Source organism: Oncorhynchus kisutch, linkage group LG15 (assembly GCF_002021735.2).
Source record: "Oncorhynchus kisutch isolate 150728-3 linkage group LG15, Okis_V2, whole genome shotgun sequence".
NCBI lineage: Eukaryota > Metazoa > Chordata > Actinopteri > Salmoniformes > Salmonidae > Oncorhynchus > Oncorhynchus kisutch.
Window position 1 is genome coordinate 29,265,138 of NC_034188.2, and position 144,179 is coordinate 29,409,316.

At 42.9% G+C, this 144,179-nt stretch overlaps 6 protein-coding genes, 1 long non-coding RNA gene and 1 other non-coding gene across 20 annotated transcripts; 5 read left to right on the forward strand and 3 right to left on the reverse strand.

Moving 5' to 3' along the window:
- Positions 1-20,153: 20,153 nt before the first annotated feature.
- LOC109905118 (BCL-6 corepressor-like protein 1) lies at positions 20,154-49,718 on the reverse strand. Of its 4 annotated transcripts, none has more exons than XM_031790054.1 (14): positions 49,586-49,718; positions 47,057-47,145; positions 46,480-46,556; positions 29,766-29,853; positions 27,089-29,638; positions 26,604-26,739; positions 26,017-26,499; positions 25,404-25,612; positions 24,853-25,119; positions 23,431-23,597; positions 23,076-23,221; positions 22,876-22,953; positions 22,472-22,634; positions 20,154-22,260 (listed from the first exon to the last, which is right to left on the reverse strand). In XM_031790054.1, exons 4-14 carry the CDS (start codon positions 29,769-29,771, stop codon positions 21,951-21,953), a joined length of 4,515 nt encoding a protein of 1,504 aa, XP_031645914.1. In that variant the 5' UTR covers positions 29,772-29,853; positions 46,480-46,556; positions 47,057-47,145; positions 49,586-49,718; the 3' UTR covers positions 20,154-21,950. The 4 variants fall into 4 exon arrangements, with proteins under 4 accessions (XP_031645914.1, XP_031645913.1, XP_020357893.1 ...); XM_031790053.1 differs by having other exon boundaries at positions 24,853-25,122; XM_020502304.2 differs by lacking the exons at positions 46,480-46,556; positions 47,057-47,145; positions 49,586-49,718 and adding an exon at positions 42,321-42,483 and having other exon boundaries at positions 24,853-25,122.
- On the forward strand, positions 44,830-44,902 carry trnav-uac (transfer RNA valine (anticodon UAC)). Its single transcript has one exon. It is a non-coding gene; the product is annotated as a tRNA-Val (tRNA).
- A 279-nt stretch (positions 49,719-49,997) lies between the features above and the next one.
- LOC109905119 (cleavage stimulation factor subunit 2) lies at positions 49,998-61,952 on the forward strand. 7 transcript variants are annotated; one of them, XM_031790059.1, is made up of 15 exons: positions 49,998-50,127; positions 51,864-51,942; positions 52,489-52,658; positions 52,821-52,957; positions 53,148-53,267; positions 53,483-53,605; positions 53,815-53,914; positions 54,578-54,637; positions 57,706-57,805; positions 59,871-60,220; positions 60,266-60,367; positions 60,573-60,697; positions 60,777-60,851; positions 61,162-61,309; positions 61,641-61,952. In XM_031790059.1, the coding sequence occupies exons 1-14, from the start codon at positions 50,046-50,048 to the stop codon at positions 61,282-61,284; spliced, it is 1,746 nt and encodes a 581-aa protein (XP_031645919.1). In that variant the 5' UTR covers positions 49,998-50,045; the 3' UTR covers positions 61,285-61,309; positions 61,641-61,952. The 7 variants fall into 7 exon arrangements, with proteins under 7 accessions (XP_031645919.1, XP_031645915.1, XP_031645916.1 ...); XM_031790055.1 differs by having other exon boundaries at positions 59,871-60,367; XM_031790056.1 differs by having other exon boundaries at positions 59,871-60,367; positions 61,813-61,952.
- A 1,075-nt stretch (positions 61,953-63,027) lies between these two features.
- On the reverse strand, positions 63,028-72,426 carry LOC109905121 (cytochrome b-245 heavy chain). Its single transcript, XM_020502310.2, has 13 exons — positions 72,167-72,426; positions 71,771-71,866; positions 71,406-71,516; positions 71,051-71,135; positions 69,367-69,512; positions 67,046-67,227; positions 66,829-66,955; positions 66,622-66,714; positions 66,273-66,514; positions 65,888-66,050; positions 65,464-65,610; positions 65,231-65,355; positions 63,028-65,058 (listed from the first exon to the last, which is right to left on the reverse strand). The coding sequence occupies exons 1-13, from the start codon at positions 72,209-72,211 to the stop codon at positions 64,932-64,934; spliced, it is 1,689 nt and encodes a 562-aa protein (XP_020357899.1). The 5' UTR covers positions 72,212-72,426; the 3' UTR covers positions 63,028-64,931.
- Positions 72,427-73,988: 1,562 nt separating this feature from the next.
- On the reverse strand, positions 73,989-84,278 carry LOC109905122 (membrane transport protein XK-like). The gene is made up of 3 exons (XM_020502311.2): positions 83,167-84,278; positions 76,734-76,993; positions 73,989-76,648 (listed from the first exon to the last, which is right to left on the reverse strand). The coding sequence occupies exons 1-3, from the start codon at positions 83,514-83,516 to the stop codon at positions 75,825-75,827; spliced, it is 1,434 nt and encodes a 477-aa protein (XP_020357900.1). The 5' UTR covers positions 83,517-84,278; the 3' UTR covers positions 73,989-75,824.
- An 8,423-nt stretch (positions 84,279-92,701) lies between these two features.
- Positions 92,702-94,637, forward strand: LOC109904712 (uncharacterized). 2 transcript variants are annotated; one of them, XR_004203013.1, is made up of 3 exons: positions 92,702-92,806; positions 93,242-93,731; positions 93,919-94,637. It is a non-coding gene; the product is annotated as an uncharacterized LOC109904712 (long non-coding RNA). The 2 variants fall into 2 exon arrangements; XR_004203014.1 differs by having other exon boundaries at positions 92,711-92,990.
- Positions 94,638-96,971: 2,334 nt separating this feature from the next.
- Positions 96,972-99,821, forward strand: LOC109905123 (transmembrane protein 35A). The gene is made up of 2 exons (XM_020502312.2): positions 96,972-97,201; positions 98,343-99,821. Exons 1-2 carry the CDS (start codon positions 97,082-97,084, stop codon positions 98,703-98,705), a joined length of 483 nt encoding a protein of 160 aa, XP_020357901.1. The 5' UTR covers positions 96,972-97,081; the 3' UTR covers positions 98,706-99,821.
- Positions 99,822-100,298: 477 nt separating this feature from the next.
- On the forward strand, positions 100,299-115,457 carry LOC109905124 (centromere protein I). Of its 3 annotated transcripts, none has more exons than XM_020502313.2 (20): positions 100,299-100,596; positions 100,883-101,020; positions 101,168-101,286; positions 101,445-101,552; positions 101,635-101,683; positions 101,786-101,832; positions 102,152-102,241; positions 102,439-102,570; positions 103,340-103,477; positions 104,662-104,782; positions 105,363-105,457; positions 105,681-105,798; positions 106,032-106,096; positions 106,391-106,500; positions 107,024-107,159; positions 107,412-107,536; positions 110,559-110,607; positions 112,878-113,096; positions 113,561-113,602; positions 113,786-115,457. In XM_020502313.2, exons 1-20 carry the CDS (start codon positions 100,428-100,430, stop codon positions 113,933-113,935), a joined length of 2,220 nt encoding a protein of 739 aa, XP_020357902.1. In that variant the 5' UTR covers positions 100,299-100,427; the 3' UTR covers positions 113,936-115,457. The 3 variants fall into 3 exon arrangements, with proteins under 3 accessions (XP_020357902.1, XP_031645920.1, XP_020357903.1); XM_031790060.1 differs by having other exon boundaries at positions 112,881-113,096; positions 113,786-114,993; XM_020502314.2 differs by having other exon boundaries at positions 100,883-101,014; positions 113,786-114,993.
- The last annotated feature ends 28,722 nt before the right edge of the window (positions 115,458-144,179 follow it).

Sequence of the window (144,179 nt, forward strand, 5' to 3'; positions counted from 1 at the left end):
CTGTGTGCTCGATTTTATACACCTATCAGCAACAGGTGTGGCTGAAAAAGCAGAATCCACTCATTTGACAGGGTGTTCACACACTTTTTAAAAATATATAGTGTATGTTTTTCTTGTTCCACAGTTAAATTAATAGCTGAATCTTTAACAAGTAGGCTATCTCATAAGCCACTATTCAGCAATTGTTCAACCTGCACATCACATTGTGGGCATCTAGGTTGATTGAGCAGAGAGATCTGAATAATAAGTAGCTTGCAGCTATAAAGAAATAAATTAGCATGGAATTTACCATAAATCCACAATAACCTTTTTGACTCTGTTTTATCATTCAGGACACCATTCTCCAAGCTCTAAATCAATAGCAATTACTTTCAGAATTTTCTTAAGAAAATATGGGTCATTAAAGTAATTAACACTAAGCCATTAATTGCAATTATTTATAAAATCAACAGATAAGATCTGAATCTATGCATGACATGCATATCAAACACAAATTATAGCGTCCTCAAATGGCCATCTCCCATTCCCACCAGTCATCACTCTCTCAACCCCTCCCCTTAGCAACAGCTCCACCAACAGCAGCCAATAGGCTAACAAAGCTTTTTTTTCTCTCTTTCAAAGGCACAGCAGGGATTAAAACATGGCAGAGTGGAGGACTGAGAGGGACAGGAGGGGTGAAAGAGCACTGCTCCAAGGGCAGCTCTGACCCAACACCAAGCACTTGGGGATGCCTACGAGAGCACAGTTGTATAAGGCTGGGTCCCTGAGTCGTTTTTGTAGATGCTCTCAATGTAAACCGATAAATATCCAAACAACAAAATCGCTGTAGCAAAATTGGTCAATCTTTCAGCCCACTCAAGTGAACTGGGTTAACCACTAATTGTGGGACAGCTGGTCAGACTCTTGATATGAATGGAAATTGGATTTCTACACATTACGCCCCACAACTGTTGGCTATCAGAGAGGATACGTTGTCTGTGGGCGGGAGACAAAGTTTAGCACCATTTATTTATATAATCAATGGACTGATCGCTCATGTAGAGATTATTTTGACCTTTATCTGTGGAGCGTGACTGGATTAATCCATTGACCTTTATCTGTGGAGCGTGACTGGATTAATCCATTGACCTTTATTTGTGGAGTGTGACTGGATTAATCCATTGACCTTTATCTGTGGAGTGTGACTGGATTAATCCATTGACCTTTATTTGTGGAGTGTGACTGGATTAATCCATTGACCTTTATCTGTGGAGCGTGACTGGATTAATCCATTGACCTTTATTTGTGGAGTGTGACTGGATTATTCCATTGACCTTTATCTGTGGAGCTTGACTGGATTAATCCATTGACCTTTATCTGTGGCGCGTGACTGGATTAATCAAAATGGGGTTAGTTTCTTATTCAGTCAATTCAGGAAGAGAACTGAAATTCAATGAATGAATTGAAAAGGATTTTTAATAGCATAAATATGTGAATACATTTTCCTAAATGGAATGATAGTCACGTTGTTACGCACTGATCGTTTGGACCACCTACAATGGCTTGCGAAAGTATTCACCCCCTTGGCATTTTCCCTATTTTGTTGCCTTCAAACCTGGAATTAGAATGGATTTTTGGGGGGTTTGTATCATTTGATTTACACAACATCCTTAGCACTTTGAACATGCAAAATATTCTTAATTGTGAAACAGACAAGAAACAAAACTGAAAACTTGAGCGTGCAGAACTATTCACCCCCCCAAAGTCAATACTTTGTAGAGGCACCTTTTAGTATCTTGTGGTATGTCTCTATAAGCTTGGCACATCTAGCCACTGGGATTTTTGCCCATTCTTCCAGAGAAAACTGCTCCAGCTCCTTCAAGTTGGATGGGATCCGCTGGTGTACAGCAATCTTTAAGTCATACCACAGATTCTCAATTGGATTGAGGTCTTTGACTAGGCCGTTCCAAGACATTTAAATGTTTCCCCTTAAACCACTCAAGGGTTGCTTTTGCAGTATGCTTAGTGTCATTGTCCTGCTGGAAGGTGAACCTACATCCCAGTCTCAAATCTCTGGAAGACTGAAACAGGTTTCCCTCAAGAATATCCCTGTATTTAACACCATCCATCATTCCTTCAATTATGACCAGTTTCCCAGTCCCTGCTGATGGTATTTGGGGATTCTCCCACATGCCTTTTGATGAACACCAAATGTGTTTGCTTATTTTGTTCTTAAAGCAGTGGCTTTTTTCTGGCCACTCTTCCGTAAAGCCCAGCTCTGTGGAGTGGTCCTATGGACAGATACTCCAATCTCCGCTGTGGAGCTACGCAGCTCCTTCAGGGTTATCTTTGGTCTCTTGTTGCCTCTCTGATGAATGCCCTCCTTGCCTGGTCTGAGTTTTGGTGGGAGGCCCTTTCTTGGCAGGTTTGTTGTGGTGCCATATTCTTTCCATTCTTTAATAAGGGATGTAATGGCGCTCAGTGGCATGTTCAAAGTTTCAGATATTTCTTTATAACCCAACCCTGATCTGTACTTCTCCACAACTTTGTCCCTGACCTGTTTGGAGAGCTCCTTGGTCTTCATGGTGCCGCTTGCTTAGCGGTGTTGCAGACTCTGTTGCCTTTCAGAACAGGTGTGTATATATACTGAGATCATGTGACACTTAGATTGCACACAGGTGGACTTTTATTTAACAAATTATGTGACTTTTGAAGGTAGTTGGTTGCACCAGATCGTATTTCGGGGCTTCATAGCAAAGGGGGTGAATATATATGCACGCACCACTTTTTTTTTTTCACTTCACCAATTTGGACTATTTTGTGTATGTCCATTACATGAAATCCAAATAAAAATCTATTTAAATTACAGGTTGTAATGCACCAAAATAGGAAAAACGCCAAAGGGGGTGAATTATTTTGCAAGACACTGTAAATGTCTTCAGAAACTATACAGTGAAGGGGTGCAATCACACTCATTACCTCTGAGATTTGTGTAGGCTTCCCATGGACTGGTTATGATACATTTCACCATGGTCTGTCAGCAATTTGCGGTAAACGATTATGAACCCGAGAGTCGAGTTTAAAAAAATCTGCAATATTTCTATATTTGGCCAGTGAGTGTCCAACAAATGCAGTGACTGTTGAATCCAGTGACTGTCCAAATCCAATCAGGAGATTCATCATGATAGTGTCAGCTACGAGTTAGGTATTTTTAGTAACAAAGCTATCTATAAGTAACCCCAAGAAAATTGGCTAGATGTCCTTGATACTCTACCCTTGATACTGGTGTCGAGGTTATAGAGATGAGTGATTCTCAAACTCTTTCTCTCTCTGTAAAGGGGAATATGACCAAGGGGGAATTGGATGGGGGTGCGACTTCGGCGGACACGTGATAGTGTCAGAGTTTCTGTGTTGCAAGACCCCCTGAATCTCTATGACTGGTGAATCTGCTGCCCATGCCGTGGGCCAGCGTGCGACGGCGTGATCACTGAGACGAGACTTGGCAGGGAGCGGTTCAGTTGACTGGCCCATCTCAGCCAGCTTCCCCGGCCGTGCCTCGTTTGCCCTTCTGGCAGTCGCTGACGACGGTTGCTCAACTGTTATAGCTGGCACGGGCTAGACATTTAAAAGCAAGGTAGCACTTATTTCTTAATGCCAGAAATGCATATACAGTGCCTTTGGAAAGTGTTCAGACCCCTTGACTTTTTCCACATTTTGTTATGTTACAGCTTTTTTCCAAAAATGTATTAAATCGTTTTTCCCCTCATCAATCTACACACAATACCCCATAATGACAAAGCAAGAACAGGTTTTTAGAAATGTTTGATCATTTATAAAAAAATAAATGAAATATTATATTTACATAAGTATTCAGACCCTTTACTCAGTACTTTGTTGAAGCACCTTTGGCAGAGACTACATCCTCGAGTCTACTTGGGTATGACGCTACAAGCTTTGTACACCTGTATTTGGGGAGTTTCTCCCATTATTTTCTGCAGATCCTCTCAAGCTCTGTCAGGTTGGATGGGGAGCGTTGCTGCACAGCTATTTTCAGGTCTCTCCAGAGATGTTCAATCAGGTTTAAGTCCGGGCTCTGGCTGGGCCACTCAAGGACATTCAGAGCCTTGTCCCGAAGCCACACCTGCGTTGTCTTGGCTGTGTCCTTAGGGTCGTTGTCCTGTTGGAGGTGAACCATCGCCCCAGTCTGAGGTCCCGAGAGCTCTGGATCAGGTTTTCATCAAGGATCTCTCTGTACTTTGCTCCGTACATATTTTCCTCGATCCTGACTAGTCTTTCATTTCCTACCGCTGACAAACATCCCCACAGCATGATTCTGCTACCACCATGCTTCACTGTAGGAATGGTGCCAGGTTTCCTCCAGATGTGACGCTTGGTCTTTAGTTTGTCTGGAAGCAAGACGTCAGTGTCCCTGACGTGGCAGATTTTCTTTAGACTCTGCCACATATGTGTTGTGTCTGAGCCGTTGAATTGTGACTCCACTTTGTCTCTATACTAACATTTCGCTTGTTTGATTGCCTTGTGGAGGGAATAACAACACTGTTTGTATTCGGCCATATTCCCAGTCAACTTTCCATGGTTAAATGCGGTGGGTCGCGCTTTCAGTTTTGCACGAATGCCGCCATCTATACATGGTTTCTGGTTAGGTTAAGTTCTAACAGTCACGGTGGGTACAGCACTTCCTTATAAATTCACTCACTGAAATAGCATATAAATCAATATTATTATCTAAGGCTACCCGGAACATGTCCCAGTCCGCGTGACCAAAACAATCTTGAAGAGAGGATTCTGATTGGTCAGACCAGCATTGAATAGTCCTTGTCACGGGAACATCCTGTTTGAGTTTCTGCCTATAGGAAGGGAGGTGCAAAATGGAGTCGTGGTCAGATTTGTCGAACGGAAGGGGCGGACTTCTACTTCGGCGTCATCTTGTACCACCCCAATAGGTCCACAGACAATGCAATCCCCATCACACTGCACACTTCCCTATCGCACTTGGACAAGAGTAATACCTATGTAAGAATGCTGACTACAGCTCAGCATTCAACACCATAGTACCCTCCAAGCTCATCATTAAGCTTGAGGGCCTGGGTCTCAACCCCGCCCTGTGCAATTGGGTCCTGGACTTCCTGATTGGCCGCCCCCAGGTGGTGAAGGTAGGAAACAACATCTCCACTTCGCTGATCCTCAACACTGGGTCCCCACAAGGGTGCGTGCTCAACCGCCTCCTGTGCTCCCTTTTCACCCATGACTGCGTGGCCATGTACACCTCCATCTCAATCAGCAAGTTTGCAGACGACACAACAGTAGTAGGCTTGATTACCAACAATGACAAGACAGCCAATAGGGAGGAGGTGAGGGCACTCGGAGTGTGGTGTCAGGAAAACAACCTCTCACTCAACGTCAACAAAACAAAGGAGATGATCCTGGACTTCAGGAAACAGCAGAGGGATCACCCCCTGTTCATATCGGCGGGACAGCAGTGGAGAAGGTGGAAAGTTTTAAGTTCCTCTGCGTACACATCACTGACAGACTGAAATGGTCCACCCACACAGACAGTGTGGTGAAGAAAGGGCAAGAGCGCCTCTTCAACCTCAGGATGCTGAAGAAATTTGGCTTGCCACATAAAACCCTCACAAACTTCTACATATGCACAATTGAGAGCATCCTGTCCGGCTGCATCACTACCAGGTACGGCAACTGCCCCGCCCATAACCGCAGGGCTCTCCAGAGGGTGCTGCGGTCTGCACAACGCATCACCGGGGGCAAACTACCTGCCCTCCACGACACCTACAGCACCCGATGTCACAGGACGGCCAAAAAGATCATCAAGGACAACAACCACCCGAGCCACTGCCTTTTCACCCAGCTACCATCCAGAAATCGAGGTCAGTACAGGTGCATCAAAGCTGGGACCGAGAGACTGAAACATAGCATCCATCTCAAGGACATTTATGATTTGATTTACACAACATGCCTACCATCCCGAACTATAAAACATTCCCGACAAGATAGGAACTTGCCAAAGGGGGTGGAGTTAGCCTGCAGAGTTTTGTCTTACTATCCAGGTCTGTACCTAAACAATTTGAGCTTCTACTTTTAAAAATCCACCTTTCCAGGTACAAGTCTCTCACCGTTGTCGCTTGCTATAGACCACCTCATCCCCCAGCTGTGCCCTGGACACCATATTTTAATTGATTGCCCCCCATCTATCTTCAGAGCTGGTGCTGCTAGGTGACCTTAAACTGGGACATGGTTAACACCCCAGCCATCCTACAATCTAAGCTTGATGCCCTCAATCTCACACAAATTATCAATGAAACTACCAGGTACAACCCCAAATCCCTAAACACGGGCACCCTCATAGATATCATCCTAACCAACTTGCCCTCCAAATACACCTCTGCTGTTTTCAACCAATATCTCAGCGATCACTGCCTCATTGCCTGCATCCGTAATGGGTCTGCAGTCAAACAACCACCCCTCATCACTGTCAAATGCTCCCTAAAACACTTCAGCGAGCAGGCCTTTCTAATCAACCTGGCCCGGGTATCCTGGAAGGACATTGACCTCATCCCGTCAGTAGAGGATGCCTGGTTATTCTTTCTTTAAAAGTGCCTTCCTCACCATCTTAAATATGGATGCCCCATTCAAAAAAAATGGAACCAGGAACAGATATTGCCCTTGGTTCACTCCAGACCTGACTGCCCTTGACCAGCACAAAAACATCCTGTGGCGTACTGCATTAGCATCGAATAGCCCCCGTGATATGCAACTTTTCAGGGAAGTTAGGAACCAATATACACAGGCAGTTAGGAAAGCTAAGGCTAGCTTTTTTCAAACAGAAATGTATATCCTGTAGCACAAACTCAAAAAAGTTCTGGGGCACTAAAGTCCATGTAGAATAAGAGCACCTCCTCCCAGCTGCCCACTGCACTGAGGCTAGGAAACATTGTCACCACCGATTTAAATCCACTGTAATTGAGTATTTCAATAAGCATTTTTCTACGGCTGGCCATGCTTTCTACCTGGCTACCCCTACCCCAGTCAACTGCCCTGCACCCCCACAGCAACTCGCCCAAGCCTCCACCATTTCTCCTTCACCCGAATCCAGATAGCTGATGTTCTGAAGAGCTGCAAAATCTGGACCCCTACATATCAGCCGGGCTAGACAATCTGGACCCTCACTTTCTAAAATGATCTGCCGAAATTGTTGCAACCCCTATTACTAGCCTGTTCAACCTCTCTTTCGTTTCGTTTGAGATTCCCAAAGATTGGAAAGCTGCCGCGATCACCCCCCTCTTCAAAGGGGGAGACACTCTAGACCCAAACTGCTACAGACCTATATCTATCATACCCTGCCTTTCTAAGGTCTTTGAAAGCCAAGTTAACAAACAGATTACCGACCATTACGAATCCCACCGTACCTTCTCCGCTATGAAATCTGGTTTCAGAGCTGGTCATGGGTGCACCTCAGTCACGCTCAAGGTCCTAAACGATATCATAACCGCCATCACTGTGCAGCCATATTCATCGACCCTGTCAATCACCACAGACTCAACAGCCTTGGTTTCTCAAATGACTGCCTCACCAACTACTTCTCAGACAGAGTTCAGTATGTCAAATCGGAGGGCCTGTTGTCCGGAAATTGAGCATTTCAATAAGTATTTTTCTACGGCTGGCCATGCTTTCCACCTGGCCATGCTTTCCACCTCAATGATGTCACTCTTGCTGCTGGTGATTCTCTGATCCACCTCTACGCAGACGACACCATTCTGTATACATATGACCCTTCTTTGGACACTGTGTTAACTAACCTCCAGACGGGCTTAAATGCCATACAACTCTCCTTCCGTGGCCTCCAACTGCACTGAAATGCAAGTAAAACGAAATGCATGCTCTTCAACCGAATGCTGCACGCACCTAGACTGTAAACTCTCCTTCCAGACTCACATTAAGCATCTCCAATCCAAAATTAAATCTAGAACCGGCTTCCTATTTCTCAACAAAGCATCCTTCACTCATGCTGCCAAACATACCCTCGTAAAACTGACCATCCTACCGATCCTCGACTTCAGCGATGTCATCTACAAAATAGCCTCCAACACTCTACTCAACAAACTGGATGCAGTCAATCACAGTGCCACCTGTTTTGTCACCAAAGCCCCATATACTACCCACCACTGCGACCTGTACACTCTCGTTGGCTGTCCCTCGCTTCATACTCATCGCCAAACCCACTGGCTCCAGGTCATCTATAAGTCTCTGCTAGGTAATGCCCCGCCTTATCTCAGCTCGCTGGTCACCAAAGAAGCACCCACCCGTAGCACACACTCCAGAAGGTATATCTCACTGGTCACCCCCAAAGCCAATTCCTGCTTTGGCCGCCTTTCCTTCCAGTTCTCTGCTGTCAATGACAGGAACGAACTGCAAAAATCACTGAAGCTGGAGACTCATATCTCCCTCACTAGCTTTAAGCACCAGCTGTCAGAGCAGCTCATAGATCACTGCAATGGTACATAGCCCATCTGTAAATAGCCCATCCAACTACCTCATCCCCATAATGTATTTATTTATTTATCTTGCTCCTTTGCACCCCAGTATCTCTACTTGCACATTCATCTTCTGCACATCTATCACTCCAGTGCTTAATTGGTATATTGTAATTACTTTGCCACCATGGCATATTTATTGCCTTACCTCCCTTATCTTACCTCATTTGCACACACTGTATATAGACTTGTTCTACTGTATTGTTGACTGTATGTTTGTTCCATGTGTAACTCTGTGTTGTATGTGTCGAACTGCTTTGCTTTATCTTGGCAAGGTCGCAGTTGTAAATGAGATTTGTTCTCAACTAGCCTACCTGGTTAAATAAAGGTGGAATAAAATAAATAAACTTTGAAGATGCAAAATATTTTTATTGTGGAACAAACAAGAAAAAAGACAAGCAAACTGAACTTGAGTGTGCATAACTATTCCCCCCCCCCCCCAAGTCAATACAATACAGCAATTACAGCTGCAAGTCTCTTGGGGTGTGTCTCTATAAGCCTGGCACATCTAGCCACTGGGATTTTTGCCCATTCTTCAAGGCAAATCTTCTCTAACTCCTTCAAGTTGGATGGGTTCCGCTGGTGTACAGCAATCTTTAAGTCATACCACAGATTCTCAATTGGATTCAGGTCTGGGCTTTGACTAGGCCATTCCAAGACATTTAAATGTTTCCCCTTAAACCACTCAAGTGTTGCTTTTGCAGTATGCTTAAGGGTCAGTGTCCTGCTGGAAGGTGAACCTCCGTCCAAGTCTCAAATCTCTGGAAGACTGAAACAGGTTTCCCTCAAGAATTTCCCTGTATTTAGCGCCATCCATCATTCCTTCAATTATGACCAGTTTCCCAGTCCCTGCCGATGAAAAACATCCCCACAGCATGATGCTGCCACCACCATGCTTCACTGTGGGGATGTTGTTCTCGGGGTGATGAGAGTTATTGGGTTTGCTTCAGACATAGCATTTTCCTTGATGGCCTAGTCTCATCTGACCTGAGTACTTTCTTCCATATGGTTGGGGATTCTCCCACATGCCGTTTGGCGAACACCAAATGTGTTTGCTTATTTATTTCTTTAAGCAATGGCTTTTTTCTGGACACTCTTCCATAAAGCCCAGCTCTGTGGAGTGTACGGATTAAAGTGGTCCTATGGACAGATACTCAAATCTCCGCTGTGGAGCTTTGCAGCTCCTTCAGGGTTATCTCTGGTCTCTTGTTGCCTCTCTAATTAATGCCCACCTTGCCTGGTCTGTGAGTTTTGGCAGGTTTGTTGTGGTGACATGTTCTTTACATTTTTTTGTAATGGATTTAATGGTGCTCCGTGGGATGTTCAAAGTTTCAGATATTTTTTTATAACCCAACCCTGATCTGTACTTCTCCACAACTTTGTCCCTGGCCTGTTTGGAGAGCTCCTTGGTTTTCATGGTGCCGCTTGCTTGGTGGTGCCCTTTGCTTAGTGGTGTTGCAGACTCTGGGGGCCTGTCAGAACAGGTAAATAAATACTGAGATCATGTGACCGATCATGTGACACTTAGATTGCACACAGGTGAACTTTATTTAACTAATTATGTGACTTCTGAAGGTAATTGGTTGCACCAGATCTTATTTCGGGGCTTCATAGCAAACGGGGTGAATACATATGGGGTGGTGAATACATATGGGGTGGTGAATACATATGGGGTGGTGAATACATATGCATGAATCACTTTTCCCTTTTTATTTTATTTTTGAAACAAGTCATTTTTTTCATTTAATTTCACCAATTTGGACTATTTTGTGTATGTCCATTACATGAAATTCAAATAAAATCCATTTAAATTACAGGTTGTAATTCAACAAAATAGGAAAAATGCCAAGGGGGATGAATTATTTTGCAAGGCACTCTATGGGCTTAAAATAAGAAGACACCTGCAGCATTCCAGATATAGAGTTGAAATGTATTCAGTTTTGAGTTTGCATCCCAATATTACACTTTATATACATCACAGAAGACTGAAGAAAAAAAACATTTGGCATACAGTAGAAACACATGATCATGTTTATTAATAATGAAATTATGAAAAATATGAACAATGTTCCACCCATGAGGCCCCTAGTTCATTTGACTGAAGGAAAGGGCTACACACTATTATTGCACACAGAGTCCATGAAAGTTATTATGTGACTTGTTAAGCAAATGTTTACTCCTAAACGTATTTAGGCTTGCCATAACAAAGGGATTGAATACTTATTGAATGAAGACATGATTTGATTTGAAAGCTTTTCATTTTTAATTAATAAAACATAATTCCACTTTGACATTATGGTTTATTGTGTGTAGAAGATTGACAACAAAAATCTCAATGTAAGACATTTTAAATTCAGGCTGTAACACAACAAAATGTGGAAAAAGCCAAGGGGTGTGAATACTTTCTGAAGGCACTGTATATATCTGTTGGGGTCCATTATCTTCTTCCTGGACTTTAACCACACGGCCACACAGACAGGTCTCTCAGATAACTATCTTTACGAGGTAGAATAGATGAATGCATGGCCAAATCAAATGGATGACCTGACCTGGAATGGTTTTGAAGGTCAGATTTTACACCTAGAGGCCGTTACTGAGTTGCAAAGCAGTCATATCTATCTTTAACTGATTGGCATGGCCACCACACCTCTGGCCTGTTTCTGGTTTTATCAGCTGCTTGCTCAGGTAGGTCCCCACCTTGCTATGGCAACAGTGCTGCTCCAAGAGTACACACCTGCATACTGAAAGTGTTTGCTTGAAACGTACAGGCACGTCTTAATGGAGCTTTGAAGTTCACAGGGAGCAAAGAAACAAATCAGGTCTTTGGAGTACATTGGTCAACCGGCAAGTAAACAGGTCATTCTACTTGTAAGTCATGTTTAGTGTTCCTGTGTACTGTAATGTATACAGGCAGACTGTCTACTCTTAGTGTTGCTGGTTATAGAGTCAGTGACACAACAGCCCTGGCTTAGCCTTACAGTACTCTGTCTTGTACTGCACAGTCTTATGAGAACCAGCATGCTCTATCAAGTCATTACTAACATTCCTGGCAATGGGAACATCTCGTAAAGGAAAATTCCACCCCAAAACTATATTTTGGTATTTGTTACATTAGTCCATTGTTGACATCGTCCCAAATGTAAATGTCAAAATGCATAATACTGGGATGATTTCTGTATTTTGAAAGTTGCATATCTTGATTGCTGACAAGAAAAACATTTTGGGACTATGTCAACAATGGACTAATGAAACAAATGGCAAAATAAAGTTTTTGAGTGGACTTTTCCTTTAAATGGTGAATAGAGGAACAAGTTAGCATAAAATATAGCCAGGAAAATTGCAGGGCGTTTCCCTCCCTTACAAGAGTGGATCGTTTTTCAGAAAGTCCATTCTACAAGTTATTCATCTGGATGATATCTTTATCCATAAAAAGAGCCTGTCGTTCAGCAATGCACAATGGAGAACAATAACCATAACATGACTTTTTCCTGTTAATGCATTTCAAGCCTTTATGCTCGAAATTGACTGGTAATTGTATTGAGTATCAGCTTATGTTCATCAATTTAGCTAACTATGCATGTTTGTTGGTGATACAAAATAAATTCTGTATAATAATGTTAACTCATGAATTGCTCAGAGATCTCATCTACTGTTATGCGTTCCTCAGTGATCAATATTTTTGTGTGGCATATTTCTTTTTTAAAGCAACCCAGCTAAGGTGTGCTTCCTGATTTGATTTATTTCATTCATGCTTGCTGTCGACAAGACTGAGTTACATTTAGACAAAACACAAGATACTACATTCAAATACTTCCTTCAGCAAGTCAAGCAGCAGAAAACTGTCTCCATCAGTAAAAAGGTGGAGAAGGCCGTATTTGCTCATTTGACTCAGATTGGTTCTAAATCTTTTGTTCTGGCAGCTTGGGAGGCAGCTGTGGAGTCGGGAAAACTATGTTCTCCATTTGGGCAGATGCTTTCACACTGAGCTCCTTCAGCGCCCAGACATGCCCTCAAATCCCCTCCCTACTCTCCCGCTGCCTTGATAGGAGCTGGGCTGTTGTTTTATTTATTTTAGCAAAAAAACTGTGTTGGTTAAGGGCTTGTAAGTAAGCATTTCATGGGAAGGTCTACACCTGTTGTATTTGATTTGAGTAGGTGAGTAGGAGCTTGGCCTCTCCCCTGCCTTGGACAGACTGAGCATGATCAGTATGCCTGCTCGGTGCAGAACGTATCAGCGTGGAGTGTTGGAGATTATATAACAGACGAGTGGGCGTGGAGCCCAGCTGGCTATGCTAGCGGCAAGTGTCTGACACAGAGTGTCTCTCACAACACACTGGCAGCCCACTCAGCCCTGCGCACACTGACGGCCCACTCAGCCCTGCACACACACTGACGGCCCACTCAGCCCTGCACACACACTGACGGCTCACTCAGCCCTGCGCACACTGACGGCCCACTCAACCCTACTGCTCTATCAGCTTCATCTAATTAGATCATTAAAATATCCATGTTCTCACTGGTATTGTGTACCTACGTTCATCCTATGTCAATTCTGTACTGCATGTGAGGTAAATATACCAGACTACAGTAGATACACATGGAATGTATTCTGTTGTTTAAACTCAGTATTTATTGGAATTTCCCAGGGTTATCTTTGCCCATCACATATATCATTAGCACAAATGTCTTTGTTTTCTACTAGGAATGTCACGATCGTCGTAAGGAACGGACCAAAATGCAGCGTGGTATGTGTTCATGATGAAGTTTTTAATTAAAGAAAGCACTGAACACAAACTATACAAAACAATAAACGAATGTGACGCTACAATGAGAACTCTGCTGACACAAGCAACTAACATAGACAATCACCCACAAACAAACAGTGAAACCCAGGCTACCTAAGTATGATTCTCAATCAGAGACAACTAATGACACCTGTCTCTGATTGAGAACCATACTAGGCCGAAACATAGAAATCCCAAAATCATAGAAAAACAAACATAGACTGCCCACCCCAACTCACGCCCTGACCATACTAAATAACGATAAAAAACAAAGGAAATAAAGGTCAGAACGTGACAAGGAATCAGCTTACAGTACTTGTCAGGTAAGTGTTAAGGATCAGTTTCTCTGGCCTCTCAACCCCCATGTAGAGGAGGCTTGTTCTCAGTGACAGAACCCGGGGGATGCACAGACCGATTCATTGGCTGAGTTCTCCACAGGTCAGTGCTTGCATCCATCCCTGGCAAAGCAAATTTCATTTAATCTGATCTGCAAAACAAGGACAACACAATAGCAATGTGTGTGCTCTGTGCAAGTCAGTGACTCCACCATGAACTCTCCAAGACCTGAATTCTCACCGCAGCCTCACATTTCCCCTTGTAAGATAATCCAAATAGGTCATCAAGGGAAGAGTTGTATTCTAGTCCTTATAGGAAACACAATCAAGTCATTTTAAAGATTTAAACCACCATGAATAGGCTAGCTATTAGAGAATAGAATGCTATAAGTAGCAGGTGAGATTTTAAACAAATGCGGGCATTTGCTCCATCGATACGTGAATGAAATGCAGTTCTAAAGTTCAACAGTGTATCTGTGATCCATGACCTGCTGGTGGTGTGTTGTAAAAATGTCTAGACTATAGACAGCCGACTGTGCACGTGGCAATTGACTGAATGCAATAGTCTGTCCAAGGCCGGTCAATTACAGTATGAAATCTGATGTGGAAATATATGTGACAGGCCGTTACTCTCCCTCCTGAGTCTCCTGATATATTTAGCCCTCCGGAGCTTAGAGTATATGTAACTAGCTATCATTGGAGGTCAGAGTATTAATACCTGCAATGATGAGCAACAGTGTCACCTGTGCATTGCTCAGCATAACTGTGTAGTACAGATGTAGGATCTTAATTTGATTACTCTTTTGTTGCTGAGAATTTCCCTGCAAAACAGGAAATGCAAACTTGTAGCGTATTTGAGGTTTAAAAAGGCTTCTAAAGACTTTGCCCTAACTAAAAATGTACCAACCCTTACAAAAAAGACAATAAATTAAAATCCACATAATAATTACAAATTCCAGTTGCTGTAGGATTATTTCTCTGCTGTAGCAAACTGGCTCAAATTCAAGATCCTATATCTGTAGTGGATACTCTGCAATATTAAATATTTCTGAAACAATGAGGGTGATGGAGAAGATGCTTTTTTATGCTTCCATATGGCCTATACCTGTATGGAAGTTCAAAACAACCCCTTCATACAAACTCTTAGATGAAATGGCAAAAGATTAAAGTGATGTTACAGAGGTTTTGTGTAATTTTTGCCAGGGGTTTTGAAAGTAGCCCTCACAAGCCAAAACATGTCCCTGAAATTGTTTACAGTTGTGTACAACGTCATCCATTTCATATGATATGTTACATCCTGCAAAATGGTTATGTAATACATTTGTACATGAGAATAAGACAGCCAAGGTGTAATTTTGCAATTTAGGTGAACTACCCATTTAAGATCCTGTTCAATCTCTTTAAGTATATTTTTAATTGGAATAATTCATCATGTAATACATAAGAATACGACAGCAATACGCAATTGCATTAGAAATCATGAGTCAAGGAATCATTCTGAGGATAAATAGAACTTTCAGTCATGTTCTCATTTGCTAGTTTTTAACTTTCACATTCATGTTCTCAATTGCAGACTGGTGGAGTAAAATGAATGTCTGAAAACCAAAGAGAACTGTACAGTATCTTAATTAAAGTGTCTGCTCTGGCATATTTAAGATTCTGGGCAACATGGAGTGGTTTTCAGCAGAGTGATATGGTAAGTCGTTTTGAATAGGAAACGGGTGAAAAGGGAGTATCTAGGCTGAGTTCTGGAGACAAGCCAAGTGAATGGGACTTCCCCTTTGTGGCTTTCAAAGAAGACTGTTGCATAACCCAATGCTTGGTGAAAAAAACTAAAGACAACCTCCTTGAACCTTGAGAAAGGAGGCGAAAGGGAGGGGTGGTTTGGGTAGAGGGACATTTGGGGGAAAAAAATATCTTCTTCTAGTGTGAAAAACCATGCAAATGTTTCTGAAGGAATGGACAACAGGGTGCAGTTGCAGAGAAAGACTCCTAACATTATAATATTGTTCGCAGAGGTAACTAGAGTGATTGTGTATGTTTTAAATGTAGTTAATACATAACTAATTTGTTGATCGCCACAACAATTGGAAAAAGAACATGGGACCAGAGCCCTAACTTTCCTACCAGCAATGACTTTGCTGATAACTTCTTTATTGAGGAAAAATATACTTACTATGACTGTGATGTGTGGTTGTCTCACCTTGCTATTTTAAGATGAATGCTACAACTGTAAGTCGCTCTGGATGAGAATGTCTGCTAAGTGACTAAACTGTCAAATGTAATGTAAGGTGTTATTTTGATGAATTTGTGATATTGTCAACTTTTTTCTTAGTTGGAATCTCAGTTTAATTCTGAGTTTGAATAAAAGTAGAAATTAAACCATTGCACTGATGTAACAGTCCGTTGTCTGCTTCCCCCTAAAGCTTGACTAATGTATCCCATCATCTTCTGTAGAAAAGCTATTTATTCTGCATGTCCTTTTGGGTCAACAAGGTCCGCATACAGGAACAATGCAGAAACACTGTGCCCACTCTCAGCTCTTCCTCTTTACCATGTTACTCAGTCAGTTGGTCTTTGAGAGACTTGACCTTTTTTTAAACCAATCAAAATCCACAGCCTTAAAACAGCTGGCCAATGAATGCAGCAGCATCCCAGGGGCTCGGTGAATGGGTGGTTCTCAAATCTGAATTCATGTATGTGTATGTCATGAGGCTCAATTTACAGGACTATAAGCAGCCAAGCCTTCCAACCTTGTCAAAACATTCAAATGGATGTGTTTTCTGACATCCAAATGACATCTTTTTAATAATAATTTCCACAGTATGGATTGTGTAAATATTTACAGTATGATTGTACAGAAAACCCCCTCAAAGAGGTTTTGAGCAGCTAAAACAAATATCACACATCATTGCATGTGCACCAAGAAGCCTAGACTAGGGTTCACTCTTAATATCTGGAAGGAACTTACTTTCTGGAAGGAATTGACTGATTCTGGCTCTGCCAGACTGTGAGTGCCTAAAAATGCTGAACTGTAGTAACCTTGGGGGTTGCAAAGAGTAGGTAATGTACAATGGGGCCCACAAGGGCTCGATCTTTTGGTATGTCCGTGTGTCATGTTTTAGCCATGCTGGTTGCTAAATCTGTGTGTTGAACATGTACATGCATGATATGTAGGCCTAGGCTTTCAATTCTGTTCCATATTATTGTGATTGGTGTGTCTTGTAATTTATTTTATATCTTGTAAAGATTATTTTATGTCTTCATGAAATATGCTATCGTGGCTTAATTGTAAGTCAATATTTTCTGTATTACATACTTGGAAACCTAAAAGGGATGACATCCAGGAGGCTGGCAGGCGTCTGGAAAAGCACGCTTGGAGACTGTCAGATGAACACGTGACATGACATGAAGCTATTAACGGGCAGCTTTAGCCTTAACCTGCTACTAGAAAGCTTCCAAGCAAACGATGCAAACATGATATATATATATATATATATATATAACTATTTACTTTCTGCAAAAAAGTAAGACAGATCAGGTGAAGGCACACATTCAATTTATAGAAACACTGTCTCAATTGGCTATCCTATACTTATATTTCGGAGATCCCCCATTCTGCTCCACCAGGGTTCTAACCAAATAATGTAAGAGCGCTGCGCTAACTTGTGGACTGGCTGCGCAACTGCGTCACTTTATTTATATTAATAAAAGGCTATTTTTTTGCACAGTGTATTCAGCAGCACCACCTTGTTAAAAAATACACTAATGCCAGTTAAATTCAGCCTATGGGACAGCCCCAGTCCGATCATTCTATACTGAACAAAAATATAAATGCAACATGCAATAATTTAAACAATTTTACTGAGTTACAGTTCATATAAGGAAATCAGTCAATTGAAATAAATTCATTAGGCCTTAATCTATTGCCCTAAATGGGCAAGTGCACAGCCATGGTTGGGGCTGGGAGGGCATAGGCCCACCCACTTGGGAGTCAGGCCCAGCCAATCAAAATGAGTCTTTCCCTACAAAAGGGCTTTATTAGAGACAGAAATACTCCTGTTTCATCAGCTGTCCGGGTGACTGGCCTCAGATGATCGCGCAGGTGAATAAGCCGGATGTGGAGGTCCTGGGCTGGTGTGGTTACACGTGGTCTGAGGTTGTAAGGCTGGTTGGACGTACTGCCAAATTCTCTAAAACACTGTTGGAGGCGGTTTATGATAGAGAAATTAACATTCAATTATCTGGCAACAGCTCTGGTGGACATTTCTGCAGACAGCATGCCAATTGCACGCTCCCTCAAAACTTGAGACATCTGTGGCATTGTGTTGGGTGACAAAACTGCACATTTTAGAGTGGCATTTTATTGTCCCCAGCACAAGGTGCACCAGTGTAGGGATCATTCCGTTTAATCAGCTTCTTGATATGCCACACCTGTCAGGTGGATGAATTATCTTGGCAAAGGAGAAATGCTTACTAACAGGGATGTACAGTGCATTCGGAAAGTATTTAGACCCCTTGACTCTTTCCACATTTTGTTACATTACAGCCTTATTCTAAAATGTATTAAATTGTTTCCGCCCCTCATCAATCTACACACAATACCCCATAATGACAAAGTGAAAAACAGGTTTTTAGATTTTTTTTGCAAATGTATAAAATGTATTAAAAAAAACTGAAATATCACATTTACATAAGTATTTAGACCCTTTACTCAGTACTTTGTTGAAGCACCTTTGGAGCAATTACAGCATAAAGTCTTGGGTATGACACTGCAAGCTTGGCACACCTGTATTTGGGGAGTTTCTCCCATTCTTCTCTGTAGATCCTCTCATGCTCTGTCAGGTTGGATGGGGAGCGTCGCTGCACAGCTATTTTCAGGTCTCTCCAGAGATGTTCGATTGGGTTCAAGTCCAGGCTCTGGCTGGGCCACTCAAGGACATTCAGCAACTGGTCCCAAAGCCACTCCTGCGTTGTCTTGGCTGTGTGTTTAGAGTTGTCCTGTTGAAAGGTGAACCTTCACCCCAGTCTGAGGCCCTGAGAGCTCTGGAGCAGGTTTTCATCAAGGATCTCTCTGTACTTTGCTCTGTTCATCTTTCCCTCGATCCTGACTCGTATCCCAGTCCCTGCCTCTGAAAAACATCCCCACCACATGATGCTGCCACCACCATGCTTCATCATAGGAATAGTGCCAGGTTTCCTTTAGACATGATGCTTGGCATTCAGGCCAGAGTTCAATCTTGGTTTCATCAGAAAAATAATCTTGCTTGAGAGTCCATTAGGTGCCTTTTGGCAAACTCCAAGCGGGCTGTCATGTGCCTTTTACTGAGGAGTGGCTTCTGTCTTGCCACTCTACCAAACCTCGTAAGGATCGGACACTTTTTTCAATTTTCGCCTAAGATCACATACCCAAATCTAACTGCCTGTAGCTCAAGACCTGAAGTAAGCATATGCATATTCTTGACACCATTTGAAAGGAAACACTTTCAAGTTTTTGGAAATGTGAAATTAATGTAGGACACTATACACATTAGATCTGGTGAAAGATAATACAAAGAAACATCTCAAGGATGATCAATGGAAACAGGATGAACCTAAGCTCAATTTCGAGTCTCATAGGAAATGGTCTAAATACTTATGTCATTACGTTTTTTCTGTGCTAGAGCACGATGAGCCAAGTAAAGCCCCCCTGGCCAAACCCTCCTCTAACCCTGAAGATTCTGGGCCAATTGTGCGCTGCCCTATGAGACTCCGGGTCTGCAGTAACACCTCAAGCACTGCAATCCAATGCCTTAGACCACTGCAATCCAATGCCTTAGACCACTGCACCACTCGGGTAGCAATGTTATGCAGAATTTGCGGGGAAATGTGTATTGAGCAAATATCATCATCAGCAGCAGAAAATACAAGTATTTTCAATTGTGAAAAACAAATCCCAGTTAAATAAAAGTAGTGGGGCTACACCACGCGAGCAAGACGGCAGGGAATTGACGCACATAGGCTTCTACACTTTGCACCCCTCCGGCTTTACAACTTTATGGCACAAGACTGGGTCACTGGTTCCTTCTTGTGGACATCCCGTCCTTATCACACCACCATGTTCGGGTTTGAGTCATGCTGTGTACCTTTGAATCTCATATGAAGATGGATATTTCCTTGAAAGTGCAAATTCTGCATGACATTTCAGATGATGTCATCTCTATTTAGGTTGTAAAGGTTTTATCTGTTATAGGTCATCCTGGGTATTATATGACTAATGATAAGATTGGATAGACTACATACATACGTGATACTGATGATCTCTTCAAAAGGTTAATTTATCACCAGTCTTGAGTATTAAGATCAGCTAACATCTGTCTGCTTTCAGCCTTACATAATACGGTTTACAATGTAAAAGGTGGTAACCGTTTTCTTAAAAAGAGCACAGAGCAACCGACTGTAAATAGAATATGCTTTCTGATGAGTCAAATGAATACCCCACAAACAATACTTCACAATCATGCTTTATTCTGGTTGATTTAAAAATAAAATAAAAATTGAATAGAAGGTTAACCTGTTTTAACAGCACTCACACAAGCAGTACATTGTCCTCTTTCTCCAGACTAGATGTATTCCACTTTCTTCATTTTAGGAAATGAAACTATACTTTTTCTTTACATTTCTGTCACTTCATCGTAATTAAATATAATTTATTGGTTTTAACTTCAAACAAAAACTTCATTGATTGTCAACACAAATTCTAGCTTAGCACCAGTACAATAAAACTGTACTTTTGCTTGTTAAAATACTGTTTGCAATAAGGGGAGAAAAAGAAACATCTCAGGAAGGATAAAGGGATCCTGAATTGTACATTTCAAATGAAGCACCAACCATACAAAGCAATTTTTCATAAATTGTTTGTCAGATACACAAGAGGTCAAATATATTAATGACTATTAAATTAAGCACAAACAACAGTGTAAATAAAACACACGCCACATAGCACGATGGAGTCCGCCCATAGCCCCATGAGGCGCAGGAAAACAATACCTATCCTATCCCTCCTGTGAGTCACTCTTATGCAGCAAAGTGAAGGGTGGCAGTCAGAACAGAGGACGCTGGTCTCCCCAGACGCTATGTGGCACTTCTATTCCCACTCCCATCATCTGGTAAGCAGGAGGAGGGAAGAAAACTACAGGGACACCTTTCCATCTGTTGAGATCTGTAAACAAGTATTCATTCTCAAGTTCAACTAAATCAATCCATGATCTGAGGGTAAGAAGCCTACAGGTAGATGCTTGGTGAAATCATGTGCATTGCAAAATGAAAGACAAAAGAAAAGTAACACAAATCGAATGGCCATCTACTTAGCAAACTTGAGAGTGCTGTGTGGTTGAAATGCATTACTGTGGTTCTATGGTTCTGTTAGCTGGGCAGATTGTGTGTCTGTGTGTGTGGGTCCATGGTCTCTTCTCGGTGGGTCTCTGGGTCTCCCATTTTAACAGAGGAACCATCTGGCCCTGGGGCCTTCCTGCCACTGTTAGCTGGCCTGGCTGTAAGCCTTTTAGCTGCACGCAAGAGTTCACCGAGATAAAGCTTTGGATTATCTCCCACCCCAAAATATTATCTTTCCTTCAGGAACAAACAAACTGAACAAAACCACAAAAATAAAATCCTAAACATAATCCATCCCTTGCCACACGAATACATTAATACCAAATGTGATCACTCTGATGGCAAGATATACATATAGTACCATATACATACAGAATCATAAAAAAGATAGTTCCAGAATATTTCTTGGCTCCTGAAAAATACCTACAGATTGGAACCTGAAATCTGCTCTCCAGCACCGAGCACCCACACCCATCCTCAAGGTGGTGCTGCCTTGACCCCCATTTCTCCTCAATGTGGAAGTCCCAGGTGATTAGTGAGGTGTGTTCTTCCCAGTGGTGTAGACCAGTGGAGGCTGCTGAGGGGAGGACGGCTCATAATAGTGGTCGCTAACGGAGCAAATGGAATGGCATTAAACACATGGAAACCATGTGTTTGATGCATTTGATACCATTCCACAAATTCCACTCCAGCCTTTATCACGAGCACATAGTCCCCAATTAAGGTGCCACCAGCCTCCTGTGGCGTAGACATTGTTTGGTATTACCATACCACAACCACCATTACAACGGCTGCAGCCTCCCAACATTGTTAATTTTAATCTGCTGCTTGCGGGAGGTTAGGGTGAGACTGAGGACGTGTAAGGGAACAGTTGGGATGTGTGAGGGGCTGTGAGAGAGCAGGGGGGGCTACCGACTGCAGGGCGTGGCTGTATCCATCCTGTCCCCTTCTTCCTCCCCCTCGTCCTCCTGTAGGATGTGAATGGAGGAACCCAGCAGTCCCTGGAGCTCCGGGACACAGCGGACCAGCTCCACCGGCCCCTCTCCCTCTTCCTGAGGCTGTGCAGAGGCTGTGCTCACCTGGCTGACAGACACCTGCCTACACATCTCTGTTCGCGCCAGGCTCACCACCTCCAGGTGCGGGTACCGCGCCCGGAATATCCGGGAAGACATCTTCAGCCGCTTCAGGATGTCCGTCAACAGGAACCAATTGCAAAAGCTGTCAGGGACAAACACAGGGTTGGTATTAGAACTAGCTGAGCCTTTCCAACAAGCTGATAGCTGAAGAGCGGTTTGATGGATTTCAAAAGGTGCTTCGGGGGTTTAAAATAGTAAGGAACAAAAAGCACTGGATTATGGGTGGAAAAGCTGGGACTGTGTGTGTGAATGATTGTGTTGACAGGTGATTTTCTGCTCTGGTGTTGACTCACCCCTGGGTTAATGACACTTGGACATGGTAACAGGGTAAGAGGGGCTCGGAAGAGAACTCAAACATGAGACAGTCCCTATCAGAGTCTCTCTCCTTCCTTCCCTCGTCCTCCTCCTCCACCCGCTGAGAGAGCAGGAAGTCCCAGCATGCCTCCTGGCCATTCTCTGAAAATGTAGTGACGTGAGCTCAGGACGGCCAGGAGAACTTGATTCACCTTTGTTCTAAGGACAATAAGCCTCTTGTTTCACCATGGGCTTAAGGCTCCCCCTAGTGGACTGTCCTGTTCACACTACGCATTCTAATCACAGCATATACAAGTCATAGCACAGATAAGAGTGGATACATAGCAGTGGATGCAGAGGTCAATTGTGAGGAAAAGAAACCAATCAAACTAAGACTTTTTACCAAACACAGAGCTGCTGTAGAAGTCCCATGGCAGACTGGGGTCTTGGTCACTTCTCCCCTCCAGGTCTGTGAAGTATTCTGAAACAAAGCAGATCCAGGGTCAGATTAAAACTCCACCAAGCACTCCTCTGTGATGTTCAGAAAAGGACAGACTGATGTGTGTCACAGGGGTCACAAGTGATGATGACAGGTTAGAGTACCTTTGAGGAAGGTCTTCATGCTGGGGCTCTGGGCCAGTTTGACCGCCGTCTGTCCGGAGTAGGTAGCCAGTGTGGGGTCAGCCCCGTGGTTCAGCAGCATCCACAGCTCAGGTAGGTTATCACTGGCTACTGCGTCATGGATGGGCCTGAAAATATACAATAACACGTGTTACTTTTCTCGTTCAACATACATATCAACAGCATTACAACGGATCTCATATAAGCCAAGCGTGAATGTCCAGAATGAAAGTCCTTTTATTGCAGGCATAACCATTCAGCTCAGGAGTGTATGGCATACAATATGCTCTCCAAGTCCGAGCCCTTATTAAGTGTTCAGAAGTCATTAGACGCCCACCGTGTTCCGTCCTGGGCGCTGCAATTGACGTCGGCCCCGTGTTTCAGCAGCACCTGGACGATGTGGCTCCAGCCTCGAGAGCACGCCTCGTGGAGAGCCGTGTAACCTGCGTTGTCACGCCGATTGACCTCCCGCACATCTTTTTCCAGACAGTAGAGCACCACGTCCTGCAGGAGGGACAGCAGGGGTTTAACATCACAATACATAATACAATATATATATATATATATATTATATATAAATAACACTTGTCTTTTCCTGCTAGCACTGACTGATTTTATTATTATTTTGTCCTGTATCTTCAGGATGCCCAGCAGACTTGGACTTATAAGACACTCTATTTGCTGTGGCAAAAATAAATAACGTCTATTTATGTTCACGTACACTACATGGCCAAAGGTATGTGGACACCTGCTGGTCGAACATCTCATTCTAAAATCATGGGCGTTAATATGGAATTGGTCCCCACTTTGCAGCTTTAACAGCCTGCACTCTTCTGGGAAGGCTTTCCACTAGATGTTGGAACATTGCTGAGGGGACTTGCTTCCATTCAGCCACAGAGCATTAATGAGGTCGGGCACTGATGTTGGGCGATTATGCCTGGCTTGCAGTCGGCGTTACAATTCATCCCAAAGGTGTTCGATGGGGTTGAGGTCAGGGCTCTGTGCAGACCAGTCAAGTTCTTCCACACCAATCTTGACAAACGATTTCTGTATGGACCTCGCTTTGTGCACGGGAGCACTGTCATGCTGAAACAGGAAAAGGCCATCCCAAAATTGTTGCCACAATGTTGGAAGCACAGAATCATCTAGAATGTCATTGTATGCTGTAGTGTTAATATTTCCCTATACTGTAAATAAAGGGCCTAGCCCAAACCATGAAAAACCGCCCCATACCATTGTTCCTCCACCAAACTTACAGTTGGCACTATGCATTCGGGCAGGTAGCGTTATACTGGCATCTGCCAAACCCAGATTCGTCCGTCGGACTGCCAGATGGTGAAGCGTGATTTATCACTACAGAGAACGCGTTTCCACTGTTGGCGAGCTTTACACCACTCCAGCCGTGTGGCTGAAATAGACAAATCTACTAATTTGATGGGGTGTCCACAATCTTTTGGCCATGTAGTGTACAACATACTGATTTTGCTGATTATTTAATTGAAAATGTCTTTACTATGATGACCGTGATATGTAGTATAACTAGCTATCTTAAGATGAGTACACTAACTAACTGTAAGTCGCTCTAGATAAGAGTGCCTGCTAAATTATTTAAATGTAAATGTAATGTGTGATAAACTGAAACATCATTGGGTTAGGGTCTGGTATGGGGTATGGGGCCCACCACACCGGAGTAATGGTAGGGCGAAAAGCGCTGAGCATGAATGCAGGCAGGTGATTGGGTGGAGCAGTAGAGCAGTACCAGGTAGCCCAATCGGGCAGCTCTTTGTAGCAGAGTCTCCCCGGCGTTCTTGTTGACAATGAGCCGGCGAACCTCTGGAGGAACAGGTCTGCTAGGGGGAGACTCTGGTACCCCTCCCCTCCCTGAGGTCCCCTTCTTACTGGCTGGAGGGGAGGACGAGCACTTAGGGGTAGCCTGGAGGCCTGCTGGTTTCTTAGCGTCGGGGCTGTCGTCATCCGTTGCCACAGAGGCAGGGCGCTTTCCCAAGCTGCAACGTTTGGTCTTGAGCTGCTTAAAAAAATAAAAATGTTGCAGGGTAATGAGAAAGTAATGTGTGACGGAGAGTCACAGCAAGGACAAATGGCCTAACACTCTGCGCTGGAGGAAATCAGCTGCCAGAGCACAAAAAAAATGTTATATGTTGTAGTAGTGATTTGCGCCACAAGGGGGAACCATGAGCTAAGCCTTTAGGCTCATCACAGCACACTAAATCTCACAACAAGGATCTGTTTGGCAGGAAACACAAAGTCCAGACCTATGGCCTCTGCGATGGATGCCGCTGAACTTCCTACCTTCTTGGGCTCATCTGTGTCACTCAAGTGCTTGCTCTTGAACTTCCTCTTCCCAGAGGGTTTGTCGCTGGGCTCTGGGGAGGCCTCTCTCTCCGGGCGCCGCACCGACCCTGAGCGGGTGAACGAGGGCCTCCTGGGATCAGGCTCTGGGCTGGTGCCACGGCAGGTCAGAGTGGCACTGAGGCGTGGGTACATGGCAGCCGTCAAATCTACAGAAACACAGCAAATATTTACTCAATGGTTCTAAGCAGTGTATTGAATGTTATTTAAACATGTTGTGTACCGACAGACTAATATGAAGCTACAAGACAAGAAAACAATGAGACCAGAACCAAAGCCCCATCACATTAAACATGCCTTCCATCTCTCCTGAAGTGTGCCATGCTAAATAAACGGTGGGTTAACAGCACTTTAAGGATATATGGATGTTTTAACATAATAAGCTGCAAATAGTGGGAAGCTACTGCATATGAAACCAGTTACACTGTATACAGTTCTATTCAGTCATTCAACTCGTACCAACTTTGCCTTGTGTAAGGCCCACTGTGATATTAACCACATCCAGACAAACCTGCAGCTGCTTCTATTTGTTCCATTTCCAGGTGAACAGTACCTGATTCAGATTGAGTGCCCTGCCTGGTGGTGACAGATCTCTCCTCCCCCTCTCCGTCTCCATCCCTGTCCTTCCCCGTGATGTACTCCCCATTCTGGTATTTCCTGTTCCGGCAGCGGGACCGTTTCTTGTGTTTGAGGGTGTCTCCCTCAGTGCTGGGGGCGGGTCTGGCCTTGCCCTGGGCTGCCTTCTCAGGCAGGGGGTTGGTGCGCGGTCTGCCCCTGGGCCGGCGGGCAGGCTGGAGAGGAGGGGCTGTAGGGGAGTGGGGGAGATTTGGGGGAGGTGGAGGAGCAAAGCCCCAGTCGTCCAGCCAAGCCTCATCACCCCTCCGTCGGCCCCTCCTCAGCCTGGGGGTGGAGCTCTCTGAGCATGCTGGCTCCTTATTGGGTCTTCCGGGGCTGCTGAAGGAGACTGGGGTCTCAGAGCACTGGGGACTGGGGAGAGGACTGCTCCCATTACCTGTGAAACCTACTTCAAAACCTACTGTAAAACAACGTGGGTAGAGGAATCATAATAAAGGATTTGTGATTAGATCTTTGGCTGATGTAGTACGTGAAGTTCTAATCTATCAGAAGAGACAGAAATACCTGGTTTGTTGTGAGCACTCTGCTTGTTATCAGTGGTGCTGGTCTTCACCCTGCTAGTGTTCTCTCCCTCCTCCCTGTGTGGGGATGGTTCAGCCAGCGACAGACTGTGCTCCAGTACAGGTGCACATGGCTTCTTCTGTGGCAACACACAAGGGACAGAGTGAGAGCACTAAATGGGCCATTCAGGCAATTGATCGTAAAGCTTTGATGGTAACGGAGAGCATATGGACTGTATAAGCACTGAATTGCCTTTGTATTTCAATCAGTATACTTGAATCATAATACAGACATGTAAGTTGATGGGTGGTTGATATTTCACATATTTTTTTCAATTCTTCATTATACATGCGGACAAGTGTGTGAATGTAATACCCGTCTTTCTTTCTTCAACCAACAAAACAGAATAATGTCATTGTACAACACATAATCAAAACAACACACCTTGATGGAATTGTAAATATTACAAAAGCAGAATAACAACTTACCTTTTTGGGACGTGGTTCTTTCTTAACTGGAATGGTCTCTTGGCCTGGCTTTTTCTTCACTGGCACTACAGCCTTCTTTGAAGGGTCCAGTGATGACTTCTCCTTTGCCGGCTTCCTTGGACTAGGGGGCTTCTTCTGTTTGGTGAAGGCAGCTTTTGGTTTGGTGGGAGACTCCTCTTTAGTTCCATTGGTCTTCTTCTCCACCTCGGCTACCCCTGCACACTGCCCAGTGAGGATGGATAGGGCAATCCCCTCCAATTTAGCACGGGGATCGAGACCAGCAGGGGCCATATTCTCCTCCTTCACCGTTCCTCCCTCCAACTCCTGGGCTAATTTGCTGTCCATCCTGTTTCTGTTAGCTGAACCACTACTTCCAAAGACCTGTATCTCTTTTCCACCTGCCTGCGCCCCCAGTTTAATATGTTTCTCAGAGCTCTTTTCTCTGCACTCAGAGACACCCGTTTTCTCAAGTTTGTTCATAACTTGTGTGGAATACCCTTTAGAGGAAAGTGTCTCTTTGTTCTCCACAGATCTGATAGGTGGACATCCAAAGGTAGCAGTCTGACGGAACAATGTGTCCTGGCCCATTGTGTGGGAGCTCACCACAGCCTTTCTGGATGCCATAGGCGATAGATGGCAGTATCCCTCGCCAGTCAATGCAGTGTTCTCTAGAGCTTTTTGCTTCACTATGGACTCAAGGTTGGACAGCGGGGACATTCTGGACAGGCTTTGATGGGCACTCTGAAATTTGGGACCTTCTGAACCTGTGGCCCCCTTGACTTTGGGAGTCCCTTGACTGATCTTTCTCTGAACAGAAGCACCTTGGTAAGGAAGAAGTGGTGGTTGCTGCCATAATGGCTTGACGACAGTGAGGGAGTATGGGATTGCTGCTTTGACACTTGCAGATTTCTGATAAGAGTGTGAATTGGTAGAGCCGGGCAGAGCTGTGGAGAAAGCCCCCTTAAAGGGACAGCTTTCTGTTACAGCTGGGCTGGTACTGTTAGGGTGCTTGATACCATGAACGTGCTGGTTGCTCTTCGTCATGAACAATGCCTTCTTTCCCCTTGTGGCCAGGTGTTCCCCTTGGTCAATGATAGAGATAGTCTCTTGTCTAGCGAAAGTCTGGAACTCGTCCTCAAAGGACCCCTTCCCATCTTTGCTACGTAGGGTGGAAGCAAGTATGGGGCTGGCCACACCTACATAGGTTCCTGGGAGGTTAATAGGGCCTTGAGAGCAACCTTTGACCCAGGATGATTTGGGTTCCAAACCCTGGTGATTTAGGGGCCTGCTGCTCTGCTTCTGATAAGCCCCATTTCTGTGGGTGTCGGGTAGGATTGGGTATGGCCTCTTTGGATGGAGGGCAACTTTCTGACATGCCTCGTTATGGAGATGCTCTGTGGTGGCAACTGTGTTTGGAGGGTCTTTGACCGCTTTTGGCCTCTTCGACTTGGCGGACAGGTCGAGGGGCACGTCCCTTGCTTCAGTCGGGCAAGTGACCGCATGGTCCTTAGCAGCAGACGAAGCCTTCAGTTTTAGAAAGGCTACAGATGTCTTGTCTGCACTGCGGTGCGAAGGGCCTTTCTCCACATGGTTCAGCAGCCTGCCCTGAGTGGTGATGCTGGCCAGTGAAGAGCCACAGCAGATGGCAGCGGTGGGAGACAATGTGAAGCGGGTTGGTGGGGCAGAGCCTAATGCTGGGAGAGTGATAGTGGGAGAGGCCACCACTGAGGCGATGGAGGATTTCTGCTCCCCTCCAGCTTTGGAGCTCTTGCTACTGGACGTCGACTTACATTTGAGTTTGTGTGTTGCGGTGGGTGTTTTCTTTTCAAGCGCTGGACTTCGACCCACTGAGAAGTGATATGGATAGGTCCGCAGCAGTGGTGCCACGCCAGCAGCTGCGCTTTGTGGTTGACTCCCCTTCTGAAACTGGCTGCCTGTGGCTTCTCGCAATGCTGCGATCTGACCCAACGCGGGTGGAAGAGTGATTTTGCAGAGTGGGGATGAAAAGTTAGTGGAGGGAAGAAAAGCAACAGGCTGGCCTGGTTTAAATAGTGTTGAGCACTGAAAACCAGCTGGAAGACCAATCACTGGCTGGGTCTGAGTATGTGGTTTCTTATTGGACATCACACTGCTGTGACTTGGGTTAACTAGGTCCTCGGGGCTGTTCTTTGTACCACACGGCCACTGATGTGTGGGAACGACCCCAGCACCATCAGCCTTGGGTTTAGGGACCTCTGATCTCTTCTTGTCGGCTCTCTTGTCAGAGCTAATGAGGGGAGGGCCTGACGTTGGAGCATTGTTGTGTTCTTGCGGGGGATGGACAACTGGGCAATGGTTGAAGTTGTTAGGGTCTGAACAGACGTTGATCTGCGTTTTACAGTCTGTTGCTGTGGTGGTCTTATTTGACTGACTAAGGGGGACATCTCCTCTGAGCTCAGGGGGCATCGTCTGAGGGGGATTCCCCACCATGCTCGCAGACACTTTAATGGGAGCACCGATCTCTCGGCTCACCGTGCCTCCATCCCCTACATTCATTGGAGTGGGATCCACCTAGATAACAAGAAAGGTACATAAAGCCCATGTTCACTGCTCATGCATATATCTCTCAGGTAAAGCACCATAGCATAATCTGTGAAGCGTACAGCTCACTCTGTCAGTGATCAGGCACAACAATTACCTGCATATGCGTTTCCTTAACACAACATTTCTTAGGTGTAGTTGACCTCAGGTCTGCAGCAAGGTCTTCCTCTGTATAGGATGCTATGCTGTTGAATGAGCATATTTTCATTAACATAAAACAAAGCTGTAACTGCATTAAATTATAAAAAACAATATCAAACATTCTGGAAAAGAGACAATTGAACAGATATTGCATTATTTTTCATCATGGTAACATTGGCTAATACAACCGAAACTGGTCAAAATGGCTGATTATTTTTAGCTCATGAGTCTTGTCATAGGAGAGGTTAGAAAAATATTAGTAGCCTTGTAGTGTTGTGAAACCGTTTAGCCAGCCTACTGCTAACACTACCAAATATTCATAAAAGTAGTACACATTTATGTTAAGTTGGCACATTTAGGCTAGACATAATTGTTTAACGATTTTTGGGGGATTTGTTGAGAAAGTGCTTGATTGTTTTCTATGTGTAAAGGCTTGCACATGCATCACACTAAATGTGGATGTAGCGTTCGTCTGCTGATCATTCCGCGCATTTAGGGACCACCCGCTGTAGACGTCTGACTGCCGACACTGAACACACTCGATTCGCAAATTACATTCAGAGGTGCTAAGTACTCTCAGCCAGCAAACACTATTGGTGTGTCTCAGCCCAAAGAGAAGCTTGATGACGAGAGATGTCACTGTCCTCAGTGTCACACTCCAGGAAGGCTTGGATGTTGAAGTATGGTATGAAGTTTGGTATGTTATTCTTATAAAGAAAAATGCAATATTGGTACAAGGCATATTTGCCAATAACTTTCACTTACTCTATATTTATATTGTGTAGTTCAGCTATGAGTAGGCCTATTTGTATGGACATAAAGAACATTGGCGTTGATGGTTTGCCCTCGACTCGGGCCGGGATGATACCAGTATCAGAAAACTCGTTAGTATCGAGGAAACAAAACAACGAAACAGATTTTACTTCTTTAGGAGAACAGCCCTAATGTTGGAAACAAACATCATTACGTTGTCATCCAGAGTGACATGTATTTATTTTCCAAGCTACCGCACACATGGAAAAAATATTGTGATACTGGTATCGTCACAACCCTACTCTTAGCCAAGGGAATTTGGCACATATTGCTTTAAAGATGGAAACCATATTTTATGACATCTCTCACAGTTCGCCTTAGTGTTGAACGGATGGACTCGGTCAGTGCTGACCAAGTCATGCATGCTGCAGCACAGTGGACTGTCTGAGACCACAGAGAGAAGAAGAAACATGGGCAGCAGGTGGCGGTAGCATTCTGAAATCCCTATACCAAACTCATTCAAGCGGCCTCAACCCTCAACCCATTTCCAGCTCATTTAAGAAATCAATCCAAGAGTCAATGGGAAGAGTACCTGACGAATAACGTCATATGGTGTAATTCAAATTCTTAACTACAGATACTCTATTATCAAGAATGAATCCTACAGTTGATATATCTCAAAGCAAGGGAGAGTAAAGAAGACTCAAAATGCAAGTCTAGCTTCTGTATCCCTGCCATGATGCCCACATTCCAAAGTAAAGAGAGCAGTTAGCAATGACATCTCATCAGATAGGCCAGGAGACTATAACAAGGGCCATAGACATCAAAACTATGAAATAACACATATGGAATCATGTAGTAACCAAAAAAGTGTTAAACAAATCTAAATATATTTTAGATTTTAGATTCTTCAAAGTAGCCACCCTTTGCTATGATGACAGCTTTGCACACTATTGGCATTCTCTCAACCAACTTCACCTGGAATGCTTTTCCAACAGTCTTGAAGGACTGGGCACTTGTTGGCTGTTTTTCCTTCACTCTACAGTCCAACTCATACCAAACCATCTCAATTGGGTTGAGGTCGGGTGATTGTGGAGGCAGGTCATCTGATGCAGCACTCCATCACTCTCCTTCTTGGTCAAAAAGCGCTTACACAGCCTGGAGGGGTGTTGGGTCGTTGTCCTGTTGAAAAACAAATGATAGCCCCACTAAGCGCAAACCAGATGGGAGGTGTTACGTTGCAGAATGCTGTGGCAGCCATGCCAGTTGAGTGTGCCTTGAATTCTAAATAAATCACTGAGTGTCACTAGCAAAGCACCCCCACACCATCACACCTCTTCCTCCATGCTTCATGGTGGGAACCACACATGCAGAGATAATCCGTTCACCTAATCTGCGTCTCAGAAAGACACGGCAGTTGGAAACAAAAATCTTAAATTTGGACTCATCAGACCAAAGGACAGATTTCCACCGGTCTAATGTCCATTGCTTGTGTTTCTTGGCCCAAGCAAGTCTCTTCTTCTTATTGGTGTCCTTTAGTAGTGGTTTCTTTGCAGCAAATCAACCATGAAGGCATGATTCATGCAGTCTCCCCTGAACAGTTGATGTTCAGATGTGTCTGTTAATTGAACTACATTAAGCATTTATTTGGGCTGAAATTTCAGAGGCTGGTAACTCTAATTAACTTATCCTTTGCAGGAGAGGTAACTCTAGATCGTCCTTTTCCTGTGGTGGTCCTCATGAGAGTCAGTTTCACCATTGTGCTTGATGGTTTTTGCGTCTGCACTTGAAGAAACCCTCAAAGCTCTTGAAGTTTTCCATATTGACTGACCTTCATGTCTTAAAGTAATGATGGACTGTCGTTTCGCTTTGCTTATTTGAGCTGTTCTTGCCATAATATGTAATATATAATATAATATATAATATAATATATTTACCAAATAGGGCTATCTTCTGTATACCACCCCTACCTTGTCACAACACAACTGATTTGCCTAAAACGCATTACGAAGGAAATAAATTCCACAAATTAACACCTGTTAATTGAAATGCATTCAAGGTGACTACATCATGAAGCTGGAGAATGACAAGAGTATGCAAAGCTGTCATCAAGGCAAAGGATGGCTACTTTGAAGAATCTCTAATCTAAAATATATTTTGATTTGTTTAACACTTTTTTGGTTATATGTGTTATTTCACAGTTTTGATGTCTTCACTATTATTCTACAATGTAGAAAATAGTACAAATAAAGAAAAATCCTTGAATGAGTTGGTGTCCAAACTTTGGACTGGAACTGGAAGTATTCCCACCCGAGTCAATACTTTGTATACTGAACAAAAATATTTACTCAACATGCAACAATTTCAACGATTTTACTGAGTTACTGTTCATATAAGGAAATCAGTCAATTGAAAAAATAAAAATTGCCCATAATCTATGGATTTCACGAGACTGGGAATACAGATATGCATCTATTGGTCACAGATACCAGATACCATGGATCAGAAAAACAGTCAGTATCTGGTGTAACCACCATTTGTCTCATGCAGCTCGACAAATCTCCTTCACATAGAGTTGATCAGGCTGTTGATTTTGGCCTGTGGAATATTGTCCTACTCCACTTCAATGGCTGTGCGAAGTTGCTGGATATCCAGAGCATCCCAAACATGGTATATAGGTGACATGTCTGGCGAGTATGCAGGTCATGTAAGAACTGGGACATTTTCAGCTTCCAGGAATTGTGTACAGATCCTTGCAACATGGGGCTGTGCATTATCATGCTGAAACATGAGTTGATGGCAGCGGATGAATGGCACGACAATGGCCCTCAGAATCTCGTCACGGTATCTCTGTGCATTAAAATTGTCATCAATAAAATGCAAATGTGTTGTGCCCATACCATAACCCCACCATGGGGCACTCTATTCACAACGTTGAAATCAGCAAACTGCTCACCCACACAAGCCATACATGTAGTCTGCAGTTGTGAGGCCGGTTGGACGTGCTGCCAAATTCTCTAAAATTACGTTGGAGGTGGCTTATGGTAGAGAAATTAACATTCAATTCTCTGGCAACAGCTCTGGTGGACATTCCTGCAGTCAGCATGCCAATAGCACGCTCGCTCAAAACTTGAGACGTCTGTGGCAGTGTGTTGTGTGACAAAACTACAAAATATGCTTTTTGCACATTTTGGAAAATGTCAGGGATCTTTTATTCCGGCTCATGAAACATGGGACCAACACTTTGCATGTTGTGTTCATATTTTTGTTCAGTTTACATACACTGAGTGTACAAAAGATTAAGAAACACTTGCTCTTTCCATGACATAGACTGACCAGGTCAAACTAGGATCCCTTATTGAGGCCACTAGTTAAATCCACTTCAAATCAGTGTAGACGAAGGGCAGGAGACAGGCTAAATAATTTTTTTCAAGCATTGAGACATGGACTGTGTATGTGTGCCATTCAGAGGGTGAACGGCAAGACAAAAGATTGAAGTGCCTTTGATTGGGGTATGGTAGCAGGTGCCAGGCGCACCAGTTTGAATGTGTCAAGAACTGCAACGCTGCTGGGTTTTTCATGCTCAACAGTTTTCTGTGTGTATCAAGACTGGTCCACCACCCAAAGGACATCCAGCCAACTTGACCCAACTGTGGGAAGCATTGGAGTCAACATGGACAACCATCCCAGTGGAACGCTTGACAACTTGCCCTGATGAATCAAGGCTGTTCTGAGGGCAAAAGAGAGGGTGCAACTAAATATTACAAAGGTGTTTTTAATGTTTTGCATACTCAGTGTATATTTTATACCCAATAAAGAAAATCTATTACGGGTCAACATGTAAATATTTCTCCCAGGTTTGATCAAAGCTCCTAATTATTGATCTGACTGACTTTTAATTTCGCCTGCCTCTTTGCAATCATGTACAGATTTTTTTTCCTGTTACAGTGGGGCAAAAAAGTATTTAGTCAGCCACTAATTGTGCAAGTTCTCCCACTTAAAAAGATGAGAGAGGCCTGTAATTTTCATCATAGGTACACTTCAACTATGACAGACAAAATGAGAAAAAAAATCCAGAAAATCACATTGTAGGATTTTTTATGAATTTATTTGCAAATTATGGTGGAAAATAAGTATTTGGTCAATAACAAAAGTTTATCTCAATACTTTGTTATATACCCTTTGTTGGCAATGACAGAGGTCAAACGTTTTCTGTAAGTCTTCACAAGGTTTTCATACACTGTTGCTGGTATTTTGGCCCATTCCTCCATGCAGATCTCCTCTAGAGCAGTGATGTTTTGGGGCTGTTGCTGGGCAACACGGACTTTCAACTCCCTCCAAAGATATTCTATGGGGTTGAGATCTGGAGACTGGCTAGGCCACTCCAGGACCTTGAAATGCTTCTTACAAAGCCACTCCTTCGTTGCCCAAGCGGTGTGTTTGGGATCATTGTCATGCTGAAAGACCCAGCCACGTTTCATCTTCAATGCCCTTGCTGATGGAAGGAGGTTTTCATTCAAAATCTCACGATACATGGCCCCATTCATTCTTTCCTTTACACGGATCAGTCGTCCTGGTCCCTTTGCAGAAAAACAGCCCCAAAACATGATGTTTCCACCCCCATGCTTCACAGTAGGTATGGTGTTCTTTGAATGCAACTCAGCATTCTTTGTCCTCCAAACACGACGAGTTGAGTTTTCACCAAAAAGTTGTATTTTGGTTTAATCTGTCCATATGACATTCTCCCAATCTTCTTCTGGATCATCCAAATGCTCTCTAGCAAACTTCAGACGGGCCTGGACATGTACTGGCTTAAGCAGGGGGACACGTCTGGCACTGCAGGATTTGAGTCCCTGGCGGCGTAGTGTGTTACTGATGGTAGGCTTTGTTACTTTGGTCCCAGCTCTCTGCAGATCATTCACTAGGTCCCCCCGTGTGGTTCTGGGATTTTTGCTCACCGTTCTTGTGATCATTTTGACCCTATGGGGTGAGATCTTGCGTGGAGCCCCAGATCGAGGGAGATTATCAGTGGTCTTGTATGTCTTCCATTTCCTAATAATTGCTCCCACAGTTGATTTCTTCAAACCAAGCTGCTTACCTATTGCAGATTCAGTCTTCCCAGCCTGGTGCAGGTCTACAATTTTGTTTCTGGTGTCCTTTGACAGCTCTTTGGTCTTGGCCATAGTGGAGTTTGGAGTGTGACTGTTTGAGGTTGTGGACAGGTGTCTTTAATACTGATAACAAGTTCAAACAGTTGCCATTAATACAGGTAACGAGTGGAGGACAGAGGAGCCTCTTAAAGAAGAAGTTACAGGTCTGTGAGAGCCAGAAATGTTGCTTGTTTGTAGGTGACCAAATACTTATTTTCCTCCATAATTTGCAAATTAATTAATAAAAAATCCTACAATGTGATTTTCTGGATTTTTTTTCTAATTTTGTCTGTCATAGTTGAAGTGTACCTATGATGAAAATTACAGGCCTCTCTCATCTTTTTAAGTGGGAGAACTTGCACAATTGGTGGCTGACTAAATACTTTTTTGCCACACTGTATGTATGTGTGCAATTATGCAAATTACACCAACATTTTTTACCACTATCTAACTGATATTAATACCGAATCATAAGTAATATTCTAACAATTCATGTGAATGTGATAAAATTATCATCTGTGTGCTCCATTGATGTCTGTTTGTTCGGACATCAATGAACAGTAATGCCTCCACCAACCCCTCCTTCTGGACCGCCCTAAAACTCAAACCCTGGATGTAAGTATCATATGCACCCACAATCATATGAATCTTGTAGTATTCCTAAATAATGGCACATTAATGAATATATCTGACAGAAAGCAACACTTCAAATGCTTTCAGACATCCAGTCACATACCCTGCGAGGAAAGGTGAGCCACCCCACCCGACAATTAAATGAGACGACTACAAATGGGTCCGTTTATAACTATCCACCAGCAAATATGAGAGCAATGCATCGAGGTGTTAAGATCACTGTAGTTGCCGAAACATACCCGTAACGTAAAACGTGAGTGACAGCCGAGGTAGGCTATGTCTCTCCGCTGAAGTCGGCAAACATGGGCTGGATATAGCTGCAAGTACATAACTGAATATGAGAGGCTTCTGCATTCATTATCGCATAACATCATGTTGCTACTTGCTAATACTGCTAGTTTGTCTTTGTGCTACAGTTAAATCGTCTCATCTGCTGAGTATCCAACTGGAATGCTATGGATGTATTTGATAAACATATATTTTGTCAGTCATGCAGGCAAAACAAAGTCACATCTGTCCCAACTATAATGAGGTGGCTATCCCAGAGTCAATCGGCTACGTCTAAAAGAGAAGTCAAATAATCTCCCTCGGACTCCAGACTAGTTACTTGCTCCCGGTCAATGGACTGCACAGCCCTCATGCACAAAAGAGACGCATCCGTGTGTCAAATCTATATGCTTTTGGTGATGCAGAAAATACAGTCGACGAGCGGGGTCGTTTTATTCCACTAGTTCAACTAATCGAGAAATTGGTTCAATCTCTATAAAAACAACATATTCACGCAAAAACTCCGGGCATCCCACTCGCCCAAAGAGATGGAGATCATAAAAGGAAAGGCCGACACTATTGCCTCTCAGGTGATCAGTCAAAACATATACACATGATCAAAATGGAACCAAATTTATCCTTGATTTTTGAAGCGAGAATTATGCGATAGCAACCAGCATAATAAGCATGCATTTCCAATATCTACAACGAAACCACTGACTCGAGAATGTATTTTGCCTTACCAAATACTTACATCGTTCATCCGCACTTGCACGATACCCTACTTGCACAATGTGGACAACTACCGTCACATAATCTTGCCAACATCAATCGATAGCCAAATATCACGGAACAAACATTCCAAACTCCAATGACCATATTATTTAATCAATCCATAGACCACGAGGTACAGTGTCCATGACGTATTTTACTGATAAATAACATAATTGAAGAAACGAGGTAAAGATATAATGTTGGACTGTGTTGAATAGGCTGAAATTGATTGTATGAGGGATACATTGCACTTTAGCTGACTGTTTCCTTTGCTCATTTTCTGACGAAAAGTATTTCAGAACTAACAGAGGGTAGGGCAACAATCTACACAGAACTTGTAGATGGATACTGTAATGTGCACCATACACAATAAGGAAAACCAAATGTAACTCAGGTTCAAAATACCACGAAAAAATGTCAGATCGCTGCGCAGCAAAGTCTCCGCGAAGCCAGTATTGGTCTGCATTACACAGTGCTATGCATGTTTAGACAGGCTACTGTATTTATCTCCGGCCGTGCGACACAAAATGTTGATTTGACTGTCTTTCATCGGCCCTTACCGAACCGCTTCTGTGTTCAAAGACATGCATGAGTCCGACCCGAACCGAGTCGTCTCGTCCCCGATACTGAATAATTCGAAGGGTACTTAGCAAGCAAGATAACGATGTCAAATGGCACAAACAATTACAAACCCGTTCGTCCAGGGTGTAAATGAACAGTATATATCGCGGCTCCGGCGAGAATCAAGTCTTTCGTTCTTGTCGGTTGCTGTTCACTAATCTCGACGGTTTTCGGTTCTGAAAGTCCGGGGGGTTTTGTCAAGACAGTCCGTACCGTATCTCGGTCTACGGTCTGGTGGGAGAGAAGGGGCAGAAGGTGGACTGATAGTCTGGGATTTGTAGTGTTTGGCTACCCACGCGCAAACTATACAAATCCTGTGGTGGGAGGAGTACAGACTGCAAGTACCAGCATGCAACGAAGTACTCCAGCCGCTCAAGGGGAAAGGGGGATCGCAGCGGTGCGCTAAACTGAAAAAGCTTACCGAAGTAACAAAGTGAAAATTGACATTTTCATCATAAAGACACCGATTTATAATGAATGAATGCAGGAATAACAACCATTCATAATCCAATGAATGGAAGTACCCCTGCGGATGGTTGCTTTGTGGACTAAAGAGGGCCAACAAAAAAAAGTGAGAGGTATTGGTTCAAAGGAATTAACACGAGGGGGCCGAGATCCTGTCGGGTGTGTGAAGGGGAAATACTCACATTTCACGGTTTAGTTATGTTATGGAGTCCCCATCATTATCATACTGTAGCCTTTATGGATTTGATGTATGGTCAAAGAATATAGCCTTGTTGTAGGCGGCAGAAATCTATTTGGACAGACTTTCATATAAAGCATAAAACATTACATTTTGATGAGAAGAATTAGGAAAAATATGACCACACTATATTATCACCCCTCGAGGCCCAGTTGTACACGCCCTGCTTACACTACTTAACAATGCACATTGCCCCTCACTGCCTCTCCTTTGACAACCAGGCCTCCAATCAACTTGTACTTCAAACATCCAAACACTGACCTTGATCAATGCCCTGAATTACAACCCCCTTTCTCACCTATTCCACACATCCACCTTAAATTTCAATCCCCTCCCCAATCATAATTCTAAATGACTGATATCCAGAAATGCACAATTTCCCCATCTCACACCCCACATCTGTCTCCCCTCCCCTATATCAATTGGTACTGTTTCCTGTATGTTTATTTACCTGGTCTCTCCCCCATTCTCTTTACATTGACCTTTGCTGTCCTCCCAACTCCTCCACTTCTTTAATGCCACTGTCCCTTCCTTCTCAAATTCATTCATACAGTCACAGCACAGCCTATAGGGCCGTTAGTCCCTCTTTGCCCCATCTTGCATGGTTATTCATTTCTTCATCACTGTGCTGATAGCTTTATCTGTTAGACAAACATTCTGAGATTAAAATATATTTCTGAGGATGAATGGTTTGAATAAATTCACACTGTGCTTCATGACTGAAACAGGGAAAATTCCAAATATACACTGTGTACACAAAACATTAGCAACAACTGCTCTTTCCATGACATAGACTGACCAGGTGAATCCAGGTGAAAGCTATGATCCCTTATTGATGTCCCCTGTTAAATCCACTTCAATCAGTGTAGATGAAGGGAAGGAAACAGGTTAAATTAGGATTTTTAAGCTTTGAGAAAATTGAGACATGGATTGTGTATGTGTGCCATTCAAAGGGTGAATGGGCAAGACAACATATTTAGGTGCCTTTGAACAGGACATGGTAATAGGTGCCATGCGCACAGGTTTGTTTGTCAAGAACTGCAACGCTGCTGGGATTTTCATGCTCAACAGTTTGCCGCGTGTATCAAGAATGGTCCACCACCCAAAGGACATCCAGCCAACTTGACACAACTGTGGGAACCATTCGAGTCAACTTGGGCCAGCATCCCTGTGGAACGCTTTCGACATCTTGTTGATTCCATGCCCGATGTATTGAGGCTGTTCTGAGGAATGTGTTCTTAATGTTATGTACACTCAGTGTATATGGCAAACTCTTTCTTTACATCGCTCAAGAGTCTCAAATAACACAAGGGTGATTTCCTTTAGAGGTGCATCACATTTTATCATTTCAGTCTCTGATCAGTTTCATCATTTGAAACACATGACAATTGTAGGCCATGCAAGACGGTGTCATTCTAGAAATATACTACAGAAGGTGAGATGAATCACTGGTTTTTGTTTTTTTAAATGTGCATGTGTTGAGTAATTCTACCTTTATCTTATATAATTTTGGCACTGTGTCCCGCATGAAGGCCTTTTAACTGAGAATTATCATGATGATCAATATATCTGCATAAAATATGCTTGATGTTTTAGAAGTGTATCAGCCAAGAGATTATTATTTCAACACGTAAAGTGACCTTACACGTTTCTATGACAAAATATTATGTTAATAAGCACTCAACTCATATAAGCCTTTACAGGTGGTAATTAACAATGAACAACACATATATGAAGTAAACTAAAAGTTTTGGAGCATTGATTAATTGTTTTCATAGAGTTGTAAAGAATGATGAGGTAAAATAGGTGTGAATGATCAAGGTTCAACCAATATAACACTGATTGCAAGTTTCAACGAGTGTCAGGTTATCTGGATACATCTTACCATTAATTTGAACAGGCACCTGTCCTAAAAAATACATTGGAATGTTTGGAGACTTGGGAGATTTAATAAGGCTGAGAACCTATAAGTTGAATTACCTTGCAAGGTCAAAATGGTTAGAGACGGGTCTCGAAGCCTGGGTTGTTTTGCTTAATGCAGAATAAACACAATAGCCTACCCCAAAACATTCAGCAGCCCACTCGCTCTTACAGTTGATATCTAGAGAAAAGCCTCTGGCACATGGCTTATAACAATTTCGTCTATCTAGAATCAGGCCGGCGCGGGACTCTTACCTGCATCATAGCTTATGCAGGTAAAAACGAAGTAACCATCTGGAATAGAATATCACCGAATTATGAATATAATATAAATTCCGTTATAGCAAATGTCTAAATATCAGGTAGTCTAAATGATGATGGAAGTAAACATTTATGTTGGTTGTTTAACAATGACCTATTTCTTCACTGTCTCCCGGCCGCAGCCGTTGCAGCACAGTGATGCACCCCCATCGGACGGACACACGTTCGTCTTTCAACTATTTCGCAGGCTTCATCTCGGTGAAGATATCTTTCGGTGTGTAGGATAATTTGCCCATTTCCCCACACCGTTCACTCGCGAACAGCAGTGAGTGCTGCATGTCGGCGGTCAGCCTAATATTGACATATAGCCAAATATCAAAATAGGACAAATATACACGTCACACCGCCCGAGCTACATAATAACACGCCTGATTTTGAATGTGCCTTCCTATAAGCGGAACCAGGTTGTCGACAGTGTTCACATTGCATTGTGTCGGAGCGGGGGTTACCCAGAGACCTCAACGACAGAGCGAAAGCAATCCCGGTAGTGACCGGCTGCTCGGGGCTTCTCCAGTTATCGACGAGTTTTAGTCCCTGCCACTACCAGCGGACGTTTGAAGCTATAGGTTCAAACAACTTAAATACAGTGGATTACAGTATTCCAGTGTAAATCTGACTGGTGATCAAAACAATCACACTTAAAACAGCAAGTTCACAGTGAATGAAGCCACAGTGTTTTGTTGAAGGCCTTGTGAAAATGACCGTCGTTCCCTTTCAAAACGGGGCTTCGGCTACTTTGAGTACATTTGGTCGATTTGTGGAATATTCTAACGCCTTATCCAAACAACCTAGGCCATGGATACTGCCCCTATAGAGTAGGCCTAAGGCATGTCCTGTCACGTCTGAGTTCGCGGTTGCCATTACCTGGTATAATGTTTACGACGATTATGGAGTAAATCATCCTAGCCTATACCATGGAGGCAGAGAACAAGTTGGAGACGATGCTCTGAGTTGGCAGGTTGAGGATGCCACTGAGGTGTTAACTCATGGCAGATGGACAATAATATTATAATAAAATACAGTGTGAAACTAGAATTCACTTTATATGTTTCAAGGGATGTAGTAGCCTTAGCAAAATATAATATGGATCACTGCCTACTGAGACAGGATTTCACCCCAAGAAACATGTGACATGTTTATCATGACACTTGAAGACGTCTTTACATTACCAATTGCACACTTGAATACCTTTAGACAGGTTTGTTATGGTCTGTACATGTATTTACAAACTTTACTGTACACAATTACTGACAGCAAAGTTTGGGAGAGTTGACTGTTGCCCTCCATGGCGTAGTACCCTGCCCCCCTTAATGCCCCCTGCTCGCCAGTACGCCTTTGTTATTAATCGCATGGTATCGCACCGCCTTACCTTGCGCTCCAAACTGCCCTCGCAAAGCTTGCAAATAGAGCCTTTCACACCGCGACAAGTGATTGCTTGAGACTTGGTGACTTCTGTAGGTGTCACTAATATGAATTTTTGGTAGAATAATTCCGGAGTGAAATTTTGACTTCTCCTCGCGATCTTCCCTCATCGCCCGTTTTCAGAACGCAGCAGCTGGAGATGAAAATCGCGCACACTGGGTCCTAGCGCCGACAGAGGCCTAGAGGTGCATAACAGGTGGTGACCGTAGTCGAGCCTTTTATTATATAATTGTAAATTCCTTTTCAAAACATTGACATCTTTGGAATCATTATTTTCCAATAATGAATAGGTCTACCACTACAGCCGAACTCTGGTGGCCAAAGTGGTGTTTTGGTCGCATGCTTCCAAGTGTGTGTTTTTCTGAACCATCACTAGATAGCTGACAGAGTGGTAGTCAAATTACAAATATGACAATCGTACTTGTAATATGATGTCATATCATATTATCATATTACTATATAATATTTGGCTACTGGATATTTCTTCCTGAAAATGATATGTACATTAGGAAAGTTACTAAACTATAACAATACAATAATTGTGCCACTAATTATGCCACGGATTTTCTTCTCCAATTAAATGCACAACACATGACCATCCTGATGATGACGTAAAATATTTTTGGTGTAAAAGCATAGGCCTATTTCGTTATCATAAGGGTTTGTACATGGCTATATACTGGTACTCCCTGTATATAGCCATGTTATTTTCTACTCCCTGTATATAGCCATGTTATTTTCTACTCCCTGTATATAGCCATGTTATTTTCTACTCCTTGTATATAGCCATGTTATTTTCTACTCCCTATATATAGCCATGTTATTTTCTACTCCCTGTATATAGCCATGTTATTTTCTACTCCCTATATATAGCCATGTTATTTTCTACTCCCTGTATATAGCCATGTTATTTTCTACTCCCTGTATATAGCCATGTTATTTTCTACTCCCTATATATAGCCATGTTATTTTCTACTCCCTGTATATAGCCATGTTATTTTCTACTCCCTGTATATAGCCATGTTATTTTCTACTCCCTGTATATAGCCATGTTATTTTCTACTCCCTATATATAGCCATGTTATTTTCTACTCCCTGTATATAGCCATGTTATTTTCTACTCCCTGTATATAGCCATGTTATTTTCTACTCCCTGTATATAGCCATGTTATTTTCTACTCCCTGTATATAGCCATGTTATTTTCTACTCCCTGTATATAGCCATGTTATTTTCTACTCCCTATGTATAGCCATTACTCGTTATTTTTATTCGTTATTCACTGTGCCACTATTTCCATATATTTAAAAAAAAATCTTATCTTTAAACTGCATTGTTGGAAAATGACCCGTAAGTAAGCATTTTACTCTTAGTCTACACCTGTTGTCTACGAAGCAATTGATAAATAACATTTGTTTTGGAGTGTCCATTTTCTTCATTTTTTTGGCAAGTTAATATTGCTATTTCCTATATGTCAGCAGTCGAGTGCCCTCGATGTTGCTGTCATGTTTACACTAATTGGCGATTGCAAAAAATTGCAAGAGGACAGACACTTCGTGAAGTTACTTTGGATTAGAGACCTTACACTCGCTGCAAGTGACTAGAGCGGCAATCAAAGAAGCCAGTCAAGTAGAATGTAGGTAGACAACCAGTTTTACCTCCCGGTAAACGCGAGCCCTTTCGATAGCCTGTGTTGTGGTCACGAGGGTGTCGCACTGCTTTCCTCCACTTGTACAAAACAGGCGACGGAAATGGATAACAGTTTTTCGTACCGTACCAGCACGAGTTGGTCCGACGAACCTGTTGTATAGAGAGCCTGTCAAATGTTCTCCAATTTATACAAACGTTATTATAGGTACATTCACAGTAAAATAGATAACCAAGTGCCTCAAATTATTTCTACAGATCCATATCACAACCAATGCATTCCAGACATTCCGGAAACATGATGTCAGTTTGAGTCTGTTAAAAGTTTCGGTTTTGCACAACATTGTAAACTAAAAAACTATGGATCCGCCTCAAAGAGAGATACATCGGTGCGGATTAACTGTGGTTTATTATGGGCCAGCATTTTAACGTTCATGCATTGGTTACATTTGGTCATTTTTAGATCGAGTTCACATTTGGTGACTAGTATCCCTTTCTATGCCGCAGGTGGAGCTGAATAAAAGCAGAAATGTAGCTATAATACTAACATGACACAACTCAGCAGTAAACCAAATATCTTGCCATTGCAAATGCAGTTGCACACACGACTGCACTCCCCGCCATTATAGACCATTATAAAACTGAAATTCCACGCTTGTCTTAAAAATGAATATATAAACATCACGTAATATGTCTAACAGTTAAATACAGATAGTATAGATCAAACGATATTCATCGTAATGAGAAACATTAAAAACGGGCAGGACGTCTTCGTCTATAATACCTTTGCATTTGACCAATGAATTCAGTTGGTTCCATAGTGTAGTGGTTATCACGTCTGCTTTACACGCAGAAGGTCCTGGGTTCGAGCCCCAGTGGAACCACAAGTTTTTGATGACCCAAAGAAAACATTCAATGCTCGAAACTGATACAATTTTTGACTGATAGCTTTTTTGCCAACTGAATGTAATATACTCATCACAAACCATTATCTAAGATCTATTATCTAATGACAATTTAAAACAATTTAAAAAAATTCTCAGATGTTTACAGATTTATTTGTCAGTCACTAGTCTACATATCAGTTACCAAACCTACTATGTAATACATTACATGACCAAAGGTATGTGGACACCTGCTCGTCAAACATCTCATTTCAAAATCATGGGCATAATGGAGTTGGTCCCCACTTTTCTGCTAGAACAGCTTCCACTCTTCTGGGAATGCTTTCCACTAGATGTTGCAACATTGCTGCGGGGACTCACTTTCATTCAGCCACAAGAGCATCAGTGAGGTCGGGCACTGATGTTGGGCGATCTGTGCAGACCAGTCAAGTTCTTCCACACCAATCTTGACAAACCATTTATGTATGGACCACGCTTTAAACATTGTCGTGTTTAAACAGGAAAGGGCCTTGCACAAACTGTTTCCACAAAGAGTTGGAAGCACATAATCGTCTAGAATGTCATTGTGTACTGTAGCGTTAAGATTTCCCTTCACTGGAACTAAGAGGCATAGCTCGAACCATGAAAAACAGCCACAGTCAATTATTCCTCCTCCACCAAACTTTACAGTTGACACTATGCATTGGGGAAGGTAGTGTTCTCCTGGCATCTGCCAAATCCAGATTTGTCCGTCGGACTGCCACATGGTGAAGTGTGATCTATCACTCCAGAGAATGTGTTTCCACTGCTCCAGAGTCCAATGGCGGCGAGCTTTACACCACTCCAGCCGACGCTTGGCATCTGCTCGGCCATGGAAACTCATTTGATGAAGCTCCCGACAAACAGTTATTGTGTTAACGTTGCTTACAGGGGCAGTATGGATCCTGTAGTGAGTATTGCAACCGAGGACTGATGATTTTTATGCACCAACTGCTTCAGCACTCGATGGTCCCGTTCTGTGAGCTTGTGTGGCCTACCACTTTGCGGCTGAGCCGTTGTTGCTCCTAGACGTTTCCACTTCACAATAACAGCACTTATAGTTGATCGGGGCAGCTCTAGCAGGGCAAACATTTGATAAAATGACTTGTTGGAAAGGTGGCATCCTATGATGGTACCACGTTGAAAGTAACTGAGCTCTTCAGTAAGGCCATTCTACTGCCAATGTTTGTCTATGGAGATTGCATGGCTGTGTGCTCAATTTTCTCACCTGTCAACAATGGGTGAGGCTAAAATAGCCAAATCCACTCATTTAAAGGGGTGTCCACATACTTTTGGCCATGTAGGCTATCTCAATAACAAACAATCTGCCTTTGGTAAACTGCATTGTATTAAACTCTTGATTCATGATGAAATTGTTAATCATCGCAATTTATCTGATAAATGACACCTAAGATGTCCAGGCAGGCGACATATTTCAGAATGTAACATGAAATCTGTCATATGGCATATTACTGTAAATATCATGAGGTCAAGCTTTGACCTTGTGATATTTTAAAACAAACTGATAGCCTACTCACATCTCGTCTGTCCAGTGTGACCAATGTTTCTTCACTCCAGGTGTTTTGTTGCATTGCTGCAGTCCAGGTAACCTGCACTGAACAGAAATGCTGTTGTCAATTATTTCGCAAGAGACCACCACATTAATAGCAATTAAAGTTGTAAATTATTGTCACACAATTATTGTCATCTCAAATATGCTTGAAAATATGTTTAATTTCAAGAGGGAGAATACCCTATTACAAAGTTTTAGCAACAATAACATTATACCCAAAGTAATGAATAAGATTGTGGTAGTATAACTGTTTTTTCAATAGATAGAAAGTACCAGTAGTTACAATAATTGAATCTTTGTGGACTAAAATAAACAACCAATGTCATGATCAAACAATGTTTGTTTTTCATCTTGTTTCATCATGTTTTTCATCTTCAAATGATGGCGCAGGTGATGACTGCTGTCTTATCGGCTCTTAACCAACCATGCTATTTTTGGTATATTTTTTTGCGTTGTTCGTAACTTGTTTTGTACATAATGTTGCTGCTACTGTCGCTTATGACTGAAAAGAGCTTATAGACATCAGAACTGCGATTACTCACCTCAGATTAGACAAAGAGTTATTCTTCAATGAGTCGGACGGGAGAGATATACTACAGACACCCGACCAAGCCCAGATCTCCGTCATTCACTGGAGAAGGAAACAGAGGTTTGGAGGAAAAAGATCAGGGTGCCATGTGAGGATCAGGCGACGAGTGGCTAATCTGCCTTTGCCTTCTGTCCTGCTAGCTAATGTACAATCGCTGGAAAATAAACGGGATGAACTAAATGCACTGATATACTACCAACGGGACATTGAAAACTGTAATATCTTGTGTTTCACAGAGTTGTGGCTGAATGACAAACATTAAGAACATACAGCTGACGGGTTATACACTCTATCGGCAAGATAGAATTGCAGCCTCTGGTAAGACATGGGGCAGGGTCCTATGGATATATGTAAACAACAGCTGGTGCACGATATCTAAGGAAGTCTCAAGGTTTTGCTCGCCTGAGGTAGAGTACCTCATGATAAGCTGTAGACCACACTATCTACCTAGAGAGTTTTCAACTGTATTTTTCATAGCTGTCTACATACCACCGTAGACCGATGCTGGCACTAAAACCGCACTCAATGAGCTGTATACCACCATAAGCAAAGAGGAAAACGCTCATCCAAAGGCTGCGCGCCTAGTGGCCGGGGACTTTAATGCAGGGAAACTAAAATCAGTTTTACCTAATTTCTAGCCGCATGTTAAATGTGCAACCAGAGGGAAAACAATTCTAGACCACCTTTACTCCAAACACAGACGTGTACAAAGCTCTCCCTCGCCCTCCATTTGGCAAATCTGACCATAATTCTATCCTCCTGATTCCTGCTTACAAGCAAAAATTAAAGTAGGAAGCACCAGTGACTCGGTCTATAAAAAAGTGGTCAGAGATGAAGCAGATGCTAAACTACAAGACTGTTTTGTTAGCACAGACTGGAAAATGTTCCAGGATTCTTCCGATGGCATTGAGGGGTACACCACATCAGTCACTGGCTTTATCAATAAGTGCATCGAGGACATCGTCCCCACAGTGACTGTACGTACATACCCCAACCAGAAGCCATGGATTACAGGCAACAACACCATAATGCCCTCAAATCTCATCACTAAGCTAAGGACCCTGGGACTAAACACCTCCCTCTGCAACTGGATCCTGGACTTCTTGAAGGGCTGCCCACAGGTGGTAAGGGTAGGTAACAACACATCCGCCACGCTGATCCTCAACACGGGGGCCCCTCATGGGGTGCGTGCTCAGTTCAATCCTGTACTCCCTGTTCACTTATGACTGCACGGCCAGGCACGACTCCAACACCATCATTAAGTTTGCTGATGACACAACAGTGGTAGGCCTGATCACTGACAACGATGGGACAGCCTATAGGGAGGCGGTCAGAGGCCTGACCGTGTGGTGCCAGGACAACAACCTTTGTTGTTATTTACTGCTGCTCTTGAATTACTTGTTATTCTTATCCCTTACCCTTTTTTAAAGGTATTTTCTTAAAACTGCATTGTTGGATAAGGGTTTGTAAAGTAAGCATTTCACTGTAAGGTCTACGCCTGTTTTATTCAGCGCATGTGACAAATACAATTTGATTTGATCTTGTTAGTTAGCACCCCCTACTTTTAAATCGGTTCTTTATAGGGTCCCAGGGCTTTCCAAGAGGTGAGGTTGAAAGTCAATATATATAAAAAATATTTAAATAAATAAAAAGAGTTCTTAACAGGGCGTGTTTTTTTTTACCCTCGCAGGTGTCGTATACAACACTTTCTCAGGGCTGTCTTGTAATACAGATTTGAGAACCCACTTCTAGCTGAAGCAGGATGATATACTTGCCAATTTTGCTAACCACAATGCACATTCTAACTTTCTCAAAGACTTTCTCCCCTCCGCCCTAATAAATGTCATTCCATAATTAGTATAGCACATGACTAAAGACGGACTTCACATTCAATCGTTGAATTTGATAAATCCTGCAGGTAGTGACCAATTCTCCATTGTCAGGCATATCTAAAATAATTTTGGGAATAAACAAACTATGAGGACATCATTAAAAAGCCAGCCATTCATAAACTAAGCTCAACCCAAGTTAACATGTTTGCCCCTTTACAAAATTAAACAATGACTGAAACTAGCTTGCAAACTGCTAATAACATATTTGCCACTGTCTGATACAGTAAAGTTACTGTTAGTGTTATACTGACAGCTAGTGGTAGTCTGGCCCTGTACTAGCCAGTCCACGTGGAGGAACCATCTAATAATTCAAAAGGTAAACTAATCTAGCTAGCTTGTTTGCAAAATTGGAATAGATACATATTGCTAGGTGTAGAATAGTTGACACAAGTGTTGAACTTAAATGATCACTTCAAGCTCCTTGTCTCTACTAGGAAGTTAGTTAGATAACGTTACCCCAAAGATTAGAATAACTTTCATCTGTGATTGGACTGTAACAGTGTAAATTAACGTTAACAAGTTAGCTTGTCAGGACTAAGCTAGATAACATATGCCTACACATATCATTCGTTTCAACTTTAGCTACTTACCAAATAATAACATCTATACATTCTGTGTTCGCACACTTGACTTGTTTAGCTAGCTACATAAACACTTGCATGAAGCAGTTAATAAAAAAATATTCGACACCAGAGGTCTGAACTAAAACTTTCGTGCGCATGCAAAACGGTACGCACTGCAACAAACGACGCCCCCTAGTGGACAAAGAGACCTCGGTGTTTTCCCCGCCAAATGTGAAGTCATGTATGCAAATGTAAGAGTAAGATATTTGCGTTTATACAGTACGTTTATTGAAATTGCTTATTTTATGTGGACAACATTGGAAACCTTTAGCTCCTTTCATTCATTATATCAATGACTCCTCATTGCAAGGAGAAATGAAGGATGCGTTTGAAAATAGGTATTCAAACGAGGCCCACTCATAAACCGGATGGTGTTACACTTTAAAGTGTAGAATTTCCTTTTGCCACACCGTTATCATTCCCGAAAATGGCGACTTTAGCAGCTGCTGCTGTTGTTGCTGCCGCTGGCAGAGATCCCGCTGTTGACCGTTCATTGCGCTCTGTCTTTGGTACGTTTATTTATAGAGTAATACTAGTTGTTTCAAAGGTGTCTATATGCCGGAGAATACGTTTGTACTTATATGACCGCTAGTCCAGCGAGCTGGCTAGTTCGCAAAACGCGCTAATGTAGCGTTAGCTAGCTTCCTTTAGCCAACGCGTTTTCACTGAAATGTTTCCAAGATCTGTATCGACATTATTTTTATAGTATGCCTCACGTTAGCTAAACTATTAATCTCTGTCAGTATCACGAAACCTAAGCCAGAATCAGGGTTGACGGGAGACGTTGACATATGGCGATTCCTCTAAACCTATAATCTAGTTCACAACTGTGGTTTACTATACATGTAAGGTAATCAGTCAATTGAAATGAATTCATTAGGCCCCAATCTCAGGATTGCACATGACTGGGCAGGGGCATAGCCATGGGTGGGCCTGGGAGGGCATAGCCATGGGTGGGCCTGGGAGGGCATAGCCATGGGTGGGCCTGGGAGGGCATAGCCATGGGTGGGCCTGGGAGGGCATAGCCATGGGTGGGCCTGGGAGGGCATAGCCATGGGTGGGCCTGGGAGGGCATAGCCGTGGGTGGGCCTGGGAGGGCATAGCCGTGGGTGGGCCTGGGAGGGCATAGCCGTGGGTGGGCCTGGGAGGGCATAGCCGTGGGTGGGCCTGGGAGGGCATAGCCGTGGGTGGGCCTGGGAGGGCATAGCCGTGGGTGGGCCTGGGAGGGCATAGCCGTGGGTGGGTCTGGGAGGGCATAGCCATGGGAGGGCATAGGTCCACCAACTGGGGAGCCAGTCCCAGCCAATCAGAATTCGTTTTTCTCCACAAGGGCTTTATTACAGACATAAATACTCCTCAGTTTATTCAGCTGTCCTGGTGGCTGGTCTCAGACAATCCCGCAGGTGAAGAAGCTGGATGTGGAGGTCCTGGGCTGGCATGGCCACACGCGTGGTCTGTGGTTTTTAGTCCGGGTGGATATACTGCCAAATTCTCTAAATTTACATTGGAGATGGCTTATGGTAGAGAAATTAACATTAACTTCTGTGGCACAGCTCTGGTGGATATTCCTGCAGCCAGCATGTCAATTGCACACTCCCTCAACTTGAGACATCTCTGGCGTTGTGACAAAACTGCACATTTTAGTGGCCTTTCATTGACTCCTGCATAATGTGCACCTGTGTAATGACCATGCTGTTTAATCATCTTCTTAATATGACACACCTGTCAGGTGGATGGCTTATGTTGGCAAATGAGAAATGTTCACAAACGGATGTAAACAAATTTGCAAAATAAGCTTTTTGTGCATATGAAACATTTTTTATAGAGATTTTATTTCAGCTCATTAAACAGCACCAACACTTTCTTGTTTATTTTTGTTCAGTATAGTTAGTTTGCTAACACAGGTTTGCACTTAGCTAGCTATGTGTATAGCTAGTTAGTTATCTTGCTAATAGTGTCATAATAGTCTTGGTCATAATTATATCACATAGCTAGCAGTGCTGTCTGCAGCAGGTGCTTAGCTAGCTAGCTAATTTGCTGTTGTTTCATAGACAACAGTAATGGGAACTAACAGGTCTGGCACTTCCAAAATCGTTAACTAGCCAAAGTCCTGCGATCCAGGCTGTGTACGCAATTTTTTTCAGTTAACATCTATTGTTATCTATGTACCAAGGATTCTTGTATTCTATAAGTTTCTCCACAACTCAGTCAAATTGCTGACTCGAACTCTTTCTCAATTTCCCAGTGGGAAACATTCCATATGAGGCCACAGAGGAGCAACTGAAAGACATTTTTTCAGAAGTCGGTCTCGTTGTCAGCTTTCGGTAAGTGAGTAGTCTTAAAGTGTCACTGTCTCCTTTTTACCCCATTAAACACCAGATTTAGCCTCCCAAATATATTTACCAGCTTTCTGGTTGACCTATTTCTGAGAAACTTCCCATCACCAAAGGAGAATCTATAACCTGGAAGGCCTTACCAGTCGGTATGGGTTGTATAATGTGTACGGTAAAATAAAAGTTGAGATCAGCATTTTATGAAGTGGGCGCTCACAAGTCCTGGTTCTCCGTAGTAGTTGCCAGGCGAAATTAATGCTATATCCCAGATTTTTGTAAACTCTGGAAATGTTGGATATAAATGCTTATTTTCACACATTTTGTAACCTGTACCAACTGGTAAGGCATTCCGGATGGTAATTTGTCTTCTGTGACAGGAAAAGTTTATCGGAAGTAGGTAAACCAAAGAGCTGGTAAATGTTTTTGGGGATACAGGACCTAGCCTTCAGCGACATGAGCCCAGGTCTCGCCCGGAGGGAAGGGGCTAGCTTTTATGATACCTGTGAAAATGGTTTGTAAGCCAAGACTTTCTTCTAGGTTGGTGTATGATAGGGAGACAGGCAAGCCGAAGGGATATGGCTTCTGTGAGTATCAGGACCAGGAGACGGCCCTCAGTGCCATGCGGAACCTGAACGGAAGAGAGTTCAGCGGCCGGGCTCTCCGTGTCGACAATGCTGCTAGTGAGAAAAACAAAGAGGAGCTCAAGAGTAAGTATCCACGGTTGCGTGCTATTAACCACACTGCAGTGCACTATTAACCACAAAGAGAATTTGAAGAGCGGATGGGCCATGTTTTGCTGCTCAATAATTGATAGAGATGTTAGCTTTCAGCACGACTCTTAAGACATATCTTCTGTTGTCGTCCCCCAGGTTTGGGGACAGGAGCCCCCATTATTGAGTCTCCCTACGGGGACAACATCATGCCAGACGAGGCTCCAGAGTCTATTAGCAGAGCTGTGGCCAGTTTGCCCCCAGAGCAGATGTTTGAGCTCATGAAACAGATGAAGGTGAGTGTGTTCTCTCTATAGACTCTATGCACAGTGACTGCTGCTGTTTTCCCAGTATCCTTGTATTGAGATTGTATATAATCACATTATAGCAGGATAGTTAATGCTCAGACGATAATTTGTGGATAATCCAAAGACAAATGAATTGGAATACATTGGACTCACATTGTGGTGTAATTACCCCCTCCAGCTGTGTGTGCAAAACAGTCCCCAGGAGGCCAGGAACATGCTGTTGCAGAACCCCCAGCTGGCCTTTGCTTTGCTGCAGGCCCAGGTTGTCATGAGGATCGTAGACCCTGAGATTGCCCTGGTGAGACTTGGTTATTTTGAAGTATTGTTTGACTTGGGTTAGGTGGAAGCACCAGTGTTGTGGATGTCTTACTGACTTTAGAGCATAGCTGGTCAGAGGCTTTTCTCTTTGAGCATGAAAACATTCAGAGCTGATATTGGTCGCACATGTTCTCGTCGAGAGAGGTGTCAACGTGTAACCTGAATGTTCCTTTGTTTGTTTGACCCCCGCTGCAGAAAATGCTTCACCGTCAAACCCCAGTGCAGCCATTGGTTCCCAACAGTCAAGCTGGGCCAGTGCCAGTGGCCAACCAGCCTATTCCCCCAGCCAATGCTCCAGTCTCCCAGTCACAGCCCATGGTGAATCCACTTTGCAGACACCTTCACACACTGGAATATAATTTAGATGAACTTAGGTCATCTGGCTGTTTTCTACATCTATTAGATCAACCTACACAATCTCTAAAGCTAAATCTAGGATCCACATTTAATATTTATTTTTTGATAATTTTTACATGATGCATGTCTGCTGTTCCTTGTGCTAATGTCTGGTTGTGTTTGCTGGTCAGCCGGGCATGCACATGAACGGAGCTCCTCAGATGATGCAGCCCCCTCCCATGGGTGGGGGACCTGGGCCCATGCCAGGACAGGGACCAGTGGGACCACCAGGTAAGGAGACACACACACACACACACAGCCTCTCTGTATCTGGAAGTCAAAGGAGCACCCCTGTTGTGCTTCCCTTTGCCATTTCACCCCAGGCGGGGGTGAATCTAACATACCTGTGTATGGGGGGGGGGGGGCATCACCATCCACCCATCCATTCCTGGTCAGCGGTCCCAGTGCTTCAATTTAAATATTTTCCGATTTTAAGTCTTCGCTTTATCACATTTTGCCCTCTGATTTTATTTTCATGTCTTCCTTTTCTCCATTGCTCTTTGTTGACACTAGGTGGCAGTGGGAACTAGTGGTTGAAGAGCTTCAGGACTGGGGTTAACTATGCTTATAGCATTGCCGTTAGAAGCATAACGTAATGGATCAGATATGATTGTCCAACTATGTAGATATCAATGAGACTTTTTAGGGGGTGTACTGAGGTATATTTCTTCCTGCAATATATTTGTTTAACATTTTCACCACTAAATGCACCTCATCCACTTCAGCCATCCATATCAGTTACAATTTAGTGCTGCTCTCTATATGCTCTGAACTGTTGCTATGAAGTCTGGTCTTCTCTCTGTCAGTGTGACATGTGATGGTGTGCTCCTATGTGTTGCTGCTTTGCTCTCTGAGTTGTGTGTCTCCTGTTCTTTTCACTTAATGCTGGCTCAGGAAACCTCCAGCACTCACCCGTAGGATCATCTGGGCAGGCTGCTATCGAGCGACCTCAAGGTATCACCCTAACCCTAGGCTCCGGCCTGCCTCCCGAGACTCCAGCCAGGCCAACAGGGCTGTTATGATCTGGCTACAGCCTGACGACTGGGGCTGGAGCGCTCTTATGTCTTATATTTGCTATGTAAAACACAAGGAACTTTTGAGGGCAGAAGTTGCACGTCGAACTTGAGGAACATCTCATAAGAGCAGTAGTTGAGTTGGCGTCCTGTCAGAATAAATGCATTTAGGTCATTTATAAATGTTTTATTAATCTGACTGGTCATGCATAGGACTGTTGCGGTGACCGTATTACCACCACAACGGCTGTCATGAAGGCAATCAAATTCCACTTGACCGTTTAGTCACAGTGATTAGGCATCTCCAAGCTCTGATGCTGCTGGACATTAATAGCATACCAAACTTGCTAACTGGCTGGTACTCAGCACGCTTGTCTCTCTAATCACTCCGACGTCAATGCAAATGTAATCGAAAATCTAATCAATCGCTTGATGAGAGCCCATGAGCTCATGTGGCGCAACATTTCTATATGCAATGCAATTGCATGAGAAAACAGAGTGATGGCCTCTAGTAAAGAGAGGAGGATCCCATCAGCTTTCTATATGCTTTAATATATTTATTTCTCAACTTTCCTAATATTAAGCACATTGCTTATTTCCATGATTATGAACCACAGGAAAAGCATCCTCCATTCGCTATTTAAGTCAATTTTCCGCTGCCCCTGTTTTGATACAGGTGCATAATGGTCCATTCTATAAAATGTTTAGAAAATATATATAATTCACACGTGTATATGTAAAGACAAGATTAAATCAAAATTAGTCTGAGGGGTGACAATATTAGCCTATCACGTGTGAATGATATATTATCACCTATGAATGATGCCCATCATAAGAAACAATGCCCTTAAAAAAATAAAATCAAAATCGATTTAAATAAATGTATAAAAAAATCTTCCGAATCATAGTTGCACACCTCATGTAGCCTAAACCATGGGCCTTTGTTTGGTGAAGGTTTGTATCACAACAAAAGTGGCCAGAAAACGCACTTTAGGATTTACACCCCTTGTAAAGCGGATTAACTGGCATACATAAACAGCGCGTGAGTTTAAAATTTGGGGAATATAATTTTCACCATTAAAAATGCACCTTTTTTATAATAAACATTACATGCATAATTGCTTTGCGGTCACTTTTGATAATGGTATTTTCCTGCTAATGGAATATTCGCGTTTATAGCCTACTACCATGTGCGTTTATAATGTGAAGAAATAGCCTAATAGTTTATCAACATTTTTAAGCTAAACGTTCTGATCTGTTGCGTCGCCCACATTGCGTAAAAAAGGTTTTTGGATGCTAGTGGTTGTATCAATTTGGGATCTATCGCATCCCACAACTGTCCCAGACTGTTTGGAATATGTATTTATTGCACAGAATAGGTCGACTTTTTTGTATTATGGGGGATAGTAGATTGCCATAGGCTAGTGCTTTTGCTGTTCGTTAGGCCTGCCGGTGTTGGCTGACAAAGGAAATGTGGACAGTTCTTCCAAAATCTTCTATATGCACCTCGGAATTGGATAAGGACGCGCGCAGTTGCGTCCCTGATGTCTGTCATTTGTAGCCTGTGAGAAAGACCCGATCGATCACGCGAAGGAGAGCGATGTGAGTGAGAGGTGATTCGGAACGCAGAGAGAAGGACAACGGCCACTGGCGGCAAAAGTAATGCTTTTTTGGGGGGGGTGCATTACCGCCACAAAGGGGATGCCGCAGCGAACTTCTAGGCGTTATCAAGTGCTTGTCAGATTGTGAATGAGTGACTGATGTAGTTTGTACACCCTGCCCCCAAAAAACTAAGTGGAGCTCATGCCTTTCAAGCGACTTTTTCCAAATCCTCATGAGTCGCATCATGCAGCCTTACAATGTATACAAAATCTTAAACGTATAGCGCAACTAAAGTTACATGAATAACTTTAAATTAAGCATATATGAGTACCTATTTCTTTGTTAACCACTCAACACAGAATAGCACATCGCACTCCCTCAAATCGTTTTGGAGAAAATATCCTTTCTATTTTATTCAGCTTTGTTCAATTGTGTTCTTCATACTATAAAATAATGCCATGGAATTCTAAGCAAATATTGTCTACTAAATTAACTAGTGTATGCCATAACCAGATCAGGGCCTAACATAAGGACAACTGAGTATGCTATTCTGTTCTTCTGAAATAGACTACATTTTCTTCATATCATGTTTCTTTAGACCTGTCTAAAATAATGGGTTTATTGTGATGGTGTAGACTATATTACATGGATTTATTAGACTTTTTAAAATGTAGATGTTCCAAAGATCTGTATCGGTGGCTTGTAGGTTGTGTAGATGCTAAATATTATGTTAATTAACTGCCACAACCATAGTCATGCATACAATTACAGAAATATGGGTTTGCTTCAGGCTAACAATACCCATTGTTATAAAAACCTGTCATGTCATAGTTTGGGAGATGCGTTTGGTGCAACTGCAAATTCTGACTGATTACAAGGGTGATTAATGACTTGAGTGATTGCTGTAGTTGCACAATGTTCCTAAGAAGGCCCGTATGAACAAATATACATTCCATTTGGAGGAATAGGATTAATGCATTTCTTTTAGCACGTATTTGTGTTGTAGACGTTGACCTGCTGTTTTGTAATTGCATGAGGACACCCCCGTGGTCTGTCTTATGTCACTAACGCATCTTCTGTTGACGTGACCAGACGTACAAGTAGGCAAACCACTTGAATGCAGATCATTTTCAAAGATGTGCCGTGCTCCTTTTGTGCGAGACCTCCCTCTTTGGTAGAGTACTACCCTGTTCCGCTGTCCCTCGGTCCTCTCCCTGTCTGTGGTGTGATGATGAGCGGTGTCGCTGCTGTGGTTAGTGTGACCTGTAGTGTCTGTGTCTGTCTGTAGTGTGAACTATGGGAGGGATGTGATATGACCATAGAATGAAGCATTACGGTGTAGTGAGTGATGTCGTGTGGTGTCCTTCGTACATGTCTATGTTTGACTGATGTGTGTTCTCCCCTCAGGACCAGGTGGTATCCCTCCCAGAGGCCTGCTTGGTGATGGCCCCAACGACCCCAGAGGAGGAACCCTGCTCTCTGTCACAGGAGAGGTCATCGAACCCAGGTGAGGGAAGAGTAGGGCTGTGGCATCCTTATGCTGGTCGTCCTTATGCTGGTCCTTATCTGGCTATGCCATATGGCTGTAGGCTACACTAGTTCATTTAGCAGGCAAGATTTGCTTAGAATTCCAGTGGCATTTTATAGTAACAACAATCAAATTGAACATAGTGTGCACATGCGGCTATTCTGTGTTGTGATTAACAAAGATACAGGTCTACCATCATGCTAAATGTATAGTTACTTATTTAACTTTAGTTGTGATATGTTTTGATTCCTAATACATTATAAGGCTGCATGTTTCAACGAATGGTGATTTTGAAAAAATTGTCATGAAAGGAAAGCACTTCGCACTGTTTCTTTTGAAGGCTGCACACACTACATCAGTCTCTCATTCACAATCTGACAAGCACTTGATAATATTCCCACGTAGTATTCTCAATTTTAATCTGGTCTTTACATTAGCCAACTAATGTGTGGAATTATTTTAGATTTAGTGGCAAACCTCTAAAAAATAAAATAAAGTCTATAGCCTGCACTCGAATAGAGGATACCTGCAGTTACTTTTTCAATATGCCAGGTAGGCTACACCGTTTTGTCATTCTGAATGGAATAAATATAGCAGCATGAGAAAGCTGGAATCCACTTATTATATAGTGGCTAGTCAAAACCTTTCACATGCGTTTGTGCAATGACTGACTTATAAGAACACATTTCACTAGGCTCTGTAGGCTATGGGCTCTCAATTGGGATCTTGGGCCTATAGGCTACTGGTGCGTTCAAGACATCTGGAAAAAATAAGAGGTAAAACCCTGACTCCTGTGATCTTCAGGTCGGAGCTATAGAAAGAGGCCCGAGTTCCCAAGTTGAAATTCAGAGTTGGATGACCCCAGTTGTCTGGAACACACTGAAGTCTGAGATTTCCTAGTTGTTTTGAAAGCAGCCTAATGTCCATTGCTCGTGTTTCTTGACCCAAGCAAGCCTCGTGAGAGCTAATTTCATCATAGCGCTTTATGGTTTTTGCGACTGCATTTGAAGGAAACATTCAAAGTTCATGTCTTAAAGTAAAGATGGACTGTAATTTATCTTTGCTTATTTGAGCTGTTCTTGCCATAATATGGACTTGGTCTTTTACCAAATAGGGCTATCTTCTGTATACCACCCCTACCTCGTCACAACACAACTGATTGGCTCAAATGCATTACAAAGGAAAGAAATTCCACAAATTAACTTTTAAGAAGGCACACCTGTTAATTGAAATGCATTCCAGGTGACCATGAAGTTTGTTGAGAGAATGTCAAGAGTGTTCAAAGCTGTCTTCAAGGCAAAGGGTGGCTATTTTAAGAATCTCAAGTATAAAATATATTTTGATTTGTTTAACACTTTCTTTTGTTACTACATGATTCCATATTTGGTGTTTCATAGTTTTGATGTCTTCACTATTATTCTACAAATGTAGAAAATAGTCTAAATAAAGATGTGGTGTTAGGTGTGTCCAAACTTTGGACTGGTCCTGTAAGCATTCACTCCCCTGAGTCAATACTTTGTATACTGAACAAAAATATTAACGCAACATGTAACAATTTCAATGATTTTACTGATTTACTGTTCATATAAGGAAATCAGTCAATTGACACTTTTGACTGGTACTGTATGGAGTAGGTCTAGCCTATAGAAAGCTGATGGATCCTCTTTTTAATAGAGGTCATCAAAACTCTGTTTTCTCACGCCATTGCAGAGCATAGCCTATAGAAATGTTTCACAACAGGAACACTTTATTCCATGCATCAACTAGCTGAGGTGCTGGCTCTCGCTGTGCAACAGGTTATTATTCTGAATTCCAGAACTCTCGTGTTTTGATTTGATTTTCAATTGAATTTGTATTGAAGTCGGTGATTAGAGAGACAATAGAGCGCTGAGTACCGGCGGTAATATGGTCACCGTAACAGCCCTAGGGAAAGCCTTAGACTCAGAAGCACCATTGTGTAGTTCGTCATTTGAATGAATCTGTTGCATTCTTATAGCACCTCTCAATGTCTGAATTACTCTTATTCCGTGTTCTTTGTGTCCAGTCGAGGAGGAGGCTTCATCGGGGCCCCCCCACCACACCAGGGGCCCCCCATGCACATGAACCAGATGGCTGGAGGGCCTCCTCTGGACATGAGGCCGCCCCATGACATGAGAGGACCCCCCATGGGTGAACCCAGGGGCATGATGGGAGAGCCCCGGGGACCCCCCATGGGTGAACCAAGGGGCATGATGGGAGAGCCCCGGGGACCCCCCATGGGTGAACCCAGGGGCATGATGGGAGAGCCCCGGGGACCCCCCATGGGTGAACCCAGGGGCATGATGGGAGAGCCCCGGGGACCCCCCATGGGTGAATCCAGGGGCATGATGGGAGAGCCCCGGGGACCCCCCATGGGTGAATCCAGGGGCATGATGGGAGAGCCCCGGGGACCCCCCATGGGTGAACCCAGGGGCATGATGGGAGAGCCCCGGGGACCCCCCATGATGGAACAGCGGGGACCCCCCATGATGGAGCCCAGGGGACCCCCCATGGAGAACAGAGGTAACCAAATCACAGTATTATCAAGTCCAATTAACATCCTTCTTTTTTTCTCTCTCTCTCTCTTAGCAGACATTTTATAAGATGCATTTTTGCCATCATTTAGAACTATGTACAAAACAGGTTGACAAGCGCCTGTGCTTAGACTAGTTAGGTCTGATCAGCAATGAATGAGTAACCTGGTAAGGAATGGCTGTTTTTTCTCAAGGTCGGGACCCCCGAGCGGTGGACCCCCGTGGACCAGTGTCGGGCCAGAGGGTTCCCACTGCACAAGGAATGCAGGGCCCCTCTCCTCACTCCATGAATACTAATGCCCCTCCACCTGCCAGACCGGTACAGCCTACCTACAGCTAAGTCTTTACTACATTAGATGCTATGTCAATGAAAACTGCTCTAATAACTGTTTGTTCAGGGTCCTGGTGTACCACAGTCCGGAGGTAGCTTCAGCCCAGGGCAAAGCCAGGTGACCTCACAGGACCATGAGAAGGTGGGTGTGGCTTGTCACTGGTTCACAATGACATCAAAATGCCTGGATAGATGGTAAAAGATAATGGCTGATTGTCTGCTGTCTAGAGAAACTGGACTATCAAGATTGACAAGGTCTGCACTACATTCTGTAGTTATTCCATGGGGAAAAAATCTGAACATTTTCACTGTAAATTAGTTTTAGCTGATAACTATTTTTATAGATTGGACTTTCCATCTCCATCATGCTTTTTGCGGTCTTTTGTTTTCACATTACTGTTATCTGATCTGAGAGCAGTTTGGTTCACCAGTCTGTCTATGATGTCCTTCAGGCCGCCTTGATCATGCAAGTGCTGCAGCTGACCCCAGAACAGATCGCCATGCTGCCCCCAGAACAGAGACAGAGCATTCTCGTCCTCAAAGAGCAGATCCTGAAGACCACCGGGGCACCCTGAATACCCCCACACCCATAGGCTCAAGGTAACACATAGATGTAACGTTGCAGAACGTTCAGATGGAACTGTATGATGTAGAACATATATGATAGACAGGGCATTGTGGCAGTGCATTTCTATCTGAACTATTCAGAACAATTTTACGTCACTGAATATACCATTGGATTCTCAAGTGAGATAATTCCCCCTTTCCATGACGAGTGATGCGAGATTCCATTTTCCTTGATTAAGCGGTCCGTCTTCTCAGTGGAGATGTCAGCATGTTTTGCATTGTGGCTCAGTTGTGGAACACCCTCTAATGAATCTACACATGATCTCCCTGGAGAATACTGACCCTTCCTGGTTGTGTTTTCAAGACTGTCACAGGACCCCGACACCCCTGCCCCCTGTAACCTCGACGTTGGATTGATCAGCACACGTCACCTCACTTCAAACATTTTGGAGATTGTTTTGTATTATATGGTCTTTTTTTTTAAATTGAAATTTAAAGTGTTAGTGATTTGAAGAATGTCTGTTATTCTTTTGAAGGGGAACACTTCATAGTCAGTTCAACTGAGAGAAGCGTTGCTGGATGTTACGTGATGCCCAACCCTTTTCATTTTGTGGCTGGAACCTGTTGCCTGTCTGGATATTTGTTCAATTAAATAAACATTTCAATAGAAACTGTTCACAATTTTTTTTGCATTAAAGTATTTTATTCAGATAAGATGTTGGTATGTACAGAAGAGGATTAAAGTGTCATTGTAGACTACAAAGTGATCTATTTGCTAGAATCAAGACCAAAAAGAATGTGAAATAATTGTGCAGGGTCAGAGGGAACAGGGAGTCTTCCCTGTTACATCATTGTAAGGGAAGTACACTTTATAAGAACATCATTCCTATCTAATCTAGAACACATTCCCTGGCTGACTGGCAATGCCTCACCTTCCTTTCCTTCCAGTCATGTCTTTTACAAGGAAATGGAGATAGATTATTCTATAGGGCTTTAATGTATGAGTATTGTTTCCTTCTCTGTGGCCACACCCCTTGAAAGCACAAAACAACGCTTAGGCATCTAAGGTGGGTGTATCAGTTATCTTGCCCAAGCTACCATTTCTGTAGAAGCAAATTAACCATTTTCGGTACATTGGCAGTGTACATTTTGTTACACCCCCATAAAGTAGTATAGAAATTGCCCCCAAGAAGAGGGACTTTGATTTCTCTGCTATCTAGAGAAATCTTATTTCCCTTCTCAAAATCCAATGGTTGGCCTGGGCCACATGTATAACGCCACTCCATCACAGGTAACCTACCAAACCACTCCCTACACTTTAGTGAATATCTAATTCATCCATGTGTCATTTAATGGCAGTCTTTTTAACAAGATGAGCTATTCTGTACAAAGGTCTTCAATTAATAACAGTAAGTGACTTCATACATCATGATTCATTGTGAAAAGTGGGAAGCAAAGGAGCCAGCCAATCCCTGAGTAGTTCAGATATAACAAAGCTTCTGTCTCTGTGTGCAAGGCTTGTCGGTTTTCTGTGGAAGAGGTAGAATCCAAAAAGGTATTCAAGTGCCGAAACACACCCATATATTTACTGAGGCAGCCAGCTTTCAGTCCCAAGATTTATGCCCCCAACTTTTTGCAGACCTTTCTGAAAGGTATCAACTCCACCATGGCTTGTTGACCAAAGCCTGTAGGGAAAGGAAGTTTTTTTTTTCCAACTGGCTAGCCAGTTCAAATAATTACTAGAACATATCTGACATTTTGTGTTCAACTGTAGCCAACTTTTTATTAACCATAACAGGAAAATGTAACACATTACAAGGTCATTATTTACAAGTATGGCGAGCTTCTAACTTACTGTTTGTCAGTGGTGTGTAGTACTTTCAAGTAGTTTTTTATTTAAGTAGTTTTTTTAAGGGTATCTTTACTTTACTATTTATATTTTTGACCAGTTTTACGTCACTACAATCCTAATGACAATTATGTACTTTTGACTCCATACATTTTCCCTGACACCCAAAAGTACGTGTTACATTTTGAATGCTTAGCAGGACAGGAAAATGGTCTAATTCACACACTTAACAAGAGAACATCCCTGGTCATCCTACTGCCTGTGATCTGGCGGACTCACTAAACGCATGCTTCGTTTGTAAATGATGTCTTGAGTATTGGAGCGTGGCCGTAGCTATCCGTAAATTTAAAAAACCAATGCCATCTGGTTTGCTTAATATAAGGAATTTGAAATGTATACTTTTTTATACTTAAGTATATTTTCACAATTACATTTACTTTTGATACTTAAGTATATTTAAAACCAAATACTTTGAAACTTTTACTCAAGCCATTTTCTATTAAGATATCTTTACTTTTACTCAAGTATGACAATTGGGTACTTTTTCCACCACTGCTGTTTGTGAATGTGAACAAATGAAAGCAGTGCACTGCAGTTTGTCCTATCAAAGAAATGTAGAAATGGATCAATAGAGCGCAATAGTAGTGGTGTCTTTTGTAGGCATAAACAGAGGCTAAGTCCACCATGGCTCGTTGGCCAACACCCATGGTGAAATGTTTTGGGGGGGATAAATGCTGAAAATAAGGTCTGGTAAACACAGGCTTATGAGATCTTATACATTTTGTTCTATGAGATAATCTTCATCAGCAAACATACGTTTTTGTAAATTTTGAAGCATTTATGTAATAACAAAAATTACGACAAAGCACATTAAGGCTGCAAGATGCATAAAGGTCATGTTAACTGACTGATAATATATCATAGAACAAAATGTATAAGATCTTCTAAGCCTGTGTTAACCTCAAACCTCATTTTTGGCATTTATCCCAAAACCCTATTCTTTCTCCATTAATTTCACCCATAGGAATGACTGAATGAACCAGAAGTTTAACAAAGATTTTTTAAACTAACCCAAGATGGACCACAGCCTGTCATTTCCAATGGGAACAAATTAGTCATAGTGGGCAGAACAAGGAAGGAGGTGGGCAGAGCCAAGCACGAGCTAGTGAGATCCTATTGGTGCGTTCTAACAAACATTTGCATATTTCCGTTAGGGAACGCCTACTCTGTGAAGTGCATGTGTGCAATAACTCAATTCACCTTTGTCCTCCTTCTAAACAACACAATTTTTTACAACTTTGGCAAAGGGTAAAATCTACTAAACTTAGTCCACTCAGTTCGTAACAGATTATCTTTTTGGAACATAAAACTGTGTTGAGATCAAATGTTTCATCGATGTGAAAATGCAAGAGAATTTCGGACAAAATCCATCTCATTCCATCTTCTCCCACTGCTAGCCACTGGGCGTGGAAATGCCAAGCAGATGCTTACACTACAAACTGGCGAGCTCAATGCTGCCTGCTGCACCGGGTTATCATGACAATGGTCGGAAGAACCTGGTCAAATTTAAATGTCTCTTGCTCAGTTGCTGCCTAAGTAATTCCTATAATAAAATATGAATGCCGACAAGATATGTGGTAAAGATGGAGCCGAATCCTATGTGAAATAAATATTAGACAACCTACCAGGATCGGTCATCGTCCATTGTGTTCAGATGAATGGTCTAAAAAAATCTCTGTTGCCAATATTTTGGAAAACCAAAGATCCAGTTTTTCTTCAAGAGGAGCAGATTCGACATTGTTTTGCTCAGAAGTTCTCCTTGTTGAAGTAGAATTTGGTCTTTCGGGGATCGACATCCGTGTATTTGACACATTTCTTTGACAAGACGGTAGCTAAGACTGCAGGGCCACACAAGAATGTGCCCACCACTGACCTGTGGACATTGTTAAGAGACCAAAATATATAGTAATTTAGTCAATGTAGGGTACACACCAAGCTATATGTTTTAGAAGTAATACCACTGCTATTAACTACCAACTGCAATGTCCAAAAGTGATTTATAAGGGGAATACTGTCATGTCAAAATGTGTTGTAAACAAACTTACGTCGGATTCTCTTTGCGTACTTGTTCAAACTCCTTATCCCAGTTGGGCCTGCCATAGTTTGTTTTCTGCTTCAAACCAGTGACCACATCTGTGTCCGCATCGGCATGAACCATCACATGGTTTGCCTATGGGGAAGAAAGATAGTGAACAGACGCTACCACAACTATTGCATGTCTCACAGTGGAAATGGTAATACAGATTGTTGGTGGGTGTATGTATGCTGCCTCACGTACATGGCTCTGATCCCATCCAGTGAGGTAGAGTTTGTAGGTGAGGAAGCTTCCCATGCCTCTTTCCTCCATCTCCCTCTCCAGCAGCTGCAGCAGATCTGCAAACCACTCAAAGGCATGCGTCTCTCTGCACAACCAATAGAAGTAGATCTGCAACCAGGAAGTAAACATGAGAATGTGATTTCAAACAAAGGCATGACATGCCATGCTGGTAATAGTCCATGAAAAATTAGCATGTTCACATAGATAGAATCCAAGGTTTATGTGACCTTTTGCTTCAGAAACAAAAAATGCTTGGTGTCAGCCAACAGTCAGGTGCATCATGGAATCTTTCCACTTTGTAAATGTGCTAGACTGGTTAGCAGCATTAAAGCTGTCTGGTTAGTCACTTCAATGGAAAGCCATAGAGTATCAATGTGTTCCCTACCTTTCTGGTGCGTAGCTTTGGGTTGGAGTCTTTGAATTTGTACCAGATGGACTTGAGGATGGAGGCGAAGGGGGTGACTCCAATGCCAGCGCCAACCAGCATGGCAACCTCGTAATCAAACACATCCTCACTGGCCGTACCAAACGGTCCATCTACACCCATTCTGAGGGACAGGTCAAAGGTCAAGCAATGGCAAACAGGAAGAGAGGGCAGGAAAATTTTACCAGCTAAGCCTAATTCCTATGGTTTCCAATTTAAAATCTGTGCATGTAACTTCAATTTATCACAGAAATCCTGCATTGCCTTATCCTTATCCACTGAGCTGAGGATCTTGCTGCTACAGTATAAGCCATTGTCTGCTTTTCTATAAAGAGGAGTAAATTACTTGGGTCCCTCAGCCCCCTCAGGAAGCTGCTCCACAATGCTGATGAGTTTCTGGGTCCAGTCGCCCACAGAGCGGATGTGCACACTGAAGAAGTCCTCCTCGGGGGCCGAGGTCATGGTGAAGGGGTGCCACTCCAGCTGGGAGATGGCTGGGCAGTTGAGGAAGACATACTGACCCACGTCCATCTTGAAACCGTTCTTCACCAGCTGCAGCTCCAACACTTTGGATGGTCGAATAACTATCTAAGAGAGGAGAGTTGTAGAGACAGATGTTGATTATCTTTTAATGGAATGGAAAACACAATTATTATCAATTACAAAGAAAAGTCACGTGTTACTGCAGTGCACACCTTTCTATATTTGACGGTCTGCATGTAGCGGATGAAGCGCAGCAAGCGCTCGCACACATAGAGGATCATGGGACCGATCACCCACATCCAGGTCTGTAGGGACAAGGGAACACAGGATATACAGTTTCTGAGACAATTCTCTTACCATGAGGCCTGGGATTCACAGAAGTTATTTTTGGTTGTAGGTGTCATTGAGGAATCTCTTACCTGTGGGAACCCCCCTGCAAACTGGGGAACGGGACACTCCTGAATCTTCCCCCAGTCATCTATTCGATCTTTACAGAAGGTGGCATTATGTAGTGGATTGGTGGTGGTCTGACTTCGCACGATGCGTCTGTAGACAAAGGACAAGGCCATTTACTCTTGATCCAAAACAAATATTTCTACATGAAATTAATGGGAGCTGGGACTGAGAGAACCTTACCCGGCTCCATGGATGACCAGCCCAGCGAAGAAGACGATGAAAAGGTGGTGTGTGAACCAGAAGACCTCGAAGTAGCTGCGCCTGATGACCTCCATGGATGAGGTGATTATGAGGATGAGTGACAGCGTGATGATTACGCCTGTGATCCCCGCGACGCTGGTGAACACCAGGAGAGTCGGCGTCTGAGAAAGAAGGAGCCAATCAGAATACATTCAAGTCAGTCAGATGACCTCTATGCCTAAATAAGACATCTAAAATTACTCTGTGCCAGGAGTTTCTTCTGATGACCAGACCTGACTAGGATAACCTCTGTACCTTAGTTATAATAACATACAAAGCATTATAATACAGTACTATATATATATAGAGAGAGAAATTTGTGGAGTGGTATATATATATATATATATATATATATATATATATATACACACACACATACAGTTGAAGTCGGAATAAATCTATAGTTTTGGTAAGTCGGTTAGGACATCTACTTTGTGCATGACACAAGTAATTTTTCCAACAATTGTTTACAGACAGATTATTTCACTTACAATTCACTGTATCACAATTCCAGTCGGTCAGAAGTTTACATACACTAAGTTGACTGTGCCTTTAAACAGCTTGGAAGATTCCAGAAAATTATGTCATGGCTTTAGAAGCTTCTGATAGGCTAATTGACATCATTTGAGTCAATCGGAGGTGTACCTGTGGATGTATTTCAAGGCCTACCTTCAAACTCAGTGCCTCTTTGCTTGACATCATGGGAAAATCAAAAGAAATCAGCCAAGACCTCAGAAAAAAATTGTAGACCTCCACAAGTCTGGTTCATCCTTGGGAGCAATTTCCAAACGCCACATTCATCTGTACAAACAATAGTACTCAAGTATAAACACCATGGGACCACGCAGCCGTCATACCATTCAGGAAGGAGACGCGTTCTGTCTCCTAGAGATGAACGTATTTTGGTTAGAAAAGTGCAAATCAATCCCAGAACAACAGCAAAGGACCCTGTGAAGATGCTGGAGGAAACGGGGTCAAAAGTATCTATATCCACAGTAAAACGAGTCCTATATCAACATAACCTGAAAGGACACTCAGCAAGGAAGAAGCCACTGCTCCAAAACCGCCATAAAAAAATCCAGACTATAGTTTGCAACTGCACATGGAGACAAAGATAATACTTTTTGGAGAAAACAAAACTAGGACTGTTTGGCCATAATGACCATCGTTATGTTTGGAGGAAAAAGGGAGAGGCTTGCAAGCTGAAGAACACCATCCCAAACGTGATGCACGGGGGTGGCAGCATCATGTTGTGGGGGTGCTTTGCTGCAGGAGGGACTGGTGCACTTCACATAATAGATGGCATCATGAGGCAGGAAAATTATGTGGATATATTGAAGCAACATCTCAAGACATCAGTCAGGAAGTTAAAGCTTGGTCGCAAATGGGTCTTCCAAATGGACAATAACGTCAAGCAAACTTCCAAAGTTGTGGCAAAATGGCTTAAGGACAACACAGTCAAGGTATTGGAGTGGCCATCACAAAGCCCTGACCTCAATCCTATAGAAAATGTGTGGGCAAACCTGAAACATCATGTGCAAGCAAGGAGGCCTAAAAACCTGACTCGGTTACACCAGCTCTGGCAGGAGGAATGGGCCAAAATTCACCCAACTTATTGTGGGAAGCTTGTGGAAGGCTACCTAAAACGTTTGACCCAAGTTAAACAATTTAAAGGCAATGCTACCAAATACTAATTGAGTGTATGTAAACTTCTGACCCACTGGGAATGTGATGAAAGAAATAAAAGCTGAAATAAATAATTCTCTCTACTATTATTCTGACACTTCATATTCCACAAGTGGTGATCCTAACTGACCTAAAACAGGGAAGTTTTACTTGAATTAAATGTCAGGAATTGTGAAAAACTGAGTTTAGATGTATTTGGCTAAGGTGTATGTAAACCTCTGACTTCAACTGTGTGTGTGTGTGTGTATATATACTGTATATATATATATATATATATATATATATATATATATATATATACTGTATATATATTTATTCCAATGGCCAATAGCTGCTAGGGTAAAATCTATGGTGGAAAGTTATTTAGGGGGCTGTCAATGTTTTGACCTCTAGCTGAACCAATCCTCCCATAACAAAGTGTAAACTGATATTTTAAACTGTAGTACTGTGTTTTAATTGTTTGAAACTTTATGTACTGCTTTTTTGACCAGGTCTCTTGCAAAGGAAATGTTTAATCTCAATGAGACTAACCTAGTACAATAGAAATTAAATTAAATACAAATTGTAATCCGTACAGTGGTTGTAGAACGGATTGGGTTCAGGAAGGTGGTGTTTCCTGAGTCATCCAGGCTGGAAAGGGCCATGCTGAGGTCATCATACTTCCCAAGCCTGCTATTATAGTACCACTCCACATTCAGAAAATGGGCAATGGTGTGAACAGCTGCACCAAAATGAGGAAAAGAAACAGCAACATTTCCATTAGGACATATTTGTTCAACAGGATAATTCCACACCCAAATTTGACATCCATTTAGGGCAATGAAGGTTAATTAGTTGGTCTCCGCAGCAATGTTCCAACATCTAGTGGAAAGCCTTCCCAGAAGAGTGGAGAATGTTATAGCAGCAAAGGGGGGACCAACTCCATATTAATGCCCATGATTGTGTAATGAGATGTTCGATGAGCAGGTGTCCACATACTTTTTTCTAATGTTCTCTACTTTTATATGTTTGTGATACTGAATGTTATCAGATCTTCAACCAAAACCTGGTACTAAATTAAGGGAACCTGAGGGAACCGATAACACAACAATTACTTACTTATTTCATTTATTTCATAAACAAAGTTATGCAACACCCAATTTCCCCCTTACACACATCCAGGTCTTGAGACAGAAAAGCATCCCCAAACCATCACACTACCACCACCATGCTTGACCGTTGGTGGAATGCAGTATATGGTTTTCGCCAGGCATAATGGGACCCCTGCCTCAGGATCGGGACGACTTGCCTTAATAGAAGGATCCATGAATTCTGCTCTGTATCAGATAATTCTACAGGAGAATGTCAGGCCATTCGTCTGTGAGCTGAAGCTAAAGGGCAGCTGGGTCATGCAGCAAGACAACGATTCAAAATACACAAGTCTACAAGAAAATGGTTAAAAAGCAACAACAAAATATATGTTTTGGAATGGCCTAGTCAAAGTCTAGAACTAATCCCAATTGAGATGTTGTGGCAGGACTTGCTTGAAATGTCACTGAGTTAAAGCAGTTCTACGTGCTAGAGTCGGACAAAATTCCTCCACAGTGATATGAGAGACTGATCAACAACTACAGGAAGCATTTGGTTGCAGTCATTGCAGCTAAAGGTGGCACAACCAATTATTGAGTGTAAGGTGGCAATTACTTTTCACGTAGAGGCATTGAGTGTTGCATAACTTTGTTAATTAAATAAATAAAATAAGTATATATTTTTTGTTATATGTAAACTCAAGTTCCCTTTATTTAATACTAGGTTTTGGTTGAAGATCTGCTAACATTCAGTATAAAAAAATGTGCAAAAGTAGAGAATCAGAGAGGGGGCAAACACTTTTTCACGGGACTATATGTTTTCTAAAGGCTGGGTTGTTTCCTTTGTCCTTCTTGAAACAAACTTTGTGAGGGCTCTAGTCTCTCCGAGGTCAGGACTTTCCCATATAACACAATACACCCTAAGTCAATATTTAGCTTCAGTGTCCCTTTATCTAGCATAAGTCAAGGGGTGAAAAAGACAAAGATAGATTTATTATTGCATATGCCTTCCCCACAATGAGAAAGTGTCATATTTTGTGGTGACTAAATAAAACTGGTAACAATTTCACATAAATCTTGCATGTTTCATAAGTACTGTTGACTAAAATTGAGTAGAGTATTTATCTCTGCAAAAGGCTTCAGGTTAGGGGTTTTCAGCTGCTTATCTGATCAGCAAGCAAGTGTTCCATACCTGTCATCAGCCCAATCATGTAGGCCACCAGTTTGTGGAAACTGATATTTTTGTCCAGCTGTTTTCTCATAGTTCGCCCACAGCACTAAAACAGCAACACAAAGAACGTTCAAGAAAAATCATAATGAAGATGACAATCAAAGTTAATTAAAGGCCATGAACCTTTATCATCTATTAGAAAAACAATTCAACTATACAAGTCTGTTCCATTATAGGTGTCATCAGACAATATGACTACGCAGTCATTTACAGAACACAGGGAATTACAGCCACAATATTCTCCGATGACAAATTAGACACTTGCACAATGAACGTCCCCACCCTTGGCCCAGCCCTTGGCACTAGAAAGTCTTACCATGAAGGAGCCTCGAATGAGAGACAGCAGGTTACGACACACGGGCAGCAGAATCAGCAGGCAGTTGAAGTTGAGGACGGCTGCAGGGGCTCTGGCCCAGGCCAATGCAGACTGAAAGCCCAAAGACACCCATGTCAACCTGTGTAATGTGTTATCCTATACATACTATCTTTGACATCTGTCCTATCATTAGGAATGGTGTACGCTACAGGTAAACCTCAATTAAAACTGCAATTATATAGAATTAAAAAACTCAACGGACATCGGAAAATTGCATACTTGTCCTATTTAAGTCAAATGCATGGATCATTGAGCACATACTATGTTTAAACTACCTAAGGCCTAAATAATATGGTAAGACTCACCCCTAAAATGTGGCGTGTGTAGAAAAACTGATCCCCCAAGTCGTAGAAGAAATAGAACCAGAGGAACAGGAATATATTGATGGCCATCCAGACCACCTGTAAATCCAGCCAGGAGGAGGTCATTACCCAAACAGCAGGATCGTGACTATTGTATGTTACTTAATTGTATTTATTACTCTTAAAAGTAACATATATTTTAGGGTTTCAGTAAGGCTAACCCTAGTTATATTATTTTGTGCATTTGGAGAGATATTGCGCATCTGGGTCATCACTTAGATGGGCTTTGTCTGGCAGTCCAGATAACAGACCAAATTGTTTTTATCTCATTCATTTACATTATAGAATAACTGTAGCCTACACTGTCGAAGATTATTAAGGTAATAAAAATGTTCTTACCAGTATGAAGGATGACAGTCCATGGTTAATTATCCAGTTGCCCATTTTGAAGGACTTTCGCCATCCACCAGTGACGCTACTGGTCTTTACATCGTTACCTGTTGTTTTTATGTAGCGTATGTTCACACCCCGCCTATTTAAAGTCGGTCACTAGTCCAAGTCATGATATGAGGAAAAGTACAGTCCATAAAATTGCATTACTCAATGAGTAAAGTAATCCTTTGTGTTTGTTGAAAGCGAAATGTCAGCATGTCATTCCTCGCGTCTGTGGAATGAGGAAGAATTGTATTTTTTTTGACTGAATGTTGCTGGCTCTTGGGCTCCAAGAAGAGGGCGGTTTTTTGGACAATTGAGAAAGAGCCAGTCCGCCCGACTATATCCATCTCTGTCTGCATCCATAGGCCTCACGTTAACTTTCCCATTTCCCATATATGTTTTTTTGGAAAGCAATATCAAGGGTACTAGTACATTTTTTAAAGACAAAATATGATTTATATTACATCATTTTAAAGTAAAGTAACAATGCGGTGGTTAAGGCACTATCTTCATATATTCTATAATATAGGCCTACTTTCGAAATCAGTGGCGTACCGCAAATTCGCGGGCCCAGCCAGCTCTGGTTCATCCCAATTGTTTTAAGTGAAAGACGGACAATTTATGTCAGCCGGGCAAGTTGAGTCTGCTCTGTGGTTGTCCCATTAGGCAGGGGATTTTTAAATACGTTTTTTACCTGTTACACTGGGATAGCAACTTTTGGTCAGGGTGAGCAGAGCACGAGCCATTTCATCCTATTGCTCCGGCCGAGATACTGTACACTGGGCTGCCTGTGTAAACGCAGCCAAAGTGATAAATCAGTTGCTTAACGGTTTAATATGGGCTGATGAAAATAGTTTTCTAATCAGGTCACATAGTTTTAAAGTCCTGGAAAACACCTTGCCCTGTAGGGAGGATGTAAACCCTGTAAAACTGCATAAACTGTGTACTTTTTCATATGAATTCTATTTAAAAACTAGACTAATAGGGGACTTTCCATTACACAGGCAACTGTGATTAGTCAATAGAACTAACAGGGCTGTGCTTGCTTTAAACAGGGTTGCATCATGTAGGCCCAGGAATGGGAATGGCCTGTGCCCAAAACCCTTAAGTTATATTCAGTCTAACCTGTCATTACTATTTGTCGATTTGATTTATTCGTCAATAATGTTGGATTTAAAAGGCCTAGGTATCCTAGCCAACCGAAGTTTGAATATAAACCACATTTTATCTTAACACAGATCAATTGGCTTAGGCTATAAACACAGTATGATTGATTTGCAGTTTTCAGTTTTAAAAGCCCATCTGCCATAAATTGTCCTTCTTTCTCTTAAACAATGGGGATGACCCAGAAAGACAAGTTCCAGGCTAGTTCTTCTGGAATTCCTTCCAGTTTTTCACCAACAAAACAAAAAATCTTTCTCTCTCTCAGCTCAGCAACGTTAGAGCAGGCTCAACTTGTCCAACAGCTCAGTTCACCTGCCCCAGGCAATAGTGCAACCCTTAAGGTCCCTTCTACAACTTGGTTCAGGAGTTTTGCCAAGGGACCTGTGGTGCCAGCGCTGATGAACACCTCAGAGCGTTGGGCCAATAAACGAAAGGTTGCTGGATCGAATCCCCGAACGGACAAGGTAAAAATCTGTATATTTCAGTTGAATGCATTCAGTTGTACAACTGACTAGGTATCCCCCTTTCCTTTCATGTTTACCTTCCTATCTATAAAGGTTTTTCGGAAAGCTATACCATAGGCTACTATTACAATAATTAACGACATAATATGATATATATATATATATATAACAGCATTTTTATTCAACAAATTTACATTCAAGTAACAATGAAAAGATAATGCACTTAAACATACTATTGAAACAGACCATACAAAACAAAAACAGGGATTAAATGCACTTCAATGCTACAAACATAAGGTACCAATAAGGCAAGTTCAAGTTCTTTATATTAAGTCCTCATTGAAAGTAAAAAGATATGTCCTGAATTGCATTTAAATTACAATATATTTACAAGGACAGTGTGATTACATAAGATATATTGGCTCTTCAACCCACTTAAATGATCACTGTGAGACTCAATTAGCCTTTTAACCACTGTGTTTGCAAAGGAAAAAAAAAGAAGGGCAAACTGATACTACACTGAAAAAAAATATAAAACGCAACATGTAAAGTGTTGGTCATGTTTCATGAGCTGAAATAAAAGATCCCAGAAATGTTCCATATTTCTCATAAAAGAAGTGCACAGATTTGTTTACATCCCTGTTAGTGAGCATTTATCCTTTGCCAAGATAATCCATCCACCTGACAGGTGTGGCATATCAAGAAGCTGATTAAACAGCATGATCATAACACAGGTGCACCTTGTGCTGGAGACAAACAGCCTCTAAAGTGTGCAGTTGTCACAACGCAATGCCACAGATTTCTCAAGTTGAGGGAGTGTGCAATTGGCATGCTAACTGCGGGAATGTCTACCAAAGCTGTTGCCAGATAATTTAATGTTAATTTCTCTACCATAAGCCACCTCCAATGTCATTTTAGAGAATTTGGCAGTACGTCCAACCGGCCTCACAACCACAGACCACGTGGAACCACGCCAGCCCAGGACCTCCACATCCGGCTTCTTCACCTGTTGGATCGTCTGAGACCAGCCACCATGACAGGTGACGAAACTGAGGAGTATTTCTGGTCAGTAATAAAGCCCTTTTGCGAAGAAAAACTCATTCTGATTGGCTGGGACTGGCTCCCAATGGGTGGGCCTATGCCCTCCCATGGCTGTGCCCCTGCCCAGTAATGTGAAATCCATAGATTAGAGTCTAATTCATTTAGTTAAATTGACTGATTTCCTTACATGAACTGTAACTCAGTAAAATCGTTGAAACTGTTGCGTTTACATTTTTGTTCAGTATAATACAAACCATTCATTACAGTGAGTGGAGTGGGGTATGAGGAAGGTAGCTCGGATTTCATCTAACCTTTTATTTCCCCCATCTTACAATAGGGGCGAGCAGATGAAAAAGAATCCTAATGCAACATCTGGAGTTTGTTCATTAAGTAAACCCCCGAGAACGTAAGCAGGGGAAGTCCCAGTTTAAAGGGCACATCAGTCCTCTAGGGCCGGAGACACTTGGCATGCTTCCCACACACCTGGCCCCACTGTATCTGACCCTGTGCTGCTCTCTCAAGGCTGCCTTTGTGCATCACACCGGCATATCTTAACAGAGTACATTCTTTGGACTCCCTTGACCCACTGTCTCTCTACCTGTACAGTAGATGTCTAGTACAAACGGTGCACTCGTCAGTAACCCATTTCCCATTCAACAACAGTGATGTAACATTGTCTATATCATGGCTTATCTTTAAGTCCAAGGCTCTGCGTGCACGTGTTATTCTAAAACGAGCAGCATCGATAAAATCATGGCACCAATTTGAAATGCGCTTAGCTAACCACTTGAGACCAACTTGTCCTCTGTGCACCGCAGTACAGAATGAGCTGCTCTGTCCATCTCCTAATCTGCACCACTCACAGTATAACAGTCCTGAGTCTACATAGCCATTAGTTTAGTAGCTGCACCAAGCAGTGGCCCCATATCATCAAATCACCATGTGGGGCCTTCTCAAGCCGCCTCCATGTCTTCAACGATTGCCGTCTCGTGCTCCCCCAGCTGGCTGGTGAGATCAGGGGGCTCCAGCGGCACCAGCACCATGGTGGCAGTGGTGGAATAGGAGTGGGGATGCCCCTCCCCCGCTCTCCCCACACCCCTCCGACAGCAGCAGACGCAGGCCAGGCAGTCGTGCACGTTGTGCCTGAAGAGACGCCGGCACGGGTGGCAGAACTGGTAGAAGAGTAGCATGAAGAGCACGGCCAGGCTGTAGCAGATGAGCAGCTGGGCCACCAGCAACGGGGCGCACACGTACGAGTAGAAGTCTGACTTGTAGAAGTACCAGAGGGCGATAAGCACGCTGTTCTCCAGGAAGCGTCCGCCGTAGTAGGCGGCCAGGCGGCCCCAGTGCTGCTTCATCTCGATGAGGTCACGGTGGCCCAGGTCTAGCTGCACAGCCGACCAGCAGAAGACGTTGATGCAGGCGTACAGGAAGGTGACCAGCGACAGCACCACCGTGGTGCCCAGCTTGCTGAAGTTCTTCTCCACGTTGTCGGGCAGCGAGGCACGTCGAGCCCAAAACTCGGCCCAGGGCTGCAGGAAGAAGAAAAGCAGGTTGCCCAGGCCCACGAGGATCACCCAATAGGTGAGCGCGGAGCTGAACAACACCAGGGAAGTGACGCGTGTGGCGATCTCCAGGCCCCGCCACAGGATCATACAGAGGTAGGCGGCTGGGCGCAGCCGCACCTTGTAGTCGTCGTAGCGGATGTTGATGGCCAACACGCTGCACACCAGGGCCCCGTAGGTGATGGAGATGAGGCAGATGACCATCAAAGTCACTGGAATGAACACAGAGACAAAAGCACTCATTAGACCCTCCAAAACAGCAGCATTTGCCATGAATGCCATCAAGAGGACTCTTACGTCTGATAGGGAGGAAGTACTTCTCCTGGATGTTGGCATACAGCTGCAGGGTGAGCTGGGGGGTGGATCCCAGGAAGGCCTGGATGACGGCGGTGCGTTTGAAGGCGTTACGGTGGGTGGCAAGCTTGCGCTCCGAGTGGCCGATCTCCCACTCCATGGGCGTGGCCTGGTCCTTCTTCAGCTTGATCTTCCTGGAGATGGTCACATACGGCTCCTCCTCTTTACCCGCTTTGAAGTAAACCACCAGAGCCTCAAAACACCTGAGGAGGAAAGGAGAGAATGGAGTAATACCACAGCCACCAGAGGGCAGTACAGGCTGACAAAAAAAAAACTAAGATTGGAAGTAAAAAAACAATCACATGATTTGCATTATCATTCAATATTTTCATAAATAAATATTACATTTTGCTTCATATTTAAAAATGTTACAACATTGCTATATGGCTCCACCAGAGGGCTAAAAAATAAACTGAGTCTTTGACACTGCGTGTACAAAACATTAGGAACACCTGCTCTTTCCATGACAGACTGACCAGGTGAATCCAGGTGGAAGCTATGATCCCTTATTGATGTTACTTGTTAGAGCCACTTCTATCAGTGTAGATGAAGGGGAGGAGACCGGTTAAAGAAGGATGTTTAAGTCTTGAGACAATTGAGACATAGATTATGTATGTCAAGTGTGTGCATTCAGACGGTGAATGGGCAAGACAAAATATTTAAAAGTTCCTTTGAACAGGGTATGGTGGTAGTAGGTCCAGACATCCAGCCAACTTCACACAACTATGGGAAGCCTTGGAGTCCACATGGGCCAGCATTCCTGTGGAACGCTTGCGACACCTTGTAGTCCATGCCCCAACAAATTGAGTCTGTTCCGAGGGCAGAAGGAGGAGTTGCGACTCAATATTAGGAAGGTGTTCCTAATGGTTTGTACACTCAGTGTATTCAGTACTGAAACCTAAGTAGTGTGCTCCCTTCCCCTTCACAGAGGTAAATGACAGAAAGAAGTTAACACCGCACACAAATAGCACCAACATAGTAGTAGTACCAGTGCAGTGGTAGCTGTATACAAGGCAATCCATAAATTCTAAGCCAGGGATCATCAACTAGATTCAGCCGCGGGCTGTTTTTTTCTTGAGTGGATGGTCGGTGGGGCCGGAACATAATTACTAATACTTTGTAGACTGCAAATTGATTGTAAGAAGCCCAAACATATGTTTGACTAAAACATAATCACTACAAACTTTGCATGTGATCACGTCGTCTGTCTATTATGCATGGGACTACTTCGTAAGAGATTTCTTAAATTAAAATCACTTGGAGCTGATTTCCAGTTTTTTTTTTTTTTTACAACAATGAAAATTCCACACAATATTTTCAATTGTTTGTTCAGAAAACTAGGGAGGCCAAATTAAACCATCTACAAACCAAATTCGGTCTACGGTCCACCAGTTGGGGAACCCTGGTCTAAGGTATTCACACTCAACCAAGTAAATCACACAGTGTTTGTCTGGTCTTTCAGACCAAAACATCTACTTTGGACATGGGCTTAGGGGAGAGAACATAGACAGGCTAGCTAGTAGTCTCTTCCTGCTAGCTCAGCTGTGGGCTGCTACAGGACACCACATCCAGCCGTCAGCCATTTATAGACGGTGGCTGTTGTGGTGCTGGTGGAATCACGTTCGCTGTGACCTTACAGTGCACAACCAAAACAAGAGCCTCTCGTCTGACTTCAATTCTCTCGGAACCGAGAGACATTTGGGAGGGGCACAAGCCACCCCTCATCTCTCCAGTGGTACTACTGGTAGCCTATGCAAAAAAACTGTTGGAGAGTTTTATGACTGGTCTACAGATGGGAGGCGGTAGCGGTCACAAGACTATGATTTTCTGATTGATTTCCAGGGAAGCTTGGCATTATAATGCAGCTAAGAATGCATGCTGGAGTCAGACCAGCCAGCCAGAAATTCAGGTTCTGAATGACTAAGAAACAATGTATTTCACTTAGAGGAAAAACCACAGCTGTGGAAAAGGTTGGTTGACAGAATCAATATGCCTGATGTCCACAGCAGCATCTAAATGGTACAATCAGGCGAAGCAAAAAGTGCCTACTGCCGGGTAATTACTCCCTGGCCATAAAAATCACTTTGCTCTCTGCTTAGGCTACCAGTACATGTAAAGAGTAAAGTAAAACACACATGCAATAAGGAACTACCTTAAATCTGTAGTAGCTTCATCCATTTTTGGACTTACAAATTAATGATATGTAGCCTACCCAGAGATTCTTGAATATAACTTACAAATGCCTCATGAGCTTAGTTCAACTGTCATACCCCATCAGAACCCAAAATATAAGCCTGTTTTACTCCAATGTAAATAAACATTGTTTAGCTTTATAATTTTATATCATGGATGGTCAAGTCCTGGCATCCATAGCTCTGTCTATGAATTTGAGTGGTTACATTTCTCCAGCCTCATTCCTCAAAACAGTGGCGGTGAGATTGCTTTTTATTGTTTCAACTGCTGATTCCCACTTTAAGACATGTGATGCAGTTCAAGCAACCGTTGCCGTGGTCTTTCATCAAAAAAGCCACAAGGGTAGTTTCATCATCAGGAAATCCTCTCAGCATGCTCCTTGAGAGACAGTAGAGACTCTCACCTCGTTCTGGTTAACAACCGTGATTTGGCATAACACCCACAAGATGCATTGGGGCTAAGGACATACAGACACCAACCTTTCTTCGTTGTCTGTAAACATCGTTTCAGTGCTGCATGCTGGGAAAGGGAGATTGCTATCAACTAAGTATGTAGCTACTTCTGCCTCAGGGGAGGAATATATTCTCTCAGAGACAAGCTGTGACAAGGTCCACTCAAGCAGGGAACCAACCTGACACTACAGGGATTCCCAGATGGCCATGTTTCACAACATCTTGTCAACAGATTAGCTAAGATATAGATTGCCAGATACATTCATATAGTGAAACTGTACTTTGTGTTAAGTTTACAGATATGTGAGTAACAAGACAAACACTACCCTGTGAGGTAGAGTCCTTGCCTATTACAAGGTAAAGCAAGCCATGCAGCCAGCAGCATTTCAACCCTTGGTCGGAGTTGCTAAGAAACCTGCTATATCGAAATGCGTCAACACCGATAATGATCTGTGATTTTATCATCCGCCAAACTCCACAGGAAGTGCACAGCTGATAAGAAAGTGTTATTGTCACATACACTAGAGAGGTTCAGTGAAATGTGCTGTTTTACAGGGTCAGCCATAGTACTACCCCGCCCCTGGAGAAAATTAGGGTTAAGTGCCTTGCTCAAGGGCACAGAGATTATTTTCACCTTGTCGGCTCAGGTATTCAAACTAGCGACCTTTCGTTTACTGACGCAACACTAACCGCTAGGCTACCTGCCGCCCCAAGATCAGCGCAAAAGCTCAGATGGGACAGTGGGAGTAACTAACTAATGCACAGCTGTTTCTCTAGTGCAGGGGTCTCCAACAGGTCGACTGCGAGTTACCAGTACCTTGCAGCCCACCTAGGAGTAGCTCGCCAAACAATTCTGAAGTATATGCAATTTTCACATTCTACCGCAAACTGACATAAACAAATCTCCCAAGTAGGCTATCAGACACCGCAAGCAGACAGAAGAATGTGCCTATTTGAAAACTATATAAAAAAATTAAAAAGTGTAGCTCGCAAGATACTTTTTTAAAAGTAGCTTTCATACCACAAAAGGTTGGAGACCCCTGATCTAGTGCCACTGTTTGACACAGTTAACCATCCACTTAGAAATAAAATAGGGTTTGAGGCAGGGAGTTAATGATATGAAGCTTCCTGCCCAAGGGAACCACATCTCCAGACAAGCCAACCTCCAGAGTATAATTATAGAACTGTGTAGCTGTAGCACAACAACCCTGAAACTAAACCTTGATCTGGTTCTACTGGAAACTGAAGGGCTGCTTCTCACTGTTTAGCACAGTGAGGGAGTGGGTGAGCAGGGCTGTTAACAGTGTGCCAATGTCATGTGCTGGCTTGGCAAATGCCTGCTAGTCAGTCACTTGATTTGTCATAAAGCTGTGGTGCTCAAGTACTATTTGAGGAGGTCCGGTCACAAATTTCCTAGGTATTAAAGGTCCGGATGGATAATGTAATTTATCGACATAGCAACAAACCTAGTAACCTCAAACTGTTCACACCCCTTTAGCTGGAAGAGAGAAAATGTTGCAGTTTTAAAGCTAATTTTCTGCAATTCAATGCATTCTTCCATGTCTTATGTGTGTTTATATGATACCATGGGTTGAAGCACAACCAAGTTTTAAAAAATTACAAAATCTTCCTTTTCATTTTTTTTCTTCTTTTTTTTCGGGGCCCGCCGCCCTTATTGACCCCATTCTGGATCCGGTCCACCAGTTGAGTATGGGGGCCATAAAGGGTGCAGCCAGTACAGCCAAAGAGATCATGATAAAAATAACCTTTGAATTGACAAGATATGCACTGTAAAAGTAAGCTATTCTGGGATGTATTCTAATCTTAGGATATATAAAATCTCTAAAACATTTAACAATTTAAAAAACATTGAGTGTGTTTTCATGCAGTAAATCTGCTACTCTAGAGGAATATGACACAGGTCACTGCTTCCACATCCCAGTCAGAGGCTCCACTAGAAATTTGAATACTTGACACAGTGGTTTCTTCCACACATGGCTGATAGTCACACTTCACTAAATGGATCACATTCACCTCACAGATTCAAGGCAGTTCCTTGATGTGGAAAATATTCAATGCAGAACGACAATAATGAATTATAGGAAACACTATTATTCTACTTTTCTGGGTCTTTTATTATCTGTAATGTTATCCATTGTACACCATATGGAATGGTAAGCCACGCAGAGCTAAAGACAACATGCCAAAGGCCTACTTCTTGCAGTGTTAAAGGGCCACACCCTCAGCTATCTACAAGGCCTACGGTGTAGAGCTGGGACGATAAACCGACAATTATCAACACCGACCACTTATCGCAGACATTTTGCTGATGTCATTTATTGTAGAGAAACATGACATTTTAAATTAAATAAGTTTGCTAATATGGGTGATTGTTAATGTGACAATTTATGGCTACAACGATCAAACTACTAGTAGTTTAAAAGATTAATACTATCTTTGCACATTAAGGTTATATACTTATCGTTAACACATAAATTCCTAGTGCTATGGATTTTTGCCCATATCGTCCAGCTCTACTACAATGGATCAAATATGAGTAAAATCCAAGGTACGGTTGACAAACCAAAGCTCACCAACAGTGTCACTCAAGATATGCCCAGTTTCTCAACAGCTACCAAAGACTCCCCTTGAACTTTATTTTGCAAGTGACAAATGGCTCACGGTTTGTTCAACAGGTTTAGCTAAGAGTGATTTGTATTTAAAGAATTAAGTGAGGGGACTTTCAGCGTTTGAGCAGCAATGGAAGCCTTCAAAGGGGGGGCATTTCACACCAAAGCAAAAGGAGAGATAAGGTTCTCTAATTTCAGCCAATTAGATATGTGAAACAAATTAAATAAAAAGTGTCTTATCAAAACTAAGACATACATTTCTGTATACCAATGGCATTGACCTCAAATGGGGCCCCACTCCTTACAACTTGTCACTTTGCACTGACAGCTCAAACACCCAATTAGAAGTGGGTTGACACCAAGAAGCAGCTGTATCTACAGTAGACTACACGACTGGCATGTCTGACAAAGGTGTAAATGAGAGGGTCCATCTGAACATTTACCCACTTCACATCCGGTCATACAGGTTTGAAGAGGCAGGAAAACACACAGCCTAATTTATAGGATAACTGAGTAAACAGTGTAGAGCGTTTCCTAGTATGCCTGCAGTACTGTAGCGGGAAAGAAAGTAGTTTCGTGAGGGCTCATGAGTGCAGTATGTTGCAAATACTGCGTCCAAATTAAGTATTTTTTTACTGCAGTAATTTTGCAGTACACTGCAGTTGTTTAATTACTGCGTCCAAAACACCACAGTCAACTGCAGTTACTGCACTTTTACTGCAGTGTCAAAACTGAAATATTTTTTGTAAAGCAGGGGTATAGTGTTCTACACTATGTCAGGCAGTAGAACGCTCATATATTAACCATTTTACACATTACCCTCTCTCCTTCGAGAAGCATCTTCCCGCACAGTCCCACCTGACAACAGGTACGCTTCCCCAACACCCCGCCCGAGACCACCAAATTGGAATGATCTCACCAATGTAGCCGGAGAGAGAACAGCTGATTGGGGGCAAGATTCTACTGTGCAGAGGTGGGCGCTCTACTGCCTGTACCACGAACGCCTGGATGGCAGTAGACAACTCAGCACTATGCTTCAAGTCCTCCTAGTTGCGGTCCGAAGCTACTCAGCACTGTGATTACTTGTGGTACTATACCTACCTAATAAGTGGGCCCAGGAGTAGTAGATGCAAGAAGAGGACGAGGGGGCGGTCTCTTCCTAAGTCTCTATGAATGAATGTCAGCGCCAACTGAGTCAATACAGCGGGCACCAACATGAAGGCGATGGTTGACCCCATCCAGATGTCGTCATCGCTCTTGTGGTAAACGTTGCAAAGCACCGCTGCGCAGACAAACTCTGCACAATACAACAATGTGGCCAACACCACGCTGAAAGGGGGCTGAATGTTACTGTGGTTGACAACCAACATGACTCCATTTTCAGAGGCGGATTCATGGTGGGATTGCTCGACGTCAGAGATATTTTCGACGTGGTCGCCCTCTTCTGCCATGGCCCTCTCACTGAACAAAAACAACGTCAGATAATTGAGAACTGTAGGGCGGATGGATGGCTCCGTTTTAGGCAGGAAAGTAGGCTATGGATTGCAGTGTCACATTGTATCCTTATTCAGACATAATGTATCAATTTCTTCAAACAAATCAGGTCAGTTTTATCATTCATGAACATATAAAGTTTGTCAAACAACGTCTACAATTTTTCCTCTTTAAATGTTTGCTTCGGTAGGTCCTGTGCTTTCGTCAAATTTCAATACACAACAATAACTCGTTACAGTTCAGCATGACGCGCTCTCTTGTGCTTATTTTCATTCCGTTTACAGACAGTTTCGACACCATGGCCACTTAGGAATAAAAATAGCATCGTATCTCTCCGGTAGCCTTCCAAGTCAAGACCGGGTGGTTGTACGTGTAAACACCAGTCATTGTCAAAGATTTGCATTGCGCTCGAAACTTTCTTTGCCAAAGACATGCATGCAGCTGATGTCCGCCTGCAAATGTTGTGCTCAGTGCCCCCCATTTACCCCCAAAGCGACGTCAAATGTTGCATCCTTATCAACACCGAAACAATCCATCCACTGTAGTGTCCCATTGCAAATTTGAATGTTTTCGTTAGCTCCGCTAGTGATCAAGAAAGCAAAGCATGTGTCTGAACGGGTCTCCTATTTTTTCTATTTGTTTTTCTTCTTTCTATGGAGGTGTTTGTAGGGTAGGGGCAGTGCTGCCGCTCACAGCCCCTGGGTCCTAGGCCCGGGTGTCTCCTTCTTCTATGATATAATGGAGGTCCCCAAACAATCGTGTAACTGTATGCCGCCACCTACTGTGCTGGAATGTACGATCAATCATGATCTGCCCAATTCTGCACAACCAAAATTATTTTTAAAAGTTTTAGAACACCAACTCATTCAAGGTTTTTTCTTTTCTTTATTTAGACTATTTTCTACATTGTATAATAATAGTGAAGACATCAAAACTATGAAATAACACATATGGAATCATGTAATAACCAAAAAAGTGTTAAACAAATAAAAAATATGTTATATTTCAGATTCTTCAAATAGCCACACTTTGCCTTGATGACAGCTGTGCACACTCTTGGTATTCTCTCAACCAGCTTCATGAGGTAGTCACCTGGAATGCATTTCAATTAACAGGTGTGCCTTCTTTCCTTCTTAATGCGTTTGAGCCAATCAGTTGTGGTGTGACAAGGTAGGGGTGGTATACAGAAGATAGCCCTTTTTGGTGAAATACCATGTCCATATTATGGCAAGAACAGCTCAAATAAGCAAAGAGAAACGACAGTCCATCATTACTTTAAGACATGAACGTCAGAGAATACAGAACATTTCAAGTGCTTTGAAGGTTTCTTCAAATGCAGTCGCAAAAACCATCAAGCGCTATGATGAATCTGGCTCTCATGAGGACCGCAACAGGAAAGGAAGACCCAGAGTTACCTCTGCTGCAGAAGATAAGTTCATTAGAGTTAACTGCACCTCCGATTGCAGTAACAGACACATCTCAACATCAACAGAGGAGACTGCATGAATCAGGCCTTCATGGTCGAATTGCTGCAAAGAAACCACTACTAAAGGACACCAAGAAGAAGAAGAGACTTGCTTGGGCCAAGAAATATGAGAAATGTGTTCTTTAGTCTGGAGTCCAAATTCAAGATTTATGGTTCCAACCGCCGTGTCTTTGTGAGATGCGGTGTGGGTGAACGGATGATCCCTGCATGTGTATTTCCCACCGTAAAGCATGGAGGAGGAGGTGTTATGGTGTGTGGGTGCTTTTCTGGTGACATTGTTTGTGATTTATTTAGAATTCAAGGCACACTTAACCAGCATGGCCATCATGGCATTTTGCAGTGATACGCCATCCCATCTGGTTTGGGCCTCCAGGCTGTGTAAGGGCTATTATATCTAGAAAGAGCGTGATGAGTGCTGCATTAGAAGACATGGCCTCCACAATCCCCCGACCTCAACCAATTGAGAGGGTTTGGGATGAGTCGGACCGCAGAGTGGAAAAGCATTCCAGGTGAAGCTGGTTGAGAGAATGCCAAGCGTGTGCAAAGCTGTCATCAAGGCAAAGGGTGGCTACTTTGAAGAATCTCAAATATAAAACATATTTTGATTTGTTTAACACTTTTATGTCATTACATGACTCCATATGTGGTATTTCATAGTTGTGATGCCTTCACTATTATTCTACAATGCAGAACATAGTATAAATAAAGAAAACCCCTTGAATGAGTAGGTGTTCTAAAACTTCTGACCAGTAGCATATATAATAATAATAATTCAAAACCAAATAAATCCCTAACTTCTACCCCCCCTCCTCCCCAACCCCATTAAACTTTATCTATATGATACTGAAACACTCCACCCTTAGAATTGTTCAGCATATAAACAACCATTTCAACAGTAACATCTGTTACCCACAATATCTATTTTGCCGTCTCCACAATAACCTTCAACCTGGCATTTTGATATTGATAACCTTACCAATAGAAGCTATTAAATCAACTTTATTCATTATTAAAGTGTCCTTTGATCCCGCACATTTCTGAACAGGCCTCAAAACCCTGCCAGGACCATGAGAAGCATCAGCCCTGACAGTAGGTCCACTTACTACATGTACATCCATGTAATCTCCATCAGTCCCCACTGTAGTTCTACCAATCTGTTTCACGGCCTCTTCACATGACACATCATGACTGATCCTATATCTCTGAGCTTCTCTAGCCTCTCTCTGTACCTGGCATCCACCAAATGCTGCACTGTGTTCTCCCCCACATGTACAGCACTTAACCTTCACATCGCTTCTACATTCACAGTAATCATGTTCCCATCCACACTTGGCACATATTTTCTTTCCTTTACACTGAGCAACTACAAGTACATGTCCCATTCTTTGACATTTAAAACATTGCAGTGGATATGGGACAAATTCTCTCACATTGAAACTAAGGAATTCTATCTGTACTTTTCCCAGCAAGACTTTCTCCTACCTCAGCATCACTGATAAGCTTTCACTTCTTTGACCCTCTTTCCTACTGATGAACCCTTTGGCCTCAATCACTCTGCCTCCCATCACATTTCCTTTAATATCATCTGTAGACATACACTACAGTTCAAAAGTTTGGGGTCACTTAGAAATGTAATTGTTTTTGAAAGAAAAGCAACTTTTTTGTCCTTTAAAATAACATCAAATTGATCAGAAATACAGTGTAGACATTGTTAATGTTGTAAATGACTATTGTAGCTGGAAACAGCTGATTTTGAACGTAATATCTATATACAGAGGCCCATTATCAGCAACCATCACTTCTGTGTTCCAATGAAACGTTGTGTTAGCTAATCCAAGTTTATCATTTTAAAAGGCTAATTGATCATTAGAAAACCCTTTTGCAATTATGTTAGCACAGCTGAAAACTGTTGTCCTGATTAAAAAGAAGCAATAAAACTGGCCTTCTTCAGACTTGTTGAGTATTTGGAAAATCAGCATTTGTAGGTTCGATTACAGGCTCAAAATGGCCAGAAACAAATAACTTTCTTCTGAAATTCGCCAGTCGATTCTTGTTCTGAGAAATTAAGGCTATTCCATGCAAGAAACTGAAGATCTTGTACAACGCTGTGTACTGCTCTCTTCACAGAACAGCGCAAATTGGCTCTAACCAGAATAGAAAGAGGAGTGGGAGGCCCTGGTGCACAACTGAGCAAGAGGACAAGTACATTAGAGTGTATAGTTTGAGAAACAGATGACTCACAAGTCCTCAACTGACAGCTTCATTAAATAGTACTCGCAAAACACCAGTCTCAACGTCAACAGTGAAGAGGCCACTCCGGGATGCTGGCCATCTAGGCAGAGTTCCTCTGTCCAGTGTCTGTGTTCTTTTGCCCATCTTAATCTTTTCTTTTTATTGGCCAGTCTGAGAAATGTATTTTTCTTTGCAACTCTGCCTAGAAGGCCAGCATCCCGGAGTTGCCTCTCACTGTCAAGGGGTCTGAATACTTTCCGAATGCAATGTACATGTCATGTAGTACAATAAACCTAGGAACTGGTTCAGTCATAGACTGTAAAAAACCCTTTTTCATATGTGTCATGCAGTACTAGGCTGGCTGCTAACGTTAACTACAGTAATTGTCAGTGCACAATATTTGTTCAACAGTTGTGGAAGGACTGTTAGAAAATGGTTGCAGCTGTATGTAGCCTAATAAACCTATGTCATCAAGAGTGCATTCTTATAGCCAATTTCCATCACTATTTTCAATAAGAGTGTCATACTTTTCACTGTTTTGGATTATAGAAAACTCAGTGGCATTGAGAGGTTATCACAGGAAAGCGGGGCGAAAGGCAGCCTTGTGGTTAAAGCGTTGGGCCAGTAATCGAGAGGTTTCTAGATCAAATCCCCAAGCTGACAAGGTAAAAATCTGTCGTTCTGCCCCTGAACAAGGCAGTTAATCCACTGTTCCTAGGCTGTCATTGTAAATATGAATTTGTCCTTAACTGAATTGCCTAATAAAAAAAAAAAAGCAAATAGTAGAACTCTTGGGCAATTCATTTCAGAGGGTTGTTGAAGCAGGTGAGGCAACTACAAATCATACACTACATGACCAAAAGTATGTGAACACCTGCTCATTGAACATCTCATTCCAAAATCTTTGGCGCTGTGTTAATAAGCAGTGCAGCTTGGTTGAGTTGTGTATCGGAGGACGCATGACTTTCAACCTTCGTCTCTCCCGAGCCCTTACGGGAGTTGTAGTGATGAGACAAGATAGTAGCTACTAACAATTGGATACCACGAAATTGGGGAGAAAACAGGGGTCAAATTCAAACAACAAAACAAAGTCCAATGGTGGCGAGCTTTACACCACCCCAGTCGGTGCTTGGCATTGCACATTGTGATCTTAGGCTTGTGTGCAGCTGCTTAGGCTTGTGTGCGGCTGCCCATTTCATGAATCTCCTGATGAACAGTTCTAGTGCTGAGTTGTGCTGAGTTGCTTCCAGAGGCAGTTTGGAACTGACACACATAGTGTTGCATTTGGTTTAAATTTCAATTTGGAACTATGTTTTACTTCAACAACAAAAAAAGACAAACGAATTCACATCTTTTAAATGATTGGGACCCCAGGGGACCGTTTATTGTTTGCACAGGCTGAGAGGGATCCCCTCTGCTTCTTTTGGCTTTGCCTTTTGGTCAGTGCTAAAGTGGTGTCTTTAATTTAATGTTGACTTCAATCTGGCCAATCATTTGAAACTATCTCTAAACTTGGAATTAAGATGTTGTGCTCAACAACAGAGAATGTAAAATGCAGACTGTTGTTGATAGATTTATCATCACAACTAATGTTATATAAACCATCTAATTTTTGTATTCGTATTATGACCACAGTGCACTGTTTTCCATATGAAAGCCCAAACCCAGATTAAACATTCATGTTTTTTCCAGAGCGGCACAATAACAGCTCAAAGGCACAGTGATACCCATGATGAGTCAACCCAAAATATGAGCATCACTCCCCAGTGTAACCAGATGGGTCCCAGGCAGGCAGTGCTGCATTGTGACTGGGGCTTACAAAGTCTGCTGGAGGCCCTCCTGCTATTAATAATGAATGTGTGTGGCGAGACAGCGCTGTGGGTCAGTGGCTGGAGACTGTAGAGGTTGTTTACCATGTAGCAGGTCTGAGGCCCTGTCATTAGTGGCCCAGCAGGTTTTTATACCCAGAGAGGGTTTAAGATAATTTACTTTGCCCAAAATCTGTCCGTGTGAGATTAGCCCTTTTTTTGTATGGAGGTCTATGAGAGATGTCAAATTTTGTGAGGCTTATTTGATCGAATAGAATTTTAGTAATGTTCAGGCTGTTACAAATGTACTGATATAAGTGGAGGTACGTGGCATTCCGGCAACTTTGAGAAAAACAACTTAGTTGTGCCTGTTGTTCATCTGCCCTCCCTATCTGCCCTCTCATTGGCTAGAATGACCTAATAAGACTCTCAAGAGAACGTTCTCTAAAGTTGTGGGAAGTGTAGTGTTAGCTGGGTCTAGCCAATCAGATCAGACGTAACAAACTCCCTATTCTGTCACTGAACAAAAAGCTGAAGACAGTTTTGGCTCAGATTCAAACCAATTAAACAGTCTTAAACAATACATCCCACAGCCATTGGAGGCATAGAGGTTAAAGGGTGTACTATTCTGTCAATACAGTCACTAGTTAGTAGAACAATTTAAAGAAGCGAGACTTCAGAGGGAACATAACCCTCAGACATTCAGCTATCAGGTCTCTCTGAGATATGTTAGGTAAGTGGAGGGAATGACTATATAAGGCACGGTGTACAGCTGTTGTGTCAAGCTTCTGCTGCTGCTTTTGCCTCTGCTGCAATGTGTGAGCACGTGCCTAAGTGTGTGTACTGTGGTCAGAGCCTCAGAGGAGTCTAGTCAGCAGGTGAAGCTCATGCCTGATTGGTTACAGGGGTAACGACTTAATGAGATGAAGCATGTACACAAAACACAGTTCCAGGATGTGTTCTTCCTGTTATGCGAAACATTTCAAGTAAAACAAATCTATTGACAAAAAAATAAATACCCCACAGAGTGAAAAATATTTGTCAGTCACATTTTACGTTGACTGCCTAATACTGGGACTCATTGTTTATAAACATGTTATTTTATGTAATCTATAGTGTTGTGGTTAAAAAGGTTGGCTGTGAAAAATCATGCATTTTTATCATGAGTAGACAGACTGTGATTTGGCTGCACTGCAAAAGATTTCCTGCCCATGTCAGCTCATCTGTGAGAAAACCACACACAGACACATAATCACAGCCCCTTGTAGTGTGAACGGTTCCATTAGACATCAAGGCCATCTAGTGGCCATTGTGATGATGTATCAACTTGTAAATATGTTACAAGGCAGCAATAATATTGTAACAAAAAAATGTAACAGAACTACATTTACCTCATATTGCATGTTTGATTGCCATGGAAAATGATTGTGATAAGCTACTGTCATTGTTAGATTACATGAAACATTATTGTGATAAACCTCTGTCATTGTTAGATTACATGAGACGTTGTGTGCCCTACAGTACAGCGTGATGTCATTATGCGCTGTGTGTCTTCTGTGCCAATTTGAATTTAATATTATATCTAGAATTTCATGTGGCTTCTGTTTCCTAGGCTTTCTCCTGAGAACACCAGTGGACATGTTCTGCGTGTGAACTGAGCAGAACTATTCTGTCATGGACTAGTGCAGCTTGGCATCATTTCTATGGTGGCCAGTGCATTTAGGTTGTTGAACATTGTTTACATAACCATGTGTACAGTAGCTACAACCTTTTTACCACTGTTAACTGATAAAGCGCTCTCTGCCATCTTCAGATTCAACCATATCAATATTTTTTATTGCAGTCAGTGACGTGTCTTATTGCACTTTTATGGTCTAGTTGTATGAACTCAAAATGGCCTTTTATTGCTACATTGCAATTTGTATAGAGAAAGGCAATCTTTTAAAAATGTTAAATAAATAAAAGTGATTCACCTGAAACAGGAAAAAAATGAATATTGAAAAGATCTACCGTAGGTGGAAGTCTGGATCTAGTTCAACCAAGCTTGAGGGAAGAAAGAGGGCCAGAATGTTCATGCTCTGACTGACTTAGTGTGTGTGTATGCAGCTTCATGGAGACTGAGCAGATGCAGAAAGCTGAGACCTGCAGGAGTTGTTTAGCACACCCCAGGCAGACAGACGCTCACACGCCTGCTTTCTGTGTAGAACCAGACTGTGGCAGACTACATACAGGTCTAAAGATGTCAGACAGCTGGTAGGCTACTGTGTCTGAATGCATTTATGCAAATGTATTTAAGAGTCCATATGCATTTATACTGTGTATTGTAAAACAAACCCAATGGTGGAGACCATATGGGCTTACGGACATTTTATGGGGATAGAAAAGGGGAAAGGGAAAGGGGGAAACCTAGTCAGTTGTACAACTGAATGCCTTCAACTGAAATGTGTCTTCCACATTTATTCCAACCGCTCTGAATCAGAGAGGTGCGGGGGGCTGCCTTAATCGACATCCACGTCTTTGGCACCCGGGGAACAGTGGGTTAAGTGCCTTGCTCAGGAGCAGAATGACAGATTTTTACCTTGTCAGCTCGGGGATTCGATCCAGCAGATACACAGTATACAGGCAATTCACAGACCCAATGAATAGTGCTTCCCCAAAGGGATAGGAATGCACTGCAGATACAGCCCATGTTCCTTAGTAACCAGGTACCAAAGCCCAGGATATATAATCACACAGATGACACTAACCTTTGTCCAAAAGATTTCAAAGAGTAAAGACATTAGCAACTTTTTTCTTCTGATTCTAGGTAAGTTTAGATGTACTTTTAGACAATCTGGGTGCAAAAATGTTGGTTTGTTAGTAGGCTGTGGTGGCCATCTGTAAGTCAGAATTTTTAAAGATATGTATTTTATTGGATTTTCTCACACAAAAAAAGTCACACATTCTTATAACAGGATTACAGCAGTAGTTGGACAGGCATAACAATTTCGTAAACAATGTCAAGTTGTTAGACAGCTGTGCATTGGTGTTGATATAAAACATGTTCTATATCTAAACTGATGCTAATGAGATGTGTTTATACAGGCAGCCCAACTCCAATCAGTCTGCTGTCCTTCAACACCCATGATCTAAATGGCTCTGGAGTCTTCTGGAGTTTATTGACCCGGGTCACCTGACAGTGACCTTGGCTAACTTGGCACCGTTCGTTATATAAGTCTATGGTTTGCACCTTGGCTCTGTATCACAATGAGTTCTTCTTTCAGGTGGGAACTAAGGAGAAGATGGTGGCCGCTGTGCTCACCTTGTTCTGTTTCACCACAACTGATGACCAACTTCTGCAGCTGGGACAACCAAGATCCAGCAACCCATCAGGCAAGAATAACTCTCTCAAATGGATTAACTCAGTCTGCAATTATTTGCAATTGCAAATATATAATACTTACTTTAAATTGCTCCAGGACTATATCTCACATTTTCACGCAGGAAAGTCAATGCACTGGTGGTCGGTCTTGACAAAGCAGGAAAAACATCCACAGTCAGTGAATTAAATACACACCAATAGAAATATAACACGGTTATCTGGGTTGTCTGACATAAATTGTTCTGTCTCTGTCTGCAGTGCCCCCGATGGATGAGGGGTTAGACTCGTAGGTGTGTCCGGATGGAGCTGAGAGTGGAGAACTTCCTGGTCACCCTGCTTGACATCGGTGGGGCCCCAGAGGTGCGGGGGTCCTGGGGGGATCTCTATGGGGAGGTCCATGGGTTCATCTTTGTGGTGGACTCCAGTGACCAGCAGAGTATTAAAGAGGTCCAGGAGTATCTGACAGACCTGCTGAAGCAGCATAAAGTGGTGGGAAAACCACAACTGTTGGAAGGACTACTTCTTATATCAAGTTTGAATTCATGTAAATAGAATATTTGATCAATGCCAAAATATAAGTTACAGCTGATTTTATAACTTTGTTATACAAGGTTCTATGAGGTGTATAGAACCCATGAGGTGACAGACAATCTATATTACCTAAACCCATTAAAACCTCAGTGTGACCATTTACAGTGGGCAAGGATGGACAGCAGCGAAGCTGATTAGTGCTTTGAATGTAGTTTTTCCTTTTTTGAACCAACTGATAAAATGTTTTGCTCTGTTGTGTTGTAGGCTGGCCAGCAAGCAGGACAAGATGAACGCCCTGCTGGGGATTGAGATAATTGAGATCCTATCTCTGGAGAGACTGGTGAACCAGAGCCGCTGTCTGTGCCACATTGTCTAGTCTAGTCCTTGTACACACAACTAGACAGAGAGACAGACAGCCAATCAGCTAGCCAGCCATCCAGCTAGCCAATCAGAGATACAGATTATGTTAATTATGTACAGGAGACCGATAGATACATAGACAGACACAAATCCATAGATTTGATTGTGTTGTGCTTTTCTGCTCAAGAAGCCCTATTCAGCCTTCATGGACCAGCTGAGGTGGACAGACAGAAGACGCTGTGGGGTCTTTGCTGGCTGCTGCATGCCGTCAATCTGGATTACCCAGAACTCTGTTCTTTCATAATCAGGAACATCAGGGACAGGAGACCTCTGGCACCAGATGAGGGACAACCGTGGGAAGACGGAGAGGCTGCAGCAAGCCCAAAGATGAAAGGTAAGAGAGAGACTATAACTCTGTGCCTTCAGTTAGACTCCTAGAAAATCATCTGTCTTGGTCAATGTGTAGAGATTGCAGAGACAGAATATGTATCCATTAACTATTTCAAAGACATTGCTTAGCTACGTTAGCGAAAGCATTGTGGCATTGATATTTTTTCATGTAAAATGTTGTCTCTGTGTAGGATACGTGGCAGCAAAAGATAACCTTGATAAAGTACAACGCCTTCAAGAAAAGGACCAAAGGCCCAGACCCCCTTCCTACAACCCATTTGAGACATTGACAGTTTTAGTTGCAGATTCATTTGACCTTGATAAGATTCCTATAGTTTCAGTACAGTAAAGGTGTTATGTGTGAACTGATACACATTTTGTATTTTAGGATAATATGAAGAAAAAGAAGGGAGGCCTGCCCTGCCTGCAAACCCTCCACAACCTCGTTCTGTTACCTCATATCTTACATTTATGGATTACAACTGGAGTTTCCATCAGCTTTTGAAGGACAATTTAAAAAGACCTGACAGCACATTTTTCTTAGTAGCAACTGTGTAGGAATTACAAAGCCAATACACCTCTGAGAAATGTGTGTTTATTTTATGTTACCAAAATATGTTTTATGTGAGTGTCAATATTTATTTATTAGTGGTTATTTAATTATCTGTAGTAAAAGTAAACAATTGTTTACAAACATGATCAATGTACAGACAAACTATTTCAATTCCTCGTAAATATAAATAGAGTTGATCTGTTTATATTGCAATTTTGATGGAAAGTAAGACTTGATTTTATAAAGTTTCTTGGCCTCTTTGTTATATTATATGTTATATGTTATTATATGTTGCTCACTTCGAGGCAAGCAACACTGAGGCATGCATGAGAGCATCAGCTGTTCCCGACGACTGTGTGATCACGCTCTCTGAAGCTGACGTGAGTAAGACCTTTGAACAGGCCAACATACACAAGGCTGCCGGGCCAGACGGATTACCAAGAAGTGTGCTCCAGGCATGTGCTGACCAACTGGCAGGTGTCTTCACTGACATTTTCAACATGTCCCTGATTGAGTCTGTAATACCAACATGTTTCAAGCAGACCACCATAGTCCCTGTGCCCAAGAACACAAAGGCAACCTGCCTAAATGACTACAGATCCGTAGCACTCACGTTCGTAGCCATGAAGTGCTTTGAAAGGATGGTAATGGCTCACATCAACACCATCATCCCAGAATCCCTAGACCCACTCCAATTTGCATACCGCCCAAACAGATCCACAGTTGATGCAATCTCTATTGAACTCCACACTGCCCTTTCCCACCTGGACAAAAGGAACACTTATGTGAGAATGCTATTCATTGACTACAGCTCAGCGTTCAACACCATAGTACCCTCAAAGCTCATCACTAAGCTAAGGATTCTGGGACTAAACACCTCCCTCTGCAACTGGATCCTGGACTTCCTGACGGGCCGCCCCCAGGTGGTGATGGGTAGGTAGCAACACATCTGCCACGCTGATCCTCACACTGGAGCTCCCCAGGGGTGCGTGCTCAGTCCCCTCCTGTACTCCCTGTTCACCCACGTCTGCATGGCCAGGCACGACTCCAACACCATCATTAAGTTCGCAGATGACACAACAGTGGTAGGCCTGATCACCGACAATGATGAGACATCCTATAGGGAGGAGGTCAGAGACCAGGCCGGGTTGTGCCAGAATAACAACCTATCCCTCAACGTAACCAAGACTAAGGAGATGACTGTGGACGACAGAAAAAGGAGGACCGAGTACGCCCCCATTCTCATCAATGGGGCTGCAGTGGAGCAGGTTGAGAGCTTCAAGTTCCTTGGTGTCCGTATCAACAACAAACTAGAATGGTCCAAACACACCAAGACAGTTGTGAAGAGGGCACAACAAAGCCTATTCCCCCTCAGAAAACTAAAAAGATTTGGCATGGGTCCTGAGATCCTCAAAAGATTCTACAGCTGCAACATCGAGAGCATCCTGACCAGTTGCATCACTGCCTGGTACCACAATTGCTCGGCCTCCGACCGCAAGGCACTTCAGAGGGTAGTGCGTACGGCCCAGTACATCACTGGGGCAAAGCTGCCTGCCATCCAGGACCTCTACACCAGGCGGTGTCAGAGGAAAGCCCTAAAAATTGTCAAAGACCCCAGCCACCCCAGTCATAGACTGTTCTCTCTACTACCGCATGGCAGGCGGTACTGGAGTGCCAAGTGTAGGACAAAAAGGCTTCTCAACAGTTTTTACCCCCAAGCCATAAGACTCCTGAACAGGTAATCAAATGGCTACCCGGACTATTTGCATTGTGTGCCCCCCAACCCCTCTTTTACACTGCTGCTCTATGTTTATCATATATGCATAGTAACTTTAACTATACAATCATGTACATACTACCTCAATTGGGCCGAACAACCAGTGCTCCCACACATTGGCTAACCGGGCTATCTGCATTGTGTCCCACCCACCACCCGCCAACCCCTCTTTTACGCTACTGCTACTCTCTGTTCATCATATATGCATAGTCACTTTAACCATATCTACATGTACATACTACCTCGATCAGCCTGACTAACCGGTGTCTGTATGTAGCCTCGCTACTTTTATAGCCTCGCTACTGTATATAGTCTTTTTACTGTTGTTTTATTTCTTTACTTACCTATTGTTTACCCAATACCTTTTTTTGCAATATTAGTTAGAGCCTGTAAGTAAACATTTCACCTGTTGTATTCGGCGCACGTGAAAAATAAACTTTGATTTGATTTATTTGACTGTTGAAAACATTACCCACAGAAAATAAAGTTCGTGAAAGGGAAATAGCATTATGAGATATTACAACACCAGGTCAATTTGAGGAAATAACAAGTACAAAATTGAACTGTACAATGGGCATGCTTCCTTCAAAGTTTACCATATGCCTTGAAGTATTCTCACTGTGCTTGTTCACTTTGAAGATGATAATGCTTCATTGCTTGACCTGGACTGCTCCCTGCAGTCCAAACAGTATATGTTCCCATGTTTCCTATTTCACTACTAGGCTATTAGTATTATTTATGCATGCTAACTTTGATGTTACATTTTTGAGGATTTTTTTTCTTCTTCTTGTTTGCCTATGATCAATATTCAGATGACCTGTTAATATTGCTTGGTATATGGGCACCATAAATGGGCATTTGGACCCTGTGTACAAATTTCCTGTCGCCATTTTTGTGGCTTTTCCAGAAGCCCATCCCCCCTAGCATCTTCACAGGAAAGAATAGTCAGTGTTTCAGTGAATACACTGAATAGCGGCCGCGGAAAACTAGCTTGGTGGCGAGACCGGGACATACAATACCGAAGATGGCTTCACCGAGGACGATAACCATTGTGGCCCTCTCTTTCGCTCTTGGTCTTTTTTTCGTCTTCATGGGCACCATAAAGCTCACACCAAGATTAAGCAAAGATGCTTATAGTGAGATGGTAAGTAAAACCTTTAGCGACCATAAACTGCAGCGAAAGCCATTGTTCTGCCAATACGGACGCATTCAGGCTCTAATAATGTGCTGTGCGCTGCTGACCCACATTTGTATAAGATCATGAAATAAAATAGCCTATAATATCTAACTGATAAATACGATTTGATTGTATGTATTGTTTCAATCGTGGGAATGAATTTACCCAAGCAAGCAATTAAATGATGGAGCCTGCTGCGTTATTATAGCCGATAATACATTCTTTATTGAAGTATAATGATAGAAAAATATTACGTTTGTCTATTTTTCTATGAAATATTTAATTAAATTAAATATTACCTTTAGGCATAATTAAAATCGAAAGAATAGGCTACAGTTTATTCGGCTACAAATACATAGGCCTGTTTATTTGAAATAGCGACTAGGCATATAACAGTAGGCCTACACGTTTGTCCAGTACTAGGCCTATTTTATGGAAAATTATCTGTTATTATTAGCCTAATATGATTTTTTAAAAACTGTTTGAAGGTACATTTTTGCTATAGGCAATGGCGGCGCGATCGAGCAAATTCTGAGGTGCACCTGCCTGTTTTGTGTGGATATTGACTTTGCTTATTAGGCTACCAGCGATGTTAATGCTCATCTGTGCTCTCTGCTCCTCATCCATGTATGTTCTACTCAAAATTCTTATTCCATGGCGAATAGGCCTAATAATTACATTTCAACGTTTTGGTTGATTTAGTATTTTAAGGAATATCAAAGACTGGTTTTGGTGGTGTTACTGCAGTAGGCCCACATCAGGCCCAAGCTCTTCCTTATTCCACATTTTCCATCCGATAGGAAAAAGGCATTTCGGTGATGGTTGTATATACTACTTACAGTTATAACTCTTAAAACTGTATAGGTCGACTATTTTGATAAAATCAACAACAAAAACATATGTGTCAGTGTCATGATTATAGACAAACTGGTAGGCCTAGACATGTCCCTATTGGCTCTGAATGTATTGTCTCATGAGGAACTGAAACTTCCTTAGAACAAATCTGAGAAATGATATACTGTAGTCTATAGTGCGCCACTAATAATAAATGAAATGACCTCTTTTGCATCTTTGAAAATGAATGCTGAAATGTTCTCTCTCTTTTCAGAAACGGGCATACAAGAGCTATGCCAAGGCATTGCCAGGTCTAAAGAAGATGGGCATCAGCTCGGTGCTGCTCCGAAAGATCATTGGCTCACTGGAGGTGGGCTGTGGTGTGGTTCTGACATTGGTGCCAGGGAGACCCAAGGATGTGGCTAACTTCCTGCTCTTGCTGGTCATGCTGGCGGTCCTCTTCTTCCATCAGTTAGTAGGAGACCCCCTGAAACGATATGCCCATGCTCTGGTCTTTGGTATTCTGCTCACCTGCCGACTGCTCATTGCCCGCCAGAGTGAGGACCGACCTGAGCGGGAGGAGAGCAGGGAAGAACATATCAATGCCCAGGAAAATAACAAAGTCAAGCAGTCCTAATCAGGTCCAACCATCCAGTCTGGGCAGAGTGACAGCAAAATGGAACCTTGTGCATTTCTTTGGATTGGAGCAATTCAGATTCAAAAGAAACACAGTCGCCACAAGGAGTGATATATCCACCCAGTCAACCACCTACCTGTCCCCTCTCCCAGCCTTTTGGCTGACTGGTTATTGGTTTCACCTGCTTCCCTGCACTCTCATCCTGAAACTGCTTTCCCCTTGTCCTGTATCCCAACCTTGACAGTGGACAATCATACTTGTGGCAACTGTAATCAGCTCAACTCTTTTGAAAAAAATATAGGACCTTTGTCTCACCAGCCAATTGGTCATTTTTCTCATTCCCTCCCATTTTTATTTAGCATCTATCAAAACATAAGATACAGCATGCCTATGTTTTTAGTTCGTTTTTGGCACAAATACCAATTTGAGGGACTTTGTTGGCTTTGAGAATGCTGATGTTTTCCACTATTGAAGATTGGTACTTTTGTATTGATTTTAATTTTAGGTAGGAAGATAATGATATCTCTTGAATTCAATTGTTATTTTACAGTAATTAAGCATGGTTCATAATTAAATGGCTTAAAACAAACTCATAGCTTATCAGCACTGTTCAGAGATATTTTGTAGTTGAACATTGACTCACATTTATTTAAATACATTATACAGTATCACATATTTCCATTGGTATTAGTAAAATAAGAATCATTTTTGTGAATTCGTATTAGTTTCGTCCAAGCTTTTTCCTGATGATTAGATTTTCTTGTAACTACTCTTAGGCATGACAATGTACCCCTTTTCCCGAAAGAAAAACCAAACTGTCAAATGGCAAGTCGTTCACTCATCTCAAATTGATTAATCACTTTGTTGGACCCAACACTGTTGTTCAAGAACTCATGTGGAGGAGAGACCTATGGGAAGGCATTTTTCTAGCAATTATGTTGAAACATACATCTATGGTTGCTAGCCTAGTGCTCTCTATGTCTCTGGACCACAATCAATAGTCCAGCTGCTTTGTCAAATGACATATCCAATAAAGGACTTGATCTTTGTCTCTTAATAAAGGACTTTGTCTCTCTTCACATCCAATGACAATAAAAGGCTTATGTTTATCTGTGAGTCTATTTTTCTCTGGGATTTTTAACACTATTCTGTTGAATTACTATGTTATAAAAATATTCCTATGAGTATAACCATTACCACTGGGCTATTCTTGTAATAGAAATGTATTTGATTAATATATACGTGATGATACCTTCAGTGATGTTGAGTAGATAAAGGGGAAGTTTCTGTCAGATGAGCAGTTGTTCAGTTGGTCTTTAACATTCATAATGCTTCTCTAAAACAAAATTAGCTAAATAAAGAAATGTATGGGTGAGATCTCTAAGCTGTGTCCATTATGTATCTTTTTATTCAGTTAAAATGAGCAGTTATTCACAAAACACAGTGTGTAGAAAGGAGAATGAATGCTTGGATTGCAATTCAGTTAATTGCAAAATGAGAGTACCTGAACTACGCTCCTTGAGATGAATGAGCCTACACACAGTTTATATGTAGTCCTGCTGAGGCTGTTGCACTACAATGCCCGGTGAACTACGCAAGACACTCGCGGAAGTAGTAAGTGCGCATGCGCAGAACAAACGGTCGCGCGCAAGATTTGAGTTTTGTTTGAATGAGTTCGTGCCTGAGGAAAACACAATACACATTTGTTTTAGATATGTAGCCATGGCAAAAGCTGCGAACCTGTCGAGGTCAGATTTGGACTCGTCATCTGGAAGCGATTTGTCAGTTTCTAGCCGAACTTCAAACAGAAGTTTGCGAGTTGTGGAGAAAGAAAGAAGAAGGAACGAGGCTGGGGATCCATTTCTGCTTGCGCTGAAGTACTTCTCAGAAGGTAACGTTAGCTAGCTAGGAAGCTGTTAGCATAGAGCTACTAATGCGTGCAGAAGTGAAATGTAGCGAATATTTTGGCTACTTTTTAAACTCCAACGTGAATTAATTGACCGTAATGGCAGCCCAGGTTATTTTCTGTCAACATATGTAAACTTTCAAGGCCGCTCAGTTTTCTTCTTTTGGAAACACCTTTTTACTGTAACTTATTTTGCTACCTAGCGAGCTAACGTTAACTACAGCATCCACCAGTGTCTGGATTCACAGTGAGTTGTCTGTTTGTTTCCTAGTGGAGGCGGGTACCCCACGCATAGGAAACGATGTGCTGGAGAGGAACCTGGTGCAGGTGGAGAGAGTGGGGCTCAGTCGAGGACTTCCTCCTGAGGCGATCTCTGTCATGCTGGACTACGCAATGAGCCTCCGTACGGGTACAACAACAACCAACTCTCACACTTAATGGAAACTGCCGCCATTTGCTTAGACAGACTGACCGGAAATACCAATTTACACTATGACAAATTAATTTGACCATACATAACATTTCAGTTTTCCTCTCTATTTCTTGCCCTGAACAGGGGGTATGATTTGTGTTCGGGTCCTGAAGTTTCTGATCCCCGCCACCGTGGTGCCACAGGAGGCCGTTGTTCAAGCGGTGGCGTGGTTATGTGTCAGCAAGATAGCCATCAGCACACAGGTAAAGAGCTCCTCTGTCAAAGGTCTTTGCAAGTCACACACTCTCACAGATTGGAAGGTTGACACTGGAGACCGGACGTAACATAATAATACTGTTATCAGGATTGCTCTGTCCTCTCCCTCCAACTGAATGAAACGGGTGTTATGGGTGTTTTCCAGGTGCTTTTCCTTCGGTGGCTGCTGACTGTTTTCGACATGATCGACTCCAAGGACAATCTTCGAGCCATCTATGGCTTCATCTTCCACTTTGTGACAGAGGAGAATTTGGTATGTGCAGGAATCATATTCCCCCTTGCTCTAATGGGATTGCATTGCTATTTAAGTCATGATGGTTTGTTTTGTGTTTCAGTCTCCTTACATCTGCCATTTGCTCTACCTTTTGACAAGGAGGGAGAGTGGTAAGTTGCATTTTGTTACTCAATGAACCTTTATGATACGGTACATGTTGTTTCTGCAGAACAACATTGCTCTTACCCATTTTTGGTTTTTCCCTGTCATAGTTCGGCCATTTAGAGTCAGAAAACTGTTGGACCTCCAAACAAAAATGGTAAACAAATACAGTATTGTCCTGTTTAAGTGTTTTTGGTCAATGGTTGTAATATTTTAATGCAATTCAATACAAGTGAATGCATTGCAAACATCTAATCATTGTATTAGCATTATGAAATACTTGGCATGAGGAGAATACTTACATATTGTTTGATGCTTTCTCTACATACTTCCCATAAATAGTTTATCCTCTGTACTATTATCTGTAGTTACACTCTGTGAATGATTGTTATAGCCAACAAACTAAGAGTGGAGTCCCCACTGTGAGCATGTTGCACTGAGAGTTCCATTATTTTCCTCTCGTCTACGGTCCCCAGGGCAGGCAGCCGTTCCTGTTCCACTTGCTGTCGTTGTACAAAGTGTTTTGCCCTGAACTGGTGACGCTTGCTCTTCCATCACAAATGAGGGTTAGTATGATCGATCACTCCTAGTGACTTTTGTCTATTGCACAAATCCACACATTGTCGTTCACCAAACATCAGGGTTGGGGTCTATTTCGTCCATATCAAATCCGTAAGTAAACTCTAATTCCAATCCAATTGTCTTAATTGAAACCCTGACAAACATACTTCATGTCGCGTGTATGTTTTCTGCTGTCGTTCAGAGTGGGTTTAAGAATCACAACTCCACGTGGAAGGCAGCGCTCAGTGCTGTCCAGAAGAGGAACAACGGCCAAGTGTCGTCTGACATCAGCCTGACCCTAGGAGTGAAACACAAGACCAACTCCAGGAAGAGGGTATGGAGATCAGATGAGCTGTGGCATAACAGGAAGTCCAATGATCTTGAACGGTGTCTTTTTTTTAGGGTCTTAGTGCTAATTTATATAATTTAGAAGAATATTGCTGTTTGCTAAATTCTAATTATTGTGGGGTCAGTCACTATTTATTGCATTCAAAGTCTACTGAGTATACAAAACATTAAGAACACTTTCCATGACAGACTTACCAGCTGAAAGATATGATCCTTTATTGATGTCACTTGAAAAATCTACTTCAATCAGTGTAGGTGAAGGGGAGGAGACAGGTTAAAGAAGGATTTGTAAAGAATTTAGACATGGTTTGTGTATGTGTGCTGTTCATAGGGCGAATGGGCAAGCCTGATGCACGGGTTTGACTGTGTCAAGAACTGCAACGCTGTTGGGTTTTTCAGTTTCAACCATTTCCCTTGTGTATCACAAATTATTCACCACCTGAATCACAACCAGCTAACTTGACACAACTGCAGGAGACATTGGAGCCAGCATCCCTGTGGAATGCTTTCCACACCATGTAGAGTCCATGCCCTCATGAATTGAGGCTGTTCTGAAGGGAAAAGGGGGTGCAACTTAATATTAGGAAGGCGTTTCTAATGTTTGGTATACTTGGTGTATGTTAAACTAAACATTTTATTCACGTTTGTCCTACATAGATCAAGCCCTTCTTGTTTTGTTTCTGTAGCTAATGAACTGCTTACAAATCGATAATCAAATATCGTACTGATATCCCAATCACTGATCCATCTGTCAGAAATACCATCACCTGGAGGTGCCATCGCTGAGCTCATCTGTCCAGAGAAACTCCCCCTCCTCCAGCAGCAGGAAGGTCTTCCCCCTGGAGCAACTCCACACCTTCCCACAGCTGCTGGACAACCTCCACTGCATAGAGGTAACCCTCTCCTCCCCTCTCTCTCTCACACCTCTCTCCGTCTCTCTCAGCGGTCTGATTAGTCACACAGCTGTATAGCCTAGATACTTTGATTTGAAACAGATGGAAGGAGCGGATTTAAGCAGGATGGAAAATACTTTTTTTTTGTAGGTGCCCAGCACTGCCCATTTCACTTTAGTGTCATTCTGCAGCCACATGGGGGTGCTATGTCACTGCCACAGTTTTGTTGGATAACAGAAGAGACCAAGGGCTCAACCTCGTCTGCCACTCAATATGACTGCTGGCAGTGTCGTGTTTATTACCCTGAGCCATAAAACCGATTCATGAGCTCTCTCCATGTCGTTTGTTTTTTAAATTTGTCATTGCTCTGTTTAGACTTCATCAGGGTGTGTTTGTCCCAAACGAGTCATTAATTAACCGGCCAACAGAGATGTATAACTTGGGGCCACATTGAAAAAGTTATAAATTGTCGACAATTACAAAAGTGCTGCACACAAATACTGTTTGCTTGGTAGGTCCATTGACCTGATCAACCCAGATACATTTCTTTAAAAGGTTTAAGGACACTTAAGCTACATAAATTCCCCGTACACAGCCAACGTTTGCAACAAGCCATTCTGCCAGCACTTTCTACTTTTTATGGCGGTGGGTGGACAGGACAGATCAGCTAGTACTGTCCATCATGCAGCTCAAACAAATCAGAGGAACGATGCGTTTTCTCCTTATAAATATGGGAAGACTCGGCCATGTCCGTTCACAATCTGTCTCTCTTTATTTGTTAAGTTCCCATATTGCCAGGGAGCTATTCACACAACATACAAACAGGCCAGTCCGTGTGGGGAAATGTCTGAATGCTGCCTGCCACAGACATGGCCATGATTACTGTATTATGAGTATAAGTAGATGTGACAGATTTAGTCCAGTCACTCAGTGACAGATTGATTGCTCACTCATTGAAAACAAGGACACGGGCAACAGATTCTCTCCTTCAATAGGGACTGCGAATATCTTGACATGAAGCTATTTAGAACATGATGCTGACTTGGTGTTAATGGCCCCTCACTTTGTATGCTGAATTGTATTTGTTTGTGTGTTGTGTGGGTGTGTTTAAAGCGTGAGTGGGTGGTGGGGTTTGATGTGCGTACTGCAAATGTGTGTCTAATAATCATGTCTCCCTTCCACAGCTCCCATCCCAGATGGGTTCTCTGCTGGGCTCCAGTCTGGCCCTCTGTTACCTGGACTACGTACAGGATGACTCCGCCTTCCTCCGACTCAACTTCTGGCTGGGCCACGCCCTCCATGAGGGTACAATCACTAACCAACCACTACGTCTTCCTCAGTTGTCTCTGTCGCTGCAGAAATGTGTCGGCAGGTAGCCTAGAGATTAGTGTTGAGCCAGTAACCGAAGGTTGGTTGTTTGAATCCCCGAGCCGACTAGGTGAAAAAATCTGTCGATATTAACCCTAATTGGTCCAGAGTCGCTGTCCAATAATGGCTGATCCTTGGCTGTGACCCCACTCTCTGAGGGTGTCTCGGGGGGAGTAGGATATGCAACAAAACAAAAAACACTAGAGTTGCACGGTATACCCGAAACGTAGGTACTTTTTCGATAATGGAACATGAAAATTGGTTCAGTAGTAGAATTTTTGTTACAGGGTACTTCTGTCAAATGCGTCTACTGATTGAACCCTCATCCATTCCCAGTAGGCGTTGCAAAACAACGCTCTGTAGAAAAGCTTTTATGAAAATAAAAAGGTTGGGTGTCAAGATTGTACGAATCCACAATGTGATTCTGTCATCACCACTTGTTTTTTGTTCTCTTCTTTCCCCTGACCTTTTCAACATTTAAAATATATCTTTTATTTTCCTCTATTTGGGGTTTCAGAGTTTCTGTTCTGCAGTGGGGACAGGGGCTCCGGGAGTTCGTCCGAGGCCCTGCACCTCCTCAACAGGTTGCTCTCCACGCAGCATTTCCTCCAGGTGAGCCCCCCTCCAGGCTCCTCTCACCCTGTCACCCCCAGTTCCTGTCCCCGCCTCTCCCTTTTATGCCAGATTTGGATCTGTCAGAGCATGTTAAACTCTTCTCTGCTCCCACTCTCTTCCCCCTCGCTGCTCGTTAATAAATGATGCCACAGTCAAATGCTCATTTGAGATGCGTATGTTTTGTCTCTCTCTCTTCATCCCTCCCTCCCTCTCCCCTCAGGAGGGCTTCTCCAGCACCGAGGGCTTCCTCTACAAGTTCCTGAATGTTTGGGACGGTTCACTCCTCCGCCCCCAGATTCTGGGCCTGCTGAGTGACATCCCCGTGGTCCCCAGTTCCTGTGAGTAGGCCCTGTTTGCTTGGCTGCCTTGCTCTCCACTCTCTCTCCCCTAATTAAACTGCTGAACTGTAACCGCGGGAAGACACGTGACTATGCAATCCCCAGCACATGGCAGGCTGGCAGCATATACCAGGGAGCCTGGGAAAAGTAGTCAGGTGGTTGAATTAAACGTAGTCATGTGGTCGAATTAAATGGTTTGTGCAAATGTCCTTGCTCTCCTGCATCTCCCTCAGGTATCAACCAGCTTCTGTTTGAGCCTCTCGTTCAGCTGTTCTTCACCTCCACGCTGTTCTTCAAGGTAATTGTCAACAGAATGCCTCCAGATCCCACTTTTCAATTCATTATAAGAAGCTTGCATCATACCATTATATCCATTTCCAGTTATCAGCTACTTTTTAATCTTGGGTTGTATTCATTTGGCACCAAATGGAAGAAAACTTATTGAAACAGGGAGGAACTACTTGTTCAGTGAGAACCATTTAGTTTTCTGATGAGACGTTTTACACCGTTTTTCTACAGTGTCCCCTGTTGTTGTTGTAAATGTATTTTTTTCCCACTTTAAATAAGCACCACCCCTCTGTTGTCTCTCCAGTGCAGTGTGATTGACTGTCTGAACAACATGCTGTTGAAGTGGTTGACCTGGCACTCTGTGTACGCCCTGGAGGACGGCCTGGACATCAGTCTCCACAGCCACACACCCATGTGAGTCTCACTGTCCGTCACACACTTCCAACACCAAAGCCCTGTAACTTCCTTTAGTTAAAGACACATTTTACTGTCTTCCTCGCCGGTATTCTAACTCTTCGCAAACGGCCAATCCCTGTCAATACATGTTTATTCCCTTCCCATTTCAAACTTCACCTCTGCAGAGAAACTCAATGAAAAGCGGTGCTTAAATCAATGTTTGAGGTGTGTGATGGTCAGCCTTCTCGGTTTCTCCTCAGCGCTGTCCTCTGGAACGCAGCAACGTAATGAACTGCAGTGCGTCTGTGTGTCTCCGCCTGGCCTCATTGCTGCACACTCAGCGCTGATTTGGTTATTGTCTTTTATTGCATTAACCGGGGTGGGCGGGGCTGCTGAAGGAGAAATTAATATGATCCAAGGACAAAGCCCCCCGTTTGAGCTTCTCACTAGTCCCATGCATCATTACCATTCACCCTTTTCCTTATTATTAAGGCCTTTGTCTTATGTTCAGTTACGTGACCATTCTTCAACTCCTCCCCAGGAACATGAGTCTGTCTGGCTTCATGGACTCTGTTGTGGAGCTGGTGCGTTTCGTGGGCCGCCTGGCCACCGTGGGGCTGCAGCTAGAAGGCTGCCACTCCCTGCTCCTCAGCTTCATTTTGGACTTCTACGAGACGGTAATCAAACCAGATGAAGCCAGTACATTTTGTTGAATACATAAAGGGGGGAAAAAGTCTGTCGATCCCTTATAGTGATCCCACCCATGCAGGACTGTTAGAACCCTGTAAGTGGTTGATCACTGTAATCATATTCACTTTAACCAGAGTGCACTAGATCTGTTGTTCCATATTCATGGTCTGTTTAGAAAAGGAGACAACCGTGTTCGTTGTGGAGGTGATGATGTGTGTGCCCCTGTGCGTGCCATTCAGGTGTGTGACATGTTCCTGAAGTACGGGCTCCCCATGGTGGTCATGCCCCCCGTGGGCGTGTTCTACCCAGCCCTGTTTGCCACCGACCCTGTCAGCGTGGACCGCCTCGGCTACATCATGTACAGGTGAGGAGGAGTGGTGACGTCAACGCCAGTATTATCATGTCAACACCGGGCCTGTTGGAAGTCAACATCTTTTCACAGTGCGGTCACTGCGTTGCCGTGTGCAAATCATCTGCGTGTATATATTTGTTGACGCAGGTGAATGGTACGCTCTCTTGGTACAGCTCACCAGCCAGAACATAAAATGTATGATTCATGATAATGAAGGGTCAAGGGTGCAGAATTGCGCTAAGATCCATTTTCCCAAATAATTTTTCAGGCATATGAAGAGTGCAAACGACGTGCATTACTCAAAGCACGAATGTCTTGTCGCACAAATACACAAAGCATACATCTATAGCAGGGGTCCTCTTGTACTCGTTAAAGCATACATCTATAGCAGGGGTCCTCTTGTACTCGTTAAAGCATACATCTATAGCAGGGGTCCTCTTGTACTCGTTAAAGCATACATCTATAGCAGGGGTCCTCTTGTACTCGTTAAAGCATACATCTATAGCAGGGGTCCTCTAGTAAATCAAATCCAAATCAAATGTATTTGTCACATACACATGGTTAGCAGATGTTAATGCGAGTGTAGCGAAATGCTTGTGCTTCTAGTTCTGACAATGCAGTAGTAACCAATGAGTAATCTAACAATTCCAAAACTACTACCTTATACACGCGAGTGTAAAGGGATAAAGAATATGTACATAAAGATATATGAATGAGTGATGGTACAGAACGGCATAGGCAAGATGCAGTAGATGGTATCGAGTACAGTATATACATATGAGATGAATAATGTAGGGTATGTAAACATTATATTAAGTAGCATTGTTTAAAGTGGCTAGTGATATATTTTCCATCAATTCCCATTATTAAAGTGGCTGGAGTTGAGTCAGTGTGTTGGCAGCAGCCTCTCAATGTTAGTGGTGGCTGTTTAACAGTCGGATGGCCTTGAGATAAAAGCTGTTTTTCAGTCTCTCGGTCCCAGCTTTGATGCACCTGTACTGACCTCGCCTTCTGGATGATAGCGGGGTGAACAGGCAGTGGCTCGGTTGGTTGTCCTTGAGGATCTTTATGGCCTTCCTGTGACATCGGGTGTCCTGGAGGACAGGTAGTTTGCCCCCGGTGATGCGTTGTGCACACCTCACTACCCTCTGGAGAGCCTTACGGTTGTGGGCGGAGCAGTTGCCGTACCAGGCGGTGATACAGCCCGTCTGGATGCTCTCGATTGTGCATCTGTAGAAGTTTGTGAGTGCTTTTGGTGACAAGCTGAATTTCTTCTGCCTCCTGAGGTTGAAGAGGCGCTGCTGCGCCTTCTTCACGAAGCTGTCTGTGTGGGTGGACCAATTCAGTTTGTCTGTGATGTGTACGCCAAGGAACTTAAAACTTACTACCCTCTCCACTACTGTCCCATCGATGTGGATAGGGGGGTGCTCCCTCTGCTGACACCACACGCTGAGGGCCCTCACCTCCTCCCTGTAGGCCGTCTCGTCGTTGTTGGTAATCAAGCCTACCACTAGTGTCGTCCGCAACCTTGATGATTGTGTTGGAGGCGTGCATGGCTACGCAGCCGTGGGTGAACAGGGAGTACAGGAGAGGGCTCAGAACACACCCTTGTGGGGCCCGGTGTTGAGGATCAGCGGGGTGGAGGTGTTGTTACCTACCCTCACCACCTGGGGGCGGCCCGTCAGGAAGTCCAATACCCAGTTGCACAGGGTGGGGTCGAGACCCAGGGTCTCGAGCTTGATGACGAGTTTGGAGGGTACTATGGTGTTATGCTGAGCTGTAGTCGATGAACAGCATTCTCACATAGGTATTCCTCTTGTCCAGATGGGTTAGGGTAGTGTGCAGTGTGGTTGCGATTGCGTCGTCTGTGGACCTATTTGGGCGGTAAGCAAATTGGAGTGGGTCTAGGGTGTCAGGGAGGGTGGAGGTGATATGGTCCTTGACTCGTCTCTCAAAGCACTTCATGATGACGGAAGTGTTAGTCGTTTAGCTAAGGTAACTGAGCTAAACGACTACCGCCCCTTGGGAACAGGGACAATGGTGGCCCCCTTGAAGCATGTGGGAACAGCAGACTGGGATAAGGATTGATTGAATATGTCCGTAAACACACCAGTCAGCTAGTCTGTGCATGCTCTGAGGACGCGGCTGGGGATGCCGTCTGGGCCTGCCACCTTTATGAGGTTTAACATGCTTAAATATTTTACTCAAAACGACTGCAATGAAGGAGAGTCCGCAGGTTTTGGTTGTGGGCCGTGTCAGTGGCACTGTATTGTCCTCAAAGCGGGCAAAAAAGTTATTTAGTCTGTCTGGGAGCAAGACATCTTGGTCTGCGACGGGGCTGGTTTTCTTGTACTAGTTAAAGCATGCGTCTAGCAGGGGTCCTCTAGTACTAGTTAAAGCATGCGTCTAGCAGGGGTCCTCTAGTACTAGTTAAAGCATACATCTGTAGCAGGGGTCCTCTAGTACTAGTTAAAGCATATATCTGTAGCAGGGGCCCTCTAGTACTAGTTAAGAAGTTCCGGTCACACACATTTCCTAGGTCGCAAAGGTCTGGATGGATATTGTCATTCATCGGCGTAGTAACAGACTCCCACCTCACAACCCATGCAACCCCAAACTGTTCAGACCCCTCTTGTTGGTGGAGAGTTTCAAAGCTAATTCCACATTTTGCATGTGGCAGGGAATTGTTTTTGCAGTTTTTTTATTTTATTTTTTATTTTGCTAATTTCCTGCAATTCAACACATTTACGTCCGACTGGATCCATTGTCCATATTGACCCCCTTCTGGGTCCGGATCCGGACTTATGTCCGCCAGTTGAGTATGGGGGAATCTATAGCATGTCAAAATACCACTGCTTTTATTAAAACAGGCCAAACATCTGGTCTTAGCAACTGCTGCTACTATGGTGGTTGTTTTTAAGCTTGTTATTGTAAAATGTTCTGCTTTAGGACAGATGTTTACATAACATGGAAAGCAATGTGGTTGCTTTTCCACCCTTATACAGACCACTAAAGTTATTTCTCTTTTTTCCAGGTACAAGAAGAACCTGACCTCTGCTAAGTGTCAACAAAAGGAGACCAAGGTAATAGAAGCACTCCCTTTTTAAGATATGTTTTCTGCTTTGCAAATCTAACAGTGTTTTTGCATAATCAAGCATTTCAAGGCTCCTCGTGAGGCCACTTCTACCCGTCCACATGATGAACGAAACTATTAGAATTAAGTGCTGATTAAAGAATTGCAATTTTGGTGGTTACTCGTTCAAACAAGAACAAAAACAATTCTAGTGTATGAAGGCAATTGAATTTGCAAGTAGGTACTGCCATTTGTATACAGTGCCTTCAGAAAGTATACACACCCCATGACTGAGATTTTGTATCACTGATCTATACACAATACCCCATAATGTGAAAGTGGAATTATGTTTTTAAATTTGTTTTAAATAAAAAATGAAAAGATGAAATGTCTTGAGTCAATAAGTATTCAACCCACATACAATTATTTGTAAGGTCCCTCCGTCGTGCAGTGAATTTCAATTTCAACCACAGACCAGTGAGGTTTTTCAATGCTTCTCAAAGAAGGGCACCTATAGACATGTTGGTTGTTTAGCAAAAAAATAAAAATACATGCGCAGCCATGTGGCAAAACAGATGAGGTTGGTTTAGATTGTTTACAATGTAGAAGCTTTATTTCGTCTCCAATGTTTATTGAAAACATAAATACATTTGCACATAAGCACTAGTTGTCTCTCAAATACATCGTTACAGTTGTATGTTAGATACAACTTTTTGCCATATAAGCATTGTCATGAAATCTGTCAAAACACTTCAGAACAAGACACCAGTCACTACAAAGATACAGGCATCCTTTCAACTCGGTGTCCAGAGAGAAAGGAAACCACTCCAGGGATTTCACCAAAGGCAATGGTGACTTTAAAACAGTTACAGAGTTTAAAGGCTGTGATAGGAGAGAACTGAGGATGGATCAACAACATTGTAGTTACTCCACAATACTAACCTAAATTACACAGTGAAAAGAAGGAAGCCTGTACAGAATAAAATATTCCAAAACATCCATCCTTTTTGCAATAAAGCACTTAAGTAAAACTGCAAAACGTGGCAAAAACATGAACTTTTTGTCCTGAATACAAAGTGTTATGTTTGGGGAAAATCCAACACAGCACATCATTGAGGTACACACTGCATATTTTTAAGCATGGTGGTGGCTGCATCATGTTATGGGTATGCTTGTCAACGGCAAGTACTAGGAACAAAAAAAATATATATATGGAATAGAGCCAAGTACGGGCAAAATCCTAGAGGAAAACCTTGTTCAGTTTGCTCTCCAACAGACGCTGGGAGACAAATTCACCTTTCAGCTGGACAATAACCCTGAAACACAATACCAAATATTCATGAGTTGTTTACCAAGATATTTTTTTTATTGTTTATTAAATGTAACCTTTATTTAGCTAGGCAAGTCAGTTACAAACAAATTCTTATTTATAATGACTGCCTAACCCGGACGATGCTGGGCCAATTGTGCGCAGCCCTAAGAGACGCCCAATCACGGTTGGTTGTGATACAGCCTGGAATCGAACCAGGTCTGTAGTGAAGCTTCTAGCACTGAGATGCAGTGCCTTAAACCGCTGCGCCACTCGGGAGCCCATATTGAGTGGCCTAGTTACAGTTTTGACTCAAATTGGCTTGAAAATCTATGGCAAGACTTAAATGGCTGTCTAGCAATGATAACTTGACAGAGCTTGAAGAATTTAAGAATAGTGTGCAGATGTTGCGCAATCCAGGTGTGCAAAGCTCTTAGACTTAGCCAGAAAGAGTCACAGCTCTAATCGCTGCCAAAGGTGGTTCTACAAAGTATTGACTCAGGGGTGTGAATATTTATGTAAATGAGAGAATTCTGTATTTCATTTTCAATAAATCTGCTAACATTTAAAAAAACATGTTTTCACTTTGTCGTTATGTGGTATTGTGTGTAGATGGGTCAGGGGGAAAAAAACGATTGAATCCGCGAATACAGGCTTTAACACAACAAAGTGGAATAAGTCAAGGGGTCTGAATACTTTCCGAAGGCACTCGGTACGAAACAATATATGTTTACCCCATATTTCCGACAGCGTCTTACCAAGAGAAATGGATCCGGTAAGCGGAATGCAAATTGGTCAGCGCGGGCAGACATTATAGATAATGGACCTGGGTTTTAACCACCCAACACCCTTTCCCTGGTGGTTATTCTTTGAGAGAGCCTATTTATTTAGCATGTGTCATACACTGTTTAAAGTGTTTAAACTACATCTCCATCACTCTTTTTACATTTTTTATCATCCCTCCATTGCAGCAGGTGTTTCACATCAGCAGGCAGACGTACCGGGAGTTTAACCACTACCTGTCCTTCATGGTGAGCTGTCTGTGGAACTCCAAGATGTTCCTTCCAGGCATGGCCATCGAGGTGGACCAGGAGCTCCTGTCTCTCAGCAAAGTGGCCAAGCCCTGGACCAGCTTCGACCTCATCCACCACCCTGCTTTCCTCGGCTACGCCCTCGACTTTCATCACAAGGTGAGTGAGAATTTTTATGTAACTTAGAAAATGTTGGCGATTTATTTACTCATTGCATTCTTTCAGGCATTATATAAAGTCCAGATCCGTGAAACTAATATTGCATATCATTTTCATAAATGTCCACTAAATGTTTGTGCTCAGTTTATATATGAAGTCTAATTTTCAAATTTCAAGAGAAACACCTGACGCACAAGGGAGCAGCCAGCCTCTCCAGTTGAATGAATACATTTTAAGGCTGGACAAGGAGATGAATGTGTTATTAATGTATCTTTTATACAAGATCCATTAATACAGAATCACATTTTATTATTCATGGGCGCTGCATGAGACTTGATTTTTCATCATGTTTAATTATCCAAGTACTTCTTTTTGGTCAGAATCACTGCAACATCCAGTATACTGTTCTGAGATTTACTGGGAGGGGGGAAACTGTTGAATATTAATGCTTCTCTCTTTATCAGTGTTGGCCAGAGAGGAAGGAAATTGATCTCAATTCCATAAAGGTACCACAGTCTTACCACTTATTTAGTTTTAATGTCTGTACGTACGTGCACTGATGTGCATTTTAAAGTGTGCCGTTTTGATTTTTAATTGACCTCGTGCTACTGATCAGCGAGCTATAGGCCGTACTGGATGGTCCTTTTTTAATGGATGGTCTGTAACGCTGTCCGTCTGTCTGTCTGTAGGCCGGGAAGCAGTGGGACTGGTACCTGGAGTTCCTCTTCTCTCAGGGCTTTCAGGGCCTCCAACAGTTTGTTCAGAGTAGCATCACCCGACGCTCTGTGGCTGGAACCAATGACCAGGGTCAGGGAGACAGGCAACCCACAAACAGTTAAACAACAGAGGACAAAACACAAGACTGAAACTTCTCCTTGTTGTAAAGGACGTATACATGTTTTATCTCTCGCCATCTTCTCCAAGGCAAGATTCACAAGAGACTAGACAATCTCTGTAAATAGACACTTTTTAAAATCTTGATGTGTTTTGTCCCTATTTTAGTTCTGCTTGGTGCTCATGTGTTGTCTGTTCTCTTGTATAGCTTACGCATCTATCGATTTTATTTTTGTGGAACTTGCACATTAATAAGAATAGGCTTTTATGATTTTCTTTTAGACTAAAGCATCCCCCCCGGTCTTTTACTAAATTACACCAATGCTCCTAAAAAGCAAACATTAAACATGTTGGAACATGCAAACTTAGTGAGAATTATAATCTATTTTCTATTAAAAGCCATTGGTATAATTCATTATAGGGAAGTCATCAGTATCTTTTGCAGGTAATGGCTCTACCTTCTGGAAAACATTTTCCCTTAATTGAAGGATCCATCTGGATAGTTAATAGGCCCTTGGCTTTCCAGTTAACTTGGAACATGCTGGGTGCAGGGAAACACATTGCATGCCAGACACACACTCCATTCTCACAGTGCCACCATGGACTTCCCCTCTGAGCATCACCATTACTGACAATTGGGTCCACAGGTCTGCTTTGTGTGCATTCTGTATGTATAATGGCTGTACTCATGTCAATATGTCGAGTAAATTCTTCAGCCCATTGTTCCTTTTCAACGTAGTGGTGCGTGGGTCAGCTGTTTGTGCGCCCACCTGCAATTGCGAATAACCCAGCCGTAACCGCCTGACGACAGCCAATGTGAAAATTTGAGGCCCGCACCTGACTCTAACCCGCTAATATAGAAGACAAGGATTTTTGTTGCCTGATTTAGATGTTTCTGCTTATTTCTGACATTTTGGTAGGCTATTTGTAAGTCAATTTGTCTATAATTAGATAGTCTACATGCAGCTTCTCTTGTCATTAGCCTAAATGTTGCCCTAGAAAACTAAATAAACCCTTCTCACCAGTATGTCAAATGTCAATAAAATGAATGCTTCAAACTATACTTGTGGGAAGAAATCTTTTCTGTGTGGCTGCACCCTTGCCCAGGCATTTGAAATCCATATTTTAGGCCCTAATGACTTTATTTAACTTGACTGATTTCCTTATATGAACTGTAACTCAGTGAAATTGTTGTGTTTTATTTTTTTATTCTGTATAGTTGACATCGGTAAAGTTCTGTCTTCTTGGCTTCTTTCGCGGAGCAAAGACGCTTAGGGACCGGGGATCAAATGCAATATAAAAAAACAGTAAAGATTTTCTGTGCATTAGGTCCAAATGACATCAGTTTGACTGGTTGTAAGGAAATAGAAAGCTGTGAAAACGACCCAAAATGTTCCTGAACAGATTTCATTTTGGCTTGGATAGTATTTCAACCAAATAAAATATCCATCAGCTTTTATGATGCTGGTAAAGACAGGACCTCCAGACATGTGCATTCTCTCAATAAATCCTTTTTCTCCACCCCTATTTACAAAGTCAAAAATGTGCCTACATTTTGTGTATCATTTTACTGCAAGAAATGCTTAATTCTGGAGGAGTTAATATTACGACTGAGGGGTTATAGACTACATCAAGTCAGTGTCCAGATTTCAGTTTCCTTGTCCATCTGAACAGTTGCCTAGGTTACACTAGGCCTCTTTGAAGTCCCCATCTGGTGACTGTTGAATTTGTGTAGCACCTCAATCACACTGCTATCATCCTCTTTTACCACTTCACCAAATCTTTCCCAAACATGGCTTTTCTCTTGAATTAAACTCCAACATGGTCCTTTTTGCCTCAAATCTTAACTTTTCCTGCCCGTTCCCAAAAGCAATAGGCTTACGCACTTAGCATGCAATAATGAAAAACCTCAGTGTAGCCTGTAGATATAAATTGCACAATAATTATACAGTTATGATTTTTTTTTACAGGTATTTTATCTTTATTCAACCACACCCACTGAAAGATTATGGTAATCTGTGTGGGTAACTGGACGGGTAGGATGACTGACAATTTTTTAATTTCACCTTTATTTAACCAGTTAGGCAAGTTGAGAACAAGTTCTTATTTACAATTGCGACCTGGCCAAGATCAAGCAAAGCAGTTCGACACATACAACAACACAGAGCTACACATGGAGTAAAACAAACATAGTCAATAAATAAATAAGATTCCCTTATCTGACCTCATTTGCTCACATTGAATATAGACTTATTTTAAAGGCAAAAAAAATAGTGAAGGTGAACAGGTGGTCACGGGTCAGGTGACAAAGGAATGGATGAGACCTGAGGCAGGAATTCCTTTAACCACAAAGGGGTATATTAACTGGGTAGTTTGTGCTGCATAACAAGGAAACAGAACAACATGTATTCAATTCAAGGGGCTTTATTGGCATGGTAAATGTGTTAACATTGCCAAAGCAAGTGAGGTAGATAATATACAAAAGTGAAATAAACAAAAATTAACAGTAAACATTACACATACAGAAGTTTCAAAACAATAAAGACATTAAATGTCATATGTACTGTATATATTCAATCAAATTCATAATCAAAAGTCAAATCATTCTCATTAACAATCATGTAATTCAGCAATTCAGTTCAAAAAGAATTCAACAGGAATCGCCATTTAGGCTCATAACTATTCATCATAACCATGAGAAGAATAATACAAATCAATAATTTATTCAATCTATAATCAATTTGATATCAGAATTTATCAATTCAGCAAATAAAAATGTTTCTGATTTCATCTTTCCAGGTTTGTCTTCATATATACATGTAATTTCGTTACATTTCAACCATATGTCAACGGGTTAATTGGCCTGTGATGATCTATAGGGCTGTGATCTTTGTCCATTGACATGACACAATAGGTTTGAAGCGTGTGCTGCAAGCTGCGCTCCGCGGTAATAACTAAATAACTGATGACTCGCACTCAATCGCAACAGATAGTTCAGATGAAAGGTAATTTATTTCGTGGATTTACATTGATTCATGTACGCACAGAATATCTGGATTAGACGGAGTTGAGGAAGAGAAAGCAGCGAGGTCGGGCAGTGGCGATTTTCTCCTTTTAATGAGTTGAGATCTGTCGGACATTTCCACCTGACCTAATTAAAGCGCCCCTGGCGCAGCTGAGCAAGTGTCCATGAATTAAAGGGCGATTCCACCAACTTCATGGGCCTTTCTACAGCCACCCCGGAAATGTGTTAAATTCCACACTCCTCAAAAGACTCATCGTTCTACGTCCTCTGTCTTCTCAGAGAGAGGAATTAGTCAAGCAACTGGCCGGACATATGTCTGGTTCTTTACCTGGATCTCCACTGATCTAACTTGACCGTCAGTCCCAGGCATGGTCTTGGTGATATGGACAGCTGTCCAGGAGGCTCAAGGCAGTTAAGGGTCCACTATCATGACTACTTGGCCAGTGTCCAGGCTGGCCGTTTCTTTCCGCCATTTCCCTCTGTGCTGTAGGCTTGGTAGGCCATCCCAAATTAATCGGGCCCAGAAATGGTCAGCCAAGATCTGGCTGTGTCACCAACGAGGTTGGTATCAGCATACATGGCTTGGGGAAGTGAAGCATCTTGGTGCCCCATCAAGTGCAGATTCGGTGTAACCGGATCGGGGTCAGCGATGTCTACCAGAGAGATATCCCAATGGTTTGGAGTTCAGTATCCCTTCCACCTCTTTCAGGACGGTCTGCAAGACAGCTTCAGTGACAGTTTGGTCCCCCAGAACGACTTGTAAGGCGGTCTTCACAGATTTGATCTCTCTCCCATGTTCCTCCAAAATGAGGAGCTCCTGGAGGGTTAAATTTGAAGGAGATTTGTTGGTCCATCAGTTGATACTGGAGGCTTGGTTACATTGCTTGGAAAGCTTCCTCCAACCTGGCTTCTCCTGCCTTGAAGTTTATGCCTCTGTCAGCCAGAATCTCCTAGGGTTTCCCCTGTCGGGAGATAAACCGCCGTTGGGCCATGAGGAAGGCTTCAGTATCCAAACTCCAGTAGGTCCAGGTGGACACATCTAGTTGCCAAACACTTGAACAGAATTCCCCAGCGCTTCTCCACTTGACGACCTAACTTGATCATAAAAGGGCCAAAGCAATCTACTCCTGTTGACCAGAAGGGAGGATTGAGGAAGCGCAAGCGAGCAGGGGGTAAATCTGCCATTTTGGGCACAGTTGCTCCGGCCTGCCATCTCTGACATTCCATGCAGCCGTATTTGTGCTTACGAATGGCTCCTCGTCCTCCAAGTATCCAGTACATCCGCCTCATCTCCCCATAGACTCTTTCTGGCCCTGGGTGGAGAAGCCTCTCATCATAACTCTTGATGAGGAGGCTGGTGAGAGGGTGTCTGGAGCCACACAGCTCCATCTCAGTCCTAGAGTGGGCTCTTGTGGGCTAGCACCAGACTGCGAAAGCCATAGTTCACTGCTACTTGACCTGGCTTGTGGCGGGAGGTGCTGGATAACCTCCGCTCTGTTGCTCGCCCACTGTTTGACCTTGAATACCCCTTTGGACAGGAGATTCCAGACTTTATCAAGGAGTGCTTTCGCTTCCACAGTGGATGGGACGCTCTGTAAGCAGTTATCCACATAGAAGGCATTCTCCACTGAATCCCAGACTTCTGCGTCACTGTCTGGGTTCTCCCGTGTGTGTCTCTGCAGAGTGTATATGGCACAGCAAGGACTACATGTGGTCCCAAATGGGAGGACTGGCCATTCATAGATGTTGGGTTCTGCTTCTTGTTCCATATATTGCCATATGAACCGGAGCAGTGTGGTGTCAGAAGGCAGCAGACAAATCTGATAAAACATGGCTTTGATGTCTCCACTGATGGCTGTGGAGTGCTGCCGGAACGGGAGAAGGACACCGAAACAAGAAAGGACCTAAGGTTGGTCCGGGGAGTAGACAATCATTCAGTCTTTGTCCAGCGGCTTGGAATGAACAGTTGAGGACAAGTCTTTACTTCCCAGCGTGTTGCTGGATAAGATGGTGAGGGAGATACCAGGATTTGCTGAGTGGGTTTCCCTCTTCATGAGTTGTCATATTGGTGAAGCGGGAGTACAGCCCGTGTCATGGTTGCCAGAGGAGGATGGTTGGGCACCCATAGCAACAGGGTTGCGTACCTCTGAACGCCATCCATTTCAGTGGTGGTGGTGCGCTTCTCTGGGAGGTCTAATGCATAGGAGTCATGTTTCAAGCGGGAGACCTCCTGTAGCTTCCGGTTGGAGAAGGTGTCCATCTTTCAGAACATCTCCACATTCCGTAGGAGGTCAGTGGCTGGACAAGGAGATAGAGCTGAACTGCTTCTTGTGAAGAGGACTTGCTGTGACTACAGCTTTGGTGGAGAGAAGTAGATGGGCTGAACCTTGCACAACCCAACCCAAGGATGTATGGACAGCAACAGGCCCTCCTTCTGGTCCAGCTTTTATTGTCTCCGCTGGGGTGACAAGATGTGGGTGGTCTGACCCAATCAGGATGAGTGGCGCAACCCTGGCCAGGTTAGGAAGAGGTAATCCTCTGAGATGAGAATATTGCTTCTGTAGAACACTCACCACTCACCAGGCCGTGAAGAAATTGGTGATGTTATAGGCCACGTCCCTCTGTCCTGAAGGTGAAATGCAGAAGATCATGGCAGATCCTTTCACTTGGATAACAACATGATGCACCGTTCTGAGGTTAAGGGTCTCGGGGGTCCCTTCCAGGTCTAGCTGCCGGGCGGCAGCTGGGAGAATGATTGTTTTTTAAGACCCATCATCTAGAACGGCGAATGTATCCATGCTCCTCCTTTCGCTTGCAGAGTGACCTTAACCACCTTAAACATTACCCTTGGAGACTGGTTCTGCTGGTTGAGATAGAGCTCCTTTGCGGCTCCTACCATGAGCATAATCTGCTCCTTTGGTGCTTGAGGAATTACATCATGCAACACTGTGAGATGGATTTCCTCACAGCGATTGCAGGGTTTCCTCAATGTGCAGGTCTCCACTTTATGGATATGAGCACACTTGTAGCATCGCTCGCCTGAAGTTATCCAGGCCTTCAATTGGGGTTGAGTGAGCTTTTGTACCCTGGGGTATGAGCCAAGGAAATGCCCCTTACTATTGCAATAGGGCAGTAAGGCTGGAATTTGATGTTCTTGCTCTTGATTTGATTTTGATTTGATTTTAATAGGATCTCTTTTAGTCCCCATTTGGACTAATCTTCCAAGAGTCCTTAACATTAAAATACAATTTATAATACAAACACACTTTCACATATAACACACTATTACAAACATACATAATACACTAGCATAATGACCCAATAAATACTCAATCTAAAAAAAAAATGATTCTTCATCTACTATAGTCCCACAACATTTCTATATACTATATTTAAATTGTTTTAAAATAATGTTTAAACTTATATATTGAAAGGTTTATAGTTTGCTCAGTTCATTTATTCCATTTCTTTATTGCTCTAAATCGAAATGTTCTTTTGCCCATTTATTTTTTCTTTCTGGATAATGCATAGATGGTGGACAATCTATTCCTAGTATTTACGGAATGTCTGTCTCTTACCAACTGAATACCATTGTGAATAGAACCTGGCCGTTTTAAATGATGTATATTATAAGATAAGCATGTTTTTTTCAATTATCTTGTCGATTGATGACCAACCAAGAACACTGCGCATGACTGCAACAGAAGAACCATATCTCCGCCTTAAAACAATCCTTGCTGCTTTGTTCTGTGCATTCTGCAGCCTCCTAACTTCACTAGATGATGCATTTCCCCAGACCACCGAGCAATAGTTCACTTGACTCTCAACCAATGCCTGTGTTATTTGCTGAAGGATTTTCCCTGGTAAATATTTAGCTATCCTTCTGATTATGCATGCTGTTTTAATATACATATATTTTTACATAGATTAGTTATTTGAGACGGCCATGATAAGCAGTTGTCTAGCTGCACTCCCAGTAGTTTGGTTTCTGCCACTTCTTCAATTTGTACTCCTCCCATACTTAATTGTATCCCATGCTGTTTTGGCCTTTTCCTAGTTGAACAGACCAACATAACTTTGGTTTTCTTGGTGTTTAAAGCAAGTTTGTTTTGGCAAACCCATTTCCTGATAATCTCCAAATCTCCTTGCAAAGCTTGCTGTACCTGTTGAACCGATTGTCTTGCTGCATAAATTGTAGCATCATCTGCAAATATAGTAGCTTGAGTTTCAACCAAGTCATTTTTTAATTTTTTAATTTTATTTCACCTTTATTTAACCAGGTAGGCTAGTTGAGAACAAGTTCTCATTTGCAACTGCGACCTGGCCAAGATAAAGCATAGCAGTGTGAACAGAAAACACAGAGTTACACATGGAGATAAACAATTAACAAGTCAATAACACAGTAGAAAAAAAGGGAGTCTATATACATTGTGTGCAAAAGGCATGAGGAGGTAGGCGAATAATAACAATTTTGCAGATTAACACTGGAGTGATAAATGATCAGATGGTCATGTACAGGTAGAGATATTGGTGTGCAAAAGAGCAGAAAAGTAAATAAATAAAAACAGTATGGGGATGAGGTAGGTAAAAATGGGTGGGCTATTTACCGATAGACTATGTACAGCTGCAGCGATCGGTTAGCTGCTCAGATAGCAGATGTTTGAAGTTGGTGAGGGAGATAAAAGTCTCCAATTTCAGCGATTTTTTTGCAATTCGTTCCAGTCACAGGCAGCAGAGAACAGGAAAGAAAGGCGGCCAAATGAGGTGTTGGCTTTAGGGATGATCAGTGAGATACACCTGCTGGAGCGCGTGCTACGGGTGGGTGTTGCCATCGTGACCAGTGAACTGAGATAAGGCTGAGCTTTACCTAGCATGGACTTATAGATGACCTGGAGCCAGTGGGTCTGGCGACGAATATGTAGTGAGGGCCAGCCGACTAGAGCATACAGATCGCAGTGGTGGGTGGTATAAGGTGCTTTAGTGACAAAACGGATGGCACTGTGATAAACTGCATCCAGTTTGCGGAGTAGAGTGTTGGAAGCAATTTTGTAGATGACATCACCGAAGTCGAGGATCGGTAGGATAGTCAGTTTTACTCGGGTAAGTCTGGGAAGGTCGTTGGTGTATATTAAGTAGAGAAGTGGCCCAAGGCAGCTGCCCTGCGGTATTCCACAGTTTAACACATTAGGGGAAGAAAATGAACCATTGATATAGGTAGACTGTTTCCTGTTTCCAGTTAGATATGACTGTACCCAATTCAATGCTACCTCCTTAAAACCATAATGCATTAATTTTGTCAAAATAATTTCATGATCCACTAAATCAAATGCTGCACTGAAATATAAAAATAGTACACCTACAAACCTGCCATTATCCATAGCATTGAGCCACTGGTCAGTCATGTCAACCAATGCAGTGGTAGTGGAATGGTTTTTGCGATAAGCATGCTGATTGGCTGTAATCAGATCATTCTTTTCCATATACTCCCACATTTGTCTACTCTTGAGAGAGGTCTTCTTCCCGGGCTCCTCCCTTCCGGGTTCCTCCCTGGCTTCCCTATTTAAGTACATGGTGGTGGGATTTAGCCTTTTATGACCCTCCTTGCGTTCAAACTCCTTCCTTATCCCTGAGGCTGTGGCTGAGATTGTGGCCTGGTGAGCGATGCTCTTCGCCCTCGCTCTTCGCCCCCTGTAACCATCAGAGCCAGGTCTCTGAGAGCATAGGTGCTTCTCGAGCCCTCTTTCAGGATGCCCTTGTTCAAACAATGTTCAACGAAACTGTCTTTGAGGTAGGCTGGAAGCTTGCTAAGAAGCCTGTCCACGTGGTAGCCACATTTCAGCTCGTTCCCGTCTTGTCCTTCAACGAATTGGAGCATCGAGGTCAGGGATTGGACAGCAAGGGAGAACTCTTGGAAGGCAGTATGGTCTCCCATTTTGATTGGAGATGTGTTCAGGATGTTGTTTAGTTAATTCTGGACTAGCTGGCGTGGCTCACCATATCTTGCTTTCAGGGCCTGGAGAGCGTTGTCGGAGTTCATAAAGGATTTGGCCAGCTTGTATGCACTGGGAAACTACATGTGATCCATCAGTACTTGGTATTTGTAGCATTCTGACAGATGACTGTGAATACCCAGTAGGCTCTCAATGCCATTTCCAAAAGGAACAAAATCACTCTCTGCTCTTAAAGTATGGCAGCTTCGGTCTGGGAATTCCATAGGCTGAGGCTACTAGCAGTTTCATGATGTTGGCTCCCTCTTATGGTTGCGTGAAGGATAAACCCGGGACTGCTGATGAGCTCACTGTGGTCTCATTGGGCCTGTCCCCTACTATCCCAGACCCTCTGTTGGTGGCAGCCTGACTTGAGTGAGAGCTCCCCCACCTGATGGTTGATGACTGGCCTGGCCCAGGCCCTGGGCGAGAGGAACGATTTGCCGTTGTTGGTAATTGTCAGAAAGGCGAAGGAGAGGGGCTTTGGCTAGATGGAGGAGGAATGCTAACTGGTGTCACTGACATAGAGGGCATTGGCGGAGCGGCCTGTTCCCCGTGCTCCGTGTTGGCTGTTGACCTCGGAGCCTTCGGGGGCTGTGTGCCATGATGTACCAGAGGAGCAGATTGGGAAAGAAATGCAGACAGGTCAGGTCCATGTGGAGTGGTGGTCAGGTCAACTCCCTTTGGTTCAGTCATTATTCGCCTCGAAGGACCTTTGAAAGATTATTGGAATCTGTGTGGATAGCTGGACAGGTAGGATGACTGACAGTAGTAAATGTGAACAGGTGGTCATGGGTCAGGTGACAAAGGAATGGATGAGACCTGAGGCAAGAATTCCTTTAACCACAAAGTGGTATATTTACTGGGCAGTTTGTCTGTGCTGCATAACAAAGGAAACAGAACAACATGTATCCAATCAAATTCATAATCAAAAGTCAAATCATAATCATTCTCATAAAAAAAAAATTCAATTTAAAGTTTTATTAAGTTTTCTTGTTTTTCAATCAACCAACAAAACACATTCCACATTCACAGATGTGACAGGCTTTAAAAACACATTCCACATTCACAGATGTGACAGGCTTTAAAACACATTCCACATTCACAGATGTGACAGGCTTTAAAACACATTCCACATTCACAGATGTGACAGGCTTTAAAAACACATTCCACATTCACAGATGTGACAGGCTTTAAAAACACATTCCACATTCACAGATGTGACAGGCTTTAAAAACACATTCCACATTCACAGATGTGACAGGCTTTAAAAACACATTCCACATTCACAGATGTGACAGGCTTTAAAAACACATTCCACATTCACAGATGTGACAGGCTTTAAAAACACATTCCACATTCACAGATGTGACAGGCTTTAAAAACACATTCCACATTCACAGATGAGACAGGCTTTAAAAACACATTCCACATTCACAGATGAGACAGGCTTTAAAAACACATTCCACATTCACAGATGTGACAGGCTTTAAAAACACATTCCACATTCACAGATGTGACAGGCTTTAAAAAAAGAAAAAGTCAAAAAATAATAATACATTTTGAAAAAATAAAAATAAAATTAAAATGAATGATAAAGTCAAATAAAAGCATTTATTTTCCTTGGTGCATATATATATATATACATACATACATACGTACATACATACACACATATACATACATATATATACACACACACATATGCACACGTACTCAAACACTAAATTAAAATAAAAACACACAAAAAAACATACCACTTGCAGCAGCACTATGAAGGTTCTTATCAGCTATTTCAAGCATTCGCTGAGACGACGGGCCAATAATTCGTTTTTAGGTTTTACAGTACCTTACACAACATGTATCTGCGCATTTCCCTAGTCACCCCGTTCACTCTGTCCAGTTTGAAATATAGTTGAATAGTGGAGACCAGAGTCTATCAAACTTGGGCTGTCTCTTGTGAAGGTCATAAGTGAGCTTTTCAAGAGGCCCACAATAGAAGAATACATTTCTTAGCAAAGTATGTAATAGTCATAAGCAAATTTTCTCTGTCAGGATCAAGAACAAAGTCCTGCTGGGCAAAGAAGAAGAAGATAGATACACAGGGTCATATCAAACTGTACCTCTAGTATTTTCTGTGCAGCAGTATGTACAGATTGCCAGAATCTGGCAATCTCTCTACAGCTCCAAAATACATGCATATAGGTTCCACTTTCAGAGGTACATCTTTTACAGTTAGGAGACATATCTGTTTTCATTCTATGGAGTCTCAAAGGAGTATAATAACATTTGTACAAAAATGTGTAATTAGATTCTTTCATTTTTACACTGGTAGAGGAGCAGTATACCCTGTCGCAAACCTCCGCCCATAACTCATCACTGATAGTCAGACCAAGGTCCTTTTCCCAGATTATTTTCAAAGGAGTAAAGGAGGAGCTTCCTTTCTCAAAAAGGAGTCTATAGATGTAAGATATTTTGCCTTTAATGGATTGTGCTGTGACAAGAAGGGTTTCAACTTCATTCAACTGAGTTCTAAACCTCCTCTTGGAGGTAAATGAGGAAATTACATGTCTAATTTGAAGATATTTGAAAAAATGGGATCTTGGCACATCGAATTCACTGCAGAGCTCTTGAAAGGATTTCAGTGTAGTGGTTTTCTGATGAAATAGGTCTGAAAAGGTCCTGATTCCTAGAGTATGCCAAAGATTAAAGTTGGCATCCCTCAGGGCTTTTGGCAAGTCTGGGTTGCCTACTATAGGCGAGTGAGAACATATTTGGGAGGAAATGCCCAGGTATTTCTTACAGTCCCTCCACGCTAGTAGGGTGCTGTAAATCACAAAGGTTTTGGCTATGTTGCCCACTTCACTAAAGTTATTAATGAATATAATTGAGCTTAAGGGCAATGAACCACAGGATTGGGCTTCTATCTGAATCCACGTTGACTCTTGTCTGTTTGTGATCCATGTTAGCATGTTGCGGATTTGGGCAGACCAGTAGTACAATTGAAGGAAGGGAAGGGCAAGACCACCCTTAGATTCAGGTTTCGGTAGAGTGGAAAACTTGATCCTAGGTTTTTTATTGCCCCATATAAATTTGGTGATGCTTTGGTTAGTTGTTTTGAAGAAGGAAACTGGGAGATAGCATGGGAGCATCTGAAATAAGTAGTTCAGTCTAGGGAGGACGTTCATACGGATTACATTAATTCTTCCTACTAATCTAATTGGGAGGGAGATCCAGGTTTGGAGATCGTTCTTGATTCGATCCAGGAGTGGAAGATAATTTTCCTTAAAAAGGCTATTCAGATCTGGTGTTATGAAGATCCCGAGGTATTGAAACCCCTGTGTTTTCCATTGGAAAGGACAAAGTGTCTTCATAGAGCTGGTGAGTGTAATATTGAGAGGGCAGACAGTGGATTTGTTAAAATTGATCTTATAACCTGAAAACTTGCCATACTGAGCAATTGTGTCTAAAATGAGAGGGAGGGATTTCTCAGGGTTGGATATGTAGAGCAAGACATCATCCGCGTAAAGCGAAATCTTGTGCTGCAGGCCGCCTGCAGAAACACCCATAATACTTGGATTGCTCCTTATCAGCTCTGCCAGAGGCTCCGCCCCCAACAAGTAGAGCAGCGGGGACAGCGAGCACCCTTGTCTTGTGCCCCGTTCCAGAGGGAATCTGTCAGAGTTCAGTCCATTAGTAGTCACCATGTCATTTGGATGAGTGTATAGTGATTTGATCCATTTAATAAAATTTGGGCCCATATTGAACTTTTCTAAGACTGAAAAAAGAAAGCTCCACTCCATCCTGTCAAACGCCTTCTCAGCATCCAGTGAAGCCAGCAGGACAGGGGTCTTCTGTGCGTTTACTTGATCAATAATATCAAAAAGACGGCGAATGTTATCAGAAGAGTATCTGTCTCTAATAAATCCAGTTTGGTCCGCTTTTATTATTTTGGGAAGAAGAGTGTTTAGTCTTTTGGCGAGCAATTTGGTAATTATTTTATAGTCGAAATCCAACAAGCTTATGGGCCGGAAGGACGAGCAGGATAGGGGGTCCTTGTCCTTTTTGAGCAACACTGTAATGCGAGCTGTGTGCATTGAGTCTGGGAGAACTCCGTTTTTGCAAAAATCCTCCAGCATTGGCATGAAGATAGGGCTGAGCTGGGGCCAAAAAGCTTTGTAGAACTCTCTGGGGAATCCATCTGGGCCTGGGGACTTATTAGGTGGCATGGAGGTAATTGCCTCCAGGATCTCCTCAGGAGTGAAGGGGGAGTTGAGATCTTGGTCGGTCTCTGATAGTTTAGGTAGCGAGATTCCCTCTAGGAAAGAGTGGAGTTCTGCCTCCGTGTGTTTTCTCTCAGAGGTATATAGTTTGCAGTAAAAATCATGAAAAGTTAAATGGATATTTTTCGTCCTCTGCTGTTCGGATAGCCATGATTGTACGCTCTGACTGCTCCTTTTTAAATTGGCAAGCAATCTACTGGGCATATTGCTATACTCATGGTATTTCTGTTTAGTAAAGAAAACTTTTTTTAATCTCCCGAGTGTAGTCCAAATTCAGTTTGGCTTTGGCTGCTTTAAGATGACTCCAGGAGGTGCTGTCTAGGGATTGTTTATGTATTTTTTCACAGCATTCCAGCTCCCTCTCAAGATCTAGCCTGTGTGCTTCCATTGCTTTTTTCTTAGAGGAAGCATATGCAATTAGATGACCTCTTAGTGTGGCTTTAGCAGCGTCCCACATTGTGGCCTCATTCTCATTATTAACAATTAGGTTATTCAGTTCAATAAGAATTCAACAGGAATTTAGGCTCAACTATTCATCGTAAGCATGAGAATAATAATACAAATAAATCAATAAACTATCAATTATTCATTCTACAATCTCAATCAATTTGATATCAGGATTTATCAATTCAGCAAATAATCAGAACGTTTCCGATTTCATCTTTTCAGGTTGATGGCCAGCTCTCCCAATCACAACAGATAGTTCAGATGAAATGTAACAGATTCGGTGGATTTACGTTGATTCATGTTCACACGGAATTTCTGGATTAGACGGAGTTGAGGAAGAGAAAGCAGCTTGGTCGGGCGGTGGCGATTCCCTCCTTTTAATGAGTTGAGATCTGTCGGACATTTACACCTGACCTAATTATAGCGCACCTGGACCAGGTGAGCAAGTGTCTATGAATTAATGGACGATTCCACCAACTCTATGGGCCTTTCTACAGCCACCATTAATCCACACGACATGTAATGATCATAAACCCGCTCTGCGGATATAACCACGGGGCGTGCAGGTTATGAGTCAACCCCCACTAACGTAGTGGTATAACAATGTCAATGTAATGGTCCATTTCACATGAATTACCGACAGTTTACCAATCAATCCATCATAATTAAGTGTTTTCCCTACAAAAATGTCCCACCGGTAGTGTCAGAGCAATCCGGGTCTTCCCGAAGCATACATAGATGCATATCATTTAGAAATAAAGAGGGACCGTAATTTGAGCATTGCTGTGTCCAGACCTCATTTTATGCAACTAAGTACCTCAATTTTCTAGCTGAAAGTTTAGCTCTGATAGACTTTTAATTGTGTTTTTAATCTGTGAATACCCCACACACCCGTATTCTCGGATTTAATAAAACCTGTGTCACTGTTCCCATCTCTGGAGCAAATAGTCTCCCTGGTGTCTGGAACTATCCTGCGCCTGTTTTGTTTGGCCCCTTGTTTTGACGGAGGTTGAAAACATTGCCTGAATGCATAGGATCCTTGAATACAGTATTCTGTAGTTAGACTAGCTATATCACAGGACAAGGACACTCCAACTAAAGTAGCCTTTCATGGATGATGACTGTCAGTGGATATGCATTTCCAACATTTCATATTACATTCTGGTACGAGAAGTTGACAGAAAAATTTGAAAAGTAAGATTTCTTTAAGGCAGATTTTTTTATGCGCCGAACTGATTTGAATAGCTGCGCGGGCCACCTTAAGCACGTCTCTGATGTCAACAGCAATGAGAGCGAGACTCCAGCCTTATAGCGCTTCTCTGACCTGAGTAGTGTTCAGCGGTTTGAAATGTTTATCTTCGCGTCAGTCTCTGCGCAATTTTCGTATTTTCCCCGATTCATGGTTATTTCAGTCTGCGAGACAAGTCTGTTAGGCTATTCCGTGGCACTTTGCGACACTACCTGAGCCAAATTTCTGCCCGACAAGAGAAAGGTAAGATTACATGCATCTCAAGTATGGATATCTACAATTTGTGTTTAATTAGACCAGTGAAAGCAAGTAAATGTATTTTGCATTATATTATTGTCTATAAGTCACTGACATAACACGACATATTCGGTTCTTGTGTTAAGTTTATTTTTGTGGAAAACATTAAATCAACGTTTTATTCGGGCGTCATGCCTAATGCCCGATGTTGTGCCCGGTTGTGCGGGTTAGATGAGCTGTCGGGCTTTCAATAGACTCAGAATAAAACCACAGAATATAGGCTTATGTCAGCATTCGGTATTGTAGGCACAATGTTGCATAGATAAGAATAATACACTCCTTGCTTTCCATTCGGCGTGATTTTGACTACGGGCGCAGCAGACGGCTTAATCAGAAAACAAAAATATGCGCGAGCATCTTAACCAAATTTGAACTGTTGCACATGCCAAGATCAATTTTGTCATGTCATTCGATTTGCACATTTTCATGGCATGTTGCAATTTCATTATTTGTAGTCTCAATGGAGAATGTTTCTTATTTGGGCATCGGGCTATTAAGCTTCCCGATGTCCTGTGATACTGGTGAATTCAAATATAAAGGCTAATCACGTGTTTCAATATATAGGTAAAGAGGTTTGTCTAACTCAACTGAGAAGAAACATAAATAGACACTGGGGATAAAATCTAGTAGTTTCTGTTTGTATTCAATGTGTTTTACCCCATTTTATAGATGACAGTACTTAAATAGGCGCTTGAAGGTTCTTTATAAAGCTGCGTTGTGAAGCATTCTTTGATCATCCTACAGCCCGAAAAGCTCTCTGTGCTTGTGGCAGTTTAGTTCACTAAGAGAGATGAACATATGAAAGTGTCTGGGCTCCAAGTGCTGCATTAGTAATAACAGAATAATGCCCATAAACAGGAAAGTAGGCTGTATGTGTGACATGAAGAAATGCCATTTAGCATATGCTTTTATCTAAAGCGACTTACAGTCAGTCGTGCATACGTTTTTTTCGTCATGTATGTGTGGTCCCGGTAATTGAGCTCACCATATTGGCGTTGCAAGCGCCATGCTCTTCCAACTGAGCTACAGAGCACCATCCTACCCGAGAGGGAATGGGTGATCTAGTATGTGTGAATGGGCGATGTAGTATATGTGATCAACAGAATACAATTGGTTTTGTGATGCTATAGTTTATTGTGCTTTATCTGCATTCAGTGTATCAAATACTTGTTGGCTATAGGGGCTCAGTATTCATTTGAAACGTGTTTAAAGGGATTAGGAGCATGTTTAATTGTCAGCTCCTCTCCCTTCCAGCGGCCCCAAGGACAGGTTTTCATGGCTATGCATTTTCTTCACACTCCTAGGCTATCTGTATTTAGAGTGCTCTATGCATACTGTATGCTGCATATCTCCAAATTACCATGCTCCTTCTTGTACTAGCTCCTACTTTTTCTTTATAGAACACAAACTGTCAGCCCCCTACAGCTGCTGATGCTGATAGTGATGGTGCCATTATGTGTAGATTATTATTCAGAGTCTGTGCAGGGAAGGGGTGCAACTTTCACTGGGGGGGGGGGGGGGCATGTCCCCCCACTTTCTGAAATTGCATTTTTGCCCCAGTTTTATCATTGTAATGTGATGCAAACAAGGCCAGAAAGATGGTTGGCAATGATTGGAGGTCCACAATATCTGTTTAAAATTATACTGTCAATCCTCCATAGGAAATCATAGAAATATACATAACAGAAAAGACTTGACCATTAGTGATGGAAAGTTCGGCTCATTCCGTTCATTTGAATCAGTAATGCCTAGAGTACGCAGGAAACCCTACCTGTGAATGATGAACTAAAAACTGTAAAGAGTCATAATTTACCAGTAGTGGTGCGTGGGGGAAATCACTGGGGGGGGAAACCATATGACATCCTATGTGTTGTGACAATTACCTTGTTTGCTCTATAAATCCTGTTAGTTCATGCGCCTTGCGCCCGTGATATATAGACTTAAGGCCAAGACAATAAGAAGACACAGTGGCAGAATAAATTCACCCACACCTTTGTTTCATCACAAAACCGGAGAGCAACCTCTCCGAAGTCCACAAAACATATAGCCTACACCATGGTCAACCAAGTTAATGTTTCCAACATTTTCAGACTACTAAACAACTATTGATTTAGAAACACTGAGAGTTACCGCAAGTCGCAAAGAAAACAGTTGCTGCCTCCACTATTCCAGCACCATTTCAATATCATCAAATCACCCATGCTTAGTCTAATACAGAGACAACTAGAAGATACCAAAAACAATTTAGTCCATCCAATGCAAGCTAAATATGATGTGGCTGTCGATCCATGGTTCTGATTTCTCTCTGAGTGTGTGTGCGTGCATTTGTGTAAGTAGAAATAACATGTGGACTCACCCTAATTGTAGAGAAATGTCAATGCCATCCTCCTCTCTTTTCACACTTTTATTTGTTGTTTTCCTAGGCTACCTGGCTAAAATGCTTGCTCACTAGCCTAACTTCCTTTCATGGGCAACATTAGCTAGTTAACATTAGCCTTCTACATGTAGCTACATATTGAACTTCCATCCTCTCAGGCCAGGACCACAATGTATTAATTCATGGTTGGATTCAAATTGGCGTTATAATCATTGTCGGTACGTCCAAATTCCTTCTCCATCCATGGCTCTATTTAGGAAAGTGCCCATTTTAGCTAGCTAGCAAGCCACTGGAGGAAAACAACACAACAATATGCAACAATTCAAGTTGTGTCTGTCAATGACATTTTTCCCTCGATGTGATGTGATTGGAGTGAAGCCAAATCCTCAACGGCTTCCCTTGACACTTTTTTTGGTGCGCCAGGACCGTTTACAGTTGACCTCACTCAGTTTGGATCAATGCTGATTGGCTATTATTTTATACTTTTTTATCAAGGGAGGCCAAATGCTTGCTGGCTTCCCTTGCATTCAATGCTACAGGCAGCAACAATGTCATACTCTTTATGACCAGAGAGCATCAGGTAGATGGCCTACACATACAGAGGGGCACTTGGATGCTTTCGCTTGGACGCTTTCTCAGGTGAGATACATTTAGCCTCTTGCCAATTGAAGGAAAATAATGAAACGCAGAGAGACGAAAGATTCATTATTGTATGTTTTTTTTGTTTTTTTGCGAAGCCTGACTGGCTTCCCTTGGCGTCAATTAATACACACCACTGGATACTACAAGTCTCTCGTTCACCATAGGGGGCAGCAGGCAGGACCCCCTACTGGCGAATGATGAACTGAAAACTCAAAAGAGTCATCATGATTCTACCAGCCTCTCATTCACACGTCGCTCACCATAGAGGGCTTATTGGAGCGGTCATTTGTGACTGAGACGTGTAACCTTGTGCTTTAAACAATGTAGATTTGTTGATTGCTAGGCTTACAAATAAGATTATTTCTTGATACATTTGAAATTAGTTCTAGTTGTGGCTGCAACCAGACTAGATTGTGAGCGACTCTTGCCAGAATGTGTTGCTTATGTGTGGTCCCGGTAATTGAGCTCACCATATTGGCGTTGCAAGCGCCATGCTCTTCCAACTGAGCTACAGAGCACCATCCTACCCGAGAGGGAATGGGTGATCTAGTATGTGTGAATGGGCGATGTAGTATATGTGATCAACAGAATACAATTGGTTTTGTGATGCTATAGTTTATTGTGCTTTATCTGCATTCAGTGTATCAAATACTTGTTGGCTATAGGGGCTCAGTATTAATTTGAAACGTGTTTAAAGGGATTAGGAGCATGTTTAATTGTCAGCTCCTCTCCCTTCCAGCGGCCCCAAGGACAGGTTTTCATGGCTATGCATTTTCTTCACACTCCTAGGCTATCTGTATTTAGAGTGCTCTATGCATACTGTATGCTGCATATATCCAAATTACCATGCTCCTTCTTGTACTAGCTCCTACTTTTTCTTTATAGAACACAAACTGTCAGCCCCCTACAGCTGCTGATGCTGATAGTGATGGTGCCATTATGTGTAGATTATTATTCAGAGTCTGTGCAGGGAAGGGGTGCAACTTTCACTGGGGGGGGGGCATGTCCCCCCACTTTCTGAAATTGCATTTTTGCCCCAGTTTTATCATTGTAATGTGATGCAAACAAGGCCAGAAAGATGGTTGGCAATGATTGGAGGTCCACAATATCTGTTTAAAATTATACTGTCAATCCTCCATAGGAAATCATAGAAATATACATAACAGAAAAGACTTGACCATTAGTGATGGAAAGTTCGGCTCATTCCGTTCATTTGAATCAGTAATGCCTAGAGTACGCAGGAAACCCTACCTGTGAATGATGAACTAAAAACTGTAAAGAGTCATAATTTACCAGTAGTGGTGCGTGGGGAAAATCACTGGGGGGGGAAACCATATGACATCCTATGTGTTGTGACAATTACCTTGTTTGCTCTATAAATCCTGTTAGTTCATGCGCCTTGCGCCCGTGATATATAGACTTAAGGCCAAGACAATAAGAAGACACAGTGGCAGAATAAATTCACCCACACCTTTGTTTCATCACAAAACCGGAGAGCAACCTCTCCGAAGTCCACAAAACATATAGCCTACACCATGGTCAACCAAGTTAATGTTTCCAACATTTTCAGACTACTAAACAACTATTGATTTAGAAACACTGAGAGTTACCGCAAGTCGCAAAGAAAACAGTTGCTGCCTCCACTATTCCAGCACCATTTCAATATCATCAAATCACCCATGCTTAGTCTAATACAGAGACAACTAGAAGATACCAAAAACAATTTAGTCCATCCAATGCAAGCTAAATATGATGTGGCTGTCGATCCATGGTTCTGATTTCTCTCTGAGTGTGTGTGCGTGCATTTGTGTAAGTAGAAATAACATGTGGACTCACCCTAATTGTAGAGAAATGTCAATGCCATCCTCCTCTCTTTTCACACTTTTATTTGTTGTTTTCCTAGGCTACCTGGCTAAAATGCTTGCTCACTAGCCTAACTTCCTTTCATGGGCAACATTAGCTAGTTAACATTAGCCTTCTACATGTAGCTACATATTGAACTTCCATCCTCTCAGGCCAGGACCACAATGTATTAATTCATGGTTGGATTCAAATTGGCGTTATAATCATTGTCGGTACGTCCAAATTCCTTCTCCATCCATGGCTCTATTTAGGAAAGTGCCCATTTTAGCTAGCTAGCAAGCCACTGGAGGAAAACAACACAACAATATGCAACAATTCAAGTTGTGTCTGTCAATGACATTTTTCCCTCGATGTGATGTGATTGGAGTGAAGCCAAATCCTCAACGGCTTCCCTTGACACTTTTTTTGGTGCGCCAGGACCGTTTACAGTTGACCTCACTCAGTTTGGATCAATGCTGATTGGCTATTATTTTATACTTTTTTATCAAGGGAGGCCAAATGCTTGCTGGCTTCCCTTGCATTCAATGCTACAGGCAGCAACAATGTCATACTCTTTATGACCAGAGAGCATCAGGTAGATGGCCTACACATACAGAGGGGCACTTGGATGCTTTCGCTTGGACGCTTTCTCAGGTGAGATACATTTAGCCTCTTGCCAATTGAAGGAAAATAATGAAACGCAGAGAGACGAAAGATTCATTATTGTATGTTTTTTTTGTTTTTTTGCGAAGCCTGACTGGCTTCCCTTGGCGTCAATTAATACACACCACTGGATACTACAAGTCTCTCGTTCACCATAGGGGGCAGCAGGCAGGACCCCCTACTGGCGAATGATGAACTGAAAACTCAAAAGAGTCATCATGATTCTACCAGCCTCTCATTCACACGTCGCTCACCATAGAGGGCTTATTGGAGCGGTCATTTGTGACTGAGACGTGTAACCTTGTGCTTTAAACAATGTAGATTTGTTGATTGCTAGGCTTACAAATAAGATTATTTCTTGATACATTTGAAATTAGTTCTAGTTGTGGCTGCAACCAGACTAGATTGTGAGCGACTCTTGCCAGAATGTGTTGCTTGACTGCCGTCCGTGAGGGTAATATGCGCACACAATGTCATGCGCACACAATGTCATTCGCTAACTGCAGCCCCCCAAATGATTCATGTTCAAGTTTGTTGAGCAGAGGCTGTGTATGTTTTGGTTCTTCAAAGCTGTGTCCATAATATTCAATAATTAATTAATTGCAATCATGCTTGCACCAACATGTATTTGTCTTCTATGCTCACAATCTATTTCTCTGCGTGCGTGTGACAGACAGTTGGTGGTTGTAGTACGTCTCTGGAGCTGTGATGGAGGAGTGTGTATTAATCCTGCTGTAGGACTCATTGCAGCTAGTACTACCAGGTCAAACAAACAACTAAAATAAACGAGTCACTCAGAAAAACTAATCATGATTCTTGAGTCAGTTAAAAGAGTCGTTCAGAAAGAACGAATCGCTCGCAAACTGCACATACAGTGGGGCAAAAAAGTATTTAGTCAGCCACCAATTGTGCAAGTTCTCCCACTTAAAAAGATGAGAGAGGCCTGTAATTTTCATCATAGGTACACTTCAACTATGACAGACAAAATGAAAAAAAAATCCAGAAAATCACATTGTAGGATTTTTTATGAATTTATTTCCAAATTATGGTGGAAAATAAGTATTTGGTCACCTACAAACAAGCAAGATTTCTGTCTCTCACAGACCTGTAACTTCTTCTTTAAGAGGCTCCTCTGTCCTCCACTCGTTACCTGTATTAATGGCACCTGTTTGAACTTGTTATCAGTATAAAAGACACCTGTCCACAACCTCAAACAGTCACACTCCAAACTCCACTATGGCCAAGACCAAAGAGCTGTCAAAGGACACCAGAAACAAAATTGTAGACCTGCACCAGGCTGGGAAGAATGAATCTGCAATAGGTAGATGACAGGCAAAAAACTCAGATGACGTGAAATAGGGTCTTCAAAAAAGAATACAATTGTTTGACAACACTGTTTGTAAGCCTTTAATTATATAAAACTCAACCGTTTCTCTTTTCCAGTGACGAAGACATGGACGTCTCATCATGGTACAATGGGGTAGACAAAATGGGTCAACTTTGACCACCTTTATCTCCTGAATGTTTTAAAAGTGACTTTCTGACCACTTCTTCCATGGGAAAACACGCATGGAAAGGGATCAAATGGGATACTGTCAAAAAGTGATTGAATTCAAATGGATTTGCCCTGTAATGTTCAAGTCAACCACATAATCACAGTGCTCCTCAGGGAACAGTATATAGCTGCTTTCTTTTCACAGTTTGTTTACTGTCGATCTTTCAGACGCATGGATCCTAAACATGTATTATTTATACGGGTGTGTAGTTGTAGGCACAGCCTGTGCCAACGAGTGTCTGAGGCTCCAGCTTTTCTTAATTCAGGAGAGTGATCTGAAAACGTCAGTCACTGTTAGTCTCTCTGGGGTCTTCAGGAACTCTAGCCGAGTGTTAATAACGAGCATCTACCGACTCTCTGACATTACATATTCTTGCTTGATGTCTCTGTTCAACCTGAGTCAGGTACTGTAGTGCTTCTGGGAATAATCATCTTCCAAATAATGTTTGCCTTCCTGTCCAGGGGCTTTATGCAGCAGAGTAAGATGTGCCTTGTGGAGTCAAGAGGTCAAAGTGTCATTGCGATTTAATTACACATGACACCAGCCTTGATCCTATTGATGACACTCTGCTGCTTTTTTTCCTGGCATGTAATCTACACATAGTGGTGTAGCAAACCCCACAGTGCCTGGGGACTGGAGACAAAGGCACAGAGTCACGTCCTCCGTCATCGTAATCACTCTATCCTACAAAAGAGACACCAGACAGTCACGCCAACCGACCTGAATAAAACGTGACGGTGCTGTGTCAAGCCCCCCGGTAGAATCACAGATTGTAGGGGATTGTGGTATTGTAGCTTGGAGCATGCTCCCTTGCTCCCTTGGCCTCCAGACAAGTGTGTGCACTCAAGCAGTACAGAACAGCCACATCAGCCATCACCCCTGCCCCCTCTTCATCATCCTTACCCCGGCTGAAAGGAGATGAAGGCAGGGGATGTGGGGGGAGGGGGAGGGGGAGGGGGGGGGGGGAGAATGGGGATAGAAAAGCAATTGGCTAACTCTATAAATCCAATGCACCTTGGGTACCTAACCCCGACCATGGTGACTGGGAGCTATTATTTAGAATCTGGTAACCGATGCTCTCCTATTAACATTGAGTGGCTTGGCGTCTGCCGGTTGTCTCCCGTGACAACTTTATGCCTGTTATTTACTGCCTGGCACTGCAGGCCTTGCTCTCTGAGCCGTGGACAGAGCTAAGCTCAGTGTGGAGGCTCTGCGTTCAAATCAAACTACCACTCCTTATTATGAAAGAGCAGGGAGGGAAGAGGGTGTATGTTTGCTGGTATGGGTGGGTGTTTTGTATAGTTTGTGTGTGTGTGTGTGTCTATACAGTGCATTTGGAAAGTATTCAGACCCCTTGACTTTTTCCACATTTTGTTACATTACAGCCTTTTTCTAAAATGGGTTATATAGTTCTTTCCTCCTCATCAATCTACACACAATACCCCATAATGACAAAGCAAAAACAGGTTTTTAGAAATGTTTGCAAATGTATTACAAATAAAATTCTGAAATATTACATTAACATAAGTATTCAGACCATTTACTCAGTACTTTGTTGAAGCACCTTTGGTAGCGATTACAGCTTAGAGTATTCTTGGGTATGACACTACAAGCTTGGCACACCTGTATTTGGGAAGTTTCTCCCATTCTTCTCTGCAGATCCTCCCAAGCTCTGTCAGGTTGGATGGGGAGCATCACTGCACAGCTATTTTCATGTCTCTCCAGAGATGTTCGATGGCCTTAAAGTCCGGGCTCTTGTCCACTCAAGGACATTCAGAGACCCGAAGTCACTCCTGGGTTGTCTTGGCTGTGTGCTTAGGGTTGTTGGACATTTGGAAGTTGAACCTTCGCCCCCAGTCTGAGGTCCTTAGCGCTCTGGAGCAGGTTTTCATCAAGGACCTCTCTGTACTTTGCTCCGTTCATCTTTTCCTCAATCCTGACTAGTCTCCCAGTCCCTACCGCTGAAAAACATCCCCACAGCATGATGTTGCCGCCACCATGCTTCACCGTACGGATGGTGCCAGGTTTCCTCCAGACTTGATGCTTGACATTGACGCTAAAGTGTTCAATCTTGGTTTCACCATACCAGATCATCTTGTTTCTCATGGTCTGAGAGTCCTTTAGGTGCCTTTTGGCGAACTCCAAGCTGGCTGTCATGTGCCTTTTACTGAGGAGTGGCTTTGGTATGGCCACTACCATAAAGACCTTATTGATGGAGTGCTGCAGAGATGGTTGTCCTTCTGGAAGGTTCTCCCATCTCCGCCGAGGAACTCTGGAGCTCTGTCAGAGTGACCATCGGGTTCATGGACATCCTCCCTGACCAAGGCCCTTCTCCCCAGATTGCTCAGTTTGGCCAGGCAGCCAGCTCTAGAAAGAGTCATTGCATACATTCCTAAAAACCAGTTTTTGCTTTTCCATCCGAGGTATTGTGTGTAGATTTTTTTATTTAATCCATTTTAAATAAGGCTGTAATATAACAAAATGTGGAAAAAGTGAAGGAGTCTGAATACTTTCTCAATGCACTGTGTGTTCCATATATGTGTGTGTGTGTTTTCTATGTGTGTGTTTACTCACGTGAGCGTGCGTGTGCGTCATTTATATGTTTGCTGGTGCGACGGGGCTGGGGGAGTGAGTTGTCACAGACTTTGTGAGCTATGCTCCAAAAGAGGTCATACGTTCTGTCTAGCCAGTCAGGCTTCAGTGCTCTGCTGTTCTGTTTAAGCGTCACACAGCAAGGTGACGTTGTATTTCTTTTTCCTGTCATCCTGAGCAATATTGATGCACATGCTTTTGGTTTCCTTCCTTTTGTCTCTACCTCGGCGTAAACACACAGAGAGGGATAAACGTACGTTTTCCCCTTCTGGATAAATATTTCACAAGCGTTGAATAAATGTTCAAATAAATGCCTGACTGTTGAGGCTTTTATCAGTTATTAATGATTTATTATCTCCGATCCATTGTTGTCCTTGGGCCTTCTCGTTTCCACTACAAAGGCTGTATAATTAGTTGTTAATCAGCAAAGACGGTAATGTTAATTTAATGCTGCATTTTTTAGCCCCCGGTTTACAAAAGTGCATCTAATCCCAATCTATGTGTAAAGAAGGACTGTATAATGAAAACTCCTCTTGTTTCTGTTATCAAATGTGCAGTCCCAGGACCGATGGTGAATAACAATTAGAGCAGACTACGGCTAGCCTGGTTAAACCAGACTGAACTCTTTAAGTGAAGTAAAACAGTAGTGAGTGCAGTCTGGCTTTTCCAGGCTAGGCTACTGCAGTGGCCCCCCTGTAATTTGTCTTAATGGCTCCAGTTCAGTTCTGCATCTAACAACTATCCTGGCCCTAATGGTCTTTCATTCATTTAATTTGTTTATTCCCCAGGAACTATTAGTCAGCAAAACTCTGCTGAATATTTAAAGCCTTGTGACTGTTTCTATCATCTTTGTTTAATCTGCGACCAGCAGTCTTTCTTGTGTCAGATGTGGAGGGTCTGTTGTTAGTAGTAGTGTCGGCGTTAGTCACTTCTCATCTGGTAATGTGCTAACGTGTTCTAATTAAACCAGACACGTCGTGATCTGCCTTTTCGAAATGTCTCATCCGACGGTTAGCGGCGCGACCTGGAGCTGGGTTTGGTCCCCTGCTCTGATCTATTGTCTCCCCCTCTCTCTTGTATTATAGCGTAGAGGCTCGCCTCTCTCCCCTCCGCTTCTTAATATTCATGGAGCATTCTATTGGTTCTATGCAGAGGGTAGCACTGAGTGGAAGAGGTGTGTGTGTGTGTGAACAACTGAATATGCATTGTCTTTACATGTGGGGGCAATTTTGTTGTATGATTGGTTTTCATGAGCGAAATTGACGCCTATATGCCGCGGATCAGGAAATGGGAGGGACTGTTTATGATGATTACCTTGAGTCCTAGGGTTTCATTTCATTTTAGAGACGTGATGGAGTGTTTATGGCAATTTGAAATGTGTCCTTTTCCACATACAAGGTGATGAACTCATCAGAAATCTGAAATAACTCAGGATTTAAAGGTGAAAGACTGAGTGTGTGCTAGTTTGTGTCTGTCTCTGTGTGTTTCGAGGGGTAGAGAGAGTGAGCACTTTAGGAAACCATCTCTGGCATGTCTTCAAAGGAGCTACTGTCTCTTTAGAAATTGATGAAGCAGTTTCATCTATTGTTCTCTGACAGACACAGTAGGCTATGTAATGCTTTCCCCTTCTACATGCATGATTGGAGAGATCTGCCTATAGAAATTAGTTAATTTGATGGAAATCTTCAAGATTTGAATTGGGGGAACTTATCAATTTCATAGGCAGATCATCAGTCTTTGTAGGGCCTAACTCTTGCATGAGAATGAATCCTGATGAGTAGAGTTAGGAGTGGAAGTTCTATTGTTGGGCCTCTGGTTGTTTAGGGGATAAGAGTGTTGGATTCCCATGATACCCCGGCCTTTCATTTGCTCAGTGAATTGAACCTTGTCATTCAAAGGAAGATAATGTTTGAGAATGGAAGGCTTACCAGGCCTTGAAGATGGCAGTTGAAAGGCCTGCTTTTGACCGCCTCCTAGAGAGCATATGAAAGGTATGTCCCCAAGAAAGGGCATTATGACTACATTAGTTCCTACCAGAGAGACTCCAGACTCTCTTCAGTAGTTACTGAAGGAGCCATGGTCTAATTGAGTGTCGAGGGACAGGTCCTGTGTGCTGAATGATACTGTTTGACCTCCCTAAAGAGAGAGGGAATGTGCCCGTGTGAGTTTTTGGTCTGAACTGTGTTGGTTGTAATGCGGCTGTGCTGTGTGCCGGGGGCTGGGCCGGGTCGGTCAATACAACAGCCCCAGATCCCAGGAGGAGATTGTTTTTCAAGGCTGTGTGTCCCACATCCACAGAGTCCTAATGGCAGGCTCCCTATCCTCTCCAGCCTCCCTAGCCTTCCCGGCTGTATGATTTATCAAAGGGAAAAGGTCAGTCTGGCGGGCTGTAATTAATTCTGTCAGCTGTTATTTGGTGCTGCGTGGGAGTGCTTTCTCCATTAGTGGCACATTACATGGTTTGTCTCAGGGACAGCCACGTAGGAAAGGGGCAGTTTTCATTTCAATCATGATGCACTCTCATCAGGGACAGGGAGGAAGGTGGTTGGTGGAAGGTGTTTGGTAGAAGGTAGTTGGTGGAACGTAGTTGGTGGATGTTGGAAGGTGGAAGCAGTAAGGTGGAATGTGGATGGTGGAAGGTGGATGGTAGTTGGTGGATGTGACTCACATAGCCAGGGCGGAGGTGATATGCCGACTAGCCTAATCCTTTTTCTTCTTTCACGACTCTGATGAGCCCGAGGCGGAGGATATGCGGCTCCCTCGGGAACAGGCCCTGACCCCAGTGATCTGCGTGAAGAGGAGGCGGAGAAAGAGAGGCCAGAGAGCGGGCTGCCTTATGAGTAGTTGGAGGTGATCGCATAAATCCCCGCTTCCCTCATTTCTGCTAGCAAACCAGCAATCTTTGGACAATATAATTGATGAGTTACTGGGAAGATTAAACTACCAACGGGACATTAAAACTGTAATATCTTATGCTTCACCAAGTCGTGACTGAACGACGACAATATCAACATACAGCTGGCTGGTTATATGATGTACCGGCAGAATAGAACAGCGGCGTCTGGTAAGACAAGGGACGGCTGTCAATGAATTTTTGTAAACAACAGCTGGTGCACGGTATCTAAGGAAGTCTCGAAGCTATTGCTCTCCTGAGGTAGACTTTCTCATGATAAGCTGCAGACCAGGAGAGAGTTTTCATCTGTATTCTTTGTAGCTGCTTACATACCACCACAGTCAGAGGCTGGCACTAAGACAGCACTGAATGAGCTGTATTCCACCATAAGCAAACAAGAAAACCCTCACCCAGAGGCGGTGCTCCTGGTAGCCAGGACTTTAATGCAGGGAAACTTAAATCAGTTTTACCAAATTTCTATCAGCATGTTAAATGTGCAACCAGAGAGAAAAGAACTCTGGACCACCTATACTCCACAGACAGAGATGCATACAAAGCTCTCCCTCGCCCTCCATTTGGCAAATCTGACCATAATTCCATTCTCCTCCTTACAAGCAAAAATCGAACAGGAAGCACCAGTGACTAGATCAATAAAAAAGTGGTCAGATGAAGCAGATGCTAAGCTACAGGACTGTTTTGCTATCACAGACTGGAATATGTTCTGGGATTCCTCCAATGACATTGAGGAGTTACACCACATCTGTCATTGGCTTCATCTATAAGTGCATTGATGACGTCGTCCCCACAGTACATACCCCAACCAGAACACATGGATTACAGGCAGCATCCGCATTGAGCTAAAGGCTAGAGCTGCCGCTTTCAAGGAGCGGGACACTAACCCGGAAACTTATAAGAAATTCCGCTATTCCTCCGACTAACTATCAAACAGGAAAAGCGTCAATACAGGACTAAGATCGAGTCGTACTACACCGGCTCTGACTCTCGTCAGATGTGGCAGTGTCTGCAAACCATTACAGACTACAAAGGGAAGCACAGATGAGAGCTGCCCAGTGACACGAGCCTACCGGACGAGCTAAACTACATGGCCAGATGGATTACCAGGACGTGTACTGCGAGCATGCGCTGACCAACTAGCAAGTGTCTTCACTGACATTTTCAACCTCTCCCTGTTCGAGGTCTGTAATAACAACATGTTTTAAGCAGACCACCATAGTGCTTGTGCCCAAGAACACTAAGGTAACCTGCCTAAATGACTACCGACCCGTAGCGCTCACGTCTGTAGCCATGAAGTGCTTTGAAAGGCTGGTCATGGCTCACATCAACACCATCATCCCAGAAACCCTAGACCCACTTCAATTTGCATACCGCCCCAACAGATCCACAGATGATGCAGTCTCTATTGCACTCCACACTGCCCTTTCCCACCTGAACAAAATTAACACCTATGTGAGAATGCTATTCATTGACTACAGCTCAGCGTTCAACACCATATTGCTCTCAAAGCTCATCAATAAGCTAAGGACCCTGGGACTAAACACCTCCCTCTGCATCTGGATCCTGGACTTCCTGACGGGCCGCCCCCAGGTGGTAAGGGTAGGTAACAACACATCCGTCACGCTGATCCTTAACACGGGTGCCCCTCAGGGGTGCGTGCTCAGCTCCCTCCTGTACTCCCTGTTCACTCATGACTGCATGGCCAGGCACGACTCCAACACCATCATTAAATTTGCAGATGACACAACAGTGGTAGCCTGATCACCAACAACAACGAGACAGCCTATAGGGAGGAGGTCAGAGACCTGGCTGGGTTGTGCCAGGACAATAACCTCTCCCTGAACGTGATCAAGACAAATGAGATGATTGTGGACTCCAGGAAAAAGAGGACCGAGCACGTCCCCATTCTCATCTACGGGGCTGCAGTGGAGCAGGTTGAGAGCTTCAAGTTCCTTGGTGTCCACATCACCAACAAACTAACTATGGTCCAAGTACACCATGACAGCAGTGAAGCAGGCACAATCACATATTCCCCTCTACAGAGGGTAGAGCGAACTGCCCAGTACATCACTGGGGCCAACCTTCCTGCCATCCAGGAGATTTATACCAGGCAGTGTCAGAGGAAGGCCCAAAAAATTGTCAAAGACTCCAGCCACCCTAGTCATAGACTGTTCTCTCTGCTACCACACGACAAGCGGTACCGGAGCACGAAGTCTAGATCCAAGAGGCTTCTAAACAGCTTCTACCCCCAAGTCATAAGACTCCTGAACATCTAGTCATCTAGACAGCTTTGCACACTCTTGGCATTCTCTCAATCAGCTTCACGAGGAATGCTTTTCCAACAGTCTGAGCACTTGTTGGCTGCTTTTCCTTCACGCTGC

Coding starts and splice junctions, on each gene's coding strand:
- LOC109905118 (XM_031790053.1), bottom strand. Junction 26,740..27,088: donor AAGAACCACGTCCCAAAAAG/GTAAGTTGTTAT, acceptor GTGTTGCCACAG/AAGAAGCCATGTGCACCTGT. Junction 22,635..22,875: donor CTACAGCAGCTCTGTGTTTG/GTAAAAAGTCTT, acceptor CTACATTTTCAG/AGAATGGCCAGGAGGCATGC.
- LOC109905123 (XM_020502312.2), top strand. CDS start 97,082: ATGGCTTCACCGAGGACGATAACCATTGTGGCCCTCTCTTTCGCTCTT. Junction 97,202..98,342: donor AAGATGCTTATAGTGAGATG/GTAAGTAAAACC, acceptor CTCTCTTTTCAG/AAACGGGCATACAAGAGCTA.
- LOC109905122 (XM_020502311.2), bottom strand. CDS start 83,516: ATGGCAGAAGAGGGCGACCACGTCGAAAATATCTCTGACGTCGAGCAA. Junction 76,994..83,166: donor CTCCTGGGCCCACTTATTAG/GTAGGTATAGTA, acceptor TTTCCTCCTCAG/GTGTTTTGAGGCTCTGGTGG. Junction 76,649..76,733: donor GTACTTCCTCCCTATCAGAC/GTAAGAGTCCTC, acceptor TGTTCATTCCAG/TGACTTTGATGGTCATCTGC.
- LOC109905119 (XM_031790055.1), top strand. CDS start 50,046: ATGGCGACTTTAGCAGCTGCTGCTGTTGTTGCTGCCGCTGGCAGAGAT. Junction 53,606..53,814: donor TCTCCCAGTCACAGCCCATG/GTGAATCCACTT, acceptor TTTGCTGGTCAG/CCGGGCATGCACATGAACGG. Junction 54,638..57,705: donor TGCTATCGAGCGACCTCAAG/GTATCACCCTAA, acceptor TTCTCCCCTCAG/GACCAGGTGGTATCCCTCCC.
- LOC109905124 (XM_020502313.2), top strand. CDS start 100,428: ATGGCAAAAGCTGCGAACCTGTCGAGGTCAGATTTGGACTCGTCATCT. Junction 101,684..101,785: donor TTTGACAAGGAGGGAGAGTG/GTAAGTTGCATT, acceptor TCCCTGTCATAG/TTCGGCCATTTAGAGTCAGA. Junction 101,833..102,151: donor TGGACCTCCAAACAAAAATG/GTAAACAAATAC, acceptor TACGGTCCCCAG/GGCAGGCAGCCGTTCCTGTT.
- LOC109905121 (XM_020502310.2), bottom strand. CDS start 72,211: ATGGGCAACTGGATAATTAACCATGGACTGTCATCCTTCATACTG. Junction 67,228..69,366: donor CAATCCGTTCTACAACCACT/GTACGGATTACA, acceptor CTTCTTTCTCAG/ACGCCGACTCTCCTGGTGTT. Junction 66,715..66,828: donor TTGCAGGGGGGTTCCCACAG/GTAAGAGATTCC, acceptor TTGTCCCTACAG/ACCTGGATGTGGGTGATCGG.